The sequence below is a fragment of the Mytilus edulis genome, chromosome 14, assembly GCF_963676685.1.
Source record: "Mytilus edulis chromosome 14, xbMytEdul2.2, whole genome shotgun sequence".
Lineage (NCBI taxonomy): Eukaryota > Metazoa > Mollusca > Bivalvia > Mytilida > Mytilidae > Mytilus > Mytilus edulis.
In genome coordinates, this window is record NC_092357.1 from 4101387 (window position 1) to 4245565 (window position 144179).

Consider the following 144179-nt stretch of genomic DNA (forward strand, 5'->3'; position numbering starts at 1 on the left):
TTTTGGCTTTAACATTGATTCACTGATAGGGTCTTTGCATCGGAACTAGGCACATTTATTTCTAAAAAAACAGTTGTTGGCATGACACGGGTTATGTTCTTCTCATATATTTTATGATAGTATGATACTGGACCCCTAGCGGGAGGGATTGTGCCTGATATTCATATGATGAAGACATAATCTTTCAGTCAGTTTAATTGAGGTCTGGAGCTGGCATGTCGGTTAGCTGCTGGTGGTCTGCTGTTGTTTATGTATTGTTGTCGTTTTGTTTGTTTTCTTTTGTTGCATCTTTTGACATCGGACTCGGACTTCTCTTGAACTGAGTTTTAGTGTGCGTATTGTTATTCTTTTACTTTTCTGCATTGGCTAGAGGTATAGGGGGAGGGTTGAGATCTCATAGACATGTTTAACCCCGCCGCAATTTTGCGCCTGTCCCAAGTCGGGAGCCTCTGGCCTTTGTTAGTCTTGTATGATTTTAAATTTTAGTTTCTTGTGTATAATTCGGAGTTTAGTATGGCGTCCATTATCACTGTACTATTATGCATATTTTAGGGGCCAGCTGAAGGACACCTACGGGTGCGGAATTCTCGCTACATTGAAGACCCATTGGTTGCCTTCGGCTGTTGTTTGCTCTATGGTCGGGTGGTTGTCGCTTTGACATATTCACCATTTCCTTTCTCAATTTTATAATAAACAAACAATATATGGGATCCTATAAAACGTTCTATAGTAGATAATGTTCAACTGGGGGTCTTATGAACGTCCTATAGTAGATATATGATGTTAAGACAACAGGGGGTCCTGTAGAACGCCCTATAGAATATACTTGAAAAATAAACAACAGGGGATCCTATAGAACGTCTTATAGTAGATAAATAATGTTGAGAAAACAGGGGATACTGTAGAACGCCCTATAGTATAAACATGAACAACAAACACCAGGGTCCCTATAGAACGTCATATAGTAGATAAATAATGTTGAGAAAACAGGGGATCCTGCAGACCGCCCAGGGGATACTGTAGAACGCCCTATAGTATAAACCTTAACAACAAACAATAGGGGATCAGATAGAACGTCTTATAGTAGATATATAATGTTGAGAAAACAGGGGATCCTGCAGACCAACCAAGTGATCCTATAGAAAGCCTTATAGTTTATACATAATAAATAAACAACAGGGGAACATTTAGAAGGTCCTATCTTAAATGCATAATTTTCATCAACAACAGGGGACCCTGTAGACCGTCCAGGGGATCATGTAGAACGCCCTATAGTATATACTTGAAAACTAAACAACAGGGGATCCTGTAAAAAAGTTAAACTTTACAAACGTTTATGTTATTGACAAATGATTAATGCGTGTTTGTTTATTTGTTTGTGATCAATACATTCAATTTTATTGGTGAGTACATGGAACAATAACTAAATAATTATTTTAATTCCTTCACTGTTTTTTTGCGTTACAGTATAACAAAACGATATCAAGAATCTGGAGCTTGATTGATAAACGTATCTTAATTTGTTGGAACGTATTGCTTTATATCGCATATATATTTTCAATCTCTATTTCACTTTTGAGACAATGACATTCCTAAGGATATGTACTAGAAACTATAAGTTTTTGCTAATCTTTATGTTTTTTAATGTCTGTATTGATCATAAATCATATTTTGTCACAGCAACATTTATTGCATAATCTACCTTGAAGTTCCATTTTTTCTAGTACGAGAGTCCAAACGAACGGCTTCGGGACGAGTAGGTTAAAATCGGGAATTAACTCTTAACTGGACTAACTGCTGTGAAAGCATGATAACGACTATTTCGTGTAATATCGTGCTGTTAGGTTTTTGTCTAATCAATTAAAACGACAATTTTATTTGAATCTATTCAAATATGCTTCGAAGTACGGTCCATGAATGATTTTTTTTCTGTAAAAGAAACGCCCCGCAAAAATGTCATCTTCAATATTTCTTAAAGTTTCAGGGCAAGTAAATGCGCAAATTAAATAGTACTTTGTATTTTCTTCATCTGTTTATAGGGACAGTTGAGTTCCCTCTGCAATTAAGTCAGTCATTGCAGTGTCAGTTTTGTCGTCTTCATTAGTATGTTTTCCATCAGGTCAAATATCAATATATAAAGGCACGACCTCATTGATACCATGCAATTGTGTTTTTAGGTTAACCAGTAAAACTGTACACATGTCATAATTCTTAATTATACATTCGTCGCATGAATAACATAAAATATATATTAGCTTGTCCGGTTGTGAGTAAAAACTTAATGTGAAGTTTGTATCCACGAGTAGGTTTAAAATTTTGAACCGAATCAAGATTTGTTGTGTCTACAAACCTGAATATTCGCTTCCTTCAATAATGAGACTTCGTATCGTTTAGGTTAAAATATGCCAGGGTTTCGGTCAAAACTATATATTTTAATACAAAATTCAACGACATGTGGTAGAATATAAAAAAGTCATATATTTTAACCGTTTTCAAAATCTTTTGAATAATCAGAAAAATGGTTTGTAACGTTCACGTCAAAATTGAGTCTGAAACGTCGTTTTTACGCAAGTGCGACATTCTCGTAAGACTCCGAAAAATTGACGGTGATTTTAAATTATTTATAGGAAATTGATGTATTTTAGATTTTTGGAAAATTGAGAAAAATAACATTTCGAAAAATTATGAAATTCGATTTTATCAGAGCACGGATAAGCAAAAAAAATGCCGTAAATTTGAGTTAAGTTCGTTTTTATGCCAAAAAATGGAAGTGCGACAACATTGTAAGCCTTTGAAAAATCGCCCATAAACCATCATTTTATATTTTACAGGATATTTGTCTAGAAATTTAGAAAATTAAGCAAAATAACATTGACGTAGAAATAAAAATTCTAACTTTTTTCAATTTTAGATTAATTTTTTGTAACTCTCAAAACTGTAAACCCCCTAAAAATTCCCAGTGGGACAGAAATGCCTTAGTTGTATGGAACGCATTTTTTCTATGGAATTATATAATAACATCATAAAATATTGCGTAAATGACTGAAGAAACATTTCTGTTAGACAATGGAAAAATCCGGTTTTTTAAATATTTAATGGTTAAGATAAAAATCATGGTGCAGTTGTTACAATAAACGAAACATGTAACGCGGGACACCCTAAAAATCCCATTTTTTTTAAATTGAAGCTTGTCCCATATAACATAAAACATAGTTTATACAATTATTTTCTTCGTTTTTCTTTTGAAAAACCTAATATTTTAAAATGCGTACAACAGAAATTTATTTTAAATAACAAAATTGCAATTTTGAGACCCGTATCTTGCCGAACACGTCAATTTTTTCAATGAGGTACGAACATCGCGCGTAACGTCTAAACCTATCATTCAGAAACCCCTCATCAACAGAAATTAATTTAAATCAGAACCACCACCCTCCAGATTAGAATTATGTTGATAACTCACCACCCATGGAAAAAAATATCGTCGGCCTTCCGCCCCACCTAGGTAAATTTTACTGGAATAGCCCTCAAGACAATAATCATTTCTTAATACATAATTTTTAAGCAGTGTAAGGGAGGTATTCAAACATATATATAACAGTATTCTTTAAATGGAATTGGAATTACCTCCCTTATACTGCTTTTAAATTGTCTAAAGAAAAAAACTCGTTTTCCCCCCTTTTTGCCCCTATTTGCTAAATGATTTGAACTTTGAACCCAACCCCCCATAACCATCCCTTTGCAGTGGGTCCCATTTGGGTCTAAGCGTGACGCAGGATTGCCGATTTTTAGTAAGCGGGACACGTGAAATACAAATTATTGTGCCATGAAAACGGGAAATGAGGTCTGGCGGGACCCGGGAAATTACAAAAAATGACAATTGCTTACTTACATAGTGTAAGCGGGATACAGGAATCTGACAAAACAGTAAGCGGGATCAGAACCCCCCAATGAGACCCCCTTTGTTGTATGGAAACTTGTGGTATAATTTTAGAGAGATTTACAGTGATCGGGAAGGACGTGCGCCCTGGGCCTATAGCGCATATTGACAAGAAATGGCTAAACCCCAACAAAACGTGCATATATATATATAGCACTTTTACTGAGATACTGGAGGTGTATCACCCCCTAAAAAGCGTTCATATAACACTGATACTAAGTTTTTGTAGAACTTGAGCCCACCACGGTATGTCCTTCCGATGACGTTCGAATAACACTTGAACTGACTTATTCTAGGGCTAGACCCAACAAAACGTACATATAGTACTTTTACTGAGATACTGGAGGTGTATGACCCCTAAATAACGTTCATATAACACTTATACTAAGTTTTTAAAGGGGCATGACCCTTATGTAATATGCAAATATAACACTGTTACTATGATATGGTAGGTGAATATATTAACCACTAGCGAACTAGATTAAACAGTTTATAATGATAATGAACAACAGCGATCACAAAGTAAGACAACAGCTTAACTGGACCAATGATACGGCCATGTGAGCTTAACATCACACAGTGAAAATGGCCATACAGATGATATAATTGCTTAAATCTACTTCATTTGAACTTTGATGGGTCACGGGTTGTCTCTAAGGCAATTAAATGCGGCTTTTTAGCCCATCTTTTTTATGTGTTTATATTTATACATTTTTAGCAAAATATTTTAAAATCAAGTGAGAAAAGAGAGAAAAAAAAGAGGTAAATCTATAAATAAAGTTTGCCACATCTCTGGAGTAGCAACTCTGAAATATTTTTTTATTTAACAAATAATACCTGTATGACTATTTCAAGTTTATTTTACAATGTTATGTAAAATACTGTATGATGTATCAATTATATATGTTATGTGTATATGCTCCCCTGGGGACCTAATTTGGAAAATAAAATTCTGCCTGGAGAACGTATTTTCCTTGGGAGGATTTGAAATGTATAATATTCATATATTTATTTCCGTGTTACAAGGGTGCTCCAATAATGGAGAAATCTACTGAGAGAAGAAGAATTGTTGGACGTATGAATGATCATGAATGTGCAGACCGGATATTCGCTACTTTTATGTCGACGTCCAATCAGCTTTTGATGTCGTCCAATTAACATACCATTCTTCTTGACAAGCTTCTCGACCGTGGAACACACCCTGATATATGGTTACTAATTAAAGACTTCTACAGCGGTCTTACCTCCAAAGTTAAATGGCAGGGATAATTCAGTGACAGCTTTAACATCCAACAAGGAGTTAGACAAGGGGGTATTCTATCAACCCACCTATATAAAATATTTGTTGAAGATCTTCTTAAAGAACTGGAAGAAAACTCCTTAGGCTTTATATTAGGCACAATATACTGTGGTGCACCAACGTGTGCTGATGATGTAGCACTACTGAGCTCAAATCCAGAAGAACTGCAGGTGATGCTTAACATTCTACTGAGATATGCAAATCAACATCAGTATATATACTATTCACCCGACTAAATCCAAAATTATCCACTATAAATCATCAAAAAGTCCCGAGCCTTACTCCTGGAACATGTCAGGAAAGGTAATTTCTGCTTCTGAAGAAACGGTACATCTTGGTATAAAACGAACAGCTAGAAAGGAATGTGATATCAACATAGAGGATCGCATCAAATCTGCAAGAAGAACCAAGTATGCTCTAATGAACTCAGGTCTACATGGAACCAACGGCTTAAATCCCAAAATCTCCGTTACAATATACAAAAGCTATGTATTGCCTAGACTCCTGTATGGCTTGGAAGTCCGCACTCTTACCAAAGCTCAAATGGAACTACTGGAAAAGTTTCACAAAGAAACTCTCAGATCAATTCAATCATTCTCTAAAAGAACGGCTATTCCTGCCATTTATTTACTGTTGGGTGTCCTACCGGTAGAAGGAGAAATCCACAGAAAGAAACTGACACTCTTACATGCAATTCTGGCCTGTGACAACTCTAAATTAAAGGAAATTCTTAAAAGACAAATATCCGTCAATTCCAAAAATCATAAAAGCTTCTTTCATCAATCAATTTTACTGCTACAACAATACAACCTGCCAAACATTCTTGACTCCAGTATAAAACTGCCTTCAAAAGTTGTATGGAAAAAAATCCTGAGATCCACAATCAACAAATATTAGACCTATGAACTACAAGAAACGGCAAAGTCAAAATCCTCATTGAGTTTACTTAACACAACCATTTTAGAGATAGGTATTGTCCAACGTCTCCGGCCAGTCTGGGAATTTGCATAACAGAGCTTATTAGATGTACGGAAAAGCATGATCAAAGCTCGTATGCTCACTGGTACATACTTGGTACAGGCCGACAAATACAAATTTAGCCAATACAAGATAAATGCAACATGCCTGCTGTGTCATAGGGAGGACGAAGATTTAACGCACGTCTTAACATTCTGTCCAGCTTTAAGGGAAACTCGTATGAAGTTTTTCCTTCCTCTCAAAGTCCTGGTCACAAATATCATAGGTTGCAAAGGATGGGAACAACTCTTTAACATCAGCCAAAACATTGTAGCACTTTTGCTTGATTTTTCAGTTTTCTACAATCTGCAAAACCTCAGTAAAACACAGAAGATGAATGTCGAGTCACTGACTAGAGACTTCTGATACAAAATACATATCTGCCGCTTACAGCTTCTAAAGAATTTAGAATTCAAGTGAAATTCAAATGGAAGTATGTGAATTCAAGGAATGAATATTATAGACAATGCACTTTTAGTGACTTTTGTACTTAATCAAGTATCTATTTTTTACTTATGTTGGATAAGATGATTTTTAGATTTTATGTCTCCAAACATGTACATTTTGTAATCCTCTGTGAATATTTTTCCATCCCCAATTGATTGGTATGTTTATCTCTTAACCTTTCCACCATATGTACAGATCACGTCTACTGGACCTTTTTTACACTATTTTATTTTATCGATTATTTTTACCTTTGCCTTTTTTTTTTCTTTTCTAAGTTTCTAACCCATATTTTAATTAACTTTTAAAAATATAAAATAAATCTTTGATTTACCCACTCCTGTAAATACTCCTGACTCCTGATTACCCAGTACCAAGGACGTATAACTATCTAATATACGTCCTTGCCAGTACGGAGTGTTCCTTAGATAGGAAGCTGATACACAAGAAAGAAAGAAGTGCTCATGGCGTATAAACAGCCACCGCGTAAATTGTTGCGGAAACGTCCACGTTCAAGTTATCACGAGATGACTTCGGACGATGAAGGGGATAATTGTTCGTCAACAGGAGACACTAATTTTAGTAATGAATCACGTCCATTTGGTGTTTTGCCAAAGAATGTTTCAGATTGGACGATATTTGATCTTGACAAATTAGCCATATCCTACGACCGAACTGCTAAACCAACACCATCCGATGTTCTTCAGTTAGTAACAGACAAAACTGGTTTTTATGGAAATTTAACAATAGAACAACAAGAAGTTATGAAAGTAATTACAGATAACCTTGTCTTTGATCTCGAAATAGATGAAGAAAATTTGAAACAACAACAGTATATGGAAGGAATTATCACGGAGCTACGTCTAACAGAGGACAAATTACTACAAAAACAGATGGAACCCATCTCATCGCATAAACAGTAAGTTTCAAATTCAGAATCATTTCTACCTGTGGCTGTAAAACATTTTAGCATTCTGTGGCATTAATTATTTAAAAAGAAAAATCACAAAAATACTGAACTTGGAGGAAATTCAATTCTGAAAGTGACTTAGTCCGTAATTGTGAGCCAAAATTTGTTCCTGTGAAAAAAGTTCCAGTGGAACTATATATCACAGGAAATATGTTCTGGGAGAACTTTTTTCATAGATAATTTCAATATAATTTGTTCCATCTCTATGAAATAAGTTCCACACTTTACCTGGTGAAATAAGTACCGGGTTGGTGAAATTTGTTCCTTACCTAGTGAAATAGGTTCCAGGTTTATGAGATTTGTTCCTTACCTGGGGAAATAAGTTCTGGGTTTGTGAAATTTGTTCCTCACCTGGTAAAATAAGTTCCTAGTCTGTGAAATATGTTCCACTGGTTAAACAGGTTATCTTATATACTGAACATTTGTCATCAATGAGTTTAAAGTTATCATTCAAGTGCATTATAAAAATAAGTATAATACATGTATATTGATAATATAACAAATTAAAAATGTAAATCATCCAATAAGAATTTTGTGACCTATAGCAAATGTTTAATTATAAACGTAAAAATTGTCAAAATGACAGTCCCACTTTGAACTGAAAAGAGTAGGATAAGAAAAATCTTTCAGAAAAAAATTAAAGTCAAAGATGAACATGAACATATGAACTAATTTGATAAGGACAAAATAACTGATTAATGATTCCAAAATACATGAAGAAACAAAAGACACACTCTTTTGAAACTGTTCCATGACAAGTACATGTATGACTAGAAACAGGGCCATGCCAGTTAACAGGAACCAAGGAGGAATATATACCACATAACATAGATACAAATTATGATAAATTACCATCGCTTTATCCTGTAGAACTTTACAGTCATGCCTTCAATTGCAAATGCATTGGTGGATCCAGGGGGGGGTTCCGGGGGTTGGAACCCCCCTTTTTTTTGGCCGCTCAATGCATTTGAATGGGAACATATAGTTGGAACCCCCCCTTTGTCCTGGGTTGGGAACCTTCCCTTTTTAAAATGGCTGGATCCGCCACTGATATGTATCCCATGCCAGCACACTCAGTACAGCATTTAGCTTGCTTTATAATTTAAGTGTAACAAGAAAATGTTTCGCTGTGCAAAATGTTGCATAGGTACTTATTTCAGTGAAAATAGGTTTGAGAAGAAATTATTCATTGATTTCTTTGAAATATGTACATACAAAATGTATTGGTCTTAAATTAATATCACAGGAATAATATTTAAAACTTTTAATATTAACTGGAACAAAATTCACGGAGCTATGATATTTGTTCTGGAACTTATTTCATATTTGGTCAAAAAATTAGTTCCGGAACAAATTTTACAGTGCTGGAACATATTTTCTGTGATATAAGTTCCGGCAGAACATATTTCCTATGAAATTTGTTCCAGCGGAACAAATGTCACACCGGAACATATTTTTTGTTACAATTTTCAAATGTAGAAAATGGTGGATTAAACCTGGTTTTATAGCGCTAACCCTCTCACTTTGATGACAGTCTCATCAAATTCTGTTATATTTACAAAGTAAAATCACAAAAATACTGAACTTACAGGAAAATCAATTCGAAAAGTCCATAATCATCATGATCATGATAATCACATGGCAAAATCAAATAACAAAACGCATCAAAAACGAATGGACAAGAACTGTCATATTCCTGACTTGGTACAGGCATTTACAAATGTAGAAAATGGTGTATTAAACCTGGCTCTATAGCGCTAACCCTCTCACTTTATAAATGACAGTCTCATCAATTTCCGATATATTTACATTGATGCGTTAAATAAACAGACACAATAAATAAAATAGTCAAAATATGGGTACATCAGTCATCATCGTATAACAATTTTAAAAGGAACAATTTAACAGAACACAAAAACATCTACTATCTACGAACACATTCATTGATTTGAGTGTCTGACGTCCGTAAATTTTATACGTCACATAAATTTGTCGTTCAATGTGCATACAAACAATTTTAAAATTTACATAGGAATGTTAGCATACAGGGTTAAAAAATCAAAAGTATGTAAGAATAAATTTCAGAAATAGACCGAGACTTAAACTAGTCCAAAAGTATATAGAATTTATAAGAATCCAAAAATAGTTAATTCCACTATAGATGCGATAAAATGATTTTGACGTTTGTGGTTCAACGTATATTGTAATTTTCATAATAGAAATATATCATAATGACATATAATAGAACAATATCATACTGACGCAATTTATGTTTAGATCCCCAGTTATAACATGACCAGAGGGGCTGTAATTATAAGGCGAGACGGAACAGTCACATGTCTGAGGGTTTTTTAGGTATTGTTCTAAGTCAAGGTCCTGCAATGCTTGTTTATAGTTAAATATCTTAGGTGCAATGGTTTTGGTGTAACAGTAGGATACAATAGGAACAGACTGATTTTGAAAATAAATAGGAATTTTAGATGTTACCTCCTTGTGATGTAGAACGTTGCAAATATTGATTGCATCAATTCCTCTATTTGCAAAATCAACAGGAAGGAATCTCCTCTTTTCCTCATGTAAAGGTTCCGATCTTACTGGTTTGAAAAGATGGAAAAGAGCTACATCACAATTAATACTGACTAGTCTGTATATTGCAAAAAATGTATTGGTGCCTCCTTTGTCAAGTGCATAATCTCCCAAACGTTTTAGAAAATTAACTGGCAGTGAAAAGAGAATAGTTCTTGTGTAATGTAACCCTAGTGGATGATGAAGATGTGAAAGAAGGTCATCAAAGCTCCCAGAGGGTGTTCTAGATTTATTTTCACTCATAAACAGACACAATAAATAAAATAGTCAAAATATGGCTTATTTGGATCGAAGCGATTCGATGAAATTTTATAGGAGTTACAGTTATCTACTTTTACAAATTAAATTTGTCGGTATGTATTTTTAAATCATAAACAGTTAACCATATAACCCTGGAATTCTTTTATTTGATGCCCCTAGGTCTTAACTTAGAAAAATGAGGTCAAGGTCAAGTTCTCAATTGTGACTTTTGCTTGTTTTTCCATTTTCTCCGACACTTTGAAAGATACATATAAAATAAGTTAACAAGTGCAACATGTCTGCTTTATTGTAATGAAGATATGCTACATTTAGTCTGATACCTTAGGAGTTGGTACCCCTGAAATGTCTTGATATGAGGTTATTTGATTATAACTTCAACTAAGTTGATTATAAAGGCATTTGACCTTGTACAAAAGGTTTGGTGAAAAATGACTACCGGATGTGACCTTGAGAAAACCAGAAGTAGCCTTTTTTGCTATTTTTTCAGATAAAAGTACTCAGAATCCATATATTGTGTACATGTTATATAGATACATAAACTGATTACTGAAGACTAAAAAAGACTTCCAACAAACAGGAAGTGGCCAATTATCTCCCATTCTACATACAGAAGTATATAGAAACTATATATTTTTGGAATCAGTGTGAAAAAAGCTAACATATGAGACCAGAAGTTACATTCATTTCACCGATGTAGCATATTATCTCCCTTATATTACTCAAAAATATAATTAAACCATTATTTATTGCATCAGTATGAAGAAACTATCTTCTTATCAAAATTTCTTTGATGTGGAAAGACTTTATAAGTTAATTATTATTATTAAGTCTTTCCGCTTTTTTGTGGAAAGACTTATTGTATTTGTTCTGATGATTATCATTTGGTCTTTCCACTTTTCTGTGGAAAGACCTATTGCTTTTCTTCTGATTATTGGGTCTTTGCACTTTTCTGTGGAAAGACCTTTTGTTTTTCTTCTGATTATTTTTTTTTTCTTCCGCCTAATTTTATTCTTGCGATAAATATTTGTTTCGCAATATATCGCTTAGATATTTGGTATATGATATCGAAAAGTTTATGCGCTTTTGAAATTTACCCTGCGTAACCGAAAATTTTCTTTGTAAGAGTTATCTCCTCAAACACTGTTTTCCTTGTGTCCACTACTCCTTCGCAACCGTTAAAGATTATGACAAATTTATTTTACAAAATTGCTTGTTATATCCTTCCCATGATTTGTCCTATTTTGACCGAAGCAATATGAACGCTCCATATGAGAGTTATTTCCCCTTATGCATTTGATATATAGTGATATATATGCATTTCTATCTTGTAAACCATAGGTGATAGAGACCTAGGATCTTTTGATTTGAGGTCCTTGGTAAAAAAAAATGAAAATTAGGTCAAGGTCAAAGGTGAAGGTCATTTTCTAATTTTTTGAATTTGGCTTATTTTCACTTATTCATAGAAACTGTATAAGATATCAACAAATTATTTTTATTAAATTGTTAGTTGCGACATGTCGTAACGACCTCAAATCAAACGACCATAGGTCTTAATTATATTTGGTTAATGAGTTATATCACCATACGCATATTTTTAAATACAAGAGGGGAGAAAACTCCCTTTTACATTCAACGTACCCTTGTAATCAAAATTTACGTCAAAAGTCTCATGGCTTTATCATGTACACATATAAGGTAAAAGCAAAGGTCAAAATCTCAAATATTATTGGAAGTAACATTTTTCAAACCGGAAGTAACAAATTTTCTCCCTTATTTTACAAAATTGTATAGAAACCATCTATTTTTTGGAATCCGCGTACAATAAGCTATCATTTGACGATTGAAATGACATTTTAAACTTTAATTTACAACTTTCGTATTAAAATACATTGTTTTTGGTGGAGAGACCTTCAATTGTTCTCTGAACAATTGGTTTTTATTTTTTTTTTTCCTTCATTGTCCTTCCGCCTAATTTTGTTCTTGGGATAAATATTTGTTTCGCAATATGTCGCTTAGATATTTGGTATATGATATCGAACAGTTTATGCGCTTTTGAAATTTACCCTGCGAAACCGAATACTTTTCTTTGTAGGAGTTATCTCCTCAAACACTGTTTTCCGTGTGTCCACTACTCCTTCGCAACCGTAAAAGATTACAACAAATTTATTTTATAAAATTGCTCGTTATATCCTTCGCATGATTTGTCCTATTTTGACCAAAGCAATATGAACGCTCCATATGAGAGTTATTTCCCCTTATGCATTTGATATAAGTGATATACATTTCTATCTTGTAAACCATAAGTGATAGAGACCTAGGATCTTTTGATTTGAGGTCCTTGGAAAAAAAAATGAAATTAGGTCAAGGTCATATTCTAATTTTTTGAATTTGGCTTATTTTCACTATTCCCAAAAACCGTATAAGATATCAACAAATTATGTTTACTAAATTGTTAGTTGCGACATGGTGTATGAAATTTTATAGGAGTTATTAAATAAATTTGTCGATATGTTTTTTTAACTCATAAACCATTAACCGTATAACCCTGGAATGTTTTTATTTGAGGCCCCTGGGTCCTAACTAAGAAAATTAGGTCAAAGGTCAAGGTTAAGTTCTCAATGTTGACTTGGGGGGGGGGATGAAACGTACAAAAGATATTGGCTGATCCAGGGGGAACACGACCATTTTAACCAAAGGGCATTGGCGGATCCAAGGGGGAGGGGGGGGGGGGGGGGGCATTACTACCCTTACGTATGGCTGTTGTGAATGACTGTAGAGTGGCTCATAACGATACTCGGAGGAAAGCAGTTCCAGTTTTTAATTGTTAGTTTAAAATACAAGTGATATAGAGAAAATAACACAAAAGGAGGTCTCCAGTCTTCAGTGGGACTTAAACTTGAGTCTTCGTTAAGAGGGGAAACAATATGTGTGGGGATGGAGCTAGTTCAGCTTTGGTCTATTCAGCCATGTAATAAAAGAAGTTTCAGTCATACTTATATTTTATATTTATCAATTATGGACTTTTGAGGAGGTCAATATGTTACATGTATATATGGACCTGTTCAGATTATATTGACCGAGGATGAGGTATGACTATGAGTGTCAATAATATAATTTATAGCTAAGAGCTAAGATGTCCATAATTAACATAATTTGACTGAGTCATTTGTGAGTTAAAGTCCTTAATTTATTATATCAAAAAGTTGTACATATATGTAAGACTCAGATCGACGTCCGTTCCTCAAATCAACGTCCAAATGTGACAATAAATAACATTCCAAATCAAAGGCTAATTTTATAACTATCTAATCGACGTCCGTTTTTTGGCATTCTCTAATCGATGTCCGATTTTGAGCTTCTCTAATCAACATCCATTTTGGACACAGAATACAAAACTGAAGTGAACCAATAGCAGCTGAAACATTTAAACCTTTAAACATATTACATGTATTATGAGAGACAAATAAGATCTATTTAAAGTGAAATGTTTTTTTTTTAAATTATTACATGTATACTATAAAGCACAAAGGTGTCAGAATTCACCTCAGAAACTAACAAAACCTTTGAATAGACTTATTAAGAAGGGATATAGTTACGATACTGTTGTCAGGTCATTAAAGATTGCATATTTTGGCGTTAATAATAAATATTGATTCACTTATAGGGTCTTTGCATCGGAACTAAACACATTTATAAAAAACAGTTGTTGGCATGACACGGGTTATGTTCTTCTCATCATGATATATATCATGTATATGTTATGATGGTATGATACTAAACCCCGAACGGGAAGGATTGTGCCTGATGTACATATGAGGAAATCATAATCTTTCAGTCAGTTTAATTGAAGTCTGGAGCTGGCATGTCAGTTAGGCTACACTTAAAAATATTTTGGTTTGCCCAAACCCTACCCAAAGGTTAAGACAGTGGGTAGGTAGGTAGGCATTTTCTTTTTTTTTTTCAGAAAAAAGAAATTGAAGTATCAGATGTTTATTAGTCTTCATGCCTATCTGATTAAAAAAAAACTTCTTCAAATCAGGACAATAAAAGAATTTGAGTAGGCAGCTTTTTTCTGGGTAGGTAGCGTTTGGGCAAACAAACCTATTATTTATTATGGCCTTAACTGCTAGTAGTCTGTTGTTATTTATGTATTATTGTCATTTTGTTTATTTTCTTTGGTTACATCTTCTGACATCAGACTCGGACTTCTCTTGAACTGAATTTTAATGTGCGTATTGTTATATGTTTACTTTTCTACATTGGCAAGAGGTATAGGGGGAGGGTTGAGATCTCACAGAAATGTTTAACCCCGCCGCATTTTTGCGCCTGTCCCAAGTCAGGAGCCTCTGGCCTTTGTTAGTCTTGTATTATTTTAATTTTAGTTTCTTGTGTACAATTTGGAAATTAGTATGGCGTTCATTATCACTGAACTAGTATATATTTGTTTAGGGGTCAGCTGAAGGACGCCTCCGGGTGCGGGATTTTCTCGCTACATTGAAGACCTGCTGGTGACCTTCTGCTGTTGTTTTTTTCTATGGTCGGGTTGTTGTCTCTGACACATTCCCCATTTCCATTCTCAATTTTATAGATTTTAAGTATGTTAACAGGTTGTGATATCAATTTTTAAATTTTAGAGATTGGTATGATTTCCAGAGGGAAAACTATACACCACAGTTAAAATAAAATGGATGTGAGGAATTATTAACCATACAGCTTTTCAACAATGATAAAAACCCTTATCACAAAGGCTATGCCACGATAAATAATGTAAACAATTTAAATACAAAAATAAATGGTCTTCTTTATAAATTTTTTCTGAAAAATAAATATGACAGACATAAACCATCGAAAACCATTGAACTGTAGGTCCATACAATATATGTTGGGGTTGAATCTAAATATGCCAATTTCTTGACATGGAAAATATTTAACATAGCAATCTATTCAACTTCCGTTTCAGTTTTGTTTGCAATCTGTGCCGTCGTTTTCAAGTTTCAGCACGTTTTTCAAGTTGCAACTTTTCTTGAAGCACCGATCACGAAATTAATTCAGGCTGGGGAATCTGAGCGTGCAAATTTGCCTCGGCCACAGAAACCCGCGGAAAAAATAAAATCAGTAGTGAAAGTGTTAAGTTTCACTCCAGGTGTAAAACTCAGAAATTTTGTGAAAAAAAAACCCTTACAGAGTCCAAATTATAATACTTTCTGTGTCTCAAAACAATTGGCTGTGCTTCTTTATTTGTCGTCTGTTAAAGACTGAATAAAGCTCCTAGATTTTGATTGGTTTTCTTTGTTGTTTGGTTGCTTACTTTAAATTGACATACATTTACATGCATGTAATTTATTATTATTAATAGGAATGACACACTTTTATGTGGATCAATTGGATTAAATTTTTATCAAGTTTAACATTAAAGTTAGTCAGGGGTACTACTTGTATAAAATTATTTTTATTTACTTGAAGAAGTGTAAAAAATATACACATATAAGTTAATAAATAATGTTTGAATAATCTCCCCTTAATTTTTTCAAAAATTTACTTGTATAAGTAAATTTTTCTAACAATCCCACAAAGGTCATCAAGTTTTGAGATGTAAATTGATGCCTTTAATGATTTTTCCCAGGTTTGCTCAATTTTTTTTATTAAGAGTTAAATGTTTCATCTCATTAATTCAACAAAAAAACTGATTGCACAAAGATCTTAAGTATTTGCACAAGGCCTTCAAAAATTGCTCCTTGGGGGCTTGTAAATGAGCAGTGTTCTGAAGATAACAGACAAATGAGATTTTCATTGTCCATGAAATTACACTTAAATGATTAGTATAGACATCTGCAAAGGGCAGATAATTTAAAATTCTATTAGAGCAAAGAAATCATAAGAATTCAATATATATAGAAGATAGGATGACTTTTTATACGACCGCAAAAATTGAAAAAATTTTTGTCGTATATTGCTATCACGTTGGCGTCGTCGTCTGCGTCATTGTCGTCGTCGTCCGAATACTTTTAGTTTTTGCACTCTAACTTAAGTAAAAGTGAATAGAAATCTATGAAATTTTAACACAAGGTTTATGACCACAAAAGGAAGGTTGGGATTGATTTTGGGAGTTTTGATCCCAATATTTAAGGAATTGGGGGCCAAAAAGGGCCCAAATAAGCATTTTCTTGGTTTTCGCACAATACCTTTAGTTTGAGTTAATAGAAATCTATGAAATTTAGACACAAGGTTAATGACCACAAAAGGAAGGTTGGGATTGATTTTGGGAGTTTTGGTTCCAACAGTTTATAGGAATTAGGGACCAAAAAAGGGCCCAAATGAGCATTATTCTTGGTTTTTGCACAATAACTTTAGTTTAAGTAAATAGAAATCAATGAAATTTAAACACAAGGTTTATGACCACAAAAGGAAGGTTGGTATTGATTTTGGGAGTTGAGGTCCCAACAGTTTAGGAATAAGGGGCCCAAAGGGTCCAAAATTAAACTTTGTTTGATTCATCAAAAATTGAATAATTGGGGTTCTTTGATATGCCAAATCTAACTGTGTATGTTGATTCTTAATTTTTGGTCCCGTTTTCAAATTGCATGGTCTACATGAAGGTCCAAAGGGTCCAAAATTAAACTTTGTTTGATTTTGACAAAAATTGAATCCTTGGGGTTCTTTGATATGCTGAATCTAAAAATGTACTTAGATTTTTTATTATTGGCCCAGTTTTCAAGTTGGTCCAAATCGGGGTCCAAAATTAAACTTTGTTTGATTTCATCAAAAATTGAATAAATGGGGTTCTTTGATATGCCAAAACTAACTGTATATGTAGATTCTTAATTTTTGGCCCTGTTTTCAAATTGGTCTACATTTAAGTCCAAAGGGTCCAAAATTAAACTTAGTTAACAAAAATTGAATTCTTGGGGTTCTTTGATATGATGAATCCAAACATGTAATTAGATTTTTGATTATGGGCCCAGTTTTCAAGTTGATCCAAATCAGGATCCAAAATTATTATATTAAGTATTGTGCAATAGCAAGAAATTTTCAATTGCACAGTACTCAGCAATAACAAGAAATCTTCAATTGCACAGTATTGTTCAATAGCAAGAAATTTTCAATTGCACAATATTGCGCAATAGCATGAAATCTTCAATTGCACAGTATTGTGCAATAGCAAGTATTTTCAATTGCACAGTATTGCGCAATAGCAAGAAATATCTAATTGCACAATATTGTGCAATAGCAAGAAATTTCAATTGGAGTTATCTTTCTTTGTCCAGAATAGTAGTTGAATCAACTTAAATCATTGTTTTATACAATATACAATGTACATTCACTTTTACTACCAAATGATAAATTAAAACAATCCCTACCATTCAGTGATAACAAGCACTTTTTTTACATTTTAATATTTTATGATGTATTTAAATGAGTAATTATTGTTGCAAACTCCATTAGAAATTTGAATTGAGATCGGTTTTGGAATAAAGGAAAGGGGAAAGTGAAAAAAAATTTGGGGGGGGGGGGGGGGTTCAATTTTTCTCATTTGAAATTTCATAAATAAAAAAGAAAATTTCTTCAAACATTTTTTTGAGAGGATTAATATTCAACAGCATAGTAAATTGCTCAAAGGCAAAACAAAAATTTTAAGTTCATTAGACCACATTCATTCTGTGTCAGAAACCTATGCTGTGTCAACTATTTAATCTCAATCCAAATTTAGAGCTGAATCCAGCTTGAATGTTGTGTCCATACTTGCCCCAACCGTTCAGGGTTCAACCTCTGCGGTCGTATAAAGCTGCACCCTGCGGAGCATCTGGTTTACTTCTACAAGTAAAAAAAATCTGAATGTCTAAGGGACATAACTCAGCCAATATTTTTTTTTACCTATACAAGTATAAAATAAAATTCACTTGTATAAGTATCCTACAAATTTACTTATATAAGTATATTAATATTACTTTTTCAAGCAATTATCAATAATTTGTACAAGTAGTAACCCTGACTGAAAGTCATATGAAACAAGTGACCAGTGAAAAATAATGTTATTCCAATTCTTGAACCAATGCATACAAACATCATGAACTTAGGGACGACATCAAAAGTTTAATGATCGTCACCTGTTTGTCAACAACCAACAAAAAAGCATGGATATTATGGATATTGAGCACTTGTTTAACATGTACAATCAGATAATAGTTTATTTTAAGCACATCCATGCGTATTGCGATTACCGGATCGCCAGTCGCTTTGCATAAGAAAATATGTCCTGGAAGGAAGCAATTGAAATAAAGTAAACTTCTTCTAAATATGAACAAATTAAAGAATTTTCTTCATAAAAAGTATATGTACATAAGTTTTATAATGAAAACTATCCATTTAGTCATGTTTAGTTATAAAGTAAAATACTGACATATGCATCAATCTTTTTTAATTTGCAGTTTCATATGACTTTAATGAAAATTAAATCCAAGTTGATTTGGAACAGTTATACAAAAATGTTAACATGTTTAAGGTGGCTTATATTTAGTACCAGAATTTATTTCGAACTAAACATTCTATATTTTGTTTAGCTATTAATTAAATCCTTAAATTTGACAATAATACACCAAACTTCAGATAAATTTAGATTAATATATATATGATAAAGATAGCCCCTTGTTTTTATGGTAATTCAAGTTGATTTGGAAAAGTGACTATCTAAATTTAGTTCTTACAGAAAATTCTAGATTTTTTTTTACCAATAACTTCATTGTACTTTAAAATTCCATACCACATCTACTTATATCTATATACTAAGATTAGCAAGTACTCAATCAGAATTATTCAGAAAGGTCAAGACCAAAGAGGAGTACAGTTACATGTTCATGTAAGTGTAGTGTGAAGATTATGTAGAGTCTTTTTAAGTAAAACCTGTGCTCTACCAGTACAAAATATGGTCTTTTCAGACTTGAAGCATTTTTGTTACGTGCTTGCATTTATTACTACACTTACATTTATTACTACACTTACATTTATTACTACACTTACATTTATTACTACAATGTAAGTTTATTACTACAATGTAAGTGTATAACTACACTTACATTTATTACTACAATGTAAGTGTATAACTACACTTACATTTATTACTACAATGTAAGTGTATTACTACACTTACATTTATTACTACAATGTAAGTTTATAACTACACTTACATTTATTACTACAATGTAAGTTTATAACTACACTTACATTTATTACTACACTTACATTTTTTTCAGGTTTATGATTTGTAGCTATGCTTTAGACTTTCTTACAGAAGTAAAACGTGTGATATATAAGATGGCTGATTACAACTTGGGAAAAGAGACAGTGCCAGAATCATTTTACACATCCTTAACATCAAGTTTTGCAAGAATTTGCCAGCTGACACCTGTGTAAGAAATTTTCCTTACAAAATACTAGGATTTGGTGATTTTTCACCTGAACCACATTAAAACATAAATTTTATTCAAACATTAACAACAATTTTTTTTTAATGGCAGCGAAAACAAAAGTCAAAAATATTTTTATTTCTATAAAATCAAGAATTGTGATATATAACATTTTTTTTTTTTTTTTTTTTTTTTTTTTTTGAAGGTATATATATTTTATTGAAATCTTTACATTTGTTAGTTTAAAACATCGATTACCGGTACCTTATCCCGGCCTCGTTAACATTAGTAATGATATTTATATATAAAGGAGTAAGTGGTTGTTAGTAATATTCACCAAATATATATACCGGTATAAATACATGTAAGTTAGATGCTAACAAATATAAAGGTGGTTCAACATAAATGTCTTATATAACAAACAAAAAAAAAACCAGTTCTTCATAAATGACATATTATTTAGTTTTGGATTTTAAGGAATCAAACAAAGATTATAAATCAAGAGTAGTTTCATTTCTTTTTTCTCTTTCTCCTCTCTTCACTCCCTTTTCTAAAGCAATAAATGTTTAAATGATTTTATTAAGTTTTAACTCCTCCCTCACATGAAAAAAATATAAATAAACAAAATAAAAATAAATAGCTAAGATAAGCTTAAAACACACTGAAAGTAATTAAGAAATAAGAAAGCAAAAAAAACCCAAAAAAACAGAAAGGGTGAAAATGATATAACATGTATAAACAAAAACAGGAAAGGAGTGTTGATTTAAAGATGACAATACTTATTATTTTCAAACATAAGCATGATTAGTGAAGATGGAAGCAATTGTTCACCTGCTATATTCATAAGACATCATTTGTTCATAATTGTCTGTATATATATATATATCCATGTGTATATTGATATTTATAAGGGATTACATTATATTCCATTTATAAAAGCCTTCATTTAAATATTTTAGACCAGGATTACTGTATAAAACTAAACTGCAAATTGATACAGTTGAAGTGACATCAATTCCTGATCTTGTGTTGGAGAAGAAAAAGAATATCACTTCAGCATCATCAGTTGTGTCTATTATAGAGGTAAACTACCTTTTATAACATTTATAATTAATTATACATGTACACAAATGTATTCATGTCTTTGAGTAGCCTTTTGTTTTTACACTTTCATGACTTTTGTCCCATTTAAATCTGTCTTGTCTCCTATTGATACATTGTAAGATTTTAAGATTCTCCTATGGTTGTGGCCTCCCAATAATAATTCAGAGTTAAAATAGTAGCCTGTTGTTATGTTCTAATTGTGTTAAATTTAATTTTCCTTAAATCATTAATCTACACAGACAGTCACACAGGATAGAGTTTTGTCACCAACATGAATGCCTCAATATAATGTCTTTTTTCATGTTATTTCAATAGACAACTTTCGAGTTCGATGCATTTCCGTCAAAAACTCTGGTTTTAGTGAACGTCATTTGTGCGTTTAGGGGCGTCGTCACTTCCATTCCAATGTTGAGCCAGTGGTTGGAAAACTATAATTCTATATTGTACGAATTATTCGGCAAATTGAATTCTCAAAATTGACAATCAGCACTGCTGTCATTAGGGAATTGTCATTAAGTACCTACAGAACAACCATTATTTCTAGTTTATCCTGCACAATGACGATACTAAGGCGCTTGATGAACGTTAATAGTGCAGGGAGACAGGCGACCCCCTCTATCTGTGTCATAAAGGCGCGTATAATTCACCAGTTTTTTCCAGTGACGGATGAATTCGAAAGTGGTCTATTGGTCAGCACACAGACAGTCACACAGGATAGAGTTTTGTCACCAACATGAATGCCTCCATATAATATATTTCTTCATGTTATTTCAATTGGTCAGCACACAGACAGTCACACAGGATAGAGTTTCGTTGTAGTAGGGTCTAAAAACAGCACAAACAACATTTTCCAAAAGACCAAAAAAGTGAAAAAGTACATTTAAACAAAACGCATTTGACTAACATGTCTAACAACTGATGTTCTTTAACCCTGCTGACTGCCATTGGCGATTGCCAAATAAAATTGATTACAAGATGTAACAAAATGGATCTTGATATAAATTTAATACTAAACAGAAAAAAATTTAACTTGTGGCCACGATGTTATGCCACAAACATACGGTGTCAATATTTTTTTAGTACACCAGATCCGGATTTCGACAATAAATGTCTCTTCAGTGATGTTAGGGTTGGAAGGCCATATAAAAAGTATATATATATATGTAGGACTCCAAACCGCGATGGTCACGCTGAGATGCGATGGTTTGACGCTGAAGTGTGTTTTTGGTCACGCTGAAGTGCGACGGTGTCATTGTGACGCTATATCTTGTTGATAGCTACGCGGAAGTGCGATGGTCTACACAAACCTCATTTTCTAAGCTTTTCTTGTCGATGTTTAAGTCAATGTAAAAAAGAGACTGAAATGGAGAATGTGTAAAAGAGACAACAACTGGCCCAAAGAGTAAAAAAACCAACCGAAGTCCACCAAAGGGTGGGTCTTTAACACAGCCAAACGGACTTCAGCTGGTCAATGAACTAAAAAGTGTACTAGTTCAATGAAAATGAACGTTATACTAAACTCCTAATCATAAAAATGAACTAAAAGAGCATGGGTCAATTCTTTCTGTCATTTTTCACAGAAGGGCCATTTTCCAAAAGTGCTGAAAGATTAAAATTTACGATTCGAACAAGAAATAAAATAGTTTTTTATTCCATATATCGATTTTTATATATAATGATATGTCTGAAAAATAGATTATTTAACCCCCCAAAACAGATGAAAGTCAAATATGGGGAATTTACTGTGTTTTTAGTTGGGAAAACAGGGAATCCCCCGATAAGGACATTTCAAACCAAAACAAAGTGATGTTTTTGTTGATGTTGTTATTTATACAACTTTTTCACTCAAAATAGAAATTGGTTTGGTGTGTCCTTAATACCTTAAAAAAATCATGAAATTGTACCTATATAATTGCCTAATAATTGGATCTGGCTCTTTAAAACATACAAGACCAACAAAGGCCAGAGGCTACTGACTTTGCACGGGCGCAAAAATGCAACGGGTTTAAACATAATTAGTAAAAAATCAACCCCGTTCCCCTATACCATGTATACCTCTAGCCAATGTAGATTAAACAAAATCAAAAAACTTTAATACACACAGTAAATCTCAGTTTAAAAGAAGTTAGTGTGGGATTTCAGAAAAGGTACCAAAATTAACTAATTGTATACGCAAAATGACAATGATAAACTAAATAAAAAAGGACTACTAGCAGTTACATGATACGGGTCTTATAATATTTTAATACTACGCGAAACGGGGATTTTTTTTGGTGGATAGGAGAAATCTACAAAAGGTTCTGTTTAACGTACGATGGTGCGTGACATTCTCTCAATACATTCTGCAGACAAACTCTCTTCATTAAAATTATTATACACGAGGCACTCATGAGAGAAACAAGTAACGTATACAAGTAGGTCTAGATAAAATGATAATCTAGAATTATGTCCACATGTAGGAATTCGAAGAGTACGAGCTCTCATTGAGTACTATGTAACTGAGTTAAGGACAGCCATACACAATAATGATTGCAAATTAAAAAAATCTATGAAAAATCTACTTATAATGATAAGTGAACTTCTTTAGAAAGTAGGGTTTACTAGCGATCATGCGTCAAATAGACCATCGCACTTCAGCGTACAGACCATCGAACTTCGGCGTAGACCATCGCACTTCAGCGTAACCATCGCACTTCAGCGTCCCCATCGCACCTCCGAGTCCTAATACTAAATAGTATTCAAGATAATAACCAAACACAGCAAAATTTCCTTCAAAATTACCAATTGGGGGCAGCAATTATATATGAGAAAAACAGCAAGGCAACTTTATCTTCAACTGTAAGCAACAACTTTAATACTAAACCAGCACAGTATTGCATATTTTGCTACAAATACTGCCTACAGCTTAGTAGGCACATACAGCTGGTACATAAAGAAGAAGACAGAGTAAAAGCAGTCCTAAAGTTCTCCCCAAGAACAAAAAATAAAATATTTTCATAATTTTTCTGTTTTGGGTTATTATCTGGAATATTATTATAGATAGAGATAAACTGTGAACAGCAAAAATGTACAGCAGAGTAAGATCTACAAGTAAGTCAGCATAACCAAAATGGTCAGTTGAACCCTTAAGGAGTTAGGGACGACATCAAAAGATCGATGTAGGATAAAAAACTTAAATCAAATTGTTTGGGGGTGGGGGGGTCAACATTGCTGCACGTTTTGTTAATCTAAAATCGATTTTACATATATTCCTATTGGTCAATCAATTTTTCCCAAATTAAGTTAAGAGGGGGGTTGTGGGGGTCAGTGAAAAAACTATGTGAATTAAGTTTTTTATCCTTCATTGAACTTTTTATGTCGTCCCTTATTGCCCTTTATAATCAATTTTTACCAATTTTTCTTAAATTTGTGTAATCTTTTACCAAAATCTTCTAAAACTACCGGGCCAAATTTAACCTAACTTGGTCACAATCATTATAAGAATATTTAGTATTAAAAATGTGTGGGGTGACCCAGCCACCCAACCAAGATGGCCGCCATGGCTAAAAATAGAACATATGGGTAAAATGTAGATTTTGGCTTATAACTCTGAAACCATGTAGCTTTAAGAGCAAATCTGACACGAGGTTGAATTGTTAACTAAGTCAATATCTATCTGCCCTGGAATTTTCAGATGAATTGGGCAACTGGTTGTTGGGTTGCTGCCCCCAATTGGTAATTTTTAAGGAAATTTTGCTGTGTTTGGTTATTATCTTGAATACTATTATAGATAGAGCTAAACTTTAAACAGCAATAATGTTCAGCAAAGTAAGATCTACAAATTAGTCAACATGCCCAAAATGGTCAGTTGATCCCTTAAGGAGTTTTTGCCCTTCATAGTAAATTTTTTACAATTTTTCATTAATTTGGTAAATTTGGTAAATTTTTAAAAAATATTTTCCTCCATAACTAAGGGGCCAAGTTCATTACAGATAGATAAAATTGTAAGTACATTTAGGAAGAATGTTCAGTAAAGTAAGATCTACAAACACATCGCCATCACCAAAACATGATTTTGTCCCGAAATCCATCTGTGTCCTTTGTTTGATATGCACATAGACCATGGTGAGCAACACAGGCTCTTAAGAGCCTCTAGTTATTATTGCAAAAAATGCTACAGAGTTATTATTATCAATTATTGAAATTCTCATTTTGATTTTTTCCTATAAATTAAACAGGATTTTTCTCAAAATAGACCATATTAACATTTGAAAGACATAAATGACCTAAGGAATAGACAATGGAAATGTGGCAATATTGTCTCATAATGCTGAACAAGCCAACATAAAATTGAGAACGGAAGTGGGGAATATGTCAAAGATGTCCAAAATTAAACTTTATTTGATATCAACAAAAATTGAATCCTTGGGTGTTTGATATGCTGAATCTAAACATATATTTAGATTTTTGATTATGGACCCAGTTTTTAAGTTGGTCCAAAATTAAACTATGTTTGATTTCAACAAAAATTGAATATATGGGGTTCTTTGATATATGCTGAATCTAATTATGTATTTAGATTTTTATACGACCACAAAAATTGAAAATTGTTTGGTCGTATATTGGTATGACGTTAGCGTCGTCGGCGTCGAAACTGGTCCACAATCATCATTAGGGTATGTAGTTTTAAAAATGTGTCCAATGACCCGGTCTGCGAACCAAGATGGTCGACATGGCTAAAAATAGTACATAGGGTAAAATGCAGTTTTTGGCTAAAATCTCAGAAACCAAAGCATTTAAAGCAAATCTGACGTGATTAATTTGTTCGTTAGGTCAAAGTCTATCTGCCCTGAAAATTCTGACGTGATTAATTTGTTCGTTAGGTCAAAGTCTATCTGCCCTGAAAATTTCAGACTAATCAGGCATCCCGTTGTTGGGTTGCTGCCCCAGAATTCGTAATTTTCAGATAATTTTGCAGCTTTTGGTTATTATCTTGAATATTATTATAGATACAGATAAACTGTTAACAGCAATAATGTACAGCAAAGTAAGACCTACAAATAAGTCAACATGATCAAAATGGTCAGTTGACCCTTTAAGGAGTTATTGCCCTTTATAGTCAATTTTAAACAATTTTCATAAATTTTGTAAATTTTGTAAATTTTTATTTGTTTATGATATGCCCATTGACCAAGGTGAGTGACACAGGCTCTTTTGAACCTTTAGTTTAATTTATGGCATGAAAATTACAAAAGGGCATGTTATAACTGCATCAGTAGAATTCGTAAATACTTATTAAAAGTATTTTAGGAAATACAAAACATGAATATAAAGTGAAGCCTTGTTTCTTCTAGAACTCGAAAAGACATACAAATCTTTGTTTAGGAATCAATTGACCAAGCTGCATGATCCAGGACTGAGGTGTAACTGAACATAACTGAATTATGTTCACTTCTATTGAAAATGATCAGACTATTTATGATGGATTTATCTTCTGTTTATTAAATAACATAATAAAATTGTACAATGCATTTATATCTGTAAAGGTGAAGAAAGCTGTCATAACAAAGGCTGAAGAAAACAAAGAAGATAAAGACGATAAAAAATCAAAAGCTGATATTCAACACTGGCTTAGTGAGAAAGTTTTAGGTCAACATGGAGGAGAACTTCTCTTAGCATGGAATTCTGTGGAAACAGAATATGTTCCGGGTATGATTGCTGTAGGAACCAAGGTAAAATGGTACAATTAAGTTGTATTAATGGTTATTTCTTTTAAGCTTTTCTCATCTCTTGGCGTCCGCCGTCGTCATCTTTAACTTTTACAAAAATCTTCTCCTCTGAAACTACTGGGCCAAATTTAACCAAACTTGGCCACAATCATCATTGGAGTATCTAGTTTTAAAATGTGTCCGGTGACCCGGCCAACCAACCAAGATGGCCGCCATGGCTAAAAATAGAACATAGGGGTAAAATGTAGATTTTGGCTTATAACTCAAAAAACAAAGCATAAGCAAATCTGACATGGGTGTAAAATTGTTTATCAAGTGAAGATCTATCTGCCCTGAAATTTTCAGATGAAACGAACAACCAGTTGTTGGGTTGCTGCCCCTGAATTGGTAATTTTAAGGACATTTTGCAGTTTTTGGTTATCTTGAATACTAATATAGATAGAGATATACATTAAACAGTAATAATTATCAGCAAAGTAAGATCTACAAATAAGTCAACATGACCAAAATGGTAGGTTGACTCCTTAAGGAGTTATTGCCCTTAATAGTCATTTTTAACCAATTTTTCGTAAATTTTTGTAATTTTTTACAAAAGTCATCTCTGAAACTACTGGGCAAAATTTAACCAAACTTATCCACAATCATTTTTAGTGTATCTTGGGCCAAAAATAAAATATTGTTTGTTTCCCCTCCCACCACCAACCCAGTAAAATCGCCGGGACTCGAAAAATTTTATTGGCCATTCTTGTCCAAAATTTTTTTTGTTGCTATGTTGGTTTTTGGTGATATCTTTCCGATGCTGTAGTAAACGTGTGTTGGTTTTTTGTCATACCTTTCCGATGCTGTAGTTAACAAGCGTTTTAAATCGAGGCATTTTTGCATTGACGTGTCTATATGATACAGAATCAAGGAAAACAAACATCACAAGTCATTAACATATCTTTTTGTCATCTCATAATTGATGATCAAGGTATGAATTGGTGAACACAGGAGTTGTTTTGTTGTGAGTTATGCATCAAATTAGACTTGAAATAAACTTGTTTTTTAACTAATTAAAAACTTACTTTCATTAAACATTGTTATCACATGAAGAATGTGTGCTTTTGTAGATTTCATACCATAAAATAAATAAGAAAAATCTTACCTGTTGAATTTTGTAAAAATTCAATATAGAAAAAATTATATCAAGAAATAAAATAAAATAATTTGCCTACCTACCTACCCATACCCTGATAACCTCAGTCAGGGAGGGGAAACAAAGATATTTTTAATGTTGGCCTTGTTTAAAAAATGTGTCCAGTGACCCAGCCAACCAACCAAGATGGCAGCCATGGCTAAAAATAGAACATAGGGGTACAATGTAGATTTTGGCTTATAACTCTGAAACCAAAGCATATAGATTGAAATAAACAATTAATTTCCCCATAGGCGACAATGGTAGCCTTTTTCGAGATACAGACTTTACAAAGTTGATTTTTTTAACAAAACCTTGCTAGAATTAAAGAAAAGTTATTAGGACAGTATTTTTTGGTCAAAAAAATATAGGTTCGCATTGCTTTTCTTAGCGTATTTTGTACTTATCTCCCATGCCTATCAATTTTGCCCTTAAAAATAAGTGTCTTGTCCTAGCGTTGAAAAGTCATCTCAGTGCCTTTAGGGCTACGGAATAATTTTTATTTTGCCTTTTGTATAAAGCAGAGTGCACGAAGTCTCTAATAATAAAAAATAACGGGCGCACATATCGACCAATCAGGATTCGCCATACTCTTAATGTTATGCTCATAAAATGGCTGCGCCCATAAAATCTAATGGTGTATTGTAACCTTTAGAGCAAATCTGACATGGGTAAAATTGTTTCTCAAGTCAATATTTATCTGCCCTGAAATTTTCATATGAATTGGACAACTGATTATTGGGTTGCTGCCCCCCAATTTAAAGAAATTTTGCTGTTTTTATATGACCGCAAAAATTGAATATTTTTGGATCGAATATTGGTATGACGTTGGCGTCGTCGTCGTTGTCGGAAGACATTTGGTTTTCGCACTATAACTTGAGTATAAGTAAATAGAAATCTATGAAATTTAAACACAAGGTTAATGACCATAAAAGGAAGGTTGGGATTGATTTTGGGAGTTAAGTCCCAACAGGTTAGGAATTAGGGGCAAAAAAAAGGTCCCAAATAAGCATTTTTCTTGGTTTTTGCACAATAACTTTAGTATAAGTAAATAGAAATTTATGAAATTTAAACACAAAGTTAATGACCACAAAAGGAAGGTTGGGATTGATTTTGGAAGTTTTGGTGCCAACAGTTTCGGAATTAGGGGCCAAAAAAAGGTCCTAAATAAGCATTTTTCTTGGTTTTTGCACAATAACTTTAGTATAAGTAAATAGAAATCTTTAAAATATTAACACAAGGTTTATGACCACAAAAGGAAGGTTGGTATAGATTTTGGGAGTTTATGTCCCAACATTTTAGGAATAGGGGCCAAAAGGGTCCAAAATTAAACTGTTTGATTTCATCAAAAAATTCATTATTGGGGTTATTTGATATGTTTAATCTTAGCCGTGTATTCAGTATTTAGATTCTTAATTTTTGGTCCTGTTTTTAAAATGGTCTACATTAAGGTCCAAAGAGTTCTTTGATATGCTGAATTTAATCATGTACTTAGATTTTTGATTATGGGCCCAGTTTTCAAGTTGGTCCAAATCAGGATCCAAAATAAAAACTTTGTTTGATTTCAACAAAAATTGAATTCTTGGGGTTTTATGATATACTGAATCTAACCATGTATTTAGATTTTGGATATTGGACCATAATAGGTCCAATTTAGCATTTTAAAGTTTTTAAGTTTAAGTTCTTAGACCACATTCATTCTGTGTCAGAAACCTAGATGTTGTTTCAACTATTTAATCACAATCCAAATTCAGAGCTGTATCAAGCTTAAATGTTGTGTCCATACTTGCCCAAACTGTTCAGGGTATGACCTCTGCAGTCGTATAAAGCTGTGCCCTGCGGAGCATCTGGTTGGTTATTATCTTGAATAGATAAACTGTAAACAGCAATAATGTTCAGCAAAGTAAGATCTACAAATAAGTCAACAGTTGAACCCTTAAAGAGTTATTGCCCTTTATAGTAATTTTTTAATTATCTTCATAAATTTGGTACATTTCCTCTGTAAATAAAGGGCCAAGTTTATTATAGATAGAGAAAATTGTAAGAAGCATGTGTTCAGTAAAGTAAGATCTACAAACACATCACCATCATCAAAACACAATTTTGTCATGAATCCATCTGTGTCCTTTGTTTAATACATGTATGCATATAGACCAAGGTGAGTGACATGAGCCTCTAGTTTGACAAACAAGGCACATTTCTAGACATGTTCTATAGATGTACTGTAAAGTACTTCATTAGCTCATGATCCTTTAGCTTTGATATTTCGGGATTATGTTCTTTTTGATGTGGGAGATCCCTTTTCATTTTGGCCAATTGGTCTAAAGACATGGTCACAACAGCTATTGGTAGAATGAAATTTCTTCAAAATTTTGGTTTTGGTGGAGCTTGCGACTTTTGTTACAGAAAGCTTGACATAGGGATAGTGATCTGGTGTTAGCTATCCTTTATATTTTAGAAGGTAGAAGACCTGGATGCTTCATACTTTGTATATGAATGCCTCATGTTACGAAGTTTCCATAAGTCACATGTCCAATGTCCTTAACCTCATTTTCATGGTTTAGTGACTTCTTTAAAAACAATTATGATTTTTTGTAATGTTTAATTCTCTCTTGTTATAAGTAATAAGATAACTATGTTTGGTATGTGCATACCTTGCAAGGTCCTCATGCCTGTCAGACAGTTTTCACTTGACCTCAACCTCATTTCATGGATCAGTGAACAAGGTTAAGTTTTGGTGGTCAAGTCCATATCTCAGATACTATAAGCAATAGGTCTAGTATATTCGGTGTATGGAAGGACTGTAAGGTGCACATGTCCAACTGGCAGGTGTCATCTGACCTTGATCTCATTTTCATGGTTCAGTGGTTACAGTTAAGTTTTTGTGTTTTGCTCTGTTTTTCTTATACTGTATGCAATAGGTCTACTATATTTGATGTTTGGAATGGTTGTAAGTTTGGAAAGTATTCATGCTAACATGTTTTTCAAATTTTTGTCTTCTTTTATAAAAATCTTCTCTAAAAACTAATAAGACAAATTTTAAACAAAGTTGGCCACAATCATCGCATGCATCATTAATGTATTTACTTAAAAAAACAACAAACATCGATGGCTGACATGTTGGAGAGCGTGCTTTATGTTTGATATACCCATATGTAGTTTTAAAGAGACAGGTTACAGATCACGTACACTGTTTTCACTGTCTAATGATCTTGTGCAGAGTTATTGGCCGTGGAAAAATTCAGTCAAATAATTAGTTTCCACACCTTTTTTCATTGGTCCTGAAAATATTGACTAGGTGTTTGTTATAAAAGTTTGCACCATGACAAGTTATATAGATCCAGTAGAGCGTTTTGAAAATGATTTTGTTCCATTTATACAGTGAGGAATATGTATTCCCATACAACACTCTTGGAATGCTTGTTGCTTCTAAGGCTACAAAATCAAATTTAGTTAACAATGAATTACTTTTTTATTTTAGATATATTTTACATTACTCCATATAAGTTTAAACCATGTTCGTACCCTAGGACCTGGTGTTGCAGATATGAAAGAAGTTGATAAGCACAGAGCAACTATATATTATTCAGAGTCAAAAGATATCCTTGTAAAAGATGATAGAAATAGTTTGATTCAGTCAATAATGAGATTAAACAATTAGTGCACATAAAATGATAAAAGATTCATTGATATTTGCTTCACATTAGAATTTGTATAGATAGATGATTAAGTGGTAATGTATTTAGATACTGGGATAAAATGAACCACAGCCTGCTAGTTAAAAACATGAAAGGGGCAAAAATATGATTTTTATTTTTATGCCCCACCTACGATAGTAGAGGGGCATCATCTTTTCTGATCTGTGCGTCTGTTCGTCTGTCCGTCTGTCTGTTCGTCCGTCTGTCCCACTTCAGGTCAAAGTTTTTGGTCAAGGTAGTTTTTGATGAAGTTGAAGTCCAATCGACTTCAAACTTTGTACACATGTTCCCTATGATATGATCTTTCAAATTTTAATACAAAATTAAAGTGTTTACCCTAATTTCATGGTCCATTGAACATAGAAAATGATAGTGCGAGTGGGGCATTTGTGTACTGTGGACACTTTCTTGTTTTTCAATCATTTAATAACAAAAATGAAATAGTGAAATAATAACTAGGTATAAGCAGCTGATTTTGTTTTAATTTGTAAATATAAGCTAAGAAACATCACCATTTTCACTGACAAGTTATTCACTTGCAAGTGAATAAGTCGAACTATTTCAGTGTATTCATGTGACCTTCAATTTAACCCCTTATCTATAGATGGAAGCCCATGAACTAGCATCTTCGCTAGCCAAGGGTTACGATCCACTCCCGTTCTCTTCACCCTTGGCGGATTGAGATAAAATTTCGGAAACACAAGGTAAGGATTTTTATTGGTTGCAGTCGAAACTCGCTGCATCCAATCAAAAAGCGCCTATTACATGAACAAGTGTAAATGTAAGACGTGTTTGTAAACAGTTGCCACGTGTTTATTGTGCAACAAGTCTTTACATCCCTAAACATATGAATATATTAATTGACAACTTGAAGGTTTTTAATCAACTATTAGAAGTTCCTGTGTGTATGTCTCATGCACAAATGCATGAATGTTGACATATATTTTTCATTTCCGGCTTTACCAAGTGTGTAGAATCTACATGTTTTTACCTCCAAATTGAAGTGTTCAAGTTCTACCATTGGTCAAGAATAATGTATTCGGAATGGGTGTGACTTTAATCTTCCGATAGATGGCGCAACATTGTTATCACAAATCTTTGCTCAATCCACCAAGGGTGAAGAGAACGGGAGTTGATGGTAACCCTTGGCTAGCGAAGATAATGAACTAGGCGTTTTCACTAATTAAAAGGAAAATAATGTCAACATTGAAATTGTCGTCTTCGTCGTCGTCTGAATACTTTTAGTTTTCGCACTCTAACTTTAGTAACAGTGAATAGAAATCTATGAAATTTAAACACAAGGTTTATGACCACAAAAGGCAGGTTGGGATTGATTTTGGGAGTTTTGGTCCAAAGATTTTAAGAATAAGGGGCCAAAAAAGGCCCAAATAAGCATTTTCTTGGTTTTCGCACTATAACTTTAGTTTAAGTAAATAGAAATCCATAGTTGAAAGCAAGCTATAAAAGACACTAATCTGATAAAAAGTAAAACAAAACAATAACCAGAAACATATGTATTAGACAAGTGCAACCACTGAATTACAGTCTTGAAATTATGTTACCTTGAGACAGTAAAAAAAACCTCTGAATTAAAGTCTCCTGAATTTGAACAGGGTTCAACCCTCCTCTAAGCCAGGACAGTAATTTAACATCATCACAAAATTAAACTAAACATCTTATAAAAAGGCTTGCCACATGAGATATTTAAGTAGACACAAAGCATGAAACAACAAACAAAAACACTAGAGACATAAAGTACTGATCTAAGAGTACTTACAGTTACTGTAACCTAGTTTCCAATTAATTGCAGCAACAACTAATGAATGAATCATGTTTGCAGACTAAAATATCAATTAGTACTGTGACTACTATTTTAATAATATATGTAAAAAGATGTCAAATGCAGTCTTTTTTTAAATGTATTGGTTAAATTTCACAAGTTAGTCATTGTTTAAAATTATTTGTTCCAATTATTGAAAGAATGCACCCATTTTGTGAAATACTCTTTAAAATAAGGATTATATCTTGTCAAAGAAGAACTTGTGTCAAATGCATTCCTGATTACAAAATTAGTATTATTACCAATCATATCTGAGTATAAAAAAGTCCAAAATTTAAAACCTACCACAAACACATTATGTCCACACTATTTTATTTATTTGCTTAAGGTATATCAAATGTTGTCTGCCATGTTGGATTGTAGCAGAAAACTATCTGCCTATATTTTTAAAGAAATGTGCAATTTTTTAAAAGAAGAATGTTTAATTCATTCCTTAAACTTTTTCTAAATGAAGAACATGGTGTCTTCTGTCATGTTTTTTACAAATACAGAAATTAAAGTTAATTAATATGTATGCACTTTTTGCTTTTAGGTCTGTCAACAAGTGCAAACCATCTTGAATAGTGTTAACTTGAAACAAATGTATTGCATTTTACAAATGTGTCAATCTAAATTAGTATGTTTATATTTTTACTGTTTCAATTTTCTTTTGTTATACTATTCATTTTGTTATTCTTATTAGTTCATATACACATTTAATGGCAGTTATATTTATACATATTAATGAATTTTGAAGTAAAAAATGTTTTAATTTTTTCAATTATATTATCTTACTGGGTTTTACTGTAAGTAAACCCCATAACTTTGAAATGTAAAATTTATAAAATTCTAAAGGGAGCTTATATCAATAGATATAAACAATTCGCCAAAGGTATGGTAACTGTAATGCCATTGTTTTGGCACCTATAATTTAAATCAGTTTTAGTATTGTTGCATTTTTTCTTACTTATTTGTTGTTAACTGCATTATGTCACACTTCTAATAATAAGTGCAAAATAAAAACTCATAAACAGTCTCATTTTGAGTTCTTATTATCAACTTTTGAATACACAACAAGAGTTTTACTGTATAGGTATTTCAAAATTCATGGTCAAACTACAAAATGAACTAATGGCTCTATCAAACCACCTCCATTTTCATATTATCATGTTTATAAACATAAAATTTGAATTTGATTTTAATTATTTTTATTGTTATGAAATCTTTTCTCCTTTTGAAATACAGAAGTTTATATTTTTTCTATATTTTGTTAATCAACATGATCAACTTGCTGAGTTATCTTATTTCACATATGTACATATAAACATATATATTGCAGCAAATAATTTGTAAATAGAATCTTCATTTGCATTATGACCAGTATTTTTTGTACAGTTACATTGATACAGACGAAATAGTAAAAAATATACGATTCTAGTTTTGATTTTTGCAATATTTGTGCTATGACATTGTTTTTTATTAGCTCACATGGCCTCTTTGAAATGTATGGAATTCTACATACATGTAACAATACTATCTGTTGATGTATACCAAACCTTTATTCCTCTCTTTTACCTCTTGATGGTCTTTCCAATTCTACAAAAGAATAAAAATAAAAACATCAACAGTTGCTCATGACTGCAGATATTTGGGAAATGTCCTTTTAATTTAATACAACCAGAAAAATTAAATTATATATACATATAAATATACAATTAGGAGATGTGGTATGATTGCCAATGAGACAACTATCCACCAAAGTTAAAATAATAGGCATCCATACGGCTTTCAACAAAGAGAAAAACTGATACTGGATTGTCGACTTTAAAAGGCCCTGATATAAAAATATAAAACAATTCATTTAAGAAGACTAACGGCCAAATATATAACAAAAAAATTCATGAAAAACAACGAGAACAAGTTGCAATTAACTGCCTGCGTCTGACTGGACACAGACTAAAGAGAATGTACAAGGTAACCAACAGTAACAAAATGCAATGTCGTTGTTTAGTAAGCAGAGGTTATCGAGTACAATCGTTGTGTATGGTGACTAGAGGTACATAAGTAACTGAATTAAATATATGTTACGATATAAAAATTTCAATATCCCTCTATAGATGATTCCCTAATAGTAAATAAACTCATCATAGATACCAGGACTAAATTTTGTATATACGCCAGACGCTATCATCATTGACCTGAGGTCATCCCATTTGTTTAAAATGATTCCCTGATACTAATGTATCATACAAAGACCTGAGGTCATTCCTCTATGTATAGGATGATTCCCTGATAGTAATGTATCATACAAAGACCTGAGGTCATTCCTCTATGTAAAGGATGATTCTCTGATAGTAATGTATCATACAAAGACCTGAGGTCATCCCTCTATGTATAGGATGATTCCCTGATACTAATGTCTCATACAAAGACCTGAGGTCATTCCTCTATGTATAGGCTGATTCCCTGATACTAATGTCTCATACAAAGACCTGAAGTCATCCCTCTATGTATAGGATGATTCCCTGATAGTAATGTATCATACAAAGACCTGAGGTCATCCCTCTATGTATAGGATGATTCCCTGATAGTAATGTATCATACAAAGACCTGAGGTCATCCCTCTATGTATAGGATGATTCCCTGATAGTAATGTATCAAACAAAGACCTGAGGTCATCCCTCTATGTATAGGATGATTCCCTGATAGTAATGTATCATACAAAGACCTGAGGTCATCCCTCTATGTATAGGATGATTCCCTGATAGTAATGTATCATACAAAGACCTGAGGTCATCCCTCTGTATAGGATGATTCTCTGATAGTTATGTATCATACAAAGACCTGAAGTCATCCCTCTATGTATAGGATGATTCCCTGATAGTAATGTCTCATACAAAGACATGAGGTCATCCCTCTCTGTATAGAATGATTCTCTGATAGTGATGTATCATACAAAGACCTGAGGTCATCCCTCTATGTATAGGATGATTCCCTGATAGTAATGTATCAAACAAAGACCTGAGGTCATCCCTCTATGTATAGGATGATTCTCTGATACTAATGTATCATACAAAGACCTGAAGTCATCCCTCTATGTATAGGATGATTCCCTGATACTAATGAATCATACAAAGACCTGAGGTCATCCCTCTATGTATAGGATGATTCTCTGATAGTGATGTATCATACAAAGACCTGAAGTCATCCCTCTATGTATAGGATGATTCCCTGATAGTAATGTATCGTACAAAGACCTGAGGTCATCCCTCTATGAATAGGATGACTCCATGATAGTAATGTATCATACTAAGACCTGAGGTCATCCCTCTATGTATAGGATGATTCCCTGATAGTAATGTATCGTACAAAGACCTGAGGTCATCCCTCTATGAATAGGATGACTCCATGATAGTAATGTATCATACAAAGACCTGAGGTCATCCCTCTATGTAAAGGATGATTCCCTGATACTAATGAATCATACAAAGACCTGAGGTCATCCCTCTATGTATAGGATGATTCCCTGATACTAATGAATCATACAAAGACCTGAGGTCATCCCTCTATGTATAGGATGATTCCCTGATAGTAATGTATCAAACAAAGACCTGGGGTCATCCCTCTATGTATAGGATGATTCTCTGATAGTGATGTATCATACAAAGACCTGAGGTCATCCCTCTATGTATAGGATGATTCCCTGATAGTAATGTATCAAACAAAGACCTGAGGTCATCCCTCTATGTATAGGATGATTCTCTGATAGTTATGTATCATACAAAGACCTGAGGTCATCCCTCTATGTATAGGATGATTCCCTGATAGTAATGTATCAAACAAAGACCTGAGGTCATCCCTCTATGTATAGGATGATTCTCTGATAGTTATGTATCATACAAAGACCTGAGGTCATCCCTCTATGTATAGGATGATTCCCTGATAGTAATGTATCATACACAGACCTGAGGTCATCCCTCTATGTATAGGCTGATTCCTTGATACTAATGTATCATACAAAGACCTGAGGTCATCCCTCTATGTATAGGATGATTCCCTGATAGTTATGTATCATACAAAGACCTGAGGTCATCCCTCTATGTATAGGATGATTCCCTGATAGTAATGTATCAAACAAAGACCTGAGGTCATCCCTCTATGTATAGGATGATTCCCTGATAGTTATGTATTATACAAAGACCTGAGGTCATCCCTCTATGTATAGGATGATTCCCTGATACTAATGAATCATACAAAGACCTGAGGTCATCCCTCTATGTATAGGATGATTCTCTGATAGTGATGTATCATACAAAGACCTGAAGTCATCCCTCTATGTATAGGATGATTCCCTGATAGTAATGTATCGTACAAAGACCTGAGGTCATCCCTCTATGAATAGGATGACTCCATGATAGTAATGTATCATACTAAGACCTGAGGTCATCCCTCTATGTATAGGATGATTCCCTGATAGTAATGTATCGTACAAAGACCTGAGGTCATCCCTCTATGAATAGGATGACTCCATGATAGTAATGTATCATACAAAGACATGAGGTCATCCCTCTATGTAAAGGATGATTCCCTGATACTAATGAATCATACAAAGACCTGAGGTCATCCCTCTATGTATAGGATGATTCCCTGATACTAATGAATCATACAAAGACCTGAGGTCATCCCTCTATGTATAGGATGATTCCCTGATAGTAATGTATCAAACAAAGACCTGAGGTCATCCCTCTATGTATAGGATGATTCTCTGATAGTGATGTATCATACAAAGACCTGAGGTCATCCCTCTATGTATAGGATGATTCCCTGATAGTAATGTATCAAACAAAGACCTGAGGTCATCCCTCTATTTATAGGATGATTCTCTGATAGTTATGTATCATACAAAGACCTGAGGTCATCCCTCTATGTATAGGATGATTCTCTGATAGTGATGTATCATACAAAGACCTGAGGTCATCCCTCTATGTATAGGATGATTCCCCGATAGTAATGTATCAAACAAAGACCTGAGGTCATCCCTCTATTTATAGGATGATTCTCTGATAGTTATGTATCATACAAAGACCTGAGGTCATCCCTCTATGTATAGGATGATTCCCTGATAGTAATGTATCAAACAAAGACCTGAGGTCATCCCTCTATGTGTAGGATGATTCTCTGATAGTTATGTATCATACAAAGAACTGAGGTCATCCCTCTATGTATAGGATGATTCCCTGATAGTAATGTATCATACACAGACCTGAGGTCATCCCTCTATGTATAGGCTGATTCCTTGATACTAATGTATCATACAAAGACCTGAGGTCATCCCTCTATGTATAGGATGATTCCCTGATAGTTATGTATCATACAAAGACCTGAGGTCATCCCTCTATGTATGGGATGATTCCCTGATAGTAATGTATCAAACAAAGACCTGAGGTCATCCCTCTATGTATAGGATGATTCCCTGATAGTTATGTATCATACAAAGACCTGAGGTCATCCCTCTATGTATAGGATGATTCCCTGATACTAATGAATCATACAAAGACCTGAGGTCATCCCTCTATGTATAGGATGATTCTCTGATAGTTATGTATCATACAAAGACCTGAAGTCATCCCTCTATGTATAGGATGATTCCCTGATAGTAATGTATCAAACAAAGACCTGAGGTCATCCCTCTATGTATAGGATGATTCCCTGATAGTTATGTATCATACAAAGACCTGAAGTCATCCCTCTATGTATAGGATGATTCCCTGATACAAATGAATCATACAAAGACTTGAGGTCATTCCTCTATGTATAGGATGATTCCCTGATAGTAATGTATCAAACAAAGACCTGAGGTCATCCCTCTATGTATAGGATGATTCTCTGATAGTGATGTATCATACAAAGACCTGAGGTCATTCCTCTATGTATAGGATGATTCCCTGATACTAATAAATCATACAAAGACCTGAGGTCATCCCTCTATGTATAGGATGATTCCCTGATACTAATGAATCATACAAAGACCTGAGGTCATTCCTCTATGTATAGGATGATTCCCTGATAGTAATGTATCAAACAAAGACCTGTGGTCATCCCTCTATGTATAGGATGATTCTCTGATAGTTATGTATCATACAAAGACCTGAGGTCATCCCTCTATGTATAGGATGATTCCCTGATAGTAATGTATCAAACAAAGACCTGAGGTCATCCCTCTATGTATAGGATGATTCTCTGATAGTTATGTATCATACAAAGACCTGAGGTCATTCCTCTATGTATAGGATGATTCCCTGATAGTGATGTATCAAACAAAGACCTGAGGTCATCCCTCTATGTATAGGATGATTCTCTGATAGTGATGTATCATACAAAGACTTGAGGTCATCCCTCTATGTATAGGATGATTCCCTGATAGTTATGTATCATACAAAGACCTGAAGTCATCCCTCTATGTATAGGATGATTCCCTGATAGTTATGTATCATACAAAGACCTGAGGTCATCCCTCTATGTATAGGATGATTCCCTGATAGTTATGTATCATACAAAGACCTGAGGTCATCCCTCTATGTATAGGATGATTCCCTGATAGTTATGTATCATACAAAGACCTGAGGTCATCCCTCTATGTATAGGATGATTCCCTGATAGTAATGTATCGTACAAAGACCTGAGGTCATCCCTCTATGTATAGGATGATTCCCTGATAGTAATGTACCAAACAAAGACCTGAGGTCATCCCTCTATGTATAGGATGATTCTCTGATAGTGATGTATCATACAAAGACCTGAGGTCATCCCTCTATGTATTGGATGATTCCCTGATAGTAATGTATCAAACAAAGACCTGAGGTCATCCCTCTATGTTTAGGATGATTCTCTGATAGTGATGTATCATACAAAGACCTGAGGTCATCCCTCTATGTATAGGATGATTCCCTGATATTAATGTATCGTAAAAAGACCTGAGGTCATCCCTCTATGTATAGGATGATTCCCTGATAGTAATGTATTATACAAAGACCTGAAGTCATCCCTCTATGTATAGGATGATTCCCTGATAGTAATATATCTTACAAAGACCTGAGGTCATCCCTCTGTGTATAGGATGATTCCTTGATAGTAATGTATCATACAAAAACCTGAAGTCATCCCTCTATGTATAGGATGATTCCCTGATAGTAATGTATCGTACAAAGACCTGAGGTCATCCCTCTATGTATAGGATGATTCCCTGATAGTAATGTATCAAACAAAGACCTGAGGTCATCCCTCTATGTATAGGATGATTCCCTGATAGTAATGTATCATACAAAGACCTGAGGTCATCCCTCTATGTGTAGGATGATTCCCTGATAGTAATGTATCATACAAAGACCTGAGGTCATCCCTCTATGTATAGGATGATTCTCTGATAGTGATGTATCATACAAATACCTGAGGTCATCCCTCTATGTATAGGATGATTCTCTGATAGTAATGTATCATACAAAGACCTGAGGTCATCCCTCGATGATAGGATGATTCCCTGATAGTTATGTATCATAAAAAGACCTGAGGTCATCCCTCTATGTATAGGATGATTCCCTGATAGTAATGTATCATACAAAGACCTGAAGTCATCCCTCTATGTATAGGATGATTCCCTGATAGTAATGTATCATACAAAGACCTGAAGTCATCCCTCTATGTATAGGATGATTCCCTGATAGTAATGTATCGTACAAAGATTTGAGGTCATCCCCCTATGTATAGGATGATTCCCTGACAGTTATGTATCATACAAAGACCTGAAGTCATCCCTCTATGTATAGGATGATTCCCTGATAGTTATGTATCATACAAAGACCTGAGGTCATCCCTCTATGTATAGGATGATTCCCTGATAGTTATGTATCATACAAAGACCTGAGGTCATCCCTCTATGTATAGGATGATTCCCTGATAGTTATGTATCATACAAAGACCTGAGGTCATCCCTCTATGTATAGGATGATTCCCTCATAGTTATGTATCATACAAAGACCTCAGGTCATCCCTCTATGTATAGGATGATTCCCTGATAGTAATGTATCAAACAAAGACCTGAGGTCATTCCTCTATGTATAGGATGATTCCCTGATAGTAATGTATCGTACAAAGACCTGAGGTCATCCCTCTATGTATAGGATGATTCCCTGATAGTAATGTATCATACAAAGACCTGAAGTCATCCCTCTATGTATAGGATGATTCTCTGATAGTGATGTATCATACAAAGACCTGAGGTCATCCCTCTATGTATAGGATGATTCTCTGATAGTGATGTATCATACAAAGACCTGAGGTCATCCCTCTATGTATAGGATGATTCCCTGATAGTAATGTATCGTACAAAGACCTGAGGTCATCCCTCTATGTATAGGATGATTCTCTGATAGTAATGTATCATACAAAGACCTGAGGTCATCCCTCTATGTATAGGATGATTCCCTGATAGTAATGTATCATACACAGACCTGAGGTCATCCCTCTATGTATAGGCTGATTCCTTGATACTAATGTATCATACAAAGACCTGAGGTCATCCCTCTATGTATAGGATGATTCCCTGATAGTTATGTATCATACAAAGACCTGAGGTCATCCCTCTATGTATAGGATGATTCCCTGATAGTAATGTATGAAACAAAGACCTGAGGTCATCCCTCTATGTATAGGATGATTCCCTGATAGTTATGTATCATACAAAGACCTGAGGTCATCCCTCTATGTATAGGATGATTCCCTGATACTAATGAATCATACAAAGACCTGAGGTCATCCCTCTATGTATAGGATGATTCCCTGATACTAATGAATCATACAAAGACCTGAGGTCATTCCTCTATGTATAGGACGATTCCCTGATACTAATGAATCATACAAAGACCTGAGGTCATCCCTCTATGTATAGGATGATTCCCTGATAGTAATGTATCAAACAAAGACCTGAGGTCATCCCTCTATGTATAGGATGATTCTCTGATAGTGATGTATCATACAAAGACCTGAAGTCATCCCTCTATGTATAGGATGATTCCCTGATAGTTATGTATCATACAAAGACCTGAGGTCATCCCTCTATGTATAGGATGATTCCCTGATAGTTATGTATCATACAAAGACCTGAGGTCATCCCTCTATGTATAGGATGATTCCCTGATAGTTATGTATCATACAAAGACCTGAGGTCATCCCTCTATGTATAGGATGATTCCCTGATAGTTATGTATCATACAAAGACCTGAGGTCATCCCTCTATGTATAGGATGATTCCCTGATAGTAATGTATCAAACAAAGACCTGAGGTCATCCCTCTATGTATAGGATGATTCTCTGATAGTGATATATCATACAAAGACCTGAGGTCATCCCTCTATGTATAGGATGATTCTCTGATAGTAATGTATCGTACAAAGACCTGAGGTCATCCCTCTATGTATAGGATGATTCTCTGATAGTGATGTATCATACAAAGACCTGAAGTCATCCCTCTATGTATAGGATGATTATCTGATAGTGATGTATCATACAAAGACCTGAGGTCATCCCTCTATGTATAGGATGATTCCCTGATAGTAATGTATCATACAAAAACCTGAAGTCATCCCTCTATGTATAGGATGATTCCCTGATAGTAATGTATCATACAAAGACCTGAAGTCATCCCTCTATGTATAGGATGATTCCCTGATAGTAATGTATCGTACAAAGATCTGAGGTCATCCCCCTATGTATAGGATGATTCCCTGATAGTTATGTATCATACAAAGACCTGAAGTCATCCCTCTATGTATAGGATGATTCCCTAATAGTTATGTATCATACAAAGACCTGAGGTCATCCCTCTATGTATAGGATGATTCCCTGATAGTTATGTATCATACAAAGACCTGAGGTCATCCCTCTATGTATAGGATGATTCCCTGATAGTTATGTATCATACAAAGACCTGAGGTCATCCCTCTATGTATAGGATGATTCCCTGATAGTTATGTATCATACAAAGACCTGAGGTCATCCCTCTATGTATAGGATGATTCCCGGATAGTAATGTATCAAACAAAGACCTGAGGTCATCCCTCTATGTATAGGATGATTCCCTGATAGTAATGTATGAAACAAAGACCTGAGGTCATCCCTCTATGTATAGGATGATTCCCTGATAGTAATGTATGAAACAAAGACCTGAGGTCATCCCTCTATGTATAGGATGATTCCCTGATAGTTATGTATCATACAAAGACCTGAGGTCATCCCTCTATGTATAGGATGATTCCCTGATACTAATGAATCATACAAAGACCTGAGGTCATCCCTCTATGTATAGGATGATTCCCTGATACTAATGAATCATACAAAGACCTGAGGTCATTCCTCTATGTATAGGACGATTCCCTGATACTAATGAATCATACAAAGACCTGAGGTCATCCCTCTATGTATAGGATGATTCCCTGATAGTAATGTATCAAACAAAGACCTGAGGTCATCCCTCTATGTATAGGATGATTCTCTGATAGTGATGTATCATACAAAGACCTGAAGTCATCCCTCTATGTATAGGATGATTCCCTGATAGTTATGTATCATACAAAGACCTGAGGTCATCCCTCTATGTATAGGATGATTCCCTGATAGTTATGTATCATACAAAGACCTGAGGTCATCCCTCTATGTATAGGATGATTCCCTGATAGTTATGTATCATACAAAGACCTGAGGTCATCCCTCTATGTATAGGATGATTCCCTGATAGTTATGTATCATACAAAGACCTGAGGTCATCCCTCTATGTATAGGATGATTCCCTGATAGTAATGTATCAAACAAAGACCTGAGGTCATCCCTCTATGTATAGGATGATTCTCTGATAGTGATATATCATACAAAGACCTGAGGTCATCCCTCTATGTATAGGATGATTCTCTGATAGTAATGTATCGTACAAAGACCTGAGGTCATCCCTCTATGTATAGGATGATTCTCTGATAGTGATGTATCATACAAAGACCTGAAGTCATCCCTCTATGTATAGGATGATTATCTGATAGTGATGTATCATACAAAGACCTGAGGTCATCCCTCTATGTATAGGATGATTCCCTGATAGTAATGTATCATACAAAAACCTGAAGTCATCCCTCTATGTATAGGATGATTCCCTGATAGTAATGTATCATACAAAGACCTGAAGTCATCCCTCTATGTATAGGATGATTCCCTGATAGTAATGTATCGTACAAAGATCTGAGGTCATCCCCCTATGTATAGGATGATTCCCTGATAGTTATGTATCATACAAAGACCTGAAGTCATCCCTCTATGTATAGGATGATTCCCTAATAGTTATGTATCATACAAAGACCTGAGGTCATCCCTCTATGTATAGGATGATTCCCTGATAGTTATGTATCATACAAAGACCTGAGGTCATCCCTCTATGTATAGGATGATTCCCTGATAGTTATGTATCATACAAAGACCTGAGGTCATCCCTCTATGTATAGGATGATTCCCTGATAGTTATGTATCATACAAAGACCTGAGGTCATCCCTCTATGTATAGGATGATTCCCGGATAGTAATGTATCAAACAAAGACCTGAGGTCATTCCTCTATGTATAGGATGATTCCCTGATCGTAATGTATCGTACAAAGACCTGAGGTCATCCCTCTATGTATAGGATGATTCTCTGATGGTGATGTATCATACAAAGACCTGAGGTCATCCCTCTATGTATAGGATGATTCCCTGATAGTAATGTATCATACAAAGACCTGAGGTCATCCCTCTATGTATAGGATGATTCCCGGATAGTAATGTATCATACAAAGACCTGAGGTCATCCCTCTATGTATAGGATGATTCTCTGATAGTGATGTATCATACAAAGACCTGAACTCATCCCTCTATGTATAGGATGATTCTCTGATAGTAATGTATCATACAAAGACCTGAAGTCATCCCTCTATGTATAGGATGATTCCCTGATAGTTATGTATCATACAAAGACCTGAGGTCATCCCTCTATGTATAGGATGATTCCCTGATAGTTATGTATCATACAAAGACCTGAGGTCATCCCTCTATGTATAGGATGATTCCCTGATAGTTATGTATCATACAAAGACCTGAGGTCATCCCTCTATGTATAGGATGATTCCCTGATAGTTATGTATCATACAAAGACCTGAGGTCATCCCTCTATGTATAGGATGATTCCCTGATAGTTATGTATCATACAAAGACCTGAGGTCATCCCTCTATGTATAGGATGATTCTCTGATAGTAATGTATCATACAAAGACCTGAGGTCATCCCTCTATGTATAGGATGATTCCCTGATAGTAATGTATCATACACAGACCTGAGGTCATCCCTCTATGTATAGGCTGATTCCTTGATACTAATGTATCATACAAAGACCTGAGGTCATCCCTCTATGTATAGGATGATTCCCTGATAGTTATGTATCATACAAAGACCTGAGGTCATCCCTCTATGTATAGGATGATTCCCTGATAGTAATGTATGAAACAAAGACCTGAGGTCATCCCTCTATGTATAGGATGATTCCCTGATAGTTATGTATCATACAAAGACCTGAGGTCATCCCTCTATGTATAGGATGATTCCCTGATACTAATGAATCATACAAAGACCTGAGGTCATCCCTCTATGTATAGGATGATTCCCTGATACTAATGAATCATACAAAGACCTGAGGTCATTCCTCTATGTATAGGACGATTCCCTGATACTAATGAATCATACAAAGACCTGAGGTCATCCCTCTATGTATAGGATGATTCCCTGATAGTAATGTATCAAACAAAGACCTGAGGTCATCCCTCTATGTATAGGATGATTCTCTGATAGTGATGTATCATACAAAGACCTGAAGTCATCCCTCTATATATAGGATGATTCCCTGATAGTTATGTATCATACAAAGACCTGAGGTCATCCCTCTATGTATAGGATGATTCCCTGATAGTTATGTATCATACAAAGACCTGAGGTCATCCCTCTATGTATAGGAGTATTCCCTGATAGTTATGTATCATACAAAGACCTGAGGTCATCCCTCTATGTATAGGATGATTCCCTGATAGTTATGTATCATACAAAGACCTGAGGTCATCCCTCTATGTATAGGATGATTCCCTGATAGTAATGTATCAAACAAAGACCTGAGGTCATCCCTCTATGTATAGGATGATTCTCTGATAGTGATATATCATACAAAGACCTGAGGTCATCCCTCTATGTATAGGATGATTCTCTGATAGTAATGTATCGTACAAAGACCTGAGGTCATCCCTCTATGTATAGGATGATTCTCTGATAGTGATGTATCATACAAAGACCTGAAGTCATCCCTCTATGTATAGGATGATTATCTGATAGTGATGTATCATACAAAGACCTGAGGTCATCCCTCTATGCATAGGATGATTCCCTGATAGTAATGTATCATACAAAAACCTGAAGTCATCCCTCTATGTATAGGATGATTCCCTGATAGTAATGTATCATACAAAGACCTGAAGTCATCCCTCTATGTATAGGATGATTCCCTGATAGTAATGTATCGTACAAAGATCTGAGGTCATCCCCCTATGTATAGGATGATTCCCTGATAGTTATGTATCATACAAAGACCTGAAGTCATCCCTCTATGTATAGGATGATTCCCTGATAGTTATGTATCATACAAAGACCTGAGGTCATCCCTCTATGTATAGGATGATTCCCTGATAGTTATGTATCATACAAAGACCTGAGGTCATCCCTCTATGTATAGGATGATTCCCTGATAGTTACGTATCATACAAAGACCTGAGGTCATCCCTCTATGTATAGGATGATTCCCTGATAGTTATGTATCATACAAAGACCTGAGGTCATCCCTCTATGTATAGGATGATTCCCTGATAGTAATGTATCAAACAAAGACCTGAGGTCATTCCTCTATGTATAGGATGATTCCCTGATCGTAATGTATCGTACAAAGACCTGAGGTCATCCCTCTATGTATAGGATGATTCTCTGATAGTGATGTATCATACAAAGACCTGAGGTCATCCCTCTATGTATAGGATGATTCCCTGATAGTAATGTATCATACAAAGACCTGAGGTCATCCCTCTATGTATAGGATGATTCCCGGATAGTAATGTATCATACAAAGACCTGAGGTCATCCCTCTATGTATAGGATGATTCTCTGATAGTGATGTATCATACAAAGACCTGAACTCATCCCTCTATGTATAGGATGATTCTCTGATAGTAATGTATCATACAAAGACCTGAAGTCATCCCTCTATGTATAGGATGATTCCCTGATAGTTATGTATCATACAAAGACCTGAGGTCATCCCTCTATGTATAGGATGATTCCCTGATAGTTATGTATCATACAAAGACCTGAGGTCATCCCTCTATGTATAGGATGATTCCCTGATAGTTATGTATCATACAAAGACCTGAGGTCATCCCTCTATGTATAGGATGATTCCCTGATAGTTATGTATCATACAAAGACCTGAGGTCATCCCTCTATGTATAGGATGATTCCCTGATAGTTATGTATCATACAAAGACCTGAGGTCATCCCTCTATGTATAGGATGATTCCCTGATAGTTATGTATCATACAAAGACCTGAGGTCATCCCTCTATGTATAGGATGATTCCCTGATAGTTATGTATCATACAAAGACCTGAGGTCATCCCTCTATGTATAGGATGATTCCCTGATAGTAATGTATCGTACAAAGACCTGAGGTCATCCCTCTATGTATAGGATGATTCTCTGATAGTAATGTATCATACAAAGACCTGAAGTCATCCCTCTATGTATAGGATGATTCTCTGATAGTGATGTATCATACAAAGACCTGAGGTCATCCCTCTATGTATAGGATGATTCCCTGATAGTAATGTATCATACAAAGACCTGAAGTCATCCCTCTATGTATAGGATGATTCCCTGATAGTAATGTCTCATACAAAGACATGAGGTCATCCCTCTATGTATAGCATGATTCTCTGATACTAATGAATCATACAAAGACATGAGGTCATCCCTCTATGTATAGGATGATTCTCTCATAGTGATGTATCATACAAAGACCTGAACTCATCCCTCTATGTATAGGATGATTCTCTGATAGTAATGTATCATACAAAGACCTGAAGTCATCCCTCTATGTATAGGATGATTCTCTGATAGTGATGTATCATACAAAGACCTGAGGTCATCCCTCTATGTATAGGATGATTCCCTGATAGTAATGTATCATACAAAGACCTGAAGTCATCCCTCTATGTATAGGATGATTCCCTGATAGTAATGTCTCATACAAAGACATGAGGTCATCCCTCTATGTATAGCATGATTCTCTGATACTAATGAATCATACAAAGACATGAGGTCATCCCTCTATGTATAGGATGATTCTCTGATAGTGATGTATCATACAAAGACCTGAAGTCATCCCTCTATGTATAGGATGATTCCCGGATAGTAATGTATCAAACAAAGACCTGAGGTCATTCCTCTATGTATAGGATGATTCCCTGATCGTAATGTATCGTACAAAGACCTGAGGTCATCCCTCTATGTATAGGATGATTCTCTGATAGTGATGTATCGTACAAAGACCTGAGGTCATCCCTCTATGTATAGGATGATTCCCTGATAGTAATGTTTCATACAAAGACCTGAGGTCATCCCTCTATGTATAGGATGATTCCCGGATAGTAATGTATCATACAAAGACCTGAGGTCATCCCTCTATGTATAGGATGATTCTCTGATAGTGATGTATCATACAAAGACCTGAACTCATCCCTCTATGTATAGGATGATTCTCTGATAGTAATGTATCATACAAAGACCTGAAGTCATCCCTCTATGTATAGGATGATTCCCTGATAGTTATGTATCATACAAAGACCTGAGGTCATCCCTCTATGTATAGGATGATTCCTGATAGTTATGTATCATACAAAGACCTGAGGTCATCCCTCTATGTATAGGATGATTCCCTGATAGTTATGTATCATACAAAGACCTGAGGTCATCCCTCTATGTATAGGATGATTCCCTGATAGTTATGTATCATACAAAGACCTGAGGTCATCCCTCTATGTATAGGATGATTCCCTGATAGTTATGTATCATACAAAGACCTGAGGTCATCCCTCTATGTATAGGATGATTCCCTGATAGTAATGTATCGTACAAAGACCTGAGGTCATCCCTCTATGTATAGGATGATTCTCTGATAGTAATGTATCATACAAAGACCTGAAGTCATCCCTCTATGTATAGGATGATTCTCTGATAGTGATGTATCATACAAAGACCTGAGGTCATCCCTCTATGTATAGGATGATTCCCTGATAGTAATGTATCATACAAAGACCTGAAGTCATCCCTCTATGTATAGGATGATTCCCTGATAGTAATGTCTCATACAAAGACATGAGGTCATCCCTCTATGTATAGCATGATTCTCTGATACTAATGAATCATACAAAGACATGAGGTCATCCCTCTATGTATAGGATGATTCTCTCATAGTGATGTATCATACAAAGACCTGAACTCATCCCTCTATGTATAGGATGATTCTCTGATAGTAATGTATCATACAAAGACCTGAAGTCATCCCTCTATGTATAGGATGATTCTCTGATAGTGATGTATCATACAAAGACCTGAGGTCATCCCTCTATGTATAGGATGATTCCCTGATAGTAATGTATCATACAAAGACCTGAAGTCATCCCTCTATGTATAGGATGATTCCCTGATAGTAATGTCTCATACAAAGACATGAGGTCATCCCTCTATGTATAGGATGATTCCCTGATACTAATGAATCATACAAAGACATGAGGTCATCCCTCTATGTATAGGATGATTCTCTGATAGTGATGTATCATACAAAGACCTGAACTCATCCCTCTATGTATAGGATGATTCTCTGATAGTAATGTATCATACAAAGACCTGAAGTCATCCCTCTATGTATAGGATGATTCCCTGATAGTTATGTATCATACAAAGACCTGAGGTCATCCCTCTATGTATAGGATGATTCCCTGATAGTTATGTATCATACAGAGACCTGAGGTCATCCCTCTATGTATAGGATGATTCCCTGATAGTTATGTATCATACAAAGACCTGAGGTCATCCCTCTATGTATAGGATGATTCCCTGATAGTTATGTATCATACAAAGACCTGAGGTCATCCCTCTATGTATAGGATGATTCCCTGATAGTTATGTATCATACAAAGACCTGAGGTCATCCCTCTATGTATAGGATGATTCCCTGATAGTAATGTATCGTACAAAGACCTGAGGTCATCCCTCTATGTATAGGATGATTCTCTGATAGTAATGTATCATACAAAGACCTGAAGTCATCCCTCTATGTATAGGATGATTCTCTGATAGTGATGTATCATACAAAGACCTGAGGTCATCCCTCTATGTATAGGATGATTCCCTGATAGTAATGTATCATACAAAGACCTGAAGTCATCACTCTATGTATAGGATGATTCCCTGATAGTAATGTCTCAAACAAAGACATGAGGTCATCCCTCTATGTATAGCATGATTCTCTGATACTAATGAATCATACAAAGACATGAGGTCATCCCTCTATGTATAGGATGATTCTCTGATAGTAATATATCATACAAAGACCTGAGGTCATCCCTCTATGTATAGGATGATTCCCTGATAGTAATGTATCGTACAAAGTTCTGAGGTCATCCCTCTATGTATAGGATGATTCCCTGATAGTAATGTATCATACAAAGACCTGAAGTCATCCCTCTATGTATAGGATGATTCCCTGATAGTAATATATCATACAAAGACCTGAGGTCATCCCTCTATGTATAGGATGATTCTCTGATAGTAATGTATCATACAAAGACCTGAGGTCATCCCTCTATGTATAGGATGATTCCCTGATAGTAATGTATCATACAAACACCTGAAGTCATCACTCTATGTATAGGATGATTCCCTGATAGTAATGTCTCAAACAAAGACATGAGGTCATCCCTCTATGTATAGCATGATTCTCTGATACTAATGAATCATACAAAGACATGAGGTCATCCCTCTATGTATAGGATGATTCTCTGATAGTAATATATCATACAAAGACCTGAGGTCATCCCTCTATGTATAGGATGATTCCCTGATAGTAATGTATCGTACAAAGTTCTGAGGTCATCCCTCTATGTATAGGATGATTCCCTGATAGTAATGTATCATACAAAGACCTGAAGTCATCCCTCTATGTATAGGATGATTCCCTGATAGTAATATATCATACAAAGACCTGAGGTCATCCCTCTATGTATAGGATGATTCCTTGATAGTAATGTATCGTACAAAGACCTGAAGTCATCCCTCTATGTATAGGATGATTCCCTGATAGTAATGTATCGTACAAAGACCTGAGGTCATCCCTCTATGTATAGGATGATTCCCTGATAGTAATGTATCATACAAAGACCTGAGATCATCCCTCTATGTATATGATGATTCCCTGATAGTAATGTATCATACAAAGACCTGAGGTCATCCCCCTATGTAAAGGATGATTCCCTGGTAGTAATGTATCATACAAAGACATGAGGTCATCCCTCTATGTATAGAATGATTCCCTGATAGTAATGTCTCATACAAAGACCTCAGGTCATCCCTCTATGTATAGGATGATTCTCTGATATTAATGAATCGTACAAAGACCTGAGGTCATCCCTCTATGTATAGGATGATTCCTTGATAGTAATGTATCATACAAAGACCTGAAGTCATCCCTCTATGTATAGGATGATTCCTTGATAGTAATGTATCAAACAAAGACCTTAGGTCATCCCTCTATGTATAGGATGATTCTCTGATAGTGATGTATCATACAAAGACCTGAAGTCATCCCTCTATGTATAGGATGATTCCCTGATAGTTATGTATCATACAAAGACCTGAAGTCATCCCTCTATGTATAGGATGATTCCCTGGTAGTTACGTATCATACAAAGACCTGAGGTCATCCCTCTATGTATAGGATGATTCCCTGATAGTAATATATCTTACAAAGACCTGAGGTCATCCCTCTGTGTATAGGATGATTCCTTGATAGTAATGTATCATACAAAAACCTGAAGTCATCCCTCTATGTATAGGATGATTCCCTGATAGTAATGTATCGTACAAAGACCTGAGGTCATCCCTCTATGTATAGGATGATTCCCTGATAGTAATGTATCAAACAAAGACCTGAGGTCATCCCTCTATGTATAGGATGATTCCCTGATAGTAATGTATCATACAAAGACCTGAGGTCATCCCTCTATGTATAGGATGATTCCCTGATAGTAATGTATCATACAAAGACCTGAGGTCATCCCTCTATGTATAGGATGATTCTCTGATAGTGATGTATCATACAAATACCTGAGGTCATCCCTCTATGTATAGGATGATTCTCTGATAGTAATGTATCATACAAAGACCTGAGGTCATCCCTCGATGATAGGATGATTCCCTGATAGTTATGTATCATAAAAAGACCTGAGGTCATCCCTCTATGTATAGGATGATTCCCTGATAGTAATGTATCATACAAAGACCTGAAGTCATCCCTCTATGTATAGGATGATTCCCTGATAGTAATGTATCATACAAAGACCTGAAGTCATCCCTCTATGTATAGGATGATTCCCTGATAGTAATGTATCGTACAAAGATTTGAGGTCATCCCCCTATGTATAGGATGATTCCCTGATAGTTATGTATCATACAAAGACCTGAAGTCATCCCTCTATGTATAGGATGATTCCCTGATAGTTATGTATCATACAAAGACCTGAGGTCATCCCTCTATGTATAGGATGATTCCCTGATAGTTATGTATCATACAAAGACCTGAGGTCATCCCTCTATGTATAGAATGATTCCCTGATAGTTATGTATCATACAAAGACCTGAGGTCATCCCTCTATGTATAGGATGATTCCCTCATAGTTATGTATCATACAAAGACCTCAGGTCATCCCTCTATGTATAGGATGATTCCCTGATAGTAATGTATCAAACAAAGACCTGAGGTCATTCCTCTATGTATAGGATGATTCCCTGATAGTAATGTATCGTACAAAGACCTGAGGTCATCCCTCTATGTATAGGATGATTCCCTGATAGTAATGTATCATACAAAGACCTGAAGTCATCCCTCTATGTATAGGATGATTCTCTGATAGTGATGTATCATACAAAGACCTGAGGTCATCCCTCTATGTATAGGATGATTCTCTGATAGTGATGTATCATACAAAGACCTGAGGTCATCCATCTATGTATAGGATGATTCCCTGATAGTAATGTATCGTACAAAGACCTGAGGTCATCCCTCTATGTATAGGATGATTCTCTGATAGTAATGTATCATACAAAGACCTGAGGTCATCCCTCTATGTATAGCATGATTCCCTGATAGTAATGTATCATACACAGACCTGAGGTCATCCCTCTATGTATAGGCTGATTCCTTGATACTAATGTATCATACAAAGACCTGAGGTCATCCCTCTATGTATAGGATGATTCCCTGATAGTTATGTATCATACAAAGACCTGAGGTCATCCCTCTATGTATAGGATGATTCCCTGATAGTAATGTATGAAACAAAGACCTGAGGTCATCCCTCTATGTATAGGATGATTCCCTGATAGTTATGTATCATACAAAGACCTGAGGTCATCCCTCTATGTATAGGATGATTCCCTGATACTAATGAATCATACAAAGACCTGAGGTCATCCCTCTATGTATAGGATGATTCCCTGATACTAATGAATCATACAAAGACCTGAGGTCATTCCTCTATGTATAGGACGATTCCCTGATACTAATGAATCATACAAAGACCTGAGGTCATCCCTCTATGTATAGGATGATTCCCTGATAGTAATGTATCAAACAAAGACCTGAGGTCATCCCTCTATGTATAGGATGATTCTCTGATAGTGATGTATCATACAAAGACCTGAAGTCATCCCTCTATGTATAGGATGATTCCCTGATACTAATGAATCATACAAAGACCTGAGGTCATTCCTCTATGTATAGGACGATTCCCTGATACTAATGAATCATACAAAGACCTGAGGTCATCCCTCTATGTATAGGATGATTCCCTGATAGTAATGTATCAAACAAAGACCTGAGGTCATCCCTCTATGTATAGGATGATTCTCTTATAGTGATGTATCATACAAAGACCTGAAGTCATCCCTCTATGTATAGGATGATTCCCTGATAGTTATGTATCATACAAAGACCTGAGGTCATCCCTCTATGTATAGGATGATTCCCTGATAGTTATGTATCATACAAAGACCTGAGGTCATCCCTCTATGTATAGGATGATTCCCTGATAGTTATGTATCATACAAAGACCTGAGGTCATCCCTCTATGTATAGGATGATTCCCTGATAGTAATGTATCAAACAAAGACCTGAGGTCATCCCTCTATGTATAGGATGATTCTCTGATAGTGATATATCATACAAAGACCTGAGGTCATCCCTCTATGTATAGGATGATTCTCTGATAGTAATGTATCGTACAAAGACCTGAGGTCATCCCTCTATGTATAGGATGATTCTCTGATAGTGATGTATCATACAAAGACCTGAAGTCATCCCTCTATGTATAGGATGATTATCTGATAGTGATGTATCATACAAAGACCTGAGGTCATCCCTCTATGTATAGGATGATTCCCTGATAGTAATGTATCATACAAAAACCTGAAGTCATCCCTCTATGTATAGGATGATTCCCTGATAGTAATGTATCATACAAAGACCTGAAGTCATCCCTCTATGTATAGGATGATTCCCTGATAGTAATGTATCGTACAAAGATCTGAGGTCATCCCCCTATGTATAGGATGATTCCCTGATAGTTATGTATCATACAAAGACCTGAAGTCATCCCTCTATGTATAGGATGATTCCCTAATAGTTATGTATCATACAAAGACCTGAGGTCATCCCTCTATGTATAGGATGATTCCCTGATAGTTATGTATCATACAAAGACCTGAGGTCATCCCTCTATGTATAGGATGATTCCCTGATAGTTATGTATCATACAAAGACCTGAGGTCATCCCTCTATGTATAGGATGATTCCCTGATAGTTATGTATCATACAAAGACCTGAGGTCATCCCTCTATGTATAGGATGATTCCCGGATAGTAATGTATCAAACAAAGACCTGAGGTCATTCCTCTATGTATAGGATGATTCCCTGATCGTAATGTATCGTACAAAGACCTGAGGTCATCCCTCTATGTATAGGATGATTCTCTGATGGTGATGTATCATACAAAGACCTGAGGTCATCCCTCTATGTATAGGATGATTCCCTGATAGTAATGTATCATACAAAGACCTGAGGTCATCCCTCTATGTATAGGATGATTCCCGGATAGTAATGTATCATACAAAGACCTGAGGTCATCCCTCTATGTATAGGATGATTCTCTGATAGTGATGTATCATACAAAGACCTGAACTCATCCCTCTATGTATAGCATGATTCTCTGATAGTAATGTATCATACAAAGACCTGAAGTCATCCCTCTATGTATAGGATGATTCCCTGATAGTTATGTATCATACAAAGACCTGAGGTCATCCCTCTATGTATAGGATGATTCCCTGATAGTTATGTATCATACAAAGACCTGAGGTCATCCCTCTATGTATAGGATGATTCCCTGATAGTAATGTATCATACAAAGACCTGAGGTCATCCCTCTATGTATAGGATGATTCCCGGATAGTAATGTATCATACAAAGACCTGAGGTCATCCCTCTATGTATAGGATGATTCTCTGATAGTGATGTATCATACAAAGACCTGAACTCATCCCTCTATGTATAGGATGATTCTCTGATAGTAATGTATCATACAAAGACCTGAAGTCATCCCTCTATGTATAGGATGATTCCCTGATAGTTATGTATCATACAAAGACCTGAGGTCATCCCTCTATGTATAGGATGATTCCCTGATAGTTATGTATCATACAAAGACCTGAGGTCATCCCTCTATGTATAGGATGATTCCCTGATAGTTATGTATCATACAAAGACCTGAGGTCATCCCTCTATGTATAGGATGATTCCCTGATAGTTATGTATCATACAAAGACCTGAGGTCATCCCTCTATGTATAGGATGATTCCCTGATAGTTATGTATCATACAAAGACCTGAGGTCATCCCTCTATGTATAGGATGATTCTCTGATAGTAATGTATCATACAAAGACCTGAGGTCATCCCTCTATGTATAGGATGATTCCCTGATAGTAATGTATCATACACAGACCTGAGGTCATCCCTCTATGTATAGGCTGATTCCCTGATACTAATGTATCATACAAAGACCTGAGGTCATCCCTCTATGTATAGGATGATTCCCTGATAGTTATGTATCATACAAAGACCTGAGGTCATCCCTCTATGTATAGGATGATTCCCTGATAGTAATGTATGAAACAAAGACCTGAGGTCATCCCTCTATGTATAGGATGATTCCCTGATAGTTATGTATCATACAAAGACCTGAGGTCATCCCTCTATGTATAGGATGATTCCCTGATACTAATGAATCATACAAAGACCTGAGGTCATCCCTCTATGTATAGGATGATTCCCTGATACTAATGAATCATACAAAGACCTGAGGTCATTCCTCTATGTATAGGACGATTCCCTGATACTAATGAATCATACAAAGACCTGAGGTCATCCCTCTATGTATAGGATGATTCCCTGATAGTAATGTATCAAACAAAGACCTGAGGTCATCCCTCTATGTATAGGATGATTCTCTGATAGTGATGTATCATACAAAGACCTGAAGTCATCCCTCTATGTATAGGATGATTCCCTGATAGTTATGTATCATACAAAGACCTGAGGTCATCCCTCTATGTATAGGATGATTCCCTGATAGTTATGTATCATACAAAGACCTGAGGTCATCCCTCTATGTATAGGATGATTCCCTGATAGTTATGTATCATACAAAGACCTGAGGTCATCCCTCTATGTATAGGATGATTCCCTGATAGTTATGTATCATACAAAGACCTGAGGTCATCCCTCTATGTATAGGATGATTCCCTGATAGTAATGTATCAAACAAAGACCTGAGGTCATCCCTCTATGTATAGGATGATTCTCTGATAGTGATATATCATACAAAGACCTGAGGTCATCCCTCTATGTATAGGATGATTCTCTGATAGTAATGTATCGTACAAAGACCTGAGGTCATCCCTCTATGTATAGGATGATTCTCTGATAGTGATGTATCATACAAAGACCTGAAGTCATCCCTCTATGTATAGGATGATTATCTGATAGTGATGTATCATACAAAGACCTGAGGTCATCCCTCTATGTATAGGATGATTCCCTGATAGTAATGTATCATACAAAAACCTGAAGTCATCCCTCTATGTATAGGATGATTCCCTGATAGTAATGTATCATACAAAGACCTGAAGTCATCCCTCTATGTATAGGATGATTCCCTGATAGTAATGTATCGTACAAAGATCTGAGGTCATCCCCCTATGTATAGGATGATTCCCTGATAGTTATGTATCATACAAAGACCTGAAGTCATCCCTCTATGTATAGGATAATTCCCTAATAGTTATGTATCATACAAAGACCTGAGGTCATCCCTCTATGTATAGGATGATTCCCTGATAGTTATGTATCATACAAAGACCTGAGGTCATCCCTCTATGTATAGGATGATTCCCTGATAGTTATGTATCATACAAAGACCTGAGGTCATCCCTCTATGTATAGGATGATTCCCTGATAGTTATGTATCATACAAAGACCTGAGGTCATCCCTCTATGTATAGGATGATTCCCGGATAGTAATGTATCAAACAAAAACCTGAGGTCATTCCTCTATGTATAGGATGATTCCCTGATCGTAATGTATCGTACAAAGACCTGAGGTCATCCCTCTATGTATAGGATGATTCTCTGATGGTGATGTATCATACAAAGACCTGAGGTCATCCCTCTATGTATAGGATGATTCCCTGATAGTAATGTATCATACAAAGACCTGAGGTCATCCCTCTATGTATAGGATGATTCCCGGATAGTAATGTATCATACAAAGACCTGAGGTCATCCCTCTATGTATAGGATGATTCTCTGATAGTGATGTATCATACAAAGACCTGAACTCATCCCTCTATGTATAGGATGATTCTCTGATAGTAATGTATCATACAAAGACCTGAAGTCATCCCTCTATGTATAGGATGATTCCCTGATAGTTATGTATCATACAAAGACCTGAGGTCATCCCTCTATGTATAGGATGATTCCCTGATAGTTATGTATCATACAAAGACCTGAGGTCATCCCTCTATGTATAGGATGATTCCCTGATAGTTATGTATCATACAAAGACCTGAGGTCATCCCTCTATGTATAGGATGATTCCCTGATAGTTATGTATCATACAAAGACCTGAGGTCATCCCTCTATGTATAGGATGATTCCCTGATAGTTATGTATCATACAAAGACCTGAGGTCATCCCTCTATGTATAGGATGATTCTCTGATAGTAATGTATCATACAAAGACCTGAGGTCATCCCTCTATGTATAGGATGATTCCCTGATAGTAATGTATCATACACAGACCTGAGGTCATCCCTCTATGTATAGGCTGATTCCTTGATACTAATGTATCATACAAAGACCTGAGGTCATCCCTCTATGTATAGGATGATTCCCTGATAGTTATGTATCATACAAAGACCTGAGGTCATCCCTCTATGTATAGGATGATTCCCTGATAGTAATGTATGAAACAAAGACCTGAGGTCATCCCTCTATGTATAGGATGATTCCCTGATAGTTATGTATCATACAAAGACCTGAGGTCATCCCTCTATGTATAGGATGATTCCCTGATACTAATGAATCATACAAAGACCTGAGGTCATCCCTCTATGTATAGGATGATTCCCTGATACTAATGAATCATACAAAGACCTGAGGTCATTCCTCTATGTATAGGACGATTCCCTGACACTAATGAATCATACAAAGACCTGAGGTCATCCCTCTATGTATAGGATGATTCCCTGATAGTAATGTATCAAACAAAGACCTGAGGTCATCCCTCTATGTATAGGATGATTCTCTGATAGTGATGTATCATACAAAGACCTGAAGTCATCCCTCTATGTATAGGATGATTCCCTGATAGTTATGTATCATACAAAGACCTGAGGTCATCCCTCTATGTATAGGATGATTCCCTGATAGTTATGTATCATACAAAGACCTGAGGTCATCCCTCTATGTATAGGATGATTCCCTGATAGTTATGTATCATACAAAGACCTGAGGTCATCCCTCTATGTATAGGATGATTCCCTGATAGTTATGTATCATACAAAGACCTGAGGTCATCCCTCTATGCATAGGATGATTCCCTGATAGTAATGTATCAAACAAAGACCTGAGGTCATCCCTCTATGTATAGGATGATTCTCTGATAGTGATATATCATACAAAGACCTGAGGTCATCCCTCTATGTATAGGATGATTCTCTGATAGTAATGTATCGTACAAAGACCTGAGGTCATCCCTCTATGTATAGGATGATTCTCTGATAGTGATGTATCATACAAAGACCTGAAGTCATCCCTCTATGTATAGGATGATTATCTGATAGTGATGTATCATACAAAGACCTGAGGTCATCCCTCTATGTATAGGATGATTCCCTGATAGTAATGTATCATACAAAAACCTGAAGTCATCCCTCTATGTATAGGATGATTCCCTGATAGTAATGTATCATACAAAGACCTGAAGTCATCCCTCTATGTATAGGATGATTCCCTGATAGTAATGTATCGTACAAAGATCTGAGGTCATCCCCCTATGTATAGGATGATTCCCTGATAGTTATGTATCATACAAAGACCTGAAGTCATCCCTCTATGTATAGGATGATTCCCTGATAGTTATGTATCATACAAAGACCTGAGGTCATCCCTCTATGTATAGGATGATTCCCTGATAGTTATGTATCATACAAAGACCTGAGGTCATCCCTCTATGTATAGGATGATTCCCTGATAGTTACGTATCATACAAAGACCTGAGGTCATCCCTCTATGTATAGGATGATTCCCTGATAGTTATGTATCATACAAAGACCTGAGGTCATCCCTCTATGTATAGGATGATTCCCGGATAGTAATGTATCAAACAAAGACCTGAGGTCATTCCTCTATGTATAGGATGATTCCCTGATCGTAATGTATCGTACAAAGACCTGAGGTCATCCCTCTATGTATAGGATGATTCTCTGATAGTGATGTATCATACAAAGACCTGAGGTCATCCCTCTATGTATAGGATGATTCCCTGATAGTAATGTATCATACAAAGACCTGAGGTCATCCCTCTATGTATAGGATGATTCCCGGATAGTAATGTATCATACAAAGACCTGAGGTCATCCCTCTATGTATAGGATGATTCTCTGATAGTGATGTATCATACAAAGACCTGAACTCATCCCTCTATGTATAGGATGATTCTCTGATAGTAATGTATCATACAAAGACCTGAAGTCATCCCTCTATGTATAGGATGATTCCCTGATAGTTATGTATCATACAAAGACCTGAGGTCATCCCTCTATGTATAGGATGATTCCCTGATAGTTATGTATCATACAAAGACCTGAGGTCATCCCTCTATGTATAGGATGATTCCCTGATAGTTATGTATCATACAAAGACCTGAGGTCATCCCTCTATGTATAGGATGATTCCCTGATAGTTATGTATCATACAAAGACCTGAGGTCATCCCTCTATGTATAGGATGATTCCCTGATAGTTATGTATCATACAAAGACCTGAGGTCATCCCTCTATGTATAGGATGATTCCCTGATAGTTATGTATCATACAAAGACCTGAGGTCATCCCTCTATGTATAGGATGATTCCCTGATAGTTATGTATCATACAAAGACCTGAGGTCATCCCTCTATGTATAGGATGATTCCCTGATAGTTATGTATCATACAAAGACCTGAGGTCATCCCTCTATGTATAGGATGATTCCCGGATAGTAATGTATCAAACAAAGACCTGAGGTCATTCCTCTATGTATAGGATGATTCCCTGATCGTAATGTATCGTACAAAGACCTGACGTCATCCCTCTATGTATAGGATGATTCTCTGATGGTGATGTATCATACAAAGACCTGAGGTCATCCCTCTATGTATAGGATGATTCCCTGATAGTAATGTATCATACAAAGACCTGAGGTCATCCCTCTATGTATAGGATGATTCCCGGATAGTAATATATCATACAAAGACCTGAGGTCATCCCTCTATGTATAGGATGATTCTCTGATAGTGATGTATCATACAAAGACCTGAACTCATCCCTCTATGTATAGGATGATTCTCTGATAGTAATGTATCATACAAAGACCTGAAGTCATCCCTCTATGTATAGGATGATTCCCTGATAGTTATGTATCATACAAAGACCTGAGGTCATCCCTCTATGTATAGGATGATTCCCTGATAGTTATGTATCATACAAAGACCTGAGGTCATCCCTCTATGTATAGGATGATTCCCTGATAGTTATGTATCATACAAAGACCTGAGGTCATCCCTCTATGTATAGGATGATTCCCTGATAGTTATGTATCATACAAAGACCTGAGGTCATCCCTCTATGTATAGGATGATTCCCTGATAGTTATGTATCATACAAAGACCTGAGGTCATCCCTCTATGTATAGGATGATTCTCTGATAGTAATGTATCATACAAAGACCTGAGGTCATCCCTCTATGTATAGGATGATTCCCTGATAGTAATGTATCATACACAGACCTGAGGTCATCCCTCTATGTATAGGCTGATTCCTTGATACTAATGTATCATACAAAGACCTGAGGTCATCCCTCTATGTATAGGATGATTCCCTGATAGTTATGTATCATACAAAGACCTGAGGTCATCCCTCTATGTATAGGATGATTCCCTGATAGTAATGTATGAAACAAAGACCTGAGGTCATCCCTCTATGTATAGGATGATTCCCTGATAGTTATGTATCATACAAAGACCTGAGGTCATCCCTCTATGTATAGGATGATTCCCTGATACTAATGAATCATACAAAGACCTGAGGTCATCCCTCTATGTATAGGATGATTCCCTGATACTAATGAATCATACAAAGACCTGAGGTCATTCCTCTATGTATAGGACGATTCCCTGATACTAATGAATCATACAAAGACCTGAGGTCATCCCTCTATGTATAGGATGATTCCCTGATAGTAATGTATCAAACAAAGACCTGAGGTCATCCCTCTATGTATAGGATGATTCTCTGATAGTGATGTATCATACAAAGACCTGAAGTCATCCCTCTATGTATAGGATGATTCCCTGATAGTTATGTATCATACAAAGACCTGAGGTCATCCCTCTATGTATAGGATGATTCCCTGATAGTTATGTATCATACAAAGACCTGAGGTCATCCCTCTATGTATAGGATGATTCCCTGATAGTTATGTATCATACAAAGACCTGAGGTCATCCCTCTATGTATAGGATGATTCCCTGATAGTTATGTATCATACAAAGACCTGAGGTCATCCCTCTATGTATAGGATGATTCCCTGATAGTAATGTATCAAACAAAGACCTGAGGTCATCCCTCTATGTATAGGATGATTCTCTGATAGTGATATATCATACAAAGACCTGAGGTCATCCCTCTATGTATAGGATGATTCTCTGATAGTAATGTATCGTACAAAGACCTGAGGTCATCCCTCTATGTATAGGATGATTCTCTGATAGTGATGTATCATACAAAGACCTGAAGTCATCCCTCTATGTATAGGATGATTATCTGATAGTGATGTATCATACAAAGACCTGAGGTCATCCCTCTATGTATAGGATGATTCCCTGATAGTAATGTATCATACAAAAACCTGAAGTCATCCCTCTATGTATAGGATGATTCCCTGATAGTAATTTATCATACAAAGATCTGAAGTCATCCCTCTATGTATAGGATGATTCCCTGATAGTAATGTATCGTACAAAGATCTGAGGTCATCCCCCTTTGTATAGGATGATTCCCTGATAGTTATGTATCATACAAAGACCTGAAGTCATCCCTCTATGTATAGGATGATTCCCTGATAGTTATGTATCATACAAAGACCTGAGGTCATCCCTCTATGTATAGGATGATTCCCTGATAGTAATGTATCATACAAAGACCTGAGGTCATCCCTCTATGTATAGGATGATTCCCTGATAGTTACGTATCATACAAAGACCTGAGGTCATCCCTCTATGTATAGGATGATTCCCTGATAGTTATGTATCATACAAAGACCTGAGGTCATCCCTCTATGTATAGGATGATTCCCGGATAGTAATGTATCAAACAAAGACCTGAGGTCATTCCTCTATGTATAGGATGATTCCCTGATCGTAATGTATCGTACAAAGACCTGAGGTCATCCCTCTATGTATAGGATGATTCTCTGATAGTGATGTATCATACAAAGACCTGAGGTCATCCCTCTATGTATAGGATGATTCCCTGATAGTAATGTATCATACAAAGACCTGAGGTCATCCCTCTATGTATAGGATGATTCCCGGATAGTAATGTATCATACAAAGACCTGAGGTCATCCCTCTATGTATAGGATGATTCTCTGATAGTGATGTATCATACAAAGACCTGAACTCATCCCTCTATGTATAGGATGATTCTCTGATAGTAATGTATCATACAAAGACCTGAAGTCATCCCTCTATGTATAGGATGATTCCCTGATAGTTATGTATCATACAAAGACCTGAGGTCATCCCTCTATGTATAGGATGATTCCCTGATAGTTATGTATCATACAAAGACCTGAGGTCATCCCTCTATGTATAGGATGATTCCCTGATAGTTATGTATCATACAAAGACCTGAGGTCATCCCTCTATGTATAGGATGATTCCCTGATAGTTATGTATCATACAAAGACCTGAGGTCATCCCTCTATGTATAGGATGATTCCCTGATAGTTATGTATCATACAAAGACCTGAGGTCATCCCTCTATGTATAGGATGATTCCCTGATAGTTATGTATCATACAAAGACCTGAGGTCATCCCTCTATGTATAGGATGATTCCCTGATAGTTATGTATCATACAAAGACCTGAGGTCATCCCTCTATGTATAGGATGATTCCCTGATAGTAATGTATCGTACAAAGACCTGAGGTCATCCCTCTATGTATAGGATGATTCTCTGATAGTAATGTATCATACAAAGACCTGAAGTCATCCCTCTATGTATAGGATGATTCTCTGATAGTGATGTATCATACAAAGACCTGAGGTCATCCCTCTATGTATAGGATGATTCCCTGATAGTAATGTATCATACAAAGACCTGAAGTCATCCCTCTATGTATAGGATGATTCCCTGATAGTAATGTCTCATACAAAGACATGAGGTCATCCCTCTATGTATAGCATGATTCTCTGATACTAATGAATCATACAAAGACATGAGGTCATCCCTCTATGTATAGGATGATTCTCTCATAGTGATGTATCATACAAAGACCTGAACTCATCCCTCTATGTATAGGATGATTCTCTGATAGTAATGTATCATACAAAGACCTGAAGTCATCCCTCTATGTATAGGATGATTCTCTGATAGTGATGTATCATACAAAGACCTGAGGTCATCCCTCTATGTATAGGATGATTCCCTGATAGTAATGTATCATACAAAGACCTGAAGTCATCCCTCTATGTATAGGATGATTCCCTGATAGTAATGTCTCATACAAAGACATGAGGTCATCCCTCTATGTATAGCATGATTCTCTGATACTAATGAATCATACAAAGACATGAGGTCATCCCTCTATGTATAGGATGATTCTCTGATAGTGATGTATCATACAAAGACCTGAAGTCATCCCTCTATGTATAGGATGATTCCCGGATAGTAATGTATCAAACAAAGACCTGAGGTCATTCCTCTATGTATAGGATGATTCCCTGATCGTAATGTATCGTACAAAGACCTGAGGTCATCCCTCTATGTATAGGATGATTCCCGGATAGTAATGTATCATACAAAGACCTGAGGTCATCCCTCTATGTATAGGATGATTCTCTGATAGTGATGTATCATACAAAGACCTGAACTCATCCCTCTATGTATAGGATGATTCTCTGATAGTAATGTATCATACAAAGACCTGAAGTCATCCCTCTATGTATAGGATGATTCCCTGATAGTTATGTATCATACAAAGACCTGAGGTCATCCCTCTATGTATAGGATGATTCCTGATAGTTATGTATCATACAAAGACCTGAGGTCATCCCTCTATGTATAGGATGATTCCCTGATAGTTATGTATCATACAAAGACCTGAGGTCATCCCTCTATGTATAGGATGATTCCCTGATAGTTATGTATCATACAAAGACCTGAGGTCATCCCTCTATGTATAGGATGATTCCCTGATAGTTATGTATCATACAAAGACCTGAGGTCATCCCTCTATGTATAGGATGATTCCCTGATAGTAATGTATCGTACAAAGACCTGAGGTCATCCCTCTATGTATAGGATGATTCTCTGATAGTAATGTATCATACAAAGACCTGAAGTCATCCCTCTATGTATAGGATGATTCTCTGATAGTGATGTATCATACAAAGACCTGAGGTCATCCCTCTATGTATAGGATGATTCCCTGATAGTAATGTATCATACAAAGACCTGAAGTCATCCCTCTATGTATAGGATGATTCCCTGATAGTAATGTCTCATACAAAGACATGAGGTCATCCCTCTATGTATAGCATGATTCTCTGATACTAATGAATCATACAAAGACATGAGGTCATCCCTCTATGTATAGGATGATTCTCTCATAGTGATGTATCATACAAAGACCTGAACTCATCCCTCTATGTATAGGATGATTCTCTGATAGTAATGTATCATACAAAGACCTGAAGTCATCCCTCTATGTAAAGGATGATTCTCTGATAGTGATGTATCATACAAAGACCTGAGGTCATCCCTCTATGTATAGGATGATTCCCTGATAGTAATGTATCATACAAAGACCTGAAGTCATCCCTCTATGTATAGGATGATTCCCTGATAGTAATGTCTCATACAAAGACATGAGGTCATCCCTCTATGTATAGCATGATTCTCTGATACTAATGAATCATACAAAGACATGAGGTCATCCCTCTATGTATAGGATGATTCTCTGATAGTGATGTATCATACAAAGACCTGAACTCATCCCTCTATGTATAGGATGATTCTCTGATAGTAATGTATCATACAAAGACCTGAAGTCATCCCTCTATGTATAGGATGATTCCCTGATAGTTATGTATCATACAAAGACCTGAGGTCATCCCTCTATGTATAGGATGATTCCCTGATAGTTATGTATCATACAGAGACCTGAGGTCATCCCTCTATGTATAGGATGATTCCCTGATAGTTATATATCATACAAAGACCTGAGGTCATCCCTCTATGTATAGGATGATTCCCTGATAGTTATGTATCATACAAAGACCTGAGGTCATCCCTCTATGTATAGGATGATTCCCTGATAGTTATGTATCATACAAAGACCTGAGGTCATCCCTCTATGTATAGGATGATTCCCTGATAGTAATGTATCGTACAAAGACCTGAGGTCATCCCTCTATGTATAGGATGATTCTCTGATAGTAATGTATCATACAAAGACCTGAAGTCATCCCTCTATGTATAGGATGATTCTCTGATAGTGATGTATCATACAAAGACCTGAGGTCATCCCTCTATGTATAGGATGATTCCCTGATAGTAATGTATCATACAAAGACCTGAAGTCATCACTCTATGTATAGGATGATTCCCTGATAGTAATGTCTCATACAAAGACATGAGGTCATCCCTCTATGTATAGCATGATTCTCTGATACTAATGAATCATACAAAGACATGAGGTCATCCCTCTATGTATAGGATGATTCTCTGATAGTAATATATCATACAAAGACCTGAGGTCATCCCTCTATGTATAGGATGATTCCCTGATAGTAATGTATCGTACAAAGTTCTGAGGTCATCCCTCTATGTATAGGATGATTCCCTGATAGTAATGTATCATACAAAGACCTGAAGTCATCCCTCTATGTATAGGATGATTCCCTGATAGTAATATATCATACAAAGACCTGAGGTCATCCCTCTATGTATAGGATGATTCCTTGATAGTAATGTATCGTACAAAGACCTGAAGTCATCCCTCTATGTATAGGATGATTCCCTGATAGTAATGTATCGTACAAAGACCTGAGGTCATCCCTCTATGTATAGGATGATTCCCTGATAGTAATGTATCATACAAAGACCTGAGATCATCCCTCTATGTATATGATGATTCCCTGATAGTAATGTATCATACAAAGACCTGAGGTCATCCCCCTATGTAAAGGATGATTCCCTGGTAGTAATGTATCATACAAAGACATGAGGTCATCCCTCTATGTATAGAATGATTCCCTGATAGTAATGTCTCATACAAAGACCTCAGGTCATCCCTCTATGTATAGGATGATTCTCTGATATTAATGAATCGTACAAAGACCTGAGGTCATCCCTCTATGTATAGGATGATTCCTTGATAGTAATGTATCATACAAAGACCTGAAGTCATCCCTCTATGTATAGGATGATTCCTTGATAGTAATGTATCAAACAAAGACCTTAGGTCATCCCTCTATGTATAGGATGATTCTCTGATAGTGATGTATCATACAAAGACCTGAAGTCATCCCTCTATGTATAGGATGATTCCCTGATAGTTATGTATCATACAAAGACCTGAAGTCATCCCTCTATGTATAGGATGATTCCCTGATAGTAATGTATCATACAAAGACCTGAGGTCATCCCTCTATGTATAGGATGATTCTCTGATAGTGATGTATCAAACAAAGACCTGAGGTCATCCCCCTATGTATAGAATGATTCTCTGATACTAATGATTCATACAAAGACATGAGGTCATCCTTCTATGTATAGAATGATTCCCTGATACTAATGTATCATACAAAGACCTGAAGTCATCCCTCTATGTATAGGATGATTCCCTGATAGTAATGTATCAAACAAAGACCTGAGGCCATCCCTCTATGTATAGGATGATTCTCTGATAGTGATGTATCATACAAAGACCTGAGGTCATCCCTCTATGTATAGGATGATTCCCTGATAGTAATGCATCGTACAAAGACCTGAGGTCATCCCTCTATGTATAGGATGATTCCCTGATAGTAATGTATCATACAAAGACCTGAAGTCATCCCTCTATGTATAGGATGATTCCCTAATAGTAATATATCATACAAAGACCTGAGGTCATCCCTCTATGTATAGGATGATTCCTTGATAGTAATGTATCATACAAAGACCTGAAGTCATCCCTCTATGTATAGGATGATTCCCTGATAGTAATGTGTCGTACAAAGACCTGAGGTCATCCCTCTATGTATAGGATGATTCCCTGATAGTAATGTATCATACAAAGACCTGAGGTCATCCCTCTATGTATAGGATGATTCCCTGATAGTAATGTGTCATACAAAGACCTGAGGTCATCCCCCTATGTAAAGGATGATTCCCTGATAGTAATGTATCATACAAAGACATGAGGTCATCCCTCTATGTATAGAATGATTCCCTGATAGTAATGTCTCATACAAAGACCTCAGGTCATCCCTCTATGTATAGGATGATTCCGTAATAGTAATTTATCATACAAAGACCTGAGGTCATCCCTCTATGAATAGGATGACTCCATGATAGTAATGTATCATACTAAGACCTGAGGTCATCCCTCTATGTATAGGATGATTCCCTGATAGTAATGTATCATACAAAGACCTGACGTCATCCTCCATGAATAGGATGAATCCTTGGTAGTAATGTATCATACAAAGACATGAGGTCATTCCTCAATGTATAGAATAATTCCCTGATAGTAATGTATCATACAAAGACCTGAAGTCATTCCTCTATGTATAGGCGATTCCTTGATAGTAATGTATCATACAAACCCCTGAGGTCATCCCTCTATGTATAGGCTGATTCCTTGATAGTAATGTATCATACAAAGACCTGAAGTCATCCCTCTATGTATAGGATGATTCTCTGATAGTAATGTATCATACAAAGACCTGAGGTCATCCCTCTATGCATAGGATGATTCTCTGATAGTAATGTATCATACACAGACCTGAGGTCATCCCTCGATGATAGGATGATTCCTTGATATTAATGAATCGTACAAAGACCTGAGGTCATCCCTCTATGTATAGGATGATTCCTTGATAGTTATGTATCATACAAAGACCTGAGGTCATCCCTCTATGTATAGGATGATTCCCTGATAGTAATGTATCGTACAAAGACCTGAGGTCATCAATCTATGTATAGGATGATTCCCTGATAGTAATGTATCGTACAAAGACCTGAGGTCATCCCTCTATGTATAGGATGATTCCCTGATAGTAATGTATCATACAAGGACCTGAGGTCATCCCTCTATGTATAGGACGATTCCCTGATAGTAATGTATCATACAAAGACCTGAGGTCACCCCCCTATGTAAAGGATGATTCCCTGATAGTAATGTATCATACAAAGACATGAGGTCATCCCTCTATGTATAGGATGATTATCTGATAGTAATGTCTCATACAAAGACCTGAGGTCATCCCTCGATTTATAGGATGATTCCCTAATAGTAATGTATCATACAAAGACCTGAGGTCATCCCTCTATGTATAGGATGATTCTCTGATAGTAATGTATCATACAAAGACCTGAGGTCATCCCTCTATGCATAGGATGATTCTCTGATAGTAATGTATCATACACAATCCTGAGGTCATCCCTCGAAGTATAGGATGATTCCCTGATATTAATGAATCGTACAAAGACCTGAGGTCATCCCTCTATGTATAGGATGATTCCTTGATAGTAATGTATCATACAAAGACCTGAGGTCATCCCTCTATGTATAGGATGATTCCTTGATAGTTATGTATCATACAAAGACCTGAGGTCATCCCTCTATGTATAGGGTGATTCCTTGATAGTAATATATCATACAAAGACATGAGGTCATCCCTCTATGTATAGACTGATTCCTTGATAGTAATGTATCATACAAAGACCTAAAGTCATCCCTCTATGTATAGGATGATTCTCTGATAGTAATGTATCATACAAATACCTGGGGTCATCCTTCTATGTATAGGATTATTCCCTGATAGTAATGTATCATACAAAGACCTGAAGTCATCCCTCTATGTATAGGATGATTCCCTGATAGTAATGTATCACACAAAGACCTGAGGTCATCCCTCTATGTATAGGATGATACCCTGATAGTAATGTATCATACAAAGACCTGAGGTCATCCTTCTATGTATAGGCTGATTCCTTGATAGTAATGTATCATACAAAGACCTGAAGTCATCCCTCTATGTATAGAATGATTCCTTGATAGTAATGTATCATACAAAGACCTGAGGTCATCCCTCTATGTATAGGATGATTCCTTGATAGTTATGTATCATACAAAGACCTGAGGTCATCCCTCTATGTATAGGATGATTCCTTGATAGTAATATATCATACAAAGATATGAGGTCATTTCTCTATGTATAGGATGATTCCTTGATAGTAATGTATCATACAAAAACCTGAAGTCATCCCTCTATGTATAGGATGATTCCTTGATAGTAATGTATCATACAAAGACCTGAGGTCATCCCTCTATGTATAGGATGATTCCCTGATAGTGATGTATCGTACAAAGACCTGAAGTCATCCCTCTATGTATAGGATGATTCTCTGATAGTAATGTATCATACAAATACCTGGGGTCATCCTTCTATGTATAGGATTATTCCCTGATATAATGTATCATACAAAGACCTGAAGTCATCCCTCTATGTATAGGATGATTCCCTGATAGTAATGTATCACACAAAGACCTGAGGTCATCCCTCTATGTATAGGATGATTCCCTGATAGTAATGTATCATACAAAGACCTGAAGTCATCCCTCTATGTATAGGATGATTCCCTGATAGTAATGTATCATACAAATACCGAGGGTCATCCTTCTATGTATAGGATGATACCCTGATAGTAATCTATCATACAAAGACCTGAAGTCATCCCTCTATTTATAGGATGATTCCCTGATAGTAATGTATCATACAAATACCTGAGGTCATCCCTCTATGTATAGGATGATTCCCTGATAGTAATGTATCATACAAAGACCTGAGGTCATCCTTCTATGTATAGGCTGATTCCTTGATAGTAATGTATCATACAAAGACCTGAAGTCATCCCTCTATGTATAGGATGATTCCCTGATAGTTATGTATCATACAAAGACCTGAGGTCATCCCTCTATGTATAGGATGATTCCCTGATAGTTATGTATCATACAAAGACCTGAAGTCATCCCTCTATGTATATGATGATACCCTGATAGTAATCTATCATACAAAGACCGGAGGTCATCCCTCTATGTATAGGATGATTCCCTGATAGTTATGTATCATACAAAGACCTGAGGTCATTCCTCTTTGTATAGGGTGATTCCTTAATACTTATGTGACATAAAAAGGTCTGAAGTCATCCCTCTATGTATAATCAGATAATCATCGTCTTTATACACAGTTACTATATTGTAAGTAGAAAGTTGAATTGCGTATTTTTAGATGATTCTATTTTTAGAACAACCAATACATTTATAAATTCCGTATAAGTCAGCATTTCACCAAAGTAGGCACGGGGTTTAAGTATGCATTTCCCTGCATACATAAACTTTAACGATATTTTTTTTCTAGAAAAAAACTTATTTGTTCATTGAATTATCGTATTATTCTTAAAGGTTTTACATTATCTTTCAGATGCACCAAAAATTAGCTCAATTGCGTTAATTTTTGTAAAATGCCGACACTTCGAAATTTGAAGACGTATATATGATGACCTATGCGCTTGCTTCGAACATAGAACTTAAGAGTGCACGGTCTTTAATCATATATAATATCAATTAATTATATATAAACTGATATATATATTGCTTTTTATTTATGAAATAGATAAAGTGTAAAATACCTTAATTTTTGGTTAAATTATATAAAACCAACTTTCTTAGTTAAAAAGATATATTTAATAAACCGATATATACGACTCCGTTAACAATGGTTAAAAGGTCTTTTTTTCTAGCAATGAATCATCTCAAGGTGTCATTTTCATCGTAGAGGCCTTGGATAACTTTAACATGTGTTTTTCAATATTGTTCTTATATATACATGTCTGGTGTATTTAGAAACGAGATATTAGCTTCTTAATTATAACATATTTAACTACTAGTATGCTGTATTCATTGTTGTAATGCACTGAAATATGGGCCTTTCCCAATTATTGTAATTGTGTTTGTGCCAATACAATATTGGTATATTTGTATTTGTATATAAATATGTGCTTTATTAAGCGTAAAAGACGATGAACCCCCATAAAAGCCTAGAAAAACCAACATAAAGACAACTACCCATAAGAGTAAAAATCTTCCCCTAGCACCGCCCAGGCATTGGGGTATATTATAGCCCAAACAAATGCTTATGGTGTATTTTACATGCCTGAATCTTTATTTATACTAAAATATGTGTACGTAGGCCAAAAAAATATTTAATCGACCCCTACCCCCAATTTAGATAGCCAGACGCCAATATTGACCATACCAAACCCGGATTGTTTCACCATAGGGACCAAACTGAGCATATTATTGGTCTATAACTTTATATATCAAATATACATTGGCCGCAGTATGGGCTGTAGTATAAATTTTGCTCTATCTTTACAAATTCAGCATTTATGAATGTTGTATTGAAACTGGAACTTGAAAATTGGATACCTTACATGTTTATTACAAACAAAGTGGGAAAAGAAGTAAAAAAGTCCCTTATAGGGAAATATGCACTCTTTCACTGTACTTGTCCAAGGCCACACAATAATCAACAAACTCATTTCCTGTAAATGTTTATGTAATGTAAGGCTTTTGGAACCATTTGAAGTTGTTTTTACACAAATTTCTATCTTAGCTGCGGCTATCAAGGATGCACTGAGTGTTCTGTGAGAGGAAGCATGGGGTATATGGTAAAAATCAGTTTTTGTGTGCAGATTGAAAGAAACAATAGAAATTACACTTTAGAGTTATGATATCAATGAAAGGCATACATATTCTCCCCATTTACATCACATTTTGCACATATTTCTCCTCATAAAGTATATAAAATCATTTGAAAAAAACTGATTACTTCCCTTTGACATAATATTTTTTTTATCTGTGTTCCCCATGTTAAGTTGTAGAACAAGTGGTAAATAAGCACTTTTGTAGTATTTTAACACTCGAATAATCTGACCGCATGAAGGTATTCATTTATTTTTACAAAGCGCATTGAGTTTCTTTATTTAAAAACTATACTAGATTACATGTCCTTCATCTAGGAAACTAGTGTTGAAATGTTTGTAATTGGATGATTTTTATGTTAAATAATTGCTTTTAAATATTCTAAATTGTTACTTTAATCTTCCAAATGCAAAGTTTGGTTATACGTAGTCTTATTTATTCATCACTTTTTTCTACTTCAGTTCTGGCTGTCTAGTTTTGGCGAAGAATCCATCCTGATGTTGGGGTTAGAGGAATTTCTGCTGAGTGATTGTCAATGACATTTTATAAACTTTACAAGTAATTAAAACACAGATTTAGTATAATGAAACATAGTTATTGTTTTATTTGGCATCAAACTGCTTTAAAAAGCCTTTGAAAAGTCTTGTTGTGGTCTTTTTAGGGTATTTAATCAAACACTTCCATATAAGGAAACATTTAACTAAGAGTACACCAAGTCTTTAGTTTCTAGGTGTACTTGCAATACTGACCAATGTAAACACAGAAAACAATTCATATTTATTAAACATAGTATTTTTTTTTTAAATTTATCATATTTTAATGAAATCTGTACATTTGTTAGTTAACATCAAGTACCTGTACCTTATCCCGGCCTCGTTAACATTAGTAAATATCATATTTATACAGTTGTTAGTATTTGTTAGTATTATACATTCAATTTTCAATATTTGAAAAAAACAGAACGAAGTTTACTATTGAGATTTTCAAATATAATTATCTGTATAACAAATGCACAGGTTTTGAAAAATATATATACTGTTTTCTATATTAAATTTCTTTTTTTCTTATTTGCACATGAACATAATAAGTTACACACATTTGTATGCATAATAGTTATATACACTAAAAAGAAGATATATAATATATTTAATAGACACAGCTGTTTTAGTTTGATACATTGCAGATAATGATTTTAAGACAGAGGCTGTTTGGATATGAAATATATACAATATATGTGGAGTCTATTGGTTTTTGTTTTTTTTTTTTTGTTTTTATGATAGTAAAGGAGTCCAGGGGTTCCAGCAGTTTTCTGCCCTACTGAGTAATTTATTTTTATAGAATATATTTTTTCTATTAATAAGTTTTCCTTTAAATAATTTTTAAGTGCTATTATATTGGTTTGTTCCATAGCTAATTTGCTTCTATAGATGTAGAATTTTGTTAACAGAAGTATTATGTTTCTTATATCATTTTTATCTGTTTTTGTTAAAATACCAAATAAAACCAAATCAATATTCAAAGTTAGTTTTATTTCTGTCTTCTTAAATATCCAGAAGTTAAGGTCTTCCCATAATTTTGATATATATGGGCACGTCCAGAATATATGTTCTATTGTTTCGACCCCTCCGCACCCAAAACTACAAATATTTGTGTCTTTAATTTTTATTTTAAGGAGGAGTTCATTTGTGCCTAAGATTCGATGTATTATTCTGTATTGAAACCACTGCAGTTTTGAATTTTTTGTTATATGAAAGGGCAGTACATGAATATTTTTCCAATTGAAGTTTGCATTGAGAATTAATGACCATTTTTGTTCACATTTTTGTTGAGGATTTGACTTGTTACCATTCAAAATGTTATACATATCTTTTGAACCTTTCTGGGATTTAAAAAAAAAAAACTTTAACACTGAGGGCAAAACAGGACCGTTTTCTCTCTTTAAGTCATTTGGACATATTTGATATTATTTTAAATACTTTTTTATTGACGAAATTAGGCCTTGATATGTGAGAAAATTAGTTTTAATATTGTATACATTATTAAAGTGATCAAAAGTCATAAAATTTCCATCTTCCTGTAACAAGTCATTGATCAGCCAAACCCCTTTTTTGTCCAATTATTATATAGTACTGGATTGTTACCAATCTTTATTCTATCATTCTTCCATAAAGGGCATGTTTTAATTTGACAGTTATTTTGTACATTATGTAGATCTTGCCAAGCATCAAATACTTCGTTCCAAAATGGATTATTCAACTTTTTATAAGGACCAAGAAATTGCATTTCCAAAAAATTCAAATTTTCTGAAAAAAGGAATAGTTTTACTAGTTTTGAATTATTTCTATTAATTCTTCTTATCTAGGTTAATTTAAGACCTTTTATGTAGTTTTCAATATTTATCATTTTTAGTCCTCCTACACAGTGCGGTTTGGATAAGATGTCTCTATTGACTTTATCTGGTTTGTTATCCCAAATAAAGGAAAATATTTTTTCAGTAAAATGTTTCAGCTTTGTGCTATTTGGACTAGGTATGGACAGGAATAGATGGTTTAATTTTGATATTATAAGTGTTTTTATCACTGTAATTTTTCCAATTGGTGAGAGTATTTGATTAGTCCAAGTTTTTATAATGTTTTCAATTTCTTTCAACCTGGGGTTATAGTTTAAATTTTCAATTTCACTAATATCCACTGAGAAATTTATCCAAGAAGTGTAAATCTGCTGGAACCCCATTCCAATCCCCACTTGACACACATAGTTTCTTGGCTAAACCTTTTCTTCCCAATCCAAACAACCTTGGTCTTGTCTAAGTTTATATTGAGACCTGATAAATCTGCATATTTATCTAGAGTACGGAGAGATGCATCCAAAGATTCAGGTGATCCATCAAGTATAAGAGAGGTATCATCTGCATATTGTGATATGAGATATTCTGAGTCATCTATAGTGATTCCTATAACCTTGTCATTATTTCGTATAAGTATACCCAGTATTTCTGCACATAGTACAAATATATAAGGTGATAGGGGATCCCCTTGTCGGCAGCCCCTCTGAATCTCAAAAAAATCTGAGAGATGGCAATTTTGAGTTACTGCAGATTGAATCTTGGTATAAAAAGTAGTGATCCAATGTTTAATAGAAGGTCCAAAATTAAAAAAGTCTAATACACTTTCAATAAAACTCCAAGAAATTGAATCAAACGCCTTTTCAAAATCAATAAGGAGGAGAATACCAGGTATATCATGTTCTTCTGTATACAATAAAATATCATAAATTAGTCTAGTATTTTCACCAATATATCTACCAGGAATGAACCCTGTTTGATCATTATTTTAAACATAAACATAGTACTTTACACCATTCTTTTAAAAACAGTCAATGTGCAACTTTATATACCAAATATACATTGGCCGCAGTATGGGCTGTAGTATAAATTTTGCTCTATCTTTACAAATTCAGCATTTATGAATGTTGTATTGAAACTGGAACTTGAAAATTGGATACCTTACATGTTTATTACAAACAAAGTGGGAAAAGAAGTAAAAAAGTCCCTTATAGGAAAATATGCACTCTTTCACTGTACTTGTCCAAGGCCACACAATAATCAACAATCTCATTTCCTGTAAATGTTAATGAGCAATACACACTATATAATTACATGTATGTCCTGAGTTTTTATACCAAAATAACACGAGATTTTCTTTTGATCTAAAACATCGAAACAGTTTGGCACTTTGAGTTCGTCTCATCTAATTATTTACAACTAAACATATATTTTTAACGTCCATGCATGTGTTTACAATTTATTGGTATATGTTTAAAATATAGGATTTAAGTTTAAGCATAATACGCGTGCAGATGTAGCATATAGAAATCCTACTTTTTGGTATATTCTTGTTAGATTAATTACATTATTATACGGCGAGAAAATTTCACGTAGGACTACTATAGGACATCTTTGTTAAGATTATCTTAGGACACCTTCGATGTACAGTCTGAGATATATCATAAGACAGTCCTAAAAATGTCCTATAATTTGTCCTAAGATATAACTGAAGACAAATCTTAGGACTCTTTCGATGACACGGCCCCTGCAATACAAGAACCGTTCAACTGAGTTTGGTTATATGTCTTGTTTCTTTCTCTGACCTAGGTTTTCTGTATTTGGCAGGTGTAGTGCATCATGACATAAGACATTGTTACGTGTACTTTCGAGCAGGACTGCTGTTTGTATTTTTGACTTGGAACTCTTGCCCAGACTATGACTTTTTGACTCTCGACCTATGCACTTTGGGTGTGTCATCATGATATAGTGTGTTCCTTGGTATATTACCTTGACCTCAAAATATAATTTTCAATTGACCTTGCTTCTGAATATGTGGCATGTAGATGTATTGTCATAAGATGGTGAGTCTTGTGGCACGAGGAACTTCATGTGAGCTTGCCCTCAATGTACAACTTGTATATTTTGCTTGAATTAAATGGAGAATTGTCTGATTGGCACTCATACCACATCTTCTTATATCTATATTAGATATATAAATATATTTGTTAGTTTTGTGTACCACGATGATCCTTTTCTCAAAATCTGATTTGTGTTTTTTTGACAAGGAACTCTTGACCAAACTATGACTTTTTGACTCTTGACCTATGCATATTGAGTATGTCTCTTGGTATGATTACCTTGTTTTTGTTAGTCTTGTATGTTTTAAATTGTAAGTTCATTTTAATGTTTTCTCAATTTTAAAAAAATGTTTGGTTCAAATGTAAACTAAATCCTTAAAAATCCGTGAAAAATTACAGAGAACATTTACTAATTCAGTAGCACCATGTGCTGTCAGATGTGATACAGAAGGTATTCGCATATCAATAAACTGAACTCAGTGCAAAGAACCTTAGAAGTACACTTAGACAGAGAGCTCAATCTAGTGAAACACTTTGTTATGCTGGTCACGTGTAACTTGAAATATCACTGTCTATTACCAAACTGCACCGAGATCCTGAAAAAATATGCAAGTTAATTCTAATAGAAGTAGAATTCAATGGAAGTAAATAAGCTGTTTACTAAAATAAATGTAGAATATGTCAATTTGCCACAGATGCCCCTGCTTGTGAAACCATGAGTAAACTTCCACATATAGATACAGGATTCACGTAATTTTTACCGTTTTGTGACCATAAGCATTGTGTATAAGTTTCGAAACATTTGGTTGAGGTTAACTAAAGTTAAAGAACGGAAACAACAGATTAAGCATTTTTCCTATCTTCAGGCTCCGTGTTGACATTTGTATCATTGGTACTCGTACCACACCTTCTTACATCTAAAATTCATAAACAGTGACGCCACCCAATATTGAAATTGATAGTTCTGTGTTATGGGGTAATAAGCATTGCGTATAAGGTTTATACCATTTGAATGAATCATACTTATTTAAGAGAATGGAAACGAAAAATTCAGCATTTTCTATGTTTTTAAAGGGACATGATAACTCATGAATGGTAAAAGTGACGCTACCAAATTTGAAATTTGATTTTGTATTGTGTGGTAATCAGCATTGTCCCAGGTTAGAGGAATGGTGGGGATCCTACTTACATGTTTAACCCCGCCTTATTCGGTATGTATTTGACTGTCGCAGGTCAGGATCCTGTAATTAAGTGGTTGTCTTTTGTTTATGTGTAACATGTTTTTATTCGTGCATTTTTGGTACATAAATCTGTCCATTTCTTTTTCTCGCTTGAATTGTTTTACATTGTCATTTCAGTGCCTTTTATAGTTGACTATGCGATATGGACTTTACTCATTGTTGAACTCCGTATGGTGAACTATAGTTGTTAATTTCTGTGTCATCTGGTGTCTCTCTCGAGGAGAGTTCTCATTGGCACTCATGCCACATTAGGTGGAGGGTGGGGATCCCGCTAACATGTTTAACCCCGCCTTATTCTGTATGTATGTGCCTGTCTCAAGTAAGGAGCCTGTAATTCAGTGATTGTCGTTTGTTGATGTGTTACACATTGGTTTTTCGTGCATTTTATGTACATAAATTAGGCCGTTCGTTTTCTCGTTTGAATTGTCATTTCGGGGCTTTTTATAGCTGATTATGCGGTATGCTAATTGTTAAAGGTTGTATGGTGACCTATAGTTGTTAATATCTTTGTCATTTGGTCTCTTGTGAAGAGTTCTCATTGCCACTCATGCCTCATCTTCTTTTTTTATTTTGTGTATAAGTTTTGTAGTTTTTGGTTGAGGCAAACAAAACTGTTTTGGGACGTTCGGACTAATTACACTTTATGCCTCTCCACTATATTTTATTATAAAAATATTCAATCTTAATTTTGATTTCTTTATTTTGGGCCGAATGATTATATGCATGCCCTTCACAAGGAGTATCAAATTTGACAAATTTATTGTACATATACATTTTTGTAATATTTTATAGCTTATTTTTCAAATAATTAAAGCTTAAAAACTTAAATTGATCATTACTGTAAATTCAGAAGTTATTGCGTGCATTTATTATTGCGATGTTTTCGTTTTAAACTTAAATGCGATTTTAATTTTTACGATTTTGAGAAAAATCCTGTTTAATTCATAATTAACATTTCAAAATGCGGGTTTAAATTATTGCGTTTACAACTCACTCGCATTTTTCGCAATAATAAAAACATTTCTTTTTATATGTCTTTTAACATTCTGTTTTGAACAGCTTTGAATGCAGTCATCCTAATTAGCTATATCTCAGTCTCTTTTAAAGTTTCACCTGGTGTAAGACTAGGATGTATTACCGGTAGGTCGCCTTTCCTATTTTTACTGGCCAGTAAATACAAATGCATACAAAATCAGTCAAGAGTAGATCATGAACAACCAGCTAGAAGAGCTTGGTTTTGCTTATGTCATAGCAATACTATCAACATAAAGCAAACACCTACGAAAATCCAGTGTTTAGCAAGTTTTGGTTAATACTAGTATTCAATATCACGTTTCGTCTTTTAGTAATATTCCACAGGAGAAAAAAATCTAAGAAAATGTACATGGATATATATATATATATATATATATATATATATATATATAATCTATGGGCAAGGCGTCTGCAAAAATGAAGATGAACATTTATTCATTAAAATGAAGTGTTTGAACAAAAGCTTTAGGTCACATATGTATTTAGAACACCCAACCCAGGATATAAGGGGGTGTTCCAACCATATGTCCCCTTTCAAATGCATTGATCGACCCAAAAAAGGAGTTCCAGCCCCCGTAACCCCCTCTTGGATCCACCACTTATAAAACTCCTTTCTCGCTGTACGATTCGTGTATATAAGTTGGACTCAAAATCCACGTAGTTCCAGCTCCGAACCGCATACTACTCCACACTAATTGATGGACTGGGGTGATAGTTCCGGAACAGAAACAATCATTGGCAGTTTCAGAAATAAGAACTAAATCATCAGCATATAACATAGTTTTATGGGACAATCTTTGTTGTAATAAGACAATTTGTAAAACAGAACCTCTCTGTTAATAGTATCAAATGTCTTCCTTAAATCTATGAACCAGGCATATATATTTTTTAATGATTTAAATGCTTTATCAATTATTTGTTTGAAGAGTTAAAACATGATCGCTTGTTCAGCTTTCCCTTCTGAATCCAATTTGGTCAAGAAAAATAGTTTGATTTCCTTCAAGAATAAGATTGAACAATTAACATACACATCAACATCCATGTTAAAAGATGTTTTCAACATTTCATCTAAAATACGATCTGAACCATTTGATTTGTCATTCTTTAAAGATTTAGCTGCAATAACCACCTCCGCAGTTGTCATATAACTGTTTTAATTCGCAGTATTACAATCGTTATAAGCAGTGTAAATTTTCTTATCGTTTAATATATTTTATCAAAATTAATATTCGTTAGTTTATTAAAGTATATCAAATAATTCTTTTAGGTTGTAAGGCAGATAGTATAAAACAGAACTAGCGGCTACCCTATAGTTACTTAGTCTACCTTCAGTGGCGAATGCAGGAATTTTCGAAAGGGGGGGTGCTAGCCCAGGGCAAAGGGGGGGGTGCAGGGGGGGTGCAAAACATGTCCCGATTCAAATGCATTGATCGGCCAAAATAAAGGGGGGGTGCGGACCCCCCGAACCCCCCCCCCCCCCCTTCTGGATCCGCCACTGACCTTCCCTTATATTGAAAAAATGGACCGAAATGAAACATTCTGAACGCAGTAAAACGAAACAATAAAAACTTGAAAAATAAGAAAGAGAAACAAATCTTCAATTTATACAAAATCGACAAAAACTACTAACTGATTAAATTAAATAACGAATGGGAATGATGGACGTTAAAGTAACGAATAGGGAATAGGGAATAAGTAACGAATAGGTAACGAATAGGGAATAGGGAATAGGTAACGAATAGGGAATAGGGAATAAGTAACCAACTTGACCCATTGGGATTCGACGTCAAGTTGGTTCCCTATTCCCTATTCCCTATTCGTTACCTATTCCCTATTCCCTATTCGTTACTATTCCTTATTCATTCCCTATTCGTTACTTATTCCCTATTCCCTATTCCTTACCTATTCGTTACTTATTCCCTATTCCCTATTCGTTACATATTCGTTACTAATTCCATATTCGTTACCTATTCGTTACCCATTCCCTATTCCCTATTCGTTACTTATTCCCTATTCCCTATTCGTTACCTATTCCCTATTCCCTATTCGTTACCTATTTCCTATTCCCTATTCGTTACCTATTCGTTAAGCCTCGGTCACACCTTACCGGATAGCTCGAACGGACGCCTAAAATGTCCGTTGAATGTCCGTTAGGCGTCCGTTTTGTACGGTACTCGTCCATTTCGTTTCCATTTTGTATTCGTTACGTGTCCGTTATACATCCGTTGGAGGTCCACGGGGGGGTCTCTTCCTATATAAAGGTATATACATATGTGCCGCTGGAATGGGTCCCTTTTTTGATCTGTCAAATATATCAATGGGGTGCAATTTTACCGAGGAAATATATCAATAGGTAGTAATTGACCGATTGTATATGCATATACTGTCCTAAGTCAGGAATCTGATGTACAGTAGTTGTCCTTTATAGCTTGTTGTTCGGTGTGAGCCAAGGCTCCGTGTTGAAGGCCGTACTTTAACCTATAATGGTTTAACTCAGGTAAAGCTAAGTAATGTCAATGTTAGGGAGGGGAGACTCAGGTAAAGCTAAGTAATGTCAATGTTAGGGAGGGGAAACTCAGGTAATGCTAAGCAATGTCAATGTTAGGGAGGTCTAGAAGATAAATTCACCAACGGACTTCTACCGGACGTTTAACTATATTTTTTTTATTTTAATTTTTTTATTCCTCAATTAATCCATTATCACTATATACTAGTTTTATTGAAAGTTATTAATTTTGAAACTGAGCAGCAAACATTCCCAAAGACACATGTGTAGTCATTCTGTTGTCATGAATACACTGTTTTAAATTGTGTCTACATCATCTAACTTGTAACAGCATTGATCCTGCTACTTGTGAAAGCATTTATGGTTTTAATATTATGTATACTATTATGTCAAAATTCAAATGAAGCAGACCAGTTGCCTTAATATAGTCAAATTAATTGATTCCTTTAAAGACAAATGCATGTATCATGTGACACCCTTAACAAAATACCACTCAACATACACATACATATATATATAGATTTTTTATATAGATTAGACTGTTGGTTTTCCCGTTTGAATGGTTTTACACTAGTAATTTTGGGGCCCTTTATAGCTTTTTGTTCGGCGTGAGCTAAGGCTTCGTGTTGAAGGCTGTACATTGACCTATATTGATTTTACTTTTATAAATTGTAATTTGGATGGAGAGCTGTATCATTGGCACTCACACCACATCTTCCTATATCTACATACGCACAAACTCAGAACACCGTAACCACCACTTTCAAATGCTCGTTCAAATGTCAAATGGTTTAATGAGAAATTATTACTAGAACCTATAGTATTTATACTTTTATGAAAAATATCCCCATAATAATGAAATGATTAGAAAATTAACCAGAGTTATATTTCATTGATCACAGAGAAGGGCTGGAAAACGATTTTTGATTTGAGCTCAATAAACGGTAAACAATTTTCCAATTAAAATGAATTTAACTTTATTCAATTATGGAGGATATCGATGTTATGTTGATTTGTAGAGTTAATATCAATGTGCATATAAGTAAAAATGAAAACCATTAGCGCAAAATTAAAGGAATTGTAGATTTAAATTATACATTATCAATTAAAAGCTCTTCAGAAGAAAAAAAATGCAATTGGAATATGGCTACAATCCGTCGAAAATTACGATGGACTAGAATCTGCTTACCCATCCGGGGCACCTGAGATAACCCCAAGTTTTAGGTGGGGTTCGTGTTGGTTAGGTTTTAGCTTTCGTTTGTGCGTTTTGTGTACTATAATTTGTCTGGCTCTTTTTTTTTTTGTCCTAGCGTTGTCAATTTTTTTTTTTGAGTTTCAATATCAATGTGGTAATTTTGCCCCTCTTTTAAGGTAAATGCTTTGCAAACAAATCATTTTAGTATGCAACTTTGCTTTTCCATTACAGTTGCGAAATAAGTACCTACTTTTACACTGTTTTCGTATAACCAATGTAATTTCAACTAAGGCGGAGCTTACGTTTTAATTGGCATAAGAACAGTCTATTTGAAGATTTGTGTAATAAGTTTGATTGGTTATAATTATTAATGAATTATAATCACCTATCAGTGTCACCAAACACATATACAAATATATTTTTTATATATTTACGGTTGAGTGATCTTCATAAGACGTGACTTTGTACTTATGCATCCCGTCATACATTGAACTTTTGAAAAATATTTTATATTTCTACCTGTGTGACGTTAAAAGCGCGATTCTACGTCTAAGTGAATGTAAATGTATCCATGTGTCTGTCAGGGCAAAGATTCGGTCCCAGTACTTTAAATCTTTTAATACTTTGTGATTGGATTTTACAAACTTGTATATAAATTAAATCATATAATAAAAAAACAAAATCAGGTTGTTAAATTTGCTGTATGTTTTTGAAGTGATTAAGATTATAACACAATATTGATCTCTTAACCCCTATTCTTGACAATTTTACCCATTGCGTCTGTTTGTTTTATTCACGCATCGGTGTCACTATAATTTGCAGTTATAAATATAGTAGAATTGAATGATATACAAATGCATGAAAATTATTTATATACATACGACTGTAATATACAAGTATTAATATAACATATAACAATAAACCAGAGTATACCGATATGTATCTCTACAATATAATAGTCATTATCGCTATTTTGTGCATTTTTCTTTTGATCTTTTTTTGTGATAATTTTCATATCATGCTTCTCGCTTGAGATGGAAAAATTATCGCTAGAAACTAAGGAGGCCACGTGGCGTTGCTAACGAAATTGACATTGAAATTGACAGCGTCGTCATAGGTTAAATAGCGATAAACAGATTATCATTGGTCATCTCAACTCGATTGCTTTTCTCACTTTCGCTGTACCAGCTCAAGCGAGAAAATCAATCTCAATGAGATAATCAACGATAATCTATAATTACAGTGATGATGAATTCCGTTATTAATTTATCATCCATGCACAAACTTGTGCCAAAAAAAAATTATATCTGTACATTATCAGGTATAAAGATGTGATTTTTATTCTGAGACAAGTGCTTGTCGGACCATCCACGAGAACTTGCGGTCTCTGATGTTCAGTACTTCAGTACTTGGATTAGTTTTGTAGTGACCACTGTCGTACAGGGAAGTAAGTAAGCAAATCAGCACTGAACAGATATTGTCCTGGGCAGCATCTTTAGGAAAACACATACAAGCTTTTAAGAAACATGTGGTTTGTTGAACACTCAAAGTTGATGTAAACTTGATGAGATTAGAAATAGAACACAAAGAATAAAATACCAAAAAACATTTATAAAATCCCTCATAAATTATATACAACAAATTATGTATAAATAAGAAATACAATTATATGAAATTATGGCTAAATAAATAAATAATGGATAATTCTGTAAATGTTCCAATGTGGAAACTTAAAATACATTAATGATTTTAAGAAATTTTTAAATTGTTTCTCAATATGTTTAAACCGTATTCTGTATCCTAAGAATACTGACACTTTTAAATGTGAATTAAAGTCATGACCATCTAATGGTCAATATTTGAGCACTACAGCTCAGGTAGATTTTGCTTTGTCCACCCGTCCACAGTGGGAGTGGGCACCAGGTGGGCAAAATTTCTAGCTTGTCCACTCTGCTTACCCATAGGAGTGTTTTATCAAAAGACTTGCAAGAACAATCAATTGAAAATAGCAGATAAGCATTTGTAGTCAATATTTTTACAAAAAAGAGATTATAGCTGGAGTGGGCTGGTGGAAAAAGCAAAATCTACCCCGGCTGTGTTAACATACATTGACATAACTTCTAATTATATATAATTATAACTTAAAATTTACTGTTGTGAACTTCAGTGTCTCAGTAATGTGTCTATCACAAATATTTGATTGGTCAAATTGTGAAATTTAACTTTAAGAATGATTTTTTTTCATTCAATATTAAAAAATAGTCACACATTCCAATATGTTCATGCATTGCACTTTTCCACAATGATCTGATGTAATACATGTTTCAGTCAAATTTGAGTTATCTCCCTTCTACTGTAAAATCACAATTAATATCACTATTATAAGATGATCTGGTTTTTGTAACTCCCACTTAGAGATTTGTCTGGTAAAACAATGGAATTTAAGATCACTACTTCTGAAGGGATTTGTACATTGGAACCTGAAATAGAAAACTATTAATCAATGACATTTAACTCCTTAAAAAATAATTCAATGTAAAATATATCAAAAGTAACAGGACCAAAATAAACAGATATCACAATACCAATGGTGTACTGTCCTGCTCATTTGGTCCATTTTATCTTAGACAATGACATACATGATACATATAGAAATAAAAAGATGTGTAATGGTTGCCAATGGCACAACTATCCATCAGAGAGCAAAGGTTGAGGATTTTTATACAGAGATGTACAATTGAAAGTTCTTAGAAGACAAATGTATAACTGGAGTTACCCAGTTAATAATATATTTCATAGTAAAATACTTTTTTTAATTGATTTTTTGTCTCCCTTATTTTAATTGGCTAGGGTTTGGATTTGTCTTTTTGTAAGTAATTATCAAAGGTACCAGGATTATAAGACTCATCAGTGACGCTCATATCAAAATATTTATAATTTATAATAATAAAGCCAAACAATTTTAGGCCAGATTTAAAGTATTTCCATTACAATCCAAACCCTCTATATTTATTTTAACATTTAAACATCATTAGTCATCATAGTTGTTCAAATATTACACCTAGCTAATGCTTAGTGTAAATACTTCTATAATGTTAATGCCTACCAATACAAAACAATACTGTATATTCAGAATTATTGCGATGTTTTTATCAGGGTTATAATCCCAATAATGTAAACTCGCATTTTGAAAAAAATCTTTATATGAATCAAACAGGATTTTTCTGAATAATGCAAAAATAAAAAATTTACGTCTAAAAATGAAAAAAACGTAATAATCAATGCATACAAATATTTATGAATTTACAGTATACAATATACTGTATTTTGAAACACTCAGACACACATCTACATGCATGTGTACATGAGAGGCAAAAAACATAATGATATTAGAAATTCTACAACATAATAATTATTCATATAATTTAGGGTATAATTACAACATAATAACTAATTTCTTAATAAACAGTAAAAAGTTCTTTATTTATAACTTTGATATTGCAAAATGAAAGCAGTCCTTCTAAACACATGGATAAATGCAGGAATATTCTGAAATGTTTAACCCTGCAATATGTTTGTATCTGTCCCAAGTCAGGAGCCTCTGGCCTTTGTTAGTCTTGTATGTTCTTTAAATTTAGTTCATTTATAGAGTTTTGGAGTAAAGTGTGACGTCCATTTTCCCTAAACTTGTTCAAATTTTTTTTAGGGGCCAGCTGAGGACCCCTCCCGTTGCTAGAGGACATATTGGTGGACTTCGGCAGTTGTCTGCTCTTTGGTCGGATTGTTGTCACTTTGACATATTTCGCATTTTCATTCTCAATCTGATGATATATGTATATTATTTATATTTTTACAATATACCCAAGTTAAAAGAGGAAACTTCATGACACACACAATTATTCATTAATTAAATCTGTACTGGCTTTGAAATTCTACAATATTCTGAATCACATTTAGACTTACCTATCACTGTAATTGAAGGATTTTATTTTCCATCATTTGTAAATGTAGATGTCACTTCTATTTTGGCAAATGGTTTGTTTGGATTTGGGTCATTTGGTGTACCTTCTACTCTTGTCCAACTATAAACAACTGCATTCCAACCAATGATACTATACAATACACAAGAATGATCCTGTTTGAAAAAAGAAAACAGAATATTTCAAAATTTATTATTTCTACATAGATATAGGAAGATGTGGTAATATACAGTGGTATGAGTGCCAATAAGACAATTCTCCATCCAAAAAACAAATTATAAAAGCAAACCATTATAGGTCAATGTACGGCCTTCAACACGAAGCATTGGCTTACACCGAACAACAAGCTATAAAGGGCCCCACCAATACAAGTGTAAAACCATTCAAACGGGAAAACCAGCAAACAACAAACAGGTATACATTTTTTAAACTAAAAGAAATAAAATCAAAAGTCTGTAAACATGGCCGACATTTCTATCATCAAATATAACTTCCAAGTAATGTGGATTTGTTTAAATTTATTGATACTCAATTTTGTGCATTTCAGGGGTACTGCAGGCCATATTGGTTTCTACTTTTTCTCCCCTAAAGGCACATTCGTACATGTTTCTGTAAATATCCTAGATGTGAAAACGCTGTTATTGTTATTACCTTACAATAACAACCAACTGTTTAATGATGTTGTTTCTATATTCTGTATTCAGGTCAGTTATATTTCTCTATTACTAATTGCACGTTAATAGTCCAGATATTTATTATTTAACCTAGAATAACTTTTTAGAATGAAAGGGCCGATGTTTAAATGTTGAATGCGAGATGAATGCTTTAAAACGATATAAAATAGATAAAGTACAGTAAAGTATTATCTGTTTGATTAAATTGTTTAAGAGACGTTATTTTCATATTTTCATAAATAAAGTACTTTTAACTACTTTGGTAAATCATTAATTTGTATCAGAATTCGAGTGTTCCGGAATGAATGTGTTAAATACTTTTAAAGGTAAAGATATAAACATAATTACAGTTACGTGTATTGATTGATTATTTTAGCTAAGAGTACAAATCGTAAACAGGTGGTTTATTAAGTCAGGAGGCTTTTGCACCTTATGCGAGGTAAACTAAGAGTGATTTTTGTAATGTTCGTATTTTTGTTTGTTGCTATTTTATGCTTACGGCATTCATACAGCATGCGGTTTAAATGGTTTAAAGCTAGACATTTTCTGGATTCCTTATAGCTTGCTGTTGAGTGTGAGCCAAGGCTCCGTGTTGAAAGCCTTACTTTGACCTACTATGGTTAACTTTTACAAATTATCTTTGATGGAGTGTTGTCTCATTTGCATTCATACCACATCTTCTCATATCTAATTAATCATTTAATAAACGAATTTTACTTCTCATTTAAGACTGGAAAAAGACAAATAACTTCCAATGAGAACCCAAAAGTACATATTCTGAGTTTTGAACAAAATGTTTTATCACAGATAACCATTCTTTTAATTAGCTTGTACTGTGAAGTGATCAGCGATCATTAGCCACTTTTCCCCTAGGCATCATATTGTTATTAGCAGGGCCCTCAGGATTGTTCTAAATAACAATTTTTATATGACAGCAAAACATTTATATAATATAATATGCTATCATGTCGTCTGCGTCGTCGTAGTTGTCTGCGTCGTCATTCGAAGATACATTTAGTGTCCAGACAATTACTTTAGTTCTAGTGAATGGATCTCTATAAATTTTTACCAAAAGGTTTAATACCACTCAATCTTATTAAAATATGTTCTCATCTATTTTAATAAGATTGAATACCACTTAAGGAAGGTTGGGATTGATTTTTGGGGTTATGGTTCTAGACGTTTAGGAATTAGGGGCCAAAAAGGGGGTCCAAAATAAGCATGTTTGTAGTTTTCAAACAATAACTTGTGTTTAAGTGTATGAATCTCTCTGAAATTATACCACAAATTTCCATACCATGGAGGGATGGTAAGTATTGACTTTGGGAGGTTATGGCTCAAAATGTTTTGGAATTAGGGGCAAAAATAGGGGAAAAACTAGTTTTTTTCTGGTCAATGGACAATTAAGACTATTTGATAGTAGTGTAAGGAAGGTAGTTCAAAAACATTTAACATACAATGTTGGGCATGTTCGGATTTACCTCCCTTACACTACTTGTAAATTATGTATAAAGAAATGTCAGGTTTTGGACTAATTTCCAAATATTTGAAAAGTTTAAAGAAGAAATCTGTAATTGCACTTTGCGCAATAGATTTGTAAGATCTTGACATTTGTTTTGTGTCAGAAATTTAGAGCTGTATCAAGCTTGAATGTTGTGTCCTTACTTGCCAAAACTGTTCAGGGTTCGACCTCTGCAGTCGTATAAAGCTGCGCCCTGCAGAGCACCTGGTTTAGTTTAGAACGAACAGCTTTCAGTTGAGGACTTCACTTGCAAATATGACTGTTTAAAGATCATTGCCTTGGTATGTGTTTACCATGTTTAAAACCAAATACTTTATTTGCCTATCAAGTCGAACAAAATGAGCTGAATAATTAAAATTATAATTTTCAAACATAAATATTAAAAAAAAGAAGAAAATAATGAATAAAATAAAATTCTGAATTTATAATTAACTTATCTATGTTATCAGACGATCACTTTGACATGGCATTTAACTAATTAGATTTTGAATCATACTTTAATATCTTTATATATTTATTTTCAGATATGATTGACAGTTTGATGTAAGGCACATGAAGTGAATTTCAAGTCCATAACTTAATACAGAAACCTCATGTGGAAGTGAACTTTCATAAAGTGACATACAATTGTTCAGAATATGTTATAATTGATAAGTATGGCCATTATATATCAGAATCTGTTATAATTTGTAAGAATGGCCATTATATATCAGAATATGTTATAATTTATAAGAATGGCCATTATATATCAAAATATGTATGGCTGGATACTTGATCATTGGCAACTGACTGCAGACTCTTTTGAAGATGTTGATTCTGAAGACAGCACTGTGACAAATTTCTCATACAAAAAGGACATGTTTGAAATAAATAGCCAATTTATCATGGATAGCCAGTTTGAAAGTAAAATCCATGTACAAGAAAGGGTTGAAGATACAATTGTCAATCGTAAAAAGAGAAAAAGAAAATCCGTTTTAAATGATGGTGAAATTAAAGCTAAAACATATCATGATAAAATTATAGAAGTTATTGTACATGCCTATAAAACTTTACTCGATGGTTCCAAAGATATGAAGCTTTTCAGAGATCTTGGTAAATCATTAGATAATAATGTTGCTGCAAGGAAGATTGCTGCCAACTCTGGACCAGGAGACAAATTGAGGGAATTGTGTTATACTGATATCAGCGACCTTGACATTGAAACTGTGACTTTAAAATCTCATGGTGTTTATGATGATTTGTGTAATAAACTAGTGAAAAATTGCAGCTTTCCCATAAAAGTTAAAATTAAAGATGACTTTTATCTTTTACCTGCAGAATGTTCTTTCATTATGGGTGACACTGAAAATTTAAAATATTTTTCTACAATTTTAGGCAGAAATAAATTTGACTTTATTTTACTTGATCCACCATGGGAGAATAAGTCTGTTAAAAGAAAGAAACAATATTGGACTTTGGATAACAAAGAATTGTTTAAAATCCCAGTTTCTGAGTTATCTGCCCCTGGTTGTGTTATTGGTGTGTGGGTTACAAACAAAATGAAACAAAATGATTTTGTTATACAAGAGCTATTCCCCTTTTGGAATGTAGATTTTATAACAACATGGTATTGGATTAAAGTCACAAAGACTGGCAGTACAGTGTTAGATATAATGTCCGAACATAAAAAAACATATGAAATTCTTATATTAGGAAAATGTAAACACACAGAAATGAAGGACGTATCTGATGAAAAGATAGACTCTAACACAGAAGAAGAACATACGAAAAATGACATTTGTAAAAATATGAAATGCAAAGAAAACTTAAGTGAAAAGATAAATTCTAAATCTTTAGATGGCATTTGTAATGAGAGCACTATCTTACCTGCTTCGTTAAACAATGACATTTGTAATGAGAGCACTATCTTACCTGCTTCGTTAAACAATGACAATCTACCGTTAGAGATGACAATGATGAGTGTGCCTAGCAGTATTCATTCTATGAAAATTCCATTACAAGATATCATGAAACCTTATCTTCCAGAAACTCCCAATTGTTTGGAAATATTTGCCAGGAACTTGACGCCAGGTTGGTGTTGCTATGGTAATGAGGTGTTTAAACATCAGCATATGGATTATTTTGAAGTTTTTACCAAAGATACTTAGAATTCCATTAGACTGTGATGTGAAATAAATAAATGTTTAAGCATGCACCAGACTCGTTTAAATATTTTATGTGCATTGTTCATGCGTTTGTGCACACATTTTAGTACCAATTCCAAAAATATTTTTACACATTATGTAACCATCATTGTTGTTATATTATATTACTACTACTAGAAATATATATTGATAATATTTGTCTGTCATTGAAACCAGTTGAAACTGTGATATATGATGTTCAGTAGTTTTTCAGGAATCTTAATGTTTTGTAGTTGTCGTTTGTTGATGTAGTTTATCAGGAATCTAATGTTTAGTAGTTGTCGTTTGTTGATGTGGTTCAAAAGTGTTTCTCGTTTCTTGTTATTATATATATAGATAGAGTTGTTTTTTTCATTTGAATTGTTTAACAACAGTCATTTTTAGCTCACCTTTCCAAAAGGAAATGTGAGCCTTTGCCATCACTTGGCGTCCGTCGTCGTCCGTCCGTTGTCGTAGTCTGTCCGTCGTAAACTATTTCAAAGATCTTCTCCTCTGAAACTACTGAACCAATTCAAACCAAACTTCATCTGATTGATTCCTAGGGTATCTAGAATAAAGTTTGTGTTTTAATTCCCATTTCATCAAAAAACATGGCCGCCATGGCTAAAAATAGAACATAGGGGTAAAATGCAGTTTTTAGCTTATAACTCAATACCAAAGCCTTTAGAGCAATCTGACCTGGGGTAAAATTGTTTATCAGGTCAAGTTCATCTGCCCTGAAATTTTCAGATGATTCGGAGAACCCGTTGTTGGGTTGCCGCCCCTGAATTGGTAATTCTAAGGACATTTTGCTGTTTTTGGTTATTATCTTGAATATTATTATAGTTATGTAGATAAACTGTAAACAGCAATAATGTAATGCTTGGGGTATACAATGTTTTTTTTATACTTTCATCATAAATTATATTATGAACACGAGACAAACGAGACATTTCAGTCAGTCAGGGGTACTACTTGTACAAGTGTATTTTATTTACTTGAAGAAGTAAAAAAAATATACACATATAAGTAAATTTGTAGGATACTTATACAAGTGAATTTTATTTACTTGTATAGGTAAAAAAAAAATTGGCTTAGTTATTTCCCTTAGGCATTCAGAATTTTTTACTTGTATAAGTAAAAAAATTATCCTTTCTTCTTTTCTTGAATTCTTAAAATTTTTTTGCTCTAATAGAATTTTAAATTGTGTACCTTTTACAGATGTCTTTACTAATCATTTAAGTGTATTTTTCATGGACAATGAAAATCCCATCTGTCTGTTTATAATCTTCATAACACTGCTCATTTACAAGCCCCAAAGGAGCAATTTTTGATTGCCTTGCGCAAATATACAAGATCTTTGCTCAATCAGTTTCTTTGATGAATTAATAAGATGAAACATTGAACTTTAACATGTTTAATGAAAAAATTTGAGCAAACCTGGGAAAAATCATTAAAGGCATGATTTTACATCTCAAAACTTGAGGATTTTTGTGGGATTGTAAGAAAAATTTACTTGTACAAGTAAATTTTTTAGAAAATTAAGGGGAGATTATTCAAACATTATTTATTTACTTATATGTGTATATTTTTTTTTACTTCTTCAAGTAAATAAAATACACTTGTACAAGTAGTACCCCTGACTGTCAGTGTGTCCACCCTTGTTTTTGCTTTTGAAGAAGATATGACAGAATCGAAGAACCATTTATATAAATTGAAAACCTAAAATAATCATTGATGGAAGATTTAAGCAAAAAATTTAAGGTGAGCGATTCAGGCTCTTGAGAGCCTCTTGTTAGGGTTTTTTATAGCTTACTGTTGTGAGCTAAGGCTCTGTGTTAAAGGCTGCAGTTTGACCTATAATGGTTTACTTTTACAAATTGTGACTTGGATGGAGTGTTGTCTCATTCGCACTCATATCATATCTTCTTATATCTATAAATTGTGAGTTCAGTTGTATTTTATGTATATATATAGAGATGAGTAGATGATCATTTCTGTACACTAAAAAGAATACTTCGTGTATTGTATCAGAGATCCTTGTAAAAAAGTTGTTTAATTCCTATGGCAAGGTAACACCTCCTGAAACGAAAGCTTATTTTTATAAGCTATAGTTAGAGGAGGGGATAAGGTCTCTGCGCAATGCTAGGCGGTGTTGTCGTAGAAGTTAGAAATAAAAAGTACAGGTTCCAGCCCCGGCGCCAGGGAGGAAGTTACGAATCAAATCTACTCTAACATCGTTAGGTTGATTTTCTAGGCACTTTATATATATATATATATATATATACAACTCGTCTAAACATCAACCCAACAATGTTAGATCTGTAAATTTGCTTTCGCAAATTTTTGGTTCTTCCCTCGCCGGGATTCGAACCCATGCTACTGTGATATCGTGACACCAAATCGCCTGCACTGCAGCCGTCCCGCTAGACCACACGACCACCTGGGCTCTCATTAAAAGAGCTTTCGCTGGCCGTGTGTTACCTTTCCTCGTCAGTTTTAATCTAGCGGCGTACTACAGTACATGATATATAAGGCATGAAGATGTTATTGTTACAGATCAGCTAAATTATCTATAGTAAAGGATCCTACAAATTAATGTAATATACAGTCACAGAAAATAATTATATTTATAAGTATATATATATATATATATGAATTCATTTTCTCTTGTTCTACAGACAATTTATAGCATGAATAGTGCATTTACATAATATGTTAGAAACTGTAAGCTTTGTAATATTTGTGCTGTTTGTTCTTTGTGAGGGCCTCAAGGTAGATTAGTGAAAGCTAATTGAGTCACCCTCTTTTAATAAAGTCATTACTTACTTACTTACTTACTTACTTACTTACTTACTTACTTACTTACTTACTTACTTACTTACTTACCTATAGGTACATTTTGTCCTGATGCTTTTTAAACCCCTACTTGACAGAAGAAATATAAAGGAATAACTTTATTGTAAATAATATTCTATATCATATGTGAAGTGATAAGAGGCTGTTAAATGACAGCAAAATTGATTTTTTTGTTTGAACTCTTTGAACAGTTGAACAAAGATGGACACAACATTTTAGCCTAAAACAGCTCTTGCTCTAAATTTGATTTGTGATTGAATATTTGATACAGCATAGATTTGTGACCCAAAATGAATGTGGTCAAAGGACAGAAAACATTGAAATTTTACATTTACCTATTATGGTCTAATATCCAAAATCTTTTTAAGTACATTGTTAGAATCAGCATGTCAAAGAACCCCCAATTTTTTTTTCTAAATTTAATTAACTATTTCTGTTCAAAGGGAAATAACTCAAACTTATTTACCTGAACCAGTTATGTGATAAAACCACTTCTCTAAATATTAGATAATTATGATATTTACAAATTATAATCAAATAAAATTAACAGTTCTATATATTTTCTTTCAATTATCACAAACTAATTAAGATCTGCAACTTATCTATCAATGTCAACAACTTTATCTACGCAATGTACTGTTATGAAATATATACTCCTTTAATAAAAATAGAAAAATAGATTATTATCTTATGAAAATGATATTTGCAAATCTGAACCCACAAACAGGATCAAGTAAAAATGAATGTCAACACACACAATATAAATACATTACAAAATAACAACGATGACACCATCTTCAAAACGCATATGACGATTTAGTTTCTTGGCTGCAGTTAAAAAATGGAAACATATTTTTTATTTTTTTTTCTCTGTATTTTAGACCGACGGACAGTGTGCACTGGACCTTAATTTACACTTTTACACTAACAACGAGTTGTCGCAGCGAGACACAGGACTTCGCGGAACTCAAATATTTTTGTTAAAGAGTAAATTTATGGATTTTAATACAACATTGAACCTACTAACACATGCAGCCTCAAAATTCACTCTCAAAAATATGTCGCAACTTAAAAAAAAATATCGGAATTTTTTTAAGAGAGATAAAAACTTAAAATAGGATGTGAAGCTAAGTATATATACAAGATTCTTTATTTCTTATAAAACCAAGCAAATGGTACAAAGAAAGATATTTTTACATACAATAACATACAGATTTTGCGCATGACAAGTTTGCACAAAAACGAGCAACAAGAATGAGAGATTATTGTTCAACCAGGAGAACATACTTCTACATTGATAATTCTAATTAATTTACACAAATTTTTCAATACACGAATATTTTTTGAAATAAATAAACTGCCGAATTTCAAAACATTTACTCGGCTTATATAGTAAGGTTTAAGAAAAGCTCTTCTACTTTCTGTTAGAGCTGTACAGTTTAAAATATAGTGAAATTCATCACCTATCACATGAGAATTACAAAGTACACAGTACCTTTCCTGTCTAATAATTTTACGCCATCTACCGGTTTCTATAGGTAACCGGTGATTTCCAGTTCTAAACCTACATAGCGTTATTTTATCTTTATAAGGTAATAAATCTAAATATTCTTCAAATTCAAAGTTTTCTTTAAATAGTTTGTAACATAATGCTTTTGGAGAATTCTCCATTTCTGATTTCCAAGTCTGCTTAAATTGGTCAAAAATTCTTTGTTTAATGCTTAACTTTAACCATTTTGGATTAAAACTGTAGTTACCCTGATTTAACCAAATATTTGAAAATCCATATTTATTTAAGATATTTTTTATACAAATCAACCATTCGAAAGTAAATCCACCATCTACGTTAAGTTTATAAATATATCTATATAGAATATTTGTCATTTTACTATCAGAACTGTTTACAATATTAGACCAAAAAGATACCATACGGTGTTCCACATATACTGACATAGGATAAGCGCCTAGCTCTCCATATACCATAAAGCTTGGGGTTGATTTTTTCAAGTTTAACAAAAGTTTACAAAACTTCAAATGCACTCTCTCTATTTCATCAGTATTACTAAATCCCCAAATTTCACAACCATATAGCAATATAGGCCTTACAATTTTATCAAAAAGATCGTAGTGACATTTAACTGTCAGGTTATGTAAGCGGCCTTTTCTTAGAACTTCATACATAGCTTTGGTGGCTTTACTAATGAGTTGATTTTTAGCACTTTTAAAACTACCTGTTTTGGAAAAAATAATGCCTAAATATGAAATATCCTTGACAATTTCTAAATCATTACCAGCAAGTGTAAAATTTAATTTGCTTCTCAATCTACCATTACCAAAAATAACAATTTTTGTTTTGGTTGGATTAACTTTCAGTTTCCATATATCACAGTATTCATAAAATGTATTTAGCTGTTTTTGAAGATCTTGTGCAGTTTCAGAAAATAAAACAGTATCATCTGCATAAAGTAATACATAAAGTTTCAAGTAAATATTAATTTGTTCTTCTATTTCATGTGTCACTGTGTTTAGACCTATTACATCATTCAGATATAAAGAAAAAAGAAAAGGAGATAAATTTTCTCCTTGTCTAACACCTATATTACATGGAAAGTATTCGGTAGTATCACCATTAAATGAAATACGAGATTTAATACTACTATACATATTAAAAATTACATTATACATTTTACCATTTATATCATTTAATAGTAATTTTTGCCACAGGCCATTTCTCCAAACGGTATCAAAAGCTTTAGCAAAATCGATAAAAGCACAAAAAAGTTTCCTCTTTTTGTTTTTCATCGTCTGAATGAGAGAATATAAAATAAATAAATTATCAATAGTGGAGTATCCTTTCCGGAAGCCTCCTTGGTTTTCGCATATTAAGCTATATTCTTTCGAATATTTATTTAATCTGTTATTTAATACAGATGTGAAAAGTTTCCCAAAGCAGCTTATTATGGTGATAGGTCTAAAATTCTTTGGATCAAATTTATCCCCTTTATTTTTAAACACTGGAATTATATCACCCCATAACCATTCTTCGGGTACAATACCTGTATCAAAAATTACATTAAATAGTTTTACATAAATATCACACATAACACTGAAAGAATGCTTCAGATATTCATTAACAATTCTATCATTAGAAGATGCTTTATTATTTTTCAGACCCTTTAAAGCATTTTCAACTTCCTCACGAGTTATTACAGAGTTAATATGTACATTCAAACTATCTACATCAACCTGGCTTTCCGAAGGATTTGCATTATCTTCATTTTCACCGCTATTCAAATCTTTAAAATAATCAAACAAAATAGTAATTGGGATATCTGGAGTTTTGGATTTTTTGTTACCGTTTAAAATTTTCCAGTATTCCTTTGGATTTTTTTATTTCAAAGTGCTAATCTTGTTTCTAATTTTCTTGCGGTGTTTATTTATACTTTTCCATTGTTTTTTTGTATAAGATATTATAAATATCGGAAACATCAATAATTGTGTTAACATCCTTGTTTTGTAGGATTAAATACTTTAAATCATTTTACAACTGACTGCGCTCAAGTAACTTTACAAACTAATAGTTAAAATCAATACATAGATATCTTCTATTCAATAACATTAAATATCGAGATAATTCATACGTAACAGACCAATAGTGACGTACTAAAGAAGGTAAGTAAGATTTATTTTGTTTGGATTTGACAATAGATCGAGTTTCGTGTCTAGACATGGCCACCATTCTCAGGTCGTACTTTTACAATGACTTTCCCTCTACAATAAAACGAGTGTCGCGTATAGGCATGGCCACCATTTTCAAGTCGTACTTTTACAGAGTATATTTTAAGACATATTCGTCAGTCTTTTTAGACCGTACTTAGCATAATCTGGTCAATACTCTTAGACCGTACTTATACGCTCAGGGCCGTAACTAGGGTTCGAATTCAGGGGAGGCAGGGTTTTGGGGACCGCCGATTGAGGTCCCCACTAGATAGAGGGATTGGGGCACAGCCCCCGCCTATTTTTTTCTCTCAGTCGTTGGCTAAAAATGACCCGTTTCCCTTCGATTTCCTTACTTTAAGAAACATCAGTATTGCTTGAACCTGGAAGATTGCTGTTCGGGGTGAGCCAAGGGTCCGTCTTGACGGCCGTACTTTGACCTATAATTGTTAACATTAAATAAAATTGTGACCGCGGATTTATTTCTCAAATGATATGGCTAAAAATTACCCGTTTTCCTTCGATTTCCTTACTTTAAGAAAGATCAGTTTGCTGGATCCTTGGACCATTTTTCATGCAAACAATTTTGATATTTAAAGATATTTTTTTTTAAACTGGAAAGTTAAAAAAACATATAAAGCAAGATTATAGAACGCATGATGGTTTTTTTATCGAGGATCTTGACTTTCAATATTGTTGAAAAGAGGGACGAAAGATACCAAAGGGACAGCTGAAACAGACATGCATATAATATAACAACAACCAGGGACTTTCTATACTAGTCTAGTATATACTTAGTATATACAGTCCCTGCTACAACGAAATCGAATGGGAGTGTTTACCTACTAAGACATTGACCATACTGTCTTCGTACGATCGGGAGACTAAAAAAAAACCCGATCCAACAGCTAATTCAGCCGGTAACGAATTTCCGATATCTTAAAAGATTCACAATACAAAAGGAGCTTCCTCTGCTTAATTGAGCCCCCAAATAAATGTGAATAGTTAAGTTTTTATTCAAAATTATCGAAAGCAAAGATTCATATGTGTTCTCGTACGAATACTGACCCCCTCAATACTGAATAACAGAAGGACGGCCACACGAACAAAGAAAAAAAAACAAATACTGAAACGGTTCACTTTCGATCAAAACTCCGACAGACATATCACGTATCATGATAACACTGTTTAAACTGTAAACTTGTGCTGTTTATAATATAAATTTAAGTTCTTCGTGTACATATTGTCAATATTTGATTTGATTACTTAAAAAAAAAATTGGTGTAGAAAATTCAGGGGAGGCAACTGACGCTGTCTGTAGGGACGGATCAAGCCATTCTTACTCTTAGGTATCCGGTCGTTCCGGCCACAGGCACTTGTTTTCTATCCATGGGAAGATCTACTATCCCTATATATTCTCGTAATCACTTAATTCAATCAAATCCTGATTAATTAAAGTTATGTTATCAACAAGGTCTTTGTAGTTTGATCTTTTGTTTGGTGTTTGGTGTTTATATAATAATAATTAATTGTATTTTTTTCAGGTAACATCAGAGGCTTCTATAACACATGTTACACTTGTTTTTCTTTTGTAATATCGAATATAGTCAATTTATTTTTCTTAAAATTGACAATAATTTGAATAGTTGTGTGTAGATAAAAAAAAAAAAAACAAGTAATATGAGTATCCATTATTCTTTATTGCAAGAAAATAACAAACCAATGACACTAAATGCACACGTTGGTCCCATAACACACAAGGAAAAGCCATTGTGATATAAAAACAAACGCATTCTGTATTCTCTTTTATAGAAAGGACTAGGCAAATCAAACAACATTTCTCAATTTGAGAATTTTTAGAACTTAAAAGAAAAACAAAATTTGTATGTATCAGCTTGGGGCTCGGCCTGTACCGTTGTATATGTAGCTATTTGTTACAACACAAGATAAGACTTATTGGATCACAGTCGGCGTTTTACGTTTCCGCAAAAAAAAAGTCTATGTTTTCGGAAATAAATACCTTACTTTTCCGCGAAAATAGTAACCATTCCGGAAAAAATATATTAAAGATAATTAATCTGAGTACCTTGAACCGTTGATTGTACTGAGGAGCATGAAATTTTTGTAATAGCAGTATGCATTGCGCATTTGAAGTCAATTTATCTACCTCAGGCTGGAGATTTAGTCTTCGGGTTGTGCACAAATCAATAAGCAGATCTCACATTTTGATAAAAAATGGAAGTAACACAAACACAAGAGGAATGAAGTTGCCATTTTACACCCATGTATCGAATAGTTAACCGTGCCATCCATGCAAATATCACTTGAGTTATTTCATTACATAGACAATCATAGACATTTCAAGTTGGCGAAACACAAAAATATAACGATTCCGACATCATCATCTTTCACTAAGGTGAAACTTTCATATTTTTTTTACTTCTAGTATATTGTAGATAGAAGATCAGAACCCTTTTTGTATGCTCATCTAAAGAAAATATTTTTCAAAGGCCTTTTTTTTTTTTTACTGTACACCATACACCTTTTACATTATAATAAAAAAAAATCAGAAACATTTATGAATTACAATTAATATATATCTTTATTCTTATTCCTTATAAATATATTTTTTATTGGGGCCGGATCGACTTGGGACGGATCGACCCGAAAGACCGTACGTATACGCTGTCTTCAGGGACGGATCCAGTCATTCTTACTCAGACAGTAGTTATACGCTGTCTGCAGGGACGGATCCAGTCATTCTTACTCAGACAGTAGTTATACGCTGTCTGCAGGGACGAATCCAGTCATTCTTACTTTTCGACCGTACTTATACGCTGTCTGCAGGGACGGATCCAGCCATTCTTACTCTGAGACCGCACTTATACGCTGTCTGCAGGGATGGATCCAGTCATTCTTACTTTTAGCCCGTACTTATACGCTGTCCGCAGGGACGGATCCAGTCGTTCTTACTCTTAAACCGTACTTATACGCTGTCTGCAGGGACGGAACCAGCCGTTCTTACTCTGAGACCGTACTTATACGCTGTCTGCAGGGATAGATCCAGCAATTCTTACTCTGAGACCGTACTTATACGTTGTCTGTAGGGACGGATCCAGCCATTCTTACTCTGAGACCGTAGTTATACGTTGTCTGCAGGGACGGATCCAGCCATTCTTAAGAAGGGGTCCAAATCCAGGAGAAAGAGGGGTTTCCAACAACCGTACCCGCCCCCCCCAAAAAAAAACCTGGACCCACTACGTTAGAAATCCGGCCAGTATTATCAAACCATACTTGTAAGATCTTGTAAACACTCTGTTAGAAATCTGACCAGTATTCTCAAACTGTACTTATACACCAGTCTGTAAAAGATCTTGTCAGTATTCTCAAACCGTACTTATACACTAGTCTATAAAAGATCTTGTTAGTATTCTCAGACCGTACTTATACAACAGTGTGTTAAAGATCTTGTCCGTATTCTCAGACCGTACCGTTATACACCAGTCTGTTCATAATCGGACCAATACTCTTAAACCGTACCTATATATATGCTGTCTATTAGAAATCTTACCAGTATTTTATTCTAATACCGTACTAATAAAAGTCTTTAACCGTATGTTACTTTTGTATTCATAGTATGTTCGAAATATGGTCTGTATTAGTCTGTTCAAAATCTGGTCATTAGTTTCAGACCGTATACTTACTATGTACAGTCTGTTTGAAATCTTGCCAGTCAGTGTTTTCAGGCCGTGTTTAAATCTATAAGTCGTGAATATTGCAAGTTGTTGTCATCGATCCCCCTTTTTGATGTCTTTCCATCCCTTCCTCTCTCTTTCATTGGCAAATATCTGCATATAACATTTTGTCAATTCACATGACATGCTTTTTGTTGTTTCATAAGCATGTTAGATTAACCGAAAGTCTATTTTAATTCCGGATACACACTACTATGGCCAGGTAACACCTCTCATGGGTTTGTAGATGAACTTTTACAAGGCTAATTTCTGTCCCTATCATACACTAATTTTTACAGTGACAGTTTTATCATTCGAATGGTTTTAAAATGTAACAGCACACACGTATAGACAAATCAACATATTTCTATTTAGAGTCTAAAAAACGAACAGACTTCGATTAATTGGATCTGCCCCTTATATATATATCATATTAGCTATTTAAAATAAATTAGAAAAAAAGATTTAAACAACAGATTTCGATCAATTGATTTTTCTTTAAAGATGATCGTCAAATCTTTTGTAATTAAGTCATCACGACAATCACGTGACATAGATTGACGTCTTCATCATCTGTTACAGTGACATCAAATAATGTTTCACGATGATATGTGTTTGTCATGGATAAATACGTGTACAAGATTCGATTATAACTTGTGAGTAATTTTAAATTACTGTTTTGCTAAGTAACACGAGTAAGGCACATTCCAGCTATTTATCTTTTTTTATTGGTCTTGACAGTCCGTTATTGAAATATTTTTTTTAATGTTTCTTATTAAAGATAAAATTTGTGTTTTGTTCCGAGAAAATATTTCATGCTTTCCCCCTCTGCATCCCACAATAAATGAATGGTCGGTGCATCTTCAGCGTCTCCCCCTGCCCATCCCACAACAAATGAATGATCGGTGCATCTTAAGCGTCTCCCCCTGCCCATCCCACAACAAATGAATGGTCGGCGCATCTTCAGCGTCTCCCCCTGCCAATCCCACAACAAATGAATGGTCGGTGCATCGTAAGCGTCTCCCCCTCTGCATCCCACAACAAATGAATGATCGGTTCATCTTCAGCGTCTCCCCCTGCCCATCCCACAACAAATGAATGGTCGGTGCATCTTCAGCGTCTCCCCCTGCCAATCCCACAACAAATGAATTGTCGGTGCATCTTAAGCGTCTCCCCCTGCCAATCCCACAACAAATGAATGGTCGGCGCATCTTAAGCGTCTCCCCCTCCCCATCCCACAACAAATGAATGATCGGTGCATCTTAAGCGTCTCCCCCTGCCCATCCCACAACAAATGAATGGTCGGCGCATCTTAAGCGTCTCCCCCTCCCCATCCCACAACAAATGAATGATCGGTGCATCTTAAGCGTCTCCCCCTGCCCATCCCAAAACAAATGAATGATCGGTGCATCTTAAGCGTCTCCCCCTGCCCATCCCACAACAAATGAATGATCGGTGCATCTTAAGCGTCTCCCCCTGCCAATCCCACAACAAATGAATGGTCGGTGCATCTTAAGCGTCTCCCCCTGCCCATCCCACAACAAATGAATGATCGGTGCATCTTAAGCGTCTCCCCCTGCCCATCCCACAACAAATGAATGGTCGGTGCATCTTAAGCGTCTCCCCCTGCCCATCCCACAACAAATGAATGATCGGTGCATCTTAAGCGTCTCCCCCTGCCAATCCCACAACAAATGAATGGTCGGTGCATCTTAAGCGTCTCCCCCTGCCAATCCCACAACAAATGAATGATCGGTGCATCTTAAGCGTCTCCCCCTGTCCATCCCACAACAAATGAATGATCGGTGCATCTTAAGCGTCTCCCCCTGCCCATCCCACAACAAATGAATGGTCGGTGCATCTTAAGCGTCTCCCCCTGCCCATCCCACAACAAATGAATGATCGGTGCATCTTAAGCGTCTCCCCCTGCCCATCCCACAACAAATGAATGATCGGTGCATCTTAAGCGTCTCCCCCTGCCCATCCCACAACAAATGAATGGTCGGTGCATCTTCAGCGTCTCCCCCTCCCCATTCCACAACAAATGAATGATCGGTGCATCTTAAGCGTCTCCCCCTGCCCATCCCACAACAAATGAATTGTCGGTGCATCTTCAGCGTCTCCCCTGCCCATCCCACAACAAATGAATGGTCGGTGCATCTTAAGCGTCTCCCCCTGCCCATCCCACAACAAATGAATGATCGGTGCATCTTAAGCGTCTCCCCCATCCCATCCCACAACAAATGAATGGTCGGTGCATCTTAAGCGTCTCCCCCTGCCCATCCCACAACAAATGAATGATCGGTGCATCTTAAGCGTCTCCCCCTGCCCATCCCACAACAAATGAATTGTCGGTGCATCTTCAGCGTCTCCCCTGCCCATCCCACAACAAATGAATGGTCGGTGCATCTTAAGCGTCTCCCCCTGCCCATCCCACAACAAATGAATGATCGGTGCATCTTAAGCGTCTCCCCCATCCCATCCCACAACAAATGAATGGTCGGTGCATCTTAAGCGTCTCCCCCTGCCCATCCCACAACAAATGAATGGTCGGTGCATCTTAAGCGTCTCCCCCTGCCAATCCCACAACAAATGAATGGTCGGTGCATCTTAAGCGTCTCCCCCTGCCCATCCCAAAACAAATGAATGATCGGTGCATCTTCAGCGTCTCCCCCTGCCCATCCCACAACAAATGAATTGTCGGTGCATCTTCAGCGTCTCCCCTGCCAATCCCACAACAAATGAATGGTCGGTGCATCTTCAGCGTCTCCCCTGCCCATCCCACAACAAATGAATGGTCGGTGCATCTTCAGCGTCCCCCCCTGCCCATCCCACAACAAATGAATGATCGGTGCATCTTCAGCGTCTCCCCCTGCCCATCCCACAACAAATGAATGATCGGTGCATCTTAAGCGTCTCCCCCTCCCATCCCACAACAAATGAATGGTCGGTGCATCGTAAGCGTCTCCCCCTCCCATCCCACAACAAATGAATGGTCGGCGCATCTTAAGCGTCTTCCCCTCCCCATCCCAAAACAAATGAATGGTCGGCGCATCTTAAGCCTCTCCCCCTCCCCATCCCAAACAAATGAATGGTCGGCGCATCTTAAGCGTCTCCCCCTCCCCATCCCACAACAAATGAATGGTCGGTGCATCTTAAGCGTCTGGACGAATGAGATCGACGTTAAAAACGAGTTGAACCCCTGGCTTATCCCGTAAGAATACTGTATTTAGTACGAGGCTTCAGACGAGATCGTCTAACTTGTTGAAACACGAAAGGTCTTCATTTGCTTTTTTTTTGTAAGAGCGCTGCTTTCAGACCGAGGATTTGGTCTGGACCGTACTATCCATGTTTTTTTCACAATAAAACGGTGTCACATGAAGCTACTCTCCATGCACCTGAAAATACATGATTCCTTTGCAACAAATTTGATATTCCTAAATACCAAGTGTCAAGGCAAATTCACCCCCCCCCCCCCCCCCCTCCCCACTTTAACATGCATGCACCTTCATTTTTCAGTAGCAGTCCATATTTCCTAAGCTTCCTTTATCTCTGTCCCTGTGCAACCATAATTATGCAATGGATGTTAAGTTAATGTGTTCTTGTCCTATACTATATATATTATAATGTAATATTTGCTACTGGACGTTGTGCAACAAACGTTCAATAAATCTTTTAAACGTTCTACCTGGGCTCTGTTGTTCATCTTGTCATTATTTAAACCGTTGATTATATTTAATGACATAGCGAGTCGTTCATTTTCTGTTGTTCAACAATATTTTACAAGTTGAACAACATGATAATCACTGGTGTTAAACTGATAACCGTAACTGGAATTACGACGATCCTAATATGGCGACAGCAGAAATAGATATTATATTTCAGTCATTTTTCTCAAATGTAGCATGTATTGGTCAATAGTTACTCAGTTGCAAGGTTTTTCTATACTATTACATCATATTTGAATCGTAACGGTGCACTATAATTGTGTAAGCGCCTAAATTTTCCCGTCGAAAAAATCGGAATGATAATCGTAATTCCAAAAAGTGATTATCGTAATTTCGGTAGTAGAAACTGAGAAGATAATCGTAACTGCGATAGTGCATGGTTGATTGATATTAACACTGAACATTGTCTATCTATATATATATATATAATACATGCAATAGCATATGTTGAAAATATGGTGAGGAATTAATCACGGAAACGTTTTAACATCTTATAACATTTCTTTTTGTGCATATGATATGATTAATAGTTCTAATGTAAACAGCTACATACTAGTATATATTAAAATTGGAATGGGAAAGTGGGGACAAGCTTCAAGATATTTGGAAATGGGGAAACACAAACTATGTTAGAATACAGAAAACTCCAGGAACTAGGAATGATACAAAATATGGGAATGAGCGAAACTTTTAAAGATTTGTATCCGTAATTTTGTTGATACTTGTAAAATACCATAAGAGTTTTATTTAGTTAATGTATGGTATAAAAAGATGTTATGTATAAATCAAGTTTAAATCCTTGAACATTTTACAAAGTGAATCCATTAAATACATTACATGTAAATCTGTTGTAATGTTTAAATAAAATAAAATAAAATATTTGAAGCCTTGTTTTACCAAAGGCATTGATCTTTATTATAATATCCACGATTTTGTTGATAGCTATATATACGTCAATGTATGTATTTTATTTATTGTAGATATATGAGATCAATGGGTTTAAGCATTCATTTTTGTGGAAAATAAGGGAACGGTATGAAACAAGAACCAACGTTTATCATGTAAGTATTAAATTATAAACAATATCGTATTCATTCGCGGTTTTAGATAAATGTATGGAGGGCTGTTATAAGTTAAAGTCATAAGAAACCTCAAATTAAAAAAAATTATGCATATGTTTTTTTATAACTCAATGGATAGTTTATATTAAAGGACTTATGTAGATATACTTTTTTCTGAAGAAAATTCTTTAATTTATTCATAGTTAGAAGAAGTTTACTTTATTTTAATTGCTTCCTTCCAGGAAGCAATACCCCCGACATATTTTCCGTATGCAAAGTGACCTCAGTGTGACCCATCTCGTAAAAATCCGGTGATCACAATACGCATGGATGTCCTTAAAATAAACTATTATCTGAATTTACATGTTAAACATGTGCTCACTTACCATGCTTTTTTGTTGATTTTTTGTCGATTGTTGACAAACAGGTGACAATCGTGAAACTTCGGCTTCAAAACACGAACTTTAATTACCTGCCTTATTTTCACAACAACACTGACTGGTTGAAAAAAAAATGACGATTATACGAAATTTACACGAAAAAAATGATAAATTTGTGCACAGAAGACTAAGTTAATGATGTTTGTATGCATTGGTTCAAGAATTGGAAGAACATTATTTTTCACCGGTCACTCGTTTCTTATGACTTTAACTATATTTGATGCCCGGAGTGATGAAAATATCAAACTATATACGATATAGCGTATACATTCGAAAATTAAATGTGTATACATAGGGCTGCTATTGGTCAGCAATATGATAGTGGTGCAAGTATTAATTGATTATAGTGGATTTGAAGGTTGACTATATTGCACACTTTTACAAATTCGTGATATGAGAATGATATGTGGTAGCTATAGTCATTTGGTACCATAACCATTTCGTACCATTGCCATTTCGTACCTGTAAATAACAATTTCGCACCAGGAACTTGTCATTTCCTTCCATGACCATAGATTATTTCGTAGCGTAAGAAACTATTTCGTACCATAATGACCAATTTCATACCGTATGGAAATCAAAGCCTTAAAGGCTGTAAAAGCAATTGCTGCCATGTTAATGTTTGGGGACTTTTATTTTTCATCCACATATATACAAGAATTAAACCTGACATGAGTGTTGTCTAGTTAAAAGTAAGAAGGTTTTAACTTTATATAAATAAAAGACTTTAGCAGAAAGTCATTTTTAATATGTTTTATATTTCACAAGGAGACAACACGTTTACCAGGCTAAAGTTGGGGTCAAATATACATGTGCTGAAACATATAACTCAAAAAGAAGTCATCATGGATTATCCCCTGGTAGTGTTTGTAACTTCCTTAGCAGTAATTTCCTTTATTGATTTAATTTTAACAATTTTCTTTATTAATTTATATTTAACCATTAACACAAATGATTAAGTTAAAACATTTCAACTTTCCAGACGCAAATGTTAAAAAACGGGAAAGAAATCAAATATCTTACAAGACATAAACATGTAAAGAATAAATGTATATTTCAGCTTAATAAAAATATTTTCATAATGTTACTTTGTCATCATTTTTAAAACTAAGTTCCAAACATTATTGCTCAGTTGATATGTGTCCTTCTGATGCGGTACGAGCACAGGCACTTGTTTCTATCCATAGGAAGGTCGATTATCCATATAAATAGTTTTATATGGATAGTCGACCTTCCTATGGATAGAAACAAGTGCATGTGGGTACGAGATAACTACAATTCTCATGCAATCCCGAAAAGGGGGGTCATCACAGACAAACATGACATTAAATCGTTATCACTGAACTAGTATATATATTGTATAGGGGCCAGCTGAAGGACGCCTCCGGGTGCGGGAATTTTTCGCTGCATTGAAGACCTGTTGGTGACCTTAATTCTGCTGTTGTATGTTTTTCTATGGTCGGGTTGTTGTCTCTTTGACAAATTCCCCATTTCCATTCTCAATTTTATTATATGAACAAGAACAAACAGTTTTACGTTGCTTTGATATTTATCAATTTTTAGGAAACATTGCGAAAAATGATCTTCATTATTTCGAAAACATGTGAAATAAAATTGCTAACACGGTGGACCGACGAGTGTCAACAAACGTAGTAGACTTGTTCACTGAAAAGACGAGGATAATGGTTTCATCTGACAAGTCACATTTGTTATGCAAACCCAGTTTTGATCATGATATTTAAAAAGACGTACTTTTTTTCAATCTATGTATTAATAAACTAGAAAATTCCAAATTGTAAATATCTCTTCATCTGGACCGACTTGGCATCTACTACGTTTGGACGGGTCCATTTCATTAGTAAGGTGATCGATAAATATTACGGAGTTTTGACAGAAAAGGAAAACGAACTTATTGTTATGTGTTTTCAACAAGGGTTTCGTTCCGCTAAATTATTTGCGCAAATAAAGTTTGTCTATTTTTAGATTACAGGTAATAATTTGACACTACGCATTAACCTGCGTAGTGATTTTGATTTTACGATAAATGTATGAATGAACGATAATTTTATGAATGAATAAGAGCACCTGACCTCTTAAAGAAACACAAATTAAACATAAAAAAACCGTATTTATTAGGAGATAATTCAGTTAAATTTTCAATACTAAATCAACAACTGAAATGAATCCATATTTTGTTGAAACATCGTACTAACGGCGGAAAACGGATTCGCATTTATAAAAATGTACTTTTTTTCACTCGGACTTCTATGTTATTTGATAGTCAAACGGTTGACCCTTTAAATACAAAAATACATCTACAAGAACATATTCTGAAACTTCTTAAATCCACTAACGTTTTTTTAAAGTTTCAAGCTATGTATTGCATTAGAAAACATACATAGGTGTTAAAGAATGACTGACCAGGAGCCTGTTTAACAAAATACTGTGGCTTGATCTGGGCGGAGTCTCTGATCTGGGTCACAAAGATGGCCATACGCGACGGCATAAAAGCAATTGCTTTAAAAATGGCTGTAGCATTTCGTACCAACAAGTATAACTAATTTCAAAAATAGCTTACAATGCATTTTGGTATGAAATGTTCAGCATTATTATCTTACATAATTTTATGCAACGAAATGATATACCTTACATTCTCAAAAATGATACGAAAGGGTAAACATTATAATTCTTCCATTTGGCACGAAATGGTATAATGTTCCATATGCATAATACGCAATGGTTTACATTTTAATTCTTTTATATGGTACGAAATGGTTTACATTTTAATTCTTTTATATGGTACGAAATGGTTTACATTTTAATTCTTTTATATGGTACGCAATGGTTTACATTTTAATTCTTTTATATGGTACGAAATGGTTTACATTTTAATTCTTCTTCTTTTATATGGTACGAAATGGTATACATTTTGATTCTTCTATATGGTACGGAATGGTATACATTTTAATTCTTTTATATGGTACGAAATGGTTTACATTATTTTAATTCTTCCATATGGTACGAAATGGTATACATTTTAATTCTTCCATATGGTACGAAATAGTATGCATTTTAATTCTTCCATATGGTACGAAATAGTATGCATTTTAATTCTTCCATATGGTACGAAATGGTTTTGGTACGAAATGACTAAGATTCACTGTACAACAATCCACTTTGATAATTTTTTTACTTCTCGAAAAATAGAAATAAAGCATGCTTTTAAAATTAACAAACATGTAATTGAATTTGAAAAAAAAAACAATTACCGGTTTTAGACATGGCAGAATTAATGTTCTAGTATAAAATGGAGATACTTTCTGATTTTATAAAATTTAAAAATTGAATGTTTATCGTTTAATAATTCCCGAAATGTTTGTACTTAAATTGCATGTTAAACAAAACCCCACTACATGTCCTTTACTTTATGTACATCTGGTTTTGTTTGGTAGTCGCATGTCAGAGTTTACATTAATCAGCGTGTCTATCCATCCGTCCATGTGTCCGTTAAGGAATCCGTCCGTCCGTCTGTCAGTGTTTACATTAATCAGCGTGTCTATCCATTCGCCCATGTGTCCGTTAAGGAATCCGTCCGTACGTCTGTCAGTGTTTACATTAATCAGCGTGTCTATCCATCCGTCCATGTGTCTTTTAATGAATCCGCCCGACCGTCTGTCAGTGTTTACATTAATCAGTGTCTATCCATCCGTCTATGTGTCTGTTAAGGAATCCGTCCGTCCGTCTGTCAGTGTTTACATTAATCAGCGTGTCTATCCATCCGTCCATGTGTCTGTTAAGGAATCCGTCCGTCCGTCTGTCAGTGTTTACATTAATCAGCGTGTCTATCCATCCGTCCATGTGTCCGTTAAGGAATCCGTCTGTCCGTCTGTCAGTGTTTACATTGATCAGGGTGTCTATCCATCCGCCCATATTTCCGTTAAGGAATCCGTCCGTCCGTCTGTCAGTGTTTACATTAATCAGCGTGTCTATCCATCCGTCCATATGTCCGATAAGGAATCCGTCTGTCCGTCTGTCAATGTTTATATTAATCAGCGTGTCTATCCATCCGTCCATGTCTCCGTTAAGGAATACGTCCGTCCGTCTGTCAGTGTTTACATTAATCAGCGTGTTTATCCATCCGCCCATGTCTCCGTTTAGGAATCCGTCCGTCCGTCTGTCAGTGTTTACATTAATCAGCGTGTCTATCCATCCGTCCATGTCTCCATTAAGGAATCCGTCCGTCCGTCTGTCAGTGTTTACATTAATCAGCGTGTCTATCCATCCGTCCATGTCTCCGTTAAGGAATCCGTCCGTCCGTCTGTCAGTGTTTACATTAATCAGCGTGTCTATCCATTCGCCCATGTCTCCGTTAAGGAATCAGTCCGTCCGTCTGTCAGTGTTTACATTAATCAGCGTGACTATCCATTCGCCCATGTCTCCGTTAAGGAATCCGTCCGTCCATCTGTCAGTCAATCCGTCAAAACATGTGTTTTCTACCTTTAAAACACCTGGGAGTTCGAATATGAAACTTGATAATTATGAATTAAGAATGGAAATAGTGAATATGTCAAAGAGACAACAACCCGACAAAAGAGTAGATGTATGTTGGCATGAATATTCACCACTGTTACATGTGTTAGAGGCAGGATATATCGCAAACACTTTGTTTAACTTACTCACCATTTTTCAAACATTGTTTCTGTACCCTTACTGTTATACTCATTTTGGTTTGGTAATAACACTTTACATGTTATTTACTAAATCGGACAATACTACAATTTGTATTGTGCACACGAAGAAAAAAACCCGTACAGTGGCAGTAAAAGTAAAAACTTGATTCAACTAGAAAATATAAATCACCACAAAAAAACACCTTATAGCTTGGTGTTTGGTATGAGCCAAGGCTCCATCTTCAAAGCCGTACTTTATACTATAATGGTTAACTTTAACAGATTGTGACTACGATGGAGAGTTGCATACTAAATCTTCCTTATGTTTATATATGTCGTGTACATGTTATTATTTTGTACAGGTTATTTATTACTTGTACAAAATTTTCATACAAGTAATTACTTGTATGATGCCATCATACAGGTTATTACTCGTATAAATATAATTGTACAAGTAATAACCTGTACAAATTTTGTGGAGAAAAAGATAATAAGTTGTACAAATCATTATTTTACATTGGCCTATTTGAAGTTCACAACAAATTGTTTCCCTTTTAACGTATTATTCATTACTTTGCCTAAAGGTATAAATTCTTAAGGCAATATGATATTTTGAGTGTAGCAGACATTGAAAAACTCATTCGCAAAGGCGACTTTTTTTTTTTTTTTTACTATTGTACAGTAGATGAACTTTATCCATTAATTAGAACTGCACATTCTGGAATTGGCCATGGAGGCATCCACAAAACATACAAGGAGTTAATAAAACAATTTGCCAATATCAGCAGAGAAATTATCAGAATTTTCATTCAGATGTGTGAACAGTGTATTTTGAGGAAAAGTCGTACTGCAACCATAAAATTAGTTGTTCGTCCTATCACTTCTACAGACTTTAATTCCCGTTGTCAAGTAGACCTTGTTGACTATCAGTCATTTCCAGATGGAGAATACAAGTGGATCATGCACTACCATTCTACTTAAGGGATCTCCACATATACTGCAAAGTGATAATGGAAGGGAATTTACGGCTAATGTAATTACAGAACTTAAACATGTTAAACTCATTTGGCCAGAGCTGAAATAAATGAATGAAGGGTACCAATTTATTTTTGCTTTTAACGACCATGTCACTTTGCACCAGAAGTCTGTATTTACGTGGAATCTAGCTATTTAGCTAAATTTGCACAAGATGTCACATGAGCTTATGTCATTACTTTGCGTCCTTCGTTCATCTGTAAACTTCTAACATTTCAAAAATAATACTGATAAACACTTGAAAATAAGAACAGAAAAACAAACACAATATAAATTTCAAAAAATACGAAAGATAATGAGTTGTACAAGTTATTATCTTTTTCTCCACAAAATTTGTACAGGTTATTACTTGTACAATTATATTTATACAAGTAATAACCTGTATGATGGCATCATACAAGTAATTACTTGTATGAAAATTTTGTACAAGTAATAACCTGTACAAAATAATAAAATGTACACGAAATATACATTGAAAGTCATGGTCAATTTTAAGTTAAACTTACTACAATAATTAATCCTGTGCATAAATTGTCCAAACCCGCTTGTCAGGATGTGGTGGGGCTCGTGTTACACATTTTTAAGTTTCTTATGTATATAGGGTTTAGTTGACTTGTTTTTTTCTATTCTTTTCTTTTCGAACACATGTTTTGCCGATGCATTACAAGGGTTAGTTTTCCAAATTAATGAATCTATATTCTTTACAATTGTTTTTCAGGAAGTTGGAACCGAAATTGAAACAACTTGCAATAGTCGGACTAATATTTGGGAGTTTATTTTTACAATGGAACGGTACTAAATGTTTGATAGAAGGAGAGGATCTGTTTGAGAACAAATGGACCATAAAAAGTCTCCTGGCTTCAGCAGCCATTGAACTGGTATTCATTCTAGTTGCGTTCAAAACAGAGGAGTTCCGAATGATTGTTGATAATTCCGAAGCGATTACAATTTTCTTTTTCCTCCATGTACTATCAAGTGGTCTGTTGAAATATTACGACAATGTACTTCTTGTAGACAGAGGGACGGACATATATCCACCTCTTATACCAATCATTGTACTGATCTGTCTTGTTATTCGTAAAGGAGCTCGAATACAACATATCACCATGGTTACCACTGGTCTGCTGTCTTTAGGCGCCTTGTTTGTATCGCTTGGTGTCAATAAAGATTTCACCATGAATAGAATAGATTACTTATCGTTTTCCTCTGTTTTTGCAACTGTGTTGAAGCTGATATGCCTTAAACATTTTAAAGATCAAAACATCAAGGTCACACTACGTCTGAGAGCTATTGGTATATTCTTTGCCGGAACTATTGTTGTGATTGTACCCGTTTTAGAATTTACGAACAAATCTAACTTGGGGACGTTTATGCTAGTGTCATCTATGTCTGGTTTAGCTTCTGTGACAGTGTTATACTTATTATATAATCACGTGATGTGTACAAAAACAGTTTTAGAGACATCCGCGTATCTTATGATGGGATACCTATTGCATCAAATACTAGAAAGTGAATCTATAAACATTCTTCCTGTTTTATTTGGTACTTGTGTTTTGATTGCTGCATATATCTGGCACGTGCAGAAGCAACACGACGATTCCAAAGCACCATTTATAGGTAAGAAACGGCACATGTCCTGCCACAATAAAAATTAAAAAAAAAACTTTTAATTTCAAATTGATTGTCCTGCCAAGATAAAGAAATCGAAAATATTTCGATGTAAATTAAAATTCCAAGAAATCGTTTGCTAACGTCTATAATATACAAAAAAACCCACAAATATCGATGCTGCAGAATTTAGAAACAAAACTATTCAATGTTGTATTCTTGCTAGTTTTTGTATGCTTGTTTATTGAATTTTTTGATTTTTTAATTTTCAGCTACAACCCAAAAAAATTAAAAAAATCTTTTATAAAGCACAGTACGCAACATTTAGAGAACTACAATTCAGGTTTGTCACCGTTAATAGGAAAACACGATCAACACATTTCCTTGACTGAAACATTATTCTTATGTAGTACTTTCCGTACTTTGATTTACTTTCTTTGAGTTACTTCCCTTTAATATCAGTCTGATATGATTTATGTAAACCCCATATATCATTTGTATCATTATTCATATGGAATACAAATAAGCACGCTGCTTCTTAATTTGTCATTCTTATCATCGCCATTCGGTCCTAGAGAATATTATCAGTGGATATTTAATAACGACTGTCATACAAATGAGAGGTTTAGCAAGCTATAAAAACAAGTTCAATCCACCATTTTCTACACCTATATCAAGTCAGGAATATGACAGTTGTTATCCATTCGTTTGATGTGTTTGAGTTTTTGATTTTGTCATTTGATTAGGGACTTTCCGTTTTCAATTTTCCTCGGAGTTCAGTATTTTTGTGATTTTACTTTTTACATTGACAATTACATAAAAAATTAAGCTTGCAATTCTTATTATTAAAGTTATGTTATATCATTGAAAATAAACTCATTATAGATACCAGGATTGAAATTCTGTATTTGCATCAGACGCGCGTTTTGTTTACAAAATACTCACCAGTGACGCTTGAATAAAAAAAAAGTTGAAAAAGCTTAAATACAGTACGAAGTCGAAGAGTATTGAGAACCAAAAAATCCTAGGAGTGTTGTCAAATAAATTGTGACTAAAATCAAACATTGTGTATTTTTGTTTTTCTTTGGCTTTTATAATGTTGCCATGGTCCTTGGAGAGCACATACAGTCATATTATTTTGTTTTTCTTTGGCTTTTATAAAGTTGCCATGGTCCTTGGAGAGCACATACAGTCATATTATTTTGTTTTTCTTTGGCTTTTATAATGTTGCCATGGTCCTTGGAGAGCCCATACAGTCATATTATTTTGTTTTTCTTTGGCTTTTATAATGTTGCCATGGTCCTTGGAGAGCACATGCAGTCATATTATTTTGTTTTTATTGACAAAATTTTGTCTGCTCTTTGGTCGGGTTGTTGTTTCTTTGACATATATATTCCCCATTTCCATAATCAATTTTATCATAGAACAAAATAAACTGACAACGCCATGGCTTAAAAGAAAAGATAAACAAAAGTACACACAACATAACATAGAAAAATTGAAGACTTAGAAACATGAACTCCTACAAAACTAGGGGTGATCTCAAAATATGTAATTGACATTGGTTTAACTGTTTTTGCTAATTCGTAGAACCTCACGAACTTATCCTCCATGCCATGCCTAAATATACCTAGAGTATAAATATTTTATGTTATAATTTTAGATATTGTTTCCGTGGGTGCATTTTTTTCTAACCAAAATTTTGAAATCGTTGTGTGGCGTTTGTTGTTGTTTTCTAAACGCTACAAAAGTAGAAATCTTTGTTTACTAACCCTGTTTGAACTTTCAATAATGCATGCACATCTTGTTGGTAAACAGACGATTGACAAACGTATTAGCAAATACCTCGTTTAATCCGGTTGAATATAGAAACAAATGTAGCGTTTGTTCTATAAACAAACGACGAACGACAAACTGTAGACGCATTTTGTTTTAGTTTATGTAAACTTTGCAAACGTATGTTAGAAAGAAATGATCAAAATATATATATAGAGTGCATTTCTTTCTCACCAAAATTTTGTAAATGTTGTGTCGCGTTTTTAGTTGTTTTCTAAACGCTACAAAATTAGAAACAAATACATCGTTTAATAAGTCTTTACTGACCCTGTTTGAACTTTCAATAATGCATGCACATGTTGTTGGTAAACATACTTTTTACTTACGTAGAAACAGATACATCGTTTAATCAGGTTGAAGTTAGAAATAAATGAAGCGTTTGTACTAACAAACGAGACAAACTGTAGACGCATTTTTAGCTTGTGCATAGTTTGTCAAAGTTTATGTTAACTTTGCAAACGTATGTTTGAAAGTAATGCGCGATCAGCCATTTGCATCGTTAGTGTTAGAAAGAAATGCACTCATAGATTCTACCACTGCATCGAATGTGAACGATATTTATCCATTCGAGACAGTTATATTTTTAAATTTAAAACACGAATCTCGCCGAGCGTTTTACATATTTAAAATTTAACTGTCGAGATTGGATAAATATGGGATTCCACGAGGTTTTGTGGTGGAATCTGTTTCTCAAATGATTTTCTAACAATATGCAAGCAAACTTATTCCTACTTTTCGATAGATCTGTTCTTTCTATGTGACGTCAATAGGCATGGTCGCCTTTTTTCATGCCGTCACAATAGGAAATTCAGAGGAAAGCAAGAAAACTCGACATCATAGTCGGATGTTAACCATGCAATGAAGAACTGAGATCAGACGAACAACACCTTGATATTTTTTTTTAATATACAATGGGTTCAGATAGGGATAAACTGATGCAGAATAAGAGAAACTTTGATATACATATTTAATGTTTTAATTTCAGATATATCGTCCACGAGTCATGAGATGTTCACCCGGATGGAGTTTATAATATTCATGGGAGGTGTATTAGCCGTGTTGTTTTACGTGTTACAACCACGTGTTAGTAGTAGGGATATAAATAATCTTAGTTATGTTGGACTGGACAAGATTGTAAGAAAACTATTACATAACAAAGCCAGTTGATAAATGTATAAAACGTAGTGTGTTGATGTAAACGGTTCAGTAAAGGTATTTTGAGGGAGATTTTATCAATTAAACATAATTTATTTAGTTTTATGAATTATTTCATATATGAGTTGATCTTGATTTTGTTTACTGTCAAGTGGCAAATATTTCACATATATTTAGGAGGAGAGCAAATTTAATTAGAATTGTCATTGTGAGCAATAGCGGATGTCACCTGGTCTGCCAATTGCCACTTAACGACAGCCATTTTGAAATTTGTGTATATTGAATGAAAATAATATGATATGCATCAAAACAAATTTAAAGCATTTTCACATTCTATCTGTTTCAATGACAATGGCAGCCATCTTGGAAATTCAAAACCCCGATTACACATTTATACATGGGGGTTAACATTACGGTAAAGTTCAATCATCATTGGTTCAGACAATTCCAAGAAATATTCTGGACAAAAAACTGTGAAACAATAAGAAAGATTACTAGATTTGCGATTGCAAGCAATAGCAGATGGCACCCAAACCCCATTGTCACTAAACTTCAACCATTTTGAGAAGTTTTGAACAGTCAAAACACAAAAAAACATCTCAACCTATCTGCCTGTAAATTTCCTGAAGTTTGGGGTATTTTTCAATGTTTCACATTTTTGAAGTTTTCATGGCAACGGCGGCCATTTTTGGAAATTCCAAGTTCAAAAGTCCAATCGTTACTTGCCTGTTTAAATTTAAATCAAATTTCAATAAGTTTTGAGCATTTTAAAATTTTTGATATTTTTGCTGTTTCCATGGTAACAGTGTCAATTTCGAAAATTCCAATAACAGTTTCAACATTGAGTTATGCCATGTCACATATTCATGAATTTTCTTTGAGTTTTATCTTATATTCCTTAAAAAAATGCTGCTTTGATGGTTTTTCCCAATGTTTACATTTTCTTCAGTGTCCATGGCAATGGCAGCCATATTTCAATTGCTAAGTACTGTTAGTAGCTCAGGGCACTACTTCCAACATTTGTATAAACTTTCATTAGGTTGGCGCTTATAATAAAAGATTTAGAATTTAATTTTTTATATACTTTCTCAGTTTCCATGGTAACAGAAGCCATTTTTAACCATTCCATTCTATTGCACAACTTCACTAAGTGGTCTGTATTATGGTCCCTAAAATGTTCTTACTGGAACTAGGATCGAACCTGGAACCTTTGTGTTAGTAGTCCGATGCGCTAACCATTACACCACGGCTCTAATTAAAAACAAACTGGAATAGAGTACAGCACATTTAAAATGCCAGTGGAAAAAGAAGTAATGTTGAATAGAGGCAAACCATTAACATAACTTAGGTTTCGATGAACACCAATAAAATATATGCCGAGTATTATAATTGTTATTTTGTTACAGTGGAAAGCAAACACAAACAGTCCTACATAAAATATTTTCTGAGCTATTTGTCTAATACAAAAGACAGTAGAAGACAATTATGATGTATATAGCTGTTGATAACAATAATAATAATTGTAATTAGAACATAATATTAATTATATTGAAAACACAGCAATAAAACAACTCGCGGTTTAAGCATCATCTATGTTAACACGACGGGTGCCACAGTTGGAGCAAGATCTGATAAGCATCTGAGATCGCTCTGTTTTTATGGGGTTTGTGCTGCTCAGTGTTTATTTTTCTTTGTTATGTTTTGTGAACTATTGTTTGTCTGTTTGTCTTTCTCTTTCTAGCCATTGGGTTGTCAGTTTGAATTCCTCTGATGTATTTTTTTTTTCTTTTTGACTAAGTTTTGCTATACATGAATTAGCGTACATTAATTAACAAATCAGTACTGCATTAAAGAGATCCAAAATGACAGTTGTAAAACAATTGATGGAGAACACCAGACAGTGGAAGGTTGCACATTATACCAATATCTGATAAAATGTTCCACCTTTGCGAATCAGTTGACATTGTTGACGAATACCAGTATATTATACCATGTAAATATTTCAAAGATGATAGAAACACATATTTACCACAATATTGTAAATCTGATGTAAATGTTATAAAATTCGAACAGGTCTATTCAACCCGAGATTGTGTTGAAATTGAGAAACTCTGAAGATTTATTAAATGTTCTTCTGTGAAAGTCTATCCTCCTGGTTAAACAACTATTGTATATGTGTGTATTTGTCTTTTGCCAACATTTTTGAGGAATTACTTTTATAATTATAATAAAATTGAGAATGGAAACGGGTAATGTGTTCAAGTGAAAACAACCCGACCATAACGCAGACAACAACCGAAGGGAACCTATGGGTCTTTAATGCAGCGGAAAAAACCCACACCCTGAGGTGTCCTTCAGCTTGACCCTACACAAATATGTAAACCAGTTCAGTGATAATGGACGTCATACTAAACTCCGAATTATACACGAGAAACTAGAATTAAAAACGACGCAAGACTAACAAAGGCCAAAGGCTCTTGATTTGGAACAGGCTCATATATGCAGCGGGGTTAAACACAGTCAAAGTCAGTTTAAGATCGAGAAGTCCGAGTCCGATGTCTTAAATGATGATGAAAAATTTATATTTTTATTTACAAATGAAAATTTGTGCTTTTATTCTGCCAAAATCTGCCATGATATTTTAATTCAAAGGAAGAATGTTTTATATGAATTAAAAATGTTTTGTATTTTTATCGAGCTGTACTTTTTTATGTAAAAGTCTCTCATAAATCTTTTGAGAGTGGCTCTCGAAAGTTTTTAAGATTGTTTTGTACTTTTAATTAAAGCATGTTGTATATATTGTATTTATGTTTGTATTGTACATGTAGAGAGGTGAGACTATAATAAAATATTTGATTTGATTTGATTTGATTTTGTCAGAATAGGAAATAAAAGAAATAAATGAAATTACAATCCTACATAAATTTCAACAGACTACTAGCAGTTACTGACATGCCAGCTCCAGACCTCAATTAAACTGATTAAAAAGATTAACAGATATCAAGTATAATCTTGAATATATTAAAAATATATTACTTAAAAACCAAGTTACATTGAATCATTTTTGTGTGTGTACATATCCCTTTAGATCATGTGTTCATTTATAATGTGATATTGTTAACAATATTAAAATTTCGTGTATATATAAATTGTTTATATTATATAAATATATGTATGCTTTATCAGTTCTTTCCGGTTGATATACTTTTTGTTCTTTTTATTGTTGATTCTTTTCTGTTTGCAAATCGTCGCTCTCTTCTGTGCGACCGTCAAAAAAGTGGTGCACACGTGTTTTTAAAAAGTGACAGAAACAATGTTTAAGTCTGTCCTTCTAATGTAATTCTACAAAGGAGTAAATAATGATACAAACGTTGATGACATTTTGGAATTTTGGTTCTTCGACTTTGTACTTGTTCGGCTTAATTACTATTTTGATCAGAGCGTCACTGGTGTGTCTTATTTAGACGAAACACACGTATGGTTTATTAAATTATAAGCATATTTCCTTTGATAACTATCAGCATATGAAAATATCCTATTGTAATGTGTATTTGTTTATTTCTCTGTCCTAAATGTTCTTGCATTTATTTGTACTGTAGTCCTGTCATGTAATGTTGTCATTTTAGTGTTATATTTAATATTAGTTTGTAAACTGGCTTTGTTTTTTTCTCTATCTATTTATGAATTTCGAACAGCGGTATACTACGGTTGCCTTTATTTATATTTAACATTGCCTTAAAAGCGCGAGGTTTGGATAGCTGTAAAACCAGGTTCAACCCATCATTTGTTCGTTTAATGTCCTGTATCAAGTCAAAATGACAGTTGTTATCTTATACAACAATATATATGTACAATCAATCGGATCTCACCGGCTGTCTATAAACAAAATGTAGCAGTCAGCCGCGAACCAGCTTAACAAGGCTCCGTGTTGAAGGCTGTTCTTTAACCTATAATCGTTTACTTTTACAAATTGTGACTTTAATAGAGAGTTGTTTCATTTGCACTGATTTGCACTCATACCACATCTTCTTATATCTAAATAGAAATCTCAAAATGGACGTACTACTATTATAATTGTAATAAAAAATTAATTTATTGCTTTTGATATTTTCTGATTTTCAAAATGTTATATTTATCTTTGCTTTTGTATGTTTTCTTAAAATAAAAAATGGCGGAAGATAACAAAGGGACATGTGAACGACAAACTGACCTTATATCTTATAAAAATATAGATTTATAAAACCTGAAACTTTCGTACTACCAAACAAAGTAAAGGTGACAATACCTATTGAATCAAACGTGTTCCACATAATGAAATGCCTGTATCAAGGCAGGAACATGACATTTGTTTTTCATTCGTTTGATGTGTTTTATCTTTTGCCTTTGTTAATTAGAGTATTTTTTGATATTCGACTTTTTAAGAAAGTTAATATTTGGTTTATGGATTAGGGAGAGACCATTCAAGGTCCGTTCTTGTAATTAACAAACAGGGAAATATCATCAGCAGGAATACTGGTTGTGTCGGTGTTTCTTACTATGCATGTACCGTCAGCAGGAATACTGGTTGTGTCGGTGTTTCTTACTATGCATGTATCATCATCAGGAATACTGGTTGTGTCGGTGTTTCTTACTTTGCATGTACTATCAGCAGGAATACTGGTTGTGTCGGTGTTTCTTACTATGCATGTATCATCATCAGGAATACTGGTTGTGTCGGTGTTTCTTACTATGCATGTACCATCAGCAGGAATACTGGTTGTGTCGGTGTTTCTTACTATGCATGTATCATCAGCAGGAATACTGGTTGTGTCGGTGTTTCTTACCATGCATGTATCATCATCAGGAATACTGGTTGTGTCGGTGTTTCTTACTATGCATGTACCATCAGCAGGACTACTGGTTGTGTCGGTGTTTCTTGCCATGCATGTATCATCATCAGGAATACAGGATGTGTCGGTGTTTCTCGCTATGCATGTATCATCATCAGGAATACTGGTTGTGTCGGTGTTTCTTACTATGCATGTACCAACAGCAGGAATACTGGTTGTGTCGGTGTTTCTCGCTATGCATGTATCATCAGCAGGAATACTGGTTGTGTCGGTGTTTCTTACTATGCATGTATCATAATCAGGAATACTGGTTGTGTCGGTGTTTCTCGCTATGCATGTATCATCAGCAGGAATACTGGTTGTGTCGGTGTTTCTTACTATGCATGTATCATCAGCAGGAATACTGGTTGTGTCGGTGTTTCTTGCCATGCATGTATCATCATCAGGAATACAGGATGTGTCGGTGTTTCTCGCTATGCATGTATCATCATCAGGAATACAGGTTGTGTCGGTGTTTCTTACTATGCATGTACCATCAGCAGGAATACTGGTTGTGTCGGTGTTTCTCGCTATGCATGTATCATCAGCAGGAATACTGGTTGTGTCGGTGTTTCTTACTATGCATGTATCATCATCAGGAATACTGGTTGTGTCGGTGTTTCTCGCTATGCATGTATCATCAGCAGGAATACTGGTTGTGTCGGTGTTTCTTACTATGCATGTATCATCAGCAGGACTACTGGTTGTGTCGGTGTTTCTTACTATGCATGTATCATCAGCAGGAATACTGGTTGTGTCGGTGTTTCTTACTTTGCATGTACCATCAGCAGGAATACTGGTTGTGTTGGTGTTTCTTACTATGCATGTATCATCAGCAGGAATACTGGTTGTGTCGGTGTTTCTTACTATGCATGTACCATCAGCAGGAATACTGGTTGTGTCGGTGTTTCTTACTATGCATGTATCATCAGCAGGAATACTGGTTGTGTCGGTGTTTCTTACTATGCATGTATCATCAGCAGGAATACTGGTTGTGTCGGTGTTTCTTACTATGCATGTATCATCAGCAGGAATACTGGTTGTGTCGGTGTTTCTTACTATGCATGTATCATCATCAGGAATACTGGTTGTGTTGGTGTTTCTTACTATGCATGTATCATCAGCAGGAATACTGGTTGTGTCGGTGTTTCTTACTATGCATGTACCATCAGCAGGAATACTGGTTGTGTCGGTGTTTCTTACTATGCATGTATCATCATCAGGAATACTGGTTGTGTCGGTGTTTCTTACTATGCATGTATCATCAGCAGGAATACTGGTTGTGTCGGTGTTTCTTACTATGCATGTATCATCATCAGGAATACTGGTTGTGTCGGTGTTTCTTACTATGCATGTACCATCAGCAGGAATACAGGATGTGTCGGTGTTTCTTACTATGCATGTATCATCATCAGGAATACTGGTTGTGTCGGTGTTTCTTACTTTGCATGTATCATCATCAGGAATACTGGTTGTGTCGGTGTTTCTTACTATGCATGTATCATCAGCAGGAATACTGGTTGTGTCGGTGTTTCTTACTATGCATGTATCATCAGCAGGAATACTGGTTGTGTCGGTGTATCTTACTATGCATGTATCATCAGCAGGAATACTGGTTATGTCGGTGTTTCTTACTATGCATGTATCATCAGCAGGACTACTGGTGTTGTCGGTGTTTCTTACTATGCATGTATCATCAGCAGGAATACTGGTTGTATCGGTGTTTCTTACTATGCATGTACCATCAGCAGGAATACTGGTTGTGTCGGTGTTTCTTACTATGCATGTATCATCATCAGGAATACTGGTTGTGTTGGTGTTTCTTACTATGCATGTATCATCAGCAGGAATACTGGTTGCGTCGGTGTTTCTTACTTTGCATGTATCATCATCAGGAATACTGGTTGTGTCGGTGTTTCTCGCTATGCATGTATCATCAGCAGGACTACTGGTTGTGTCGGTGTTTCTTACTATGCATGTACCATCAGCAGGAATACAGGATGTGTCGGTGTTTCTTGCCATGCATGTATCATCAGCAGGAATACAGGATGTGTCGGTGTTTCTTACTATGCATGTACCATCAGCAAGAATACTGGTTGTGTTGGTGTTTCTTACTATGCATGTACCATCAGCAAGAATACTGGTTGTGTCGGTGTTTCTTACTATGCATGTATCATCATCAGGAATACTGGTTGTGTCGGTGTTACTTACTATGCATGTATCATCAGCAGGACTACTGGTTGTGTCGGTGTTACTTACTATGCATGTATCATCATCAGGAATACTGGTTGTGTCGGTGTTTCTTACTATCATGTACCATCAGCAGGACTACTGGTTGTGTTGGTGTTTCTTACTATGCATGTACCATCAGCAGGAATACTGGTTGTGTCGGTGTTACTTACTATGCATGTATCATCATCAGGAATACTGGTTGTGTCGGTGTTTCTTGCTATGCATGTATCATCAGCAGGAATACTGGTTGTGTCGGTGTTTCTTACTATGCATGTATCATCAGCAGGACTACTGGTTGTGTTGGTGTTTCTTACTATGCATGTACCATCAGCAGGAATACTGGTTGTGTCGGTGTTACTTACTATGCATGTATCATCATCAGGAATTCTGGTTGTGTCGGTGTTTCTTACTATGCATGTATCATCAGCAGGAATACTGGTTGTGTCGGTGTTTCTTACTATGCATGTATCATCAGCAGGAATACTGGTTGTGTTGGTGTTTCTTACTATGCATGTATCATCAGCAGGAATACTGGTTGTGTCGGTGTTTCTTACTATGCATGTATCATCAGCAGGAATACTGGTTGTGTTGGTGTTTCTTACTATGCATGTACCATCAGCAGGAATACTGGTTGTGTCGTCGGTGTTTCTTACTTTGCATGTATCATCATCAGGAATACTGGTTGCGTCGGTGTTTCTTACTATGCATGTATCATCATCAGGAATACTGGTTGTGTCGGTGTTTCTCGCTATGCATGTATCATCAGCAGGAATACTGGTTGTGTCGGTGTTACTTACTATGCATGTATCATCATCAGGAATACTGGTTGTGTCGGTGTTACTTACTATGCATGTATCATCATCAGGAATACTGGTTGTGTCGGTGTTTCTTACTATGCATGTACCATCAGCAGGAATACTGGTTGCGTCGGTGTTTCTTGCTATGCATGTACCATCAGCAAGAATACTGGTTGTGTCTGTGTTTCTTACTATGCATGTATCATCATCAGGAATACTGGTTGTGTCGGTGTTTCTTACTTTGCATGTATCATCATCAGGAATACTGGTTGTGTCGGTGTTTCTTACTATGCATGTATCATCAGCAGGAATACAGGATGTGTCGGTGTTTCTTACTTTGCATGTATCATCATCAGGAATACTGGTTGTGTCGGTGTTTCTTACTTTGCATGTATTATCATCAGGAATACTGGTTGTGTCGGTGTTTCTTACTTTGCATGTATCATCATCAGGAATACTGGTTGTGTCGGTGTTTCTTACTTTGCATGTATCATCATCAGGAATACTGGTTGTGTCGGTGTTTCTTACTTTGCATGTATCATCATCAGGAATACTGGTTGTGTCGGTGTTTCTTACTTTGCATGTATCATCATCAGGAATACTGGTTGTGTCGGTGTTTCTTGCTATGCATGTATCATCAGCAGGAATACTGGTTGTGTCGGTGTTTCTTGCTATGCATGTATCATCATCAGGAATACTGGTTGTGTCGGTGTTTCTTGCTATGCATGTATCATCATCAGGAATACTGGTTGTGTCGGTGTTTCTTACTATGCATGTACCATCAGCAGGAATATTGGTTGTGTCGGTGTTTCTTACTATGCATGTATCATCAGCAGGAATACTGGTTGTGTCGGTGTTTCTTACTATGCATGTATCATCAGCAGGAATACTGGTTGTGTCGGTGTTTCTTACTATGCATGTATCATCAGCAGGAATACTGGTTGTGTCGGTGTTTCTTATTATGCATGTATCATCAGCAGGAATACTGGTTGTGTCAGTGTTTCTTACTATGCATGTATCATCAGCAGGAATACTGGTTGTGTCGGTGTTTCTTGCCATGCATGTATCATCAGCAGGAATACTGGTTGTGTCGGTGTTTCTTGCTATGCATGTATCATCATCAGGAATACTGGTTGTGTCGGTGTTTCTTGCCATGCATGTACCATCATCAGGAATACTGGTTGTGTCGGTGTTTCTTACCATGCATGTATCATCATCAGGAATACTGGTTGTGTCGGTGTTTCTTACTATGCATGTACCATCAGCAGGAATACTGGTTGTGTCGGTGTTTCTTACTATGCATGTATCATCAGCAGGAATACTGGTTGTGTCGGTGTTTCTTACTATGCATGTACCATCAGCAGGAATACTGGTTGTGTCGGTGTTTCTTACTATGCATGTACCATCAGCAGGAATACTGGTTGTGTCGGTGTTTCTTACTATGCATGTATCATCATCAGGAATACTGGTTGTGTCGGTGTTTCTTACTATGCATGTATCATCAGCAGGAATACTGGTTGTGTCGGTGTTTCTTACTATGCATGTATCATCATCAGGAATACTGGTTGTGTCGGTGTTTCTTACTATGCATGTACCATCAGCAGGAATACTGGTTGTGTCGGTGTTTCTTACTATGCATGTATCATCAGCAGGAATACTGGTTGTGTCGGTGTTTCTTACTATGCATGTATCATCATCAGGAATACTGGTTGTGTCGGTGTTTCTTACTATGCATGTATCATCATCAGGAATACTGGTTGTGTTGGTGTTTCTTACTATGCATGTACCATCAGCTGGAATACAGGATGTGTCGGTTTTTCTTACTATGCATGTACCATCAGCAGGAATACTGGTTGTGTCGGTGTTTCTTACTATGCATGTACCATCAGCATTACTACTGGTTGTGTCGGTGTTTCTTACTATGCATGTATCATCATCAGGAATACTGGTTGTGTTGGTGTTTCTTACTATGCATGTACCATCAGCAGGAATACTGGTTGTGTCGGTGTTTCTTACTATGCATGTACCATCAGCAGGAATACTGGTTGTGTCGGTGTTTCTTACTATGCATGTATCATCAGCAGGAATACTGGTTGTGTCGGTGTTTCTTACTATGCATGTATCATCATCAGGAATACTGGTTGTGTCGGTGTTTCTTACTATGCATGTACCGTCAGCAAGAATACAGGATGTGTCGGTGTTTCTTGCTATGCATGTATCATCAGCAGGACTACTGGTTGTGTCGGTGTTTCTTACTATGCATGTATCATCATCAGGAATACTGGTTGTGTTGGTGTTTCTTACTATGCATGTACCATCAGCAGGAATACTGGTTGTGTCGGTGTTTCTCGCTATGCATGTATCATCATCAGGAATACTGGTTGTGTCGGTGTTTCTTACTATGCATGTACTATCAGCAAAAATACTGTCTGTGTCGGCATATCATCAGCAGGAATACTGGTTGTGTCGGTGTTTCTTACTATGCATGTACCATCAGCAGGAATACTGGTTGTGTCGGTGTTTCTTACTATGCATGTATCATCATCAGGAATACTGGTTGTGTCAGTGTTTCTTACTATGCATGTACCATCAGCAGGAATACTGGTTGTGTCGGTGTTTCTCGCTATGCATGTATCATCATCAGGAATACTGGTTGTATCGGTGTTTCTTACTATGCATGTATCATCAGCAGGAATACTGGTTGTGTCGGTGTTTCTTGCCATGCATGTATCATCAGCAGGAATACTGGTTGTGTCGGTGTTTCTCGCTATGCATGTATCATCAGCAGGAATACTGGTTGTGTCGGTGTTTCTCGCTATGCATGTATCATCAGCAGGAATACTGGTTGTGTCGGTGTTTCTTGCCATGCATGTATCATCAGCAGGAATACTGGTTGTGTCGGTGTTTCTCGCTATGCATGTATCATCAGCAGGAATACTGTCTGTGTCGGCATATCATCAGCAGGAATACTGGTTGTGTTGATGTTTCTTACTATGCATGTAATATCAGCAAAAATACTGTTTGTGTCGGCATATCATCAGCAGGAATACTGGTTGTGTCGGTGTATCATCAGCAAACATACTGATTGCGTCGGTGTATCTTCAGCAGGAATACTGGTTGTGTTGGTATATCATCAGCAGGAATACTGGTTGTGTCGGTGTATCATCAGCAGGAATACTGATGGTGTCGGTATATCAACAGCAGGAATACTGTCTGTGTCGGCATATCATCAGCAGGAATACTGGTTGTGTCGGTGTATCATCAGCAAACATACTGATTGCGTCGGTGTATCTTCAGCAGGAATACTGGTTGTGTTGGTATATCATCAGCAGGAATACTGGTTGTGTTGGTGTATCATCAGCAGGAATACTGATGGTGTCGGTATATCATCAGCAGGAATACTGGTTGTGTCGGTGTTTATATCATCAGCAGGAATACTGGTGGTGTCGGTATATCATCAGCAGGAATACTGGTTGTGTCGGTGTATAAATAGCAGAAATACTGGTTGTGTAGGATTTCTATCATCAGTAAGGAATACTGGTTGTGTCAGTGGGAAAAATCAACAGCAGAAATACTAGTTGTGTCGGTGTTTATATCATCAGCAGGAAGACTGGTGGTGTCGGTGTATCATCAGCAGGAATACTTGTTGTGTTGGTGTATCATCAGCAGGAATACTGATGGTGTCGGTATATCATCAGCAGGAATACTGGTTGTGTCGGTGTTTATATCATCAGCAGGAATACTGGTGGTGTCGGTGTATCATCAGCAGGAATACTGGTTGTGTCGGTGTATCAACAGCAGGAATACTGATGGTGTCGGTATATCATCAGCAGGAATACTGGTGGTGTCGGTGTATCATCAGCAGGAATACTGGTTGTGTCGGTGTATCATCAGCGGGAATACTGATTGTGTCGATGTATCATCAGCAGGAATACTGGTTGTGTCGGTGTATAAATAGCAGAAATACTGGTTGTGTAGGATTTCTATCATCAGTAAGGAATACTGGTTGTGTCAGTGGGAAAAATCAACAGCAGAAATACTAGTTGTGTCGGTGTTTATATCATCAGCAGGAAGACTGGTGGTGTCGGTGTATCATCAGCAGGAATACTGGTGGTGTCGGTATATCATCAGCAGGAATACTGGTTGTGTCGGTGTATCATCAGCAGGAATACTGGTTGTGTCGGTGTATCATCAGCAGGCATACTGGCTGTGTCGGTGTATCATCAGCAGTAATACTGGTTGTGTCGGTGTATCATCAGCAGGCATACTGCTGTGTCGGTGTATCATCAGCAGGAATACTGGTTGTGTTAGTGTTTTTTGCTTTGCATGTATTACCAGCCATGGAAATTCAAACTCGGTCAAAATAACGCAATCAAATGTTAGGACTCAATCGACTAACTTATCAGACTGCTATATTGGCATATTAAGTAAAGGCTCTAAAGAGTCTGTGTCGCTCACCGTGTTCGATGTGCTGCAGTGCATACTCCGGTTATACTGGTATATAGAGTAAAGGCTCTAAAGAGCATGTGTCGCTCACCTTGGTGTATGTGCTGCAGTGCATAGTAAACACTGTACAACATTAAATTCAAGAGTTGAATTAACGACACAACTCTCTGTTTTATAGATGATGACTTGTTTGTACATCTTACTTTACTGGACATTCTTGCTGTTTACAGTTATCTCTATGTATAATTAACTTGGCCCAGTAGTTTCAGAGGAAAAGATTTTTGAAAAAGATTGCAATATTTTACGAAAAATTGTGAATAATTGATTTTAAAGGCCAATTACTCCTGGAGGGATCAATTGACATTTTTTATCATTTTGATTTATTTGTAGATCTTACTTTGCTAAACATTTGCTGTTTATATTGTATCTCTATCTATTATAATATTAAAAATGATAACAAAAAAATGCAAACGATTCTTAAAATTACCAATTTAGGGACAACAATTAATATATTTTTGTGATATATTTTTTTACTGTTTTTGTTATTTCTGTTTAGAGATTTTATTGGCAATACATTATTGCTCGTAGATATTTAAGATAATCCCTTTTTTTTTATCATCTTCAAAAGCTATAACAAAACATATATACTCATTAAAGGGTGGTCAATTAACCAATTTGTTAGCAATTCAAGACAATATTTGTCAGCCAAGCATTGCTCATTCAATTACCATCATTGCATAAAAGCTAATGTTAGGATAGATATACCTCAATATGAGAACAACCATAAAACAACACAACAAGCGAAAGAGATTCCGATGTAGTAATTACATCTTAAACGAAAACCAAGGGTATCGCCACTTTCCTCTATTTTATTGCCTTTGTCTTTTTATCACTGTTGAGCGGCCCACATCTATTTAACAAATCATGAATATTCAAAAGCTAGAAATCAAAGGAACACCAACATTTATTTCAAAGTGTTTATTATAAAGCAAATAGATATATATGATAATAATAAAAGCTTTATTTATATAATCAGTCCAATACTATAATTCTACATGTAATGGTTATTATATATTTCAACAGAATAAACAAAAAAGAAAGAAAAAAAATGTCTAATTTTTTTTTTTGGATCTAAAACCTTATCATTGGGTCTGCTACAACATCATGGGATCTGTTGCAATGAAAGCAATATGTTTTACATGTTTACATGTTTACTTTTAAACATTTTATTTGTTCGGCTTTATAACTATTTCGATGTGAGCGTTACTGATGAGTTCATGTAGACAAAGTGCCTTTTTTTGGCGTATCAAATATTCAGTCTAGTACCCATGTACACATCAAATCTACAAAAAGAAGAAATACCAGGATCATTTCCCTCAGTTAATATCATACCCCACGGAACTGTGTTCCGTTATTATAGTCCGTCAGGTCTTTTCTTGTCACTAAAACTCCATTGAAAACTCACAACAGATTTTCAAGCAGCCTTGTAGTTAAAAATGAAATACTTTTTAGATGCATATATCTGTTTATTTATTTTCATTTATGAATTATGACTATATACTAGTAAAGTTTGACCTGAACATACTACTGCAACAGTTTGTCATCGTAACTCATCTGAAACAACATTCAAGAGTTTTATGAGTCTGTGCAAATAATAAGTACGTACATGCAGACGTTTGAAAAAATGAATATCCCGAAATATCTGAGGGATCAGTTGACTCTGCTAAGAGGATTAGTCCTTGAAATTCAACATTTTATGATACTTCATTTGAACATTAGCATATTGATGTCACCAGCTTGAGACCAACAATCTATATTTCGTTTAGAACTTTCCCCAGTGTAAAAAATATTCCAGAAAAAAATAAAGATGTACATACGAACCCAAAATACAACGATACATGGATTGTTTGCTGCCTGGTAAAACATACATTTCCGTAACAAACTTACAGGTTATATATAGGAAGATAAAACAAAGAAAAACGGATCTAACACTAAATAATAAAAAGAAGAGATACTACATGAGAAAAAAATAATTGACAAATTAACCAGCAGAATACAAAGCAAAATATAAAAACTAAATTGTATACAACATTATTTATTCCTTTGCAATAAAAACACCTCAATTTATATATATATTTACATTACCGAACTTTTTTCTTTCTAGAAGACAAAAAAAAAAACAGAAAATTTTCTCAGCATTTATTTATAAACAAAATACGGTTTGTGTTATCTCCCCTGAAATGAGAGAGTTGAAAAATTGATTGGAAAAAAACAAAATATTTGATAGTTGTATAGACAGTCTAAATAATAAAAAAAAAACATCACTGAGGTTTATTACAATAGTTGCAAATATTTTACAAAATTTACAGATTTAAACAAAGAAATTGATCGATTGCGTCCTGCTTTTCTATAATCCAACAAGAAGATTTCTCCTTTCAGAATTCATATTAGTATTTGTATTAATGCATTAATATTTCAAAGAATGTTCTATACGTTTTGTCCTGTCCCATGATCAGTTTTCAATAAATGCTTACAAGAGAAAATCTTTCTTGAATAAAAATATAGAAAAGTTAAAATAAATCTGACAATGTGTTCTCAACGATTTTTATATTTTTGCCAATGTTACTGAATGCACGTGCGATTTCTCGCAAAGTTGGTTTCAGATTGTGCATCCTACAAAACTTGAATCTCCATTCTTCTAAGATATCCTGGTTCAGTCTAACCAAATCTCTTTCATTTTGTCTGTGGCTGATCTGTTCCCAGGTATTAAAGTCCATTCCAAGCTCTATTAGAAACGGGAGAGAGTTTTTTCCTACCAATGGAGCCAATTTGTCAATGTGTTCTGCTGTAGGTACCAGATCCCACTTCTCAGGTTCCATGTCTGTGTTGTTCAAAGATAGAAAAAACTATTGGCAAATGATTAAAATTTTCAGTAGAATATTAAGAAAATTTCGAAAAAAAAAGAAAACAATTGATGTAAACATATATATAATCTTTTGCTTTTATTTTTGAACTGCAATACACATAAGTAATTGTAAGGTATGATTGATGTTTCAGCTTAATGTCCAAACATAATCGTTACGAGATGCATGTATTTAAAAAGTTGTATAGATACAAAAGACACAAATGCTTTACATGTTATTCTATAGAATACTTAAACATTGTAAATGCCGACAGACATATCGTGGCCATTGATTTATCAAAGCACTACTAAACCTAGCTATGTTTGCCAATGTGATGCTATTGTGGCGTATCAAGGTAACACCATCAATCGTTCAACTTGTCAAATGAGGATATTGTAAATTCAGATATCAATGCAAACATTTATTGTGGTAAGTTACTGGGTACTGATTACTGGCAAAATGAAAAATACCATTGATGCGATCGAATAATTATGTGACGACACATCACTTCTGAAAATATTAATGCATTTATCGAATTGATCTCACATTTTCAATAATTTCTAATTTTTTTGTACTCCTAGCTATACGTTACTTTGTTGAATCCCAGTGTAATATGTTATACATGTAAACTCTATGAAATGAAATAGACGCATGTTAAAATACGTCTTTTAATTACGAACAATCAATCTTACTAAACATCTAGAAAAATACTGGATCCACATCACTTACCAAAATGAATAGGTTGGCCTTTAACAAGCTGTAAAAAAAAGACATTATTTACATAACGCCATCATCTGATTGAAAGCTTATGTTAATGTAAAAAAAACAGTCCAACTGTATTTGTTATCAACCTACATAATTATAACAATTAAAAAGAAACCCAAATAATTGTCAAAATATAAAAAAACACTCTGAGTACACATGCATAAATATTATACAGTGTATAAATAAATAGCAAGATGTGTCTCCTAAATTTTTGCCAAATTACCTATTTTGGTGGTATTTTTTTTCATCTCAGATATGTTTTTTTGAACAATTTTAGAATAACGGTATTGGTGAATTTGGTTCTTACAGTCTGTAAAGCGTTTTTTAAAAAACATTATTATACTCTTCATAGTCGTGAAGATCTATTGACAGTCTATAAACATGTACTAGAATTGTTGTGATCATATTGTTATGTTTACCTCTGCTAGATTTTAAAGACTTATTTATTATTTTAATAGGATGAACACTAGTACGATTTCTTTTAATTTCTTGACACATATTGTACGAATATCATTTAATCAATTAGTATTTCATGTTGTTATTTTGGGAATAAGGTAGACAAATGATAATTTAAATGAAATAATCGATGGTCAACATCAAAATGTCAAGAAAATTATCCTGTGGGATTTTATATTTATTTTTCTGACAATACCTTTGTCTTTCATCTTGTGTATTCACATTACATTCCTATTTATCATAAAAACATGTCTACCTTCAATATACAAAATAAAGGTCATATGAAAAATAAAATCACAAAAATACTGAACTCCGAGGACAATTAAAAAAGGAAAGTCCCTAATCAAAAGCAAAATCAAAAGCTCAAACACATCAAACGAATGGATAACAACTGGCATATGCCTGACTTACAGTAATTGGATGTGTTTGTTATTGTTCAGGTAAACAATGTTACAAAACATATGATAAAAAACAAAATTTGGTGATTATACAAACAGTGTTACTAAATGTTATGATTCATTCAAATATATTTACCTTGCAAAGTATGTGGATACTTTCTTTTCCAATTCTTTGTAATGCCTTTTTGATGCCTTCAAATGTTACCATCTTGCTATCTCGACATTTTCTCAAAATTTCAAAGTTTGAAGTCATTGGATCTTCGTTTTCTAATACGGTTTCAACTTCTCTATCGGACAAACCCAAATGTATTGCCAATTCTTTAGCTCCAAATGTACCGTATAATAATGACAGGCGGCGTAAGTGTAGGTCTGTTGGTGTCGTTTTTAGAAACTCGTCATTAGTAACTGCATCAGAAATAGTACATATGTATCAAATACCAAAACGGTTTGTATTTAAAAAAAAAATAGCCATTAGGAAGATGTACATTTTATAAAAGCACACAAAAGCAGTATCATATGAATTTTTAGGTGATACAAAAAACCGTGTAAAGAACAAAACCAAAGACATATGATGTAAACAAAAATATAAAACTAGGGAAGTTGAAAAATATTATTAAAAACTAAAACTTAACATATAAAACATATCAAATATTTGCAAACCAGGGAAAAACTAACGCCCTGGATATTTTGCATTTTTCTCAACATTCAAACTAACCACTGAGAACTTAATTCCTATCATATTGAAATGAGAGTAATCAGAGATACATGTCGTCGGTATTATGTTAGATACTATTCTGGTAGCAGGCCATAACGTTATGATTACATATTAAGATGATTATGTGATGCTTTTTGTATACTTCAAAGTGATGATAGTTATATTTACAATTCACTTTGATGTCTGCACAGCTTTAACATCAAAGTGAAAAAATATATATACGATAGTAATAAGAGTTAGAGAGAGAGAATATTCGGATTTACATGTATCATTTACCTTTTTTCATCAAAACAAACCCACTTGTTAACAGTTGAAAATGAATTGTTGACTGATTTGTATTCTACCACTCTAAACAAATCGAATCAGCATGGTTTAAATGAACACCAATACATAAAAGGGTATCTATGTTCTTCCTATATATTTTATGATGGTATGATACTGAACCCCTAGCGAGAGGGATTGTGCTTGATATTCATATAATGAAGATAACATTTTTAAATCAGTTTAATTGATGTCTGCAGCTGGCATGTCAGTTAATGCTAGTAGTCCTTTGTTAATTTGTGTATCATTGTCATTTTGTTTAGTTTCTTTTGTTACCTATTCTGACATCGGAACAGGACCTCTTTTAAATTGAATTTACTGTGCGTATTGATGTGTGTTTATTTATTTCTACATGGGCTAGATATATAAGGGGAGGGTTGAGATATCAAAAAACATGTTTAACCCGGCGCATTTTTGCGCCTGTTCCAAGTCAGGAGCCTCTGGCTTTTGTTAGACTAATATGATTTTTTAATTAGTTTGATTCGGAGTTTAGTATCCATTATCACTGAAATAGTGCACACTTTTTGTTTAGGGGGCTACTGAAGCACGCCCCAGTGTGCAGGATTTTCTCGCTGTAATGAAGACCCTTTGGTGACCTTCGGTTGTTTTCTGCTCTTTACAACTCTTTGACACATTGCCCATTTCCATTCTGAATTGTAATAGTCACATGAACCTAGTTGTCTTGTTTTTGTTTTTTTTATTAATACAACTATCAAATTCTAAAATGTTGAGAGGTTCTTAGTGTTAAATAATGGCAACATTAGTATAACGCTGTTCGAAATTCATTAGTCAATTGAAAAAAAAAAATCGGCATAAAAACTAAAAAAAACCTCAACGGTACCAAGATTATAATTTAGTACGCCAGACGCGTGTTTCGTCTACATAAGACGTATCAGTGACGCTCATATCAAAATTTATAAAACCAAACAAGTACAAAGTTGAACAGCATTGAGGATCCAAAATTCCAAAAAATGTGCCAAATACGGCTAAGGTGATTTAGCCTGGGATAAGAAAGTCCTTAGTTTTTCGATAAATTCAAAGTTTGGTAAACAGGAAATTTATAAAAATGACCACATTATTGATATTCATGTCAACAACGAAGTATTGACTACTGGGCTGGTGATACCCTCTACCAGCAGTGGCATCGACCCAGAATAGTAAATAGTTATCAAAGGTACCAAGAGTATAATTTAGTACGCAAGACGTGCGTTAACACATCAAATATAAGAGGAGAACAACGAAAAAACAGAAACACAACACTAAAATGCAAAACACACAGAAACGAACTATAATATATCAATTGGCATTTTCCTGACTTGGAAAGTACATTTTAAGAAAAAAATGGTGGATTGAACCATTAACATGACAACATTACATGACAGGACTACACTTCGAATAAATCGGATAACATACAGGACAGAGAAACACACGAATAATAGCTATCAAAACGTACGAGGATTATAAGTCAATACGCCAGACGCGCGTTTCGTCTACATAAGACTCATCAGTGACGCTCAGATAAAAAAAAATCAAAGCCAAAACAAGTTCAAAGTTGAAGAGCATTGAGAACCAAAAGTTCTAAAAAGTTGTGCAAAATACGGCTAAAGTTATCTGCCAGGGTTAAAAAAATCCTTAGTATTTAGAATAATTCATAATTCATAAAACTAGTAATCCTCCACAAGATGTAAGAAGAACATAAAATTAGAAATTAGGTTACACGGATTACAATACCTGTGCACCCTGGTTTACACTTCTTTTCGTCCTGAAAAGAAAAAGTAAATTACAAACTTATTTCTATTGTAGACATCAATTCGGTGTACATTATTAGTAAGTATATTATGTATACGGCTAATTTGATGGGATTGAAAAAAAGTTACAAACTATTTTGTATTAGAATATATACCGGCGTCAAATAAAGAATTTCCCTTAGCATACTTTAATGTGTTATTAGAGTATAAATGCATCCTAGCTTTTCCTTTTCAAATGTGTATCTATATAAAATGCATTTTCTAGCAATTTACGACCAAAAATTGTTTACTTGTATCAACATTCCGTTAATATTACCTTTTGCTTGACTGAGAAACATATAATTGCATTTTTGACTCGAATCTTAATGATCAATTTGATATAATTCTAAACGATAAACAAACTTATTGTTGTTAAAACTGATTGTAGAATCGAACTACGGGTGTATTTATCTTAGTAATTTGACTGCCAAACAAATAAAGTCTTGCCTTTTCTTCAATCCACGATGTAATTGTATGTATGCTGTGTTCAATGCCATGTGACGAACATATCCAAACATGTTCTGTGTTAGCTAGATCATTGCCTTGAAAGAAACATGGGTTATCTGGTGAGTTGCAACATATCCTAGTCATGAAGGATGCATCACTGGTTTGACTCTGATCGCTACTTGTTCTAATATACAGCTGACTTATTTTCTCTAAGGCTGATGTAAGACATTCATAGATGCTGGAAGCTACATCCCTCATTATAAGCGTGTTTGAAGTGGCATGAACTAGACGGGCAATGATAATATCATCTTCGCAGGAAATGCACATATTCAAAGACGGGTCAACGGTAAACACCCCTGACCTATGAAACAGCATATCCTGCTTGGTCTCTCCGTATGTTTTAACCGCCCAGACATATAGGCAGTAGCTTATAAATCTAAAGGATAAGGCAGGAGGAATCATTAATGATGACGATTGAAAGGCTATGGCAATACTCCTGTTTGTAAAGCCAGCTGATTGAAGGTATCCAGAATCATCTTTCGCTCGTACCATACTTGCAACATAGTAGAAGTCAGCAGGTATACGGTTGCGATCTAAGTCGTATCTTTTTGGTTCTACCAATATATCCAGGTGAGTCATAACGTCCAGTAAATAATCTTTATCTTTGTAGAATTTCTTATATTTCTTTTTCTTCCAAATTTTTTGGATTACATTTTTTGAGACAACTCCTTGTTTGCCCATTACATCCCACAACTCTTCTCTTGCTTTGTCTCCTTCACAGAACCTTCTATCAGTTACAATAGACTTAAAGGCATCGATTAGATGTGTTGGAGACAAAATAACATGACAGTCTAATCTGTGTTCATCAAAGTATAACACCTTGCCTATGGCATGTTGAAATTTCAGGAATACTTTTAACTCAGATTCTGTCAAGGATCGTATAGGTTGTAATGAGTTGATTTTCTGCAAATGCTCTAGTGTAATCAATGGAATATCGCGTTTGATTAGCGATGCAAATTCTAGTTCTAAAGGAATAAAGCATTTTGGAAGAGGTTCACCCCATGTTGGCTGCATCTTCGATTCGCTGATTATAATATTCTTTAACTTTGCCATCTCTGGATCACATTTGTCTTGAGCGTTTACAAATATCTGATCTTCAATTACCAAGTGCTGCATGAATGGTGTTTGTAAAAACATGTGTTTGATATCTGCGAATAGCTCCGTTCGTCTCTGTTCAATTTCATTCTTAAATATATCAAAACGAATATGTTTTCTTCACAAAAGTATATGTATATCGTATATATCAACTACAAATTACTTGATGTGTAAATGGGAAAATTTTATAATATATCATACCATGTAACATTCACATTATTCCAATTGACACACTATTGGTTAAAGCAAACCGAGAATATCAAATATAATTGATTAGATAAAAATGAGTAAGTAAGAACGAAAACGAACAAACATCTTACGATTCAGTGTTATATTACTAATATCTATTACAAACAACTCATGTAACATTCACATTATTCCAATTGACACACTATTGGTTAAAGCAAACCGAGAATATCAAATATAATTGATTAGATAAAAAGGAGTAAGTAAGAACGAAAACGAACAAACATCTTACGATTCAGTGTTATATTACTAATATCAATCTATTACAAACAACTCAGGAAAATGTTTTCTTTTACCGGAGCTGTAATGTTCCTAATCCGAGACAAACTGTATAGGAAACTTATACAAACGCATATCTTACAAGAGGCAAAGTATATATAATAAAGCCCTTTATAGCTTACTGTGCGGTGTGAGCCAAAGTTCCGTGTTGGAGACCTATAATAATATTTACCTTTATTAATCGTTACTTGGATGGAGAGTTGTGTCATTGGCACTCATACCCCATCTTTCTTTATCTATATAGTTTAAAAGCAAAAAGAACTTGGAATACTGATATTCTACGGGCAGTGGTTATATAATTCATAAGTAACGATGGCTCTTTAATTACACTTTTATACCAAATTTATTGACTTATGTTTTGTTTTGTTTTTCAATGGTGTTGATTTGAGCGTAACCTATACACACTTATGCATTGACATATCGAACACAATCAAAACATTATATCATTTAATATGCTTACAGGTTTTAACTTGTCCTTGTGGGTCAGAACAATGATAATTCTAGGAAAACCTTCAACACTTCCTTTACAGTATGTTACAATTGTGTTGATCCAAAATAGCAGATAATCTTCAAAATAAACAGAATTAAGTTTGTGTGTACATTTTCCAGACCATATAAGTATTTGGACCGTACGCGTACGGTCCGGTTCGTATACGTATATTCATATGGTCCGACCATACGCGTACGATCGGACCGTATGAGTATACCCGTATGGTCCAGTACGACAGGTGACACTTGCTACAACAAGCAACGTTATATTTTTTACATTTAAAAATGTACATGTTTGCAGTGCATGCATGTTTCTTTGCATTTGCATTTTTGTTGTAAAGTCATGTTGCTAATTTCTTTAACAACTGTCCTCTCATAGTATATTTACTCCAGATATCTTCAATTTTAGTGATCATAATTCAATTAATGTGTAACTAATCGACATGCTAAATACAAGAGATTAACAGGGTTGATCAGCGTGTTTTTTAAAATATTTAGAAAATATACAATTGAACTTTTTTATATTAATTTGAGAGTTGAGTTATGTTGATCTGTAATATGCATTTGTATCTAATAAACTTGACCAACTTCTTAATATTATTCAGACCGTACGCGGAGGTTCCGACCGTATGAGTATTTTGTCCAAATACTCATACAGTCATGAATATATACACTACTTATACTTATCTTCTATCAACATACAACGCCAATGTTGATTATTGTATAATGGACCAAATTAAAAGGATTTGACAGCATAGTAGACCTTTTCAACAATTGTCTACACCTAAAGTTGAGCACGACTACGACAGGTAAGATGTGAGGGGTCGTCTCAAAGTAAAAATTTTAAATAATACTTTACATCACTTAGAGATGTAATGCTTGAAATGTATTTGATTTACAATGATATAACTTTCCAAAAGAGTAAAATGGCATGGAGTTTTAAAATTGACGACCGGGTGAGTAGTAATTAGCCAATGTTTACATATAGATTACACATAAAGTGAACTTTCATGATCGCAGAAATAGTTTAAATCGTCACATAAAATATGTCTCAAATACAACAACAAATAACCAGCTTTATTTCTACCGCTAAAGTCGATAAACTGTCAGGCAAAAACACAAATAATGCTGAGGAATCAGCATTTACAGAGAAAACTGGAGATAAACAAAATATCTTAATCCAGCAAAACGTCTCCACTCTTGTTTCTCTAGTTCTTCGGACCATAGTATTTGTATTGAAAACGAACTTGAACCATGAAAAATGTGCCGAAAAAATCTGACCTTACAGAGATAGTCACCGAGATATTTAAATCATTATCCGAAAACTTGAAAAAACAAACTAAAAAAGAGATGTTGTCTGAAGTCAAGTCAGAAGTCGAGAAATTAAAAACCAATTATGATTCGAAAATATCTCACCTACATGACAAATTAAACACTATTGAGTTTGAAAATGGAAATCTCCTCGAAAAAAAGGCTAGCCTGCATTCTGATCTTAGAAAAATGAGGGAAGTCGTTGATGAAAACAACAAGAAAGCCACTGAAAGTGTTCGGCTTGGTAACTGGAATGAACAATACTCACGTAAGAAAATGTGAAAATAAACCACTTACCAGAAAATCGAAATGAAGACCTACCACATTCTCTTCTTAATGAACTAAAGAACCAAGTCAAATTAGACGTCAACCCGTCAGAAGTTGTTGCAATGCATAGCATACCAGGGAAAAAAGGGAGTCCGGGCCAGTTCTTATAAAATTTCTAAGAATGGATACCAACATTTCACTTCTGCGTAAAAAGAAGGCTATAAACGAAGCACTCAAAGTTAGAATTGGTGATGATATAACAAAACTCAACCTGGGTCTCCTAAATATATTGTACCAACATGACAATATTATCAGTTCAAGGTATTTTAATGGTCATGTATATGGATCAGACGAGTAAGGAACTAGACATCGGTTTGAAATATTTGACGACATAAACAAAAAACTGAAAAAATAAAATGTGTGTATAAAATCACTTGAACATGCTTTTCATATTTGTTTGATATTGTCAAGCACCATATGTATTTTTATATAATTCCTGTTCATCTATAATTATTTTGTTGTCTACAACACCAACTTGAACCTTGGGATGATATTTGTCTCTTTGTCTCTCATACCAATCAACTATTTTTATTTTGTAACTATTTTCCGGAAAATATACGTTTCCTACGCATTTGGTTTAATTTTAAAAATACTCATATTTCCAGTTAGCTGAAAACATACAAATTTAATTAATTACTTCCACAGTTAACTCGTTTTTACACATGCTATTTACACTCAAGTAACTGGACAATGGTTGCAATAATGAAGGATGTCACATACATCAATATCCCTCAATATACAGTATTACCACAATCTATAACATAGATAATCTTAATCATTTGACAAATTGTGTTTCTCACTTCTGTCTGCACTCGTAAATTGAAAATTAAGTCAAGCTAATAAACTTCTGTCAAGCATATTCTATAGATTAGTCTAGTCAATTTTACTGCGCTTTATTCAATTTTTGTCTGAAATTCAGGCTAAGTGTTATCCTACTTTTGCTTATTTAATTGCTTTTGTTTTGTTTTCTACATTTCACATTATAATTACTGCCATACATCTTTGTAATTCAAAAACACAGATTATTGCATGAACACAGACGTTGCTCATTTTTTCAATAGTATTACAGTATCACAAGATAAGTGATATCTGATATCATCAACATCTGTTATTTATTAATGTGTCCCTTTTGTATATATGTTCTGTACATGTATGTTTTGTTTTGTACTTTATCTCGTCTATGTTTGAGTGTCCTGTTAATTAATGTATACGTCAGCTTTCAGTTTCAAAGATCTGTCCAAAGTGTACATCATGTGCTTATGTTTCACTATATATTCATTATAAGTTTTGATAGTTTTGACTGATCAATGTTTTGAACATTAATCTGTAAATTTGTAAACTATATTATTATTCATAACATATTCCTCCCTATAATCATAAAAAATGTTTTTATCCTAAGGCTTTTCTACCTCAGGCATAGATTACCTTAGCTGTATTTGGCAACACTTTTAGAAATTTTGGATCTCAATGCTCTTCAACTTCGTACTTTATTTGGCTTTTTTCAACTTTTTTGGATTCGAGTGTCACTGATGAGTCTTTTGTAGACGAAACGCGCGTCTGGCGTATATATATAAATTTAGTCCTGGAATCTATGATGTGTTTATTTACAACCACTGGGTCGATGCCACTGCTGGTGGAGATTTATTTCCCCGAGGGTATCACAAGCCCAGTAGTCAGCACTTT

The 144179-nt window shown here is 34.8% G+C and overlaps 3 protein-coding genes across 5 annotated transcripts; all 3 read left to right on the forward strand.

Moving 5' to 3' along the window:
• The first annotated feature begins 7134 nt into the window (after positions 1-7134).
• Positions 7135-75512, forward strand: LOC139503546 (uncharacterized). Of its 2 annotated transcripts, none has more exons than XM_071293344.1 (5): positions 7135-7620; positions 19767-19922; positions 20879-21002; positions 26549-26734; positions 74454-75512. In XM_071293344.1, exons 1-5 carry the CDS (start codon positions 7166-7168, stop codon positions 74529-74531), a joined length of 999 nt encoding a protein of 332 aa, XP_071149445.1. In that variant the 5' UTR covers positions 7135-7165; the 3' UTR covers positions 74532-75512. The 2 variants fall into 2 exon arrangements, with proteins under 2 accessions (XP_071149445.1, XP_071149444.1); XM_071293343.1 differs by lacking the exon at positions 74454-75512 and adding an exon at positions 31387-33434 and having other exon boundaries at positions 7137-7620.
• Positions 75513-91283: 15771 nt separating this feature from the next.
• Positions 91284-92696, forward strand: LOC139503411 (N(6)-adenine-specific methyltransferase METTL4-like). Its single transcript, XM_071293189.1, has one exon. The coding sequence runs from the start codon at positions 91284-91286 to the stop codon at positions 92694-92696; it is 1413 nt and encodes a 470-aa protein (XP_071149290.1).
• Positions 92697-99106: 6410 nt separating this feature from the next.
• Positions 99107-118879, forward strand: LOC139503547 (uncharacterized). 2 transcript variants are annotated; one of them, XM_071293345.1, is made up of 4 exons: positions 99107-99242; positions 107730-107810; positions 114674-115572; positions 118385-118879. In XM_071293345.1, the coding sequence occupies exons 2-4, from the start codon at positions 107785-107787 to the stop codon at positions 118564-118566; spliced, it is 1107 nt and encodes a 368-aa protein (XP_071149446.1). In that variant the 5' UTR covers positions 99107-99242; positions 107730-107784; the 3' UTR covers positions 118567-118879. The 2 variants fall into 2 exon arrangements, with proteins under 2 accessions (XP_071149446.1, XP_071149447.1); XM_071293346.1 differs by lacking the exon at positions 99107-99242 and adding an exon at positions 103553-103677.
• Positions 118880-144179: the final 25300 nt, after the last annotated feature.

What these genes read in the sequence shown, in the direction of transcription:
- LOC139503546 (XM_071293343.1), top strand. Translation starts at nt 7,166, where the DNA reads ATGGCGTATAAACAGCCACCGCGTAAATTGTTGCGGAAACGTCCACGT. An exon ending in CCCATCTCATCGCATAAACA is followed by an intron (nt 7,621 to 19,766) that starts GTAAGTTTCAAA and finishes CATTTTTTTCAG; the next exon opens with GTTTATGATTTGTAGCTATG. An exon ending in ATTTGCCAGCTGACACCTGT is followed by an intron (nt 19,923 to 20,878) that starts GTAAGAAATTTT and finishes TAAATATTTTAG; the next exon opens with ACCAGGATTACTGTATAAAA.
- LOC139503411 (XM_071293189.1), top strand. Translation starts at nt 91,284, where the DNA reads ATGGCCATTATATATCAAAATATGTATGGCTGGATACTTGATCATTGG.
- LOC139503547 (XM_071293345.1), top strand. Translation starts at nt 107,785, where the DNA reads ATGAAACAAGAACCAACGTTTATCAT. An exon ending in CAAGAACCAACGTTTATCAT is followed by an intron (nt 107,811 to 114,673) that starts GTAAGTATTAAA and finishes ATTGTTTTTCAG; the next exon opens with GAAGTTGGAACCGAAATTGA. An exon ending in TTCCAAAGCACCATTTATAG is followed by an intron (nt 115,573 to 118,384) that starts GTAAGAAACGGC and finishes TTTTAATTTCAG; the next exon opens with ATATATCGTCCACGAGTCAT.